General features: G+C 40.6%; 3 protein-coding genes and 1 non-coding gene across 4 annotated transcripts; 3 read left to right on the forward strand and 1 right to left on the reverse strand.

Annotated features, from left to right (window-relative positions):
- The first annotated feature begins 6,119 nt into the window (after window positions 1-6,119).
- Window positions 6,120-6,898, forward strand: LOC146628410 (nesprin-2-like). The gene is made up of 2 exons (XM_085357045.1): window positions 6,120-6,766; window positions 6,838-6,898. The coding sequence occupies exons 1-2, from the start codon at window positions 6,120-6,122 to the stop codon at window positions 6,896-6,898; spliced, it is 708 nt and encodes a 235-aa protein (XP_085213171.1).
- Window positions 6,899-20,091: 13,193 nt separating this feature from the next.
- On the forward strand, window positions 20,092-72,888 carry lrp5 (low density lipoprotein receptor-related protein 5). Its single transcript, XM_085359516.1, has 29 exons — window positions 20,092-20,319; window positions 34,860-35,060; window positions 35,224-35,440; window positions 38,149-38,217; window positions 38,387-38,515; window positions 41,091-41,287; window positions 41,428-41,559; window positions 48,520-48,608; window positions 48,694-48,912; window positions 49,276-49,364; window positions 49,716-49,887; window positions 58,075-58,291; window positions 58,395-58,548; window positions 59,816-59,951; window positions 60,112-60,356; window positions 61,073-61,257; window positions 62,175-62,323; window positions 62,910-63,087; window positions 63,491-63,687; window positions 63,905-64,110; window positions 65,617-65,807; window positions 66,642-66,851; window positions 66,940-67,065; window positions 67,522-67,758; window positions 69,102-69,212; window positions 69,315-69,554; window positions 69,644-69,786; window positions 69,866-69,963; window positions 70,240-72,888. Exons 1-29 carry the CDS (start codon window positions 20,235-20,237, stop codon window positions 70,559-70,561), a joined length of 4,944 nt encoding a protein of 1,647 aa, XP_085215642.1. The 5' UTR covers window positions 20,092-20,234; the 3' UTR covers window positions 70,562-72,888.
- Window positions 72,889-73,457: 569 nt separating this feature from the next.
- trnap-ugg (transfer RNA proline (anticodon UGG)) lies at window positions 73,458-73,529 on the reverse strand. Its single transcript has one exon. It is a non-coding gene; the product is annotated as a tRNA-Pro (tRNA).
- A 23,250-nt stretch (window positions 73,530-96,779) lies between these two features.
- On the forward strand, window positions 96,780-104,684 carry LOC146628413 (G1/S-specific cyclin-D1-like). Its single transcript, XM_085357813.1, has 5 exons — window positions 96,780-96,983; window positions 101,550-101,765; window positions 102,261-102,420; window positions 103,333-103,481; window positions 104,532-104,684. The coding sequence occupies exons 1-5, from the start codon at window positions 96,780-96,782 to the stop codon at window positions 104,682-104,684; spliced, it is 882 nt and encodes a 293-aa protein (XP_085213939.1).
- Window positions 104,685-106,342: the final 1,658 nt, after the last annotated feature.

Consider the following 106,342-nt stretch of genomic DNA (forward strand, 5'->3'; position numbering starts at 1 on the left):
ACGTAGTATGCGTAGTGCGCGTGCTTCAAGCGTGCAGACCCTGAATTGGGACACAGCCCATGGACTAAAATACAAGAGGGGAACAGAGCAAAGAGGAAACACCTGGGAAACACAGCTGGTGCTAATTAAACAGACGAGACAGGGGACAGAGGCTGAACACAGAGCAGGACTATCAAAATGGAACAGGAAGCACACAACAGGCACAGAGATGCAGAGTAGACACTAAACAGAGAGAGAGAACAAAAACCTAAGACTAAACTCTTAACACGAATTAAACCAAAACATTAGATAGTGCTAATCAAAACAGCACAGCAACATAAATGGTAATGGTAAATGGCCTGTATTTATATAGCGCTTTACTAGTCCCTAAGGACCCCAAAGCGCTTTACATATCCAGTCATCCACCCATTCACACACACATTCACACACTGGTGATGGCAAGCTACATTGTAGCCACAGCCACCCTGGGGCACACTGACAGAGGCGAGGCTGCCGGACACTGGCGCCACCGGGCCCTCTGACCACCACCAGTAGGCAACGGGTGAAGTGTCTTGCCCAAGGACACAACGACCGAGACTGTCCAAGCCGGGGCTCGAACCGGCAACCTTCCGATTACAAGGCGAACTCCCAACTCTTGAGCCACGATCGCCCATCATACAGAATAATACCAAAACACCAGAAACTCAAAATGCTTGGTCAAAATTACCCAGAGCCATTACACGACAACATCAAGCAAAAATGAAAACCAACACAATAATGCTGTTAACACAACATAATAAGACAGGGCAGGGATAGCAGGTAAAGTGGTTGCCCTATGCTCGGAAGGTCGGGGGTTCGAATCCACTGGACGGCTACCCTGAGGTACCCCTGAGCAAGGTACTGTCCCTACACACTGCTCACTGAGTGCTGCACTGGTGGCTGCCCACTGCTTCACTGGGTGAACAGGTTAAATGCAGAGGAGTAATTTCCCTACGGGGACTAACACATGCACACATAATGCCGCTATTTCTGTCTTTGATGCACTTTGCACTTTGCAATCACGCTCTGGTCCTTTTGTGCAATAACAATCTATACTCACGCTCCTTTCCCATCCCCAGTCATGGCCTCAACATAATTACTCACAGATGCCATCAAATTCTGTCTGGGAGATTGTTGAAACAGCAGTCTGAATCTGCCATTTAAACGGTTCTACATACAGCTGGACATATTGTGATTTCAGGTACCTGTAAGGATATGGAAAAACATTTCCCTTCCATCTGGGTTGATTGAGGGGGTCATCTAAAAATGAAAAGGGTTGCAGTTCAATTCCTGGCTGCTCCAGTCTGCATGCCAAAATATTCTTGGGCAAGATACTTGGCATTGTTAGTCTGCTTTCCTATCAATTCTGCTTAGCGTACTGCATTAATCTTAAGAAAAGTGTTCTGTGTAAAACATTACTTTTTTTTGAGTAACGACCCCATCACTAAACACAACAATGAGGGGAAATACCATACCCACAAACATTTGACCATGCAGCATGCACAAATGTAATGTATTTGATGTATTTGACCTGCTTAACGGCAGTGGTGATTCTCAAAGCGGAGCGAATGAGAACCCAATGAGAATCGATAAGAGATATAAGGGAACTGGAATCACTAAATTCTTATCAATTCCTGGTCCAAACTAGCCCATCTGACACCAGCAACAGTTTGGTTTGAATTATGCCAATTACAGGATAGATAATGGGGACAAACAAGCATATCTAATACTAACCCACATTGATAAAGTGCTGGTGGGGTTGCATGCTGTTTTCTAATCTAAATAGAGTAACACTGCCCTTGGCCCCACTGCACCATCCCTGCTCTGCAGCAGAGCCACAGACTCTACCTCACCACATATCTCCACTGCTCAACTGAAATGGAGTACTGTGCTACCGTGCAGCAAGTCCAGTCGTGAAATTTCCTTGCAACTAAATATTGGTAATATAGCAAAGTGAATGTGAGTGGGAATAACAACCATGAAGTGGTGGGCCACGTAAAATCACAGAGTGGGGTCAGCGGTCTCTGAGTTACATAGTGAGCAGAGGTCGCCAACTTTCTGTATGATGCTTCTCAACTCGAGTCCATTAGAAAATGTAATCTCAGATCAGAGACCTGCTTTCCCACCAGACATTGCCATGACTAACCTGTGCCCAGACCTGGTAATGTGGTCCAACTCTTGTTGTCGCGTCTACACTGTTGAGCCCACAGGTCCTTGGTAAGACGCCTTTATGAAGCACATAAAACGAAGCAGCTGTGCTATGCCAATCTGGAGGCTGAAGCAGAGGAAAGAGGCTGTAGTGTGATGGTGCATTTAATGGAGGTGAAATGCAGGTGATTTATCACCGATTTCACTGCAAGTCTTCTGAAGGAAATCTGGGCATCAGAGGGAAGGCCCAGTGGAATATCATCAAAGACCTCACCACAGTAGCTGAGACTAATGGAAAAACATGTAGCAGGTTTATCAGCGAAACTCGGGAGAATTTTCTCCAAGCATGACATCCCAGTTCACTTCAAACCAGTCACACCATCAGACAAAAACGAATTCGTCCCAACGACAAAACTCCCAAACACAAGCTATGCTGTACAGTGCAGATCTCTACATTGGAGAAACCCAACAGTTACTCCATAAATGAAGCAAAGTTTCTAATGTACAAAGTTTTCTGAGTGACCTCACTTTTTCATGCCCAAAGGGTTTTTTTGTTTGTTTGTTTGTTTGTTTGTTTTTTAAAAGCTATTTAACTAAGGTGACCAACCGTCCTCTTTTTTTGCACTTCTTGACTTGTAAAAGCCTATAAGACCTTTTTTATTTCACCATTCGTTAACTGCACACAGAAGTCATTGTTTAAATATGTTAAAGTTTTCTTTAAACAAACAGTGTTATTAAAGTTCTTTATGACTGGGTCAAGTGTCCTCTTTTTTGGGAGTCAAAATATGGTCACCCTAATTTAACCACATAGAGAAAAGTGCTTGTATGAATGGGTGAATGAGGCATGCTGTATAAAGTGCTTTTAAGTGCTCAAGCAGAGTTGAAACAAACCAGTCTATTTACTCCTTTTTTTAAATGTTAGATATGTAACACAATAACCCTGATATCAAGAACTATCAGCCATGTAGGGCAGGAAGGCATACAACTGGAGAGGGAGTGTATGGTGTCATGGCCCACCTTGTCCTCCAGGTGGGGTACCTGTGTTTCTCTTTCCTCCAGCTCCTCTCTCCATTGTCTGTGTGAATGTTGGCATGAATGGAAACTAACCAGTCTGTTAGTCTGTCAGCTGTGGGCGTGGTCTCAGGAAAACCCCAGGGAGGCACGCCTGTCGTTCATCTTCAATCAAGGCCGTATTTAAACCTGTTCTCCACCACTTGTTGCCAGGTTGTCATCTCCGGCTGAAGAAGTTTGTTACTCTAATTCTGTACCTCATTTCTCTTACAAAACCTGTTGGAAAACCTGTAAAAATGAGTTACCTGCATGACCTGCTCTCTCACCCTGTCTGCTGTAGCTACTTCCCTGCTCTGAGCACTGGAGCTCAGCCCTGAAAAAAGATAGGAGAATCTGTGTTTCTGTTTCCAAAGAAACGTATTTGGCCTGGATGAAGAAAGATGCTGATCTGACTTGCTGCTTGATCACCTAGAAGGCTCACTTACCTGCGTACATTTCCTTCCTGTGAACTGATTAAAGAGAATAAGGAAGTCACGTAAAAGACACAAGATAATGAATAAGAAAGTCACGTAAAAGACAAGAAGGAACAAGTGACACAAACAAGAAAAACTGGAAAGGATATAAAGGAAGGGGGTGCCATTAAAGAGAACATAAGAACACAGGACGGGATGTCTAAAATGCAGGGGGTGCCATGTAAAAGAAAGAAAAAAAACATAGAGAAAAAAAACAAATGAACAAGGGATAAAGTTGAAAGACGAAACACAGAGAAAGATAGAAAAAGGGAGAGTCACGTAAAAACTGAGAAACAGAAAAGACAAAGAAAAGAATTAGAAAAAAGAAATGTCTGAAAAAAAAGGGGCGGAGACAGCCCAGTATAAAAGGCCCTGAGTGGCAACAGAAAGACAGAAACAGAAAAGAACACAGAGAGACGTTGGGCCAGCCTGAGGAAGGCTATACCCAGCCGAAACGTCGCGATGGCCCAACGGCAGTGCACTACACCCGCTAAGGGTAATTTTTTGAATAGGGGGCACCGTTCCCAATCCCATTGATGGACCGTGCACCTCAGGCTCCGGCAATAGCCGGGCCTGGTCTTACCTCAACACCTAACCAGCCTGTGCCTCATGGGATTGGTGGTGCCCCTGCCCAAATAACTCTCTCCCTAACAATGGGAATCCCCCCACCCACCAACTTTTCCTAACCCTAACCCCTTTGACCCCCCTCCCCTCCTCCCCCCTCCTAACCCTCACCTAAGGGAACCCTATAAAACTTAGAAAAAAATTAAAAAAAATTAAAAAGATGGAGAAGAAAGTCACATTAAAGACATAAAGAAAGTTAAGACAAACAAAGAGGGAACAAGTGACACAAACAAAGAAAAAGAAAGTCACGTAAAGAACACAAAGAAAGATAAGAACACTTAAAGAGAATAAGGAAGTCACGTAAAAGACACAAGATAATGAATAAGAAAGTCACGTAAAAGACAAGAAGGAACAAGTGACACAAACAAGAAAAACTGGAAAGGATATAAAGGAAGGGGGTGCCATTAAAGAGAACATAAGAACACAGGACGGGATGTCTAAAATGCAGGGGGTGCCATGTAAAAGAAAGAAAAAAACATAGAAAAAAAAACAAATGAACAAGGGGTAAAGTTGAAAGACGAAACACAGAGAAAGATAGAAAAAGGGAGAGTCACGTAAAAACTGAGAAACAGAAAAGACAAAGAAAAGAATTAGAAAAAAGAAATGTCTGAAAAAAAAGGGGCGGAGACAGCCCAGTATAAAAGGCCCTGAGTGGCAACAGAAAGACAGAAACAGAAAAGAACACAGAGAGACGTTGGGCCAGCCTGAGGAAGGCTATACCCAGCCGAAACGTCGCGATGGCCCAACGGCAGTGCACTACACCCGCTAAGGGTAATTTTTTGAATAGGGGGCACCGTTCCCAATCCCATTGATGGACCGTGCACCTCAGGCTCCGGCAATAGCCGGGCCTGGTCTTACCTCAACACCTAACCAGCCTGTGCCTCATGGGATTGGTGGTGCCCCTGCCCAAATAACTCTCTCCCTAACAATGGGAATCCCCCCACCCACCAACTTTTCCTAACCCTAACCCCTTTGACCCCCCTCCCCTCCTCCCCCCTCCTAACCCTCACCTAAGGGAACCCTATAAAACTTAGAAAAAAATTTAAAAAAAATTAAAAAGATGGAGAAGAAAGTCACATTAAAGACATAAAGAAAGTTAAGACAAACAAAGAGGGAACAAGTGACACAAACAAAGAAAAAGAAAGTCACGTAAAGAACACAAAGAAAGATAAGAACACTTAAAGAGAATAAGGAAGTCACGTAAAAGACACAAGATAATGAATAAGAAAGTCACGTAAAAGACAAGAAGGAACAAGTGACACAAATAAGAAAAACTGGAAAGGATATAAAGGAAGGGGGTGCCATTAAAGAGAACATAAGAACACAGGACGGGATGTCTAAAATGCAGGGGGTGCCATGTAAAAGAAAGAAAAAAACATAGAGAAAAAAACAAATGAACAAGGGGTAAAGTTGAAAGACGAAACACAGAGAAAGATAGAAAAAGGGAGAGTCACGTAAAAACTGAGAAACAGAAAAGACAAAGAAAAGAATTAGAAAAAAGAAATGTCTGAAAAAAAAGGGGCGGAGACAGCCCAGTATAAAAGGCCCTGAGTGGCAACAGAAAGACAGAAACAGAAAAGAACACAGAGAGACGTTGGGCCAGCCTGAGGAAGGCTATACCCAGCCGAAACGTCGCGATGGCCCAACGGCAGTGCACTACACCCGCTAAGGGTAATTTTTTGAATAGGGGGCACCGTTCCCAATCCCATTGATGGACCGTGCACCTCAGGCTCCGGCAATAGCCGGGCCTGGTCTTACCTCAACACCTAACCCTAACCCCCTAAGGCACAATACAGCCGAAACGTCATGACCAATTTAAGACGACACAGCTACAAGATGCAGCAGGACTTTCATGAAAGCCTCCACTCTTTGCTGCTGTGGCTCGCTCACGCAGAGAGCAGACGCTACGCAGTGGACATCGGCCACCCAGACACGACTCTCACAGCGCTGCAACAGCACAGCAACACCCTCACTGCTCTGCAAAAGGAGCTGCAGGACAGGCAGGCTCATCAGGCCTCCCTTCAGACTCTGTGGTCTCAGCTCCAGCCTGAAGACGGCACAGAGGAGAGCAACGAGGCCCGGGAGAAACTCCACGTGACGGGGAGCAAGCTGAAGCTGCTCCTGAAGCAGGTGGACGGCGACCTCAGCAACCTGCGGCAACGTCTGGACTGTGAATCTGCTACAGCCGCCCAGTGTCAAAGTGTTTCTCAGGAGGCTGCAAATTCAAAGAAAGGCTCCTCCACTCAAAGAGAGAAGCGGGAATCGTCTCCCCCTCGATCCTTCTTCTACCGGGCCCTGCGTGCCGCCTTCCCTCTTCAGCTCCTGCTGCTGCTCCTCCTGCTCCTGCTCCTGCCCTGCCTGATTCCAATGTCGGAAAGTGACTCCAGCTGCACCCTTACCAATAACTTCGCCCGGTCCTTCTACCCCATGTTGCATTACCCCAACGGCCCACCGCCCACTTGATTGTAATATTACAATCAAGTGGGCGGTGGGCCGTTGGGGTAATGCAGTATAGAGCCCTGAGGGATATCCCTCAGGGCTCTATACTGGCCATTTGTGGCCACTTTGCTGCGACGGCTCATTGAAAACTCAACCCAAGACATGGGTAATTTTTGGAAACGCCGGGCAGGGTCTCCACCTCCCGGCAAGAACCCTCGGCCCCCATTGATGGACAGTGCCCGTCAGGTCCATTGTTGGCCACCACCCAGTTAGGGATTTCAACCCAATCCCTAACCCTAACCCCTAAAAGAAAAAACAAGTGTGAAACTAAGAAAGAACAAGTGAGAAACTAAGAAAGAAATTTTGAAAAAAACACAAACAGAAAACCTAAAAGTGGGAGGAGACAACACAAGTATAAAAGCCAAGAGAGGCACACAGAGAACAAACAGACAGAAACATATTGGGCCAGCCTGAGGAAGGCGAAACTACGCCAAAACGTCGCGAAGGCCCAATAAAGTGCACTGAACCCAAGATATGGGTAATTTTTTGAACCAGGGCAGGGACACCACCACCCAGCCCCATCGATGGCCCGTGCACGCCAGGCTACCAGCTTGCTGGTGGCCTGTTCCTTACTTAACCCCTAACCCTTCCGGCATAGCCGGGCCTGCTCTTTCCCACACCCTAACCCCTAACCCCCCTAACCCCAGGGGGGTCCCCTAAAACACAAAGAAAAAGAAACAAAGTCACGTAAAAAACCAAGTAGGAAACAAGGAAAGGACATAAAAGGAAGGGGGTGCCAAAATCATAAATATGAATAAAGATCAAAGGACGGGATGTCAAAACAGCAGGGGGTGCCATGAAAAACAATAATACAGAAAACAAGTGGAGAAATGAAGAAAAGTAGACAAAGAGAAAGTCACGAAAAAACAAACAGAGAAAGAAAAGTAAGAAACAAAGATAAAGACAAAGAAAGACAAAGAGAAAGTCACGAAAAAGAAACAGAGAAAGAAAAGTAAGAAACAAAGATAAAGAGATGAAAAGTAAGAGAAAACATAAGTACAGTAAGACAAGGAAGTCACGTAAAGAGAAAAACAGTAAGAAAAGCAGTAAGAATTTTTAAGAAACATAGTAAGACAAGAAAGTCACGTAAAGAGAAAAACAGAAAGAAAAACAAGTAAGAAACACAAGTTGGAAACCCAAGAGTGGGAGGAGCCAAGAAAGAGTATAAAAGCCAAGAGAGGCACAGACAAGACAGAAGTCAAACAGACACAAGAGAACACACATTGGGCCAGCCTGAAGAAGGCACAGATATGCCGAAACGTCGCGAGGGCCCAATGATGTACAATGCGCATACACCCAAGATGGGTAATTTTTTGAAACAGGGCAGGGACATCACCACCCAGCCCCATTGATGGCCCGTGCACTTCAGGTTGCCAGCTTGCTGGCGGCCTGCTTATTTACACAACCCTAACCCTACCCTAACCCTTTGCCCCCCTCCCCCCTCCCCTTCTAGCCCTAACCCTAATGGAGCCCTAAAAACCTAAACTAAGAGAAAAAAAGACAAGAAAGGTCAGAAAAAAAGACAGAGTACATAAAGGAAAGGATTTACAGGAAGGGGGTGCCATAAAAGAAAAATACAGAACATAGGACGGGATGTCTAAAGAGTAGGGGGTGCCATTTAAAGAAATATGTGAAAGAATAAAGAAAAGAACAACAGAAAAACAAAGAGAAAGAATAAAGAACAACAGAAAGAATAAAGAAGAACAGAAAGAATAAAGAAAAACAGAAAGAACAAAGAACAACAGAAAAAGATAGAAAAAGGGAGAGCTAAAGCAGAAAAAACTGAGAACAAGAAAAAAACTAAGAAACAGAAAAAGTTAAGAAAAACAGAAATGAAAAAGAAGAGTATAAAAGGCCCAGAGTGGCAAAACTGAACACAAGAGCGGGTGGGCCAGCCTGAAGAAGGCTAAATTGAGCCGAAACGTCGCGATTGGCCCACCACAGTGCACTACACCCGCTTAGGGTAATTTTTTGAACAGGGGGCACCAACACCAGTCCCAGTGATGGCCCGTGCACTCAGGTTCCGGCATAGCCGGGCCTGCTCTTTACCCAAATCCTAAAAGGTAAAAACACTAATTTGGCTTTCTAAAACTAAATTCGAACTGAAAAAAAGTGGGAGGGTATAAATAGAAGGGGAAGGCACTCTGCTCATTCCACTCCAAACCATCGGACAGAGCAGACCTCTGAGAGCAAGCCTGTTTTTCATTTTTTCTGTGTGTGCCTAGGCCTGAAGAAGACCTTCACAGGTCGAAACGTCGCCACATAGGCACACAAATTCGTATTCATTTGGCCTATTATAATTTAAGAGACTAATCCGAAGTACTTACTTTTAGTCTTTTAGTGAAACACGAGGAGCTTGTACCACAGTCTCAAGTATGACCAGACACATTTATTGATAAAGTATGGTGGATCGATGATAAGGAGTGATCTGAGTCGGACTCGGTCAATAAATATACCACCAACATTTATTGTTTACTGTTAAGGAGTTTGGTCTGATACAACTTTATTTTAAATGTATGAACCATTTAGTTTAAGTATATATTTTTGTTATGGATCATTCTCAAAAAAGAAAAACTTCCCTTTGATGAAAATCCTTTAGCAGTTGTTCAGTTCATGTTGAATTGTCTGAATTTAAACCCACAGACAATTCAACAGGTAACCATCTCTGTATGAATCCTTCTCTTTTCTTCTGTACAGTTTCTATGGCTTGTCTTTTCTCTCTCTTTTTTTTTCATTTTGGAAAGTACCTTGTACTTTATGAGTCAGCACCCCAGTCATGATTCTAAGTGAGCTGAGCTGATACTTAAGACTATGATGCAGAATGCTGATTGGTTGGAAAGAAGTGGCATTAGAACTGTCCTATATGCAACACGACATCAGTCATGGCAGTTTTAAATGGCTAGACTGGCAGTGCCAACTGTGCCAAGCAGCTATGTACAAATATAAAAAAACATTGGCTCCCTATGCATCAGAGATGTTTCAAGCAGCTCTTCTATGATCAGCACTATCTACACAGGAAGTCGCATTTGCAGTGGAAAACAAAGCAAACAAAATAAACTGGTACCAAGAAATTAGTCAAGTTACAGCAGTGGAGTTGAAATATGCTCGTTGAATAATGAATTTAAATAATAATGTATTTTAATTACAATTTTGTCAGTCTTATACCCAAGTTTCTTTTGTCTTTGTTTTTCAAAAACTTTTTCAAATTACATATACCATCTTAAATGATTATGGAATGGTGGCCCTGGATAAGGAGGGTGTATGGATCAGACTGAGGTCTAAAATAACTTGCTTTTTTTCATTTTTGTTTTAATGTGCATACTTTTCAGAGTTGTCTGAGTGGCATGATGTTCTGCTGTGAGCTGAGTGAGAGTCTGAGTAAAAGATACCACATGTGAAAGAGTTTTATTTAGAAAAGTCAGTGTTTACCTCAGCCAGCTGGGAGCCTCACCTGTTCCTTGTTACCCACGGAGAAAGCGAGAGGTATTTGTTAGACTCAGCTATATTACTCCTAAGCCTTGGACTTGGGCAGAAAGAAGAATGCAGACCTATGCAGAGACTGTTTTGATATTTGTAGAGCAGTGTGAAGTCAGGCCAGCGGCTGTGAGTTGCAGGTGACTGCTGAAAGAAAAAATATTTTATTACTGCATTCCAGCACCAGGGTGGGTGCATAGAAATGGAATAAACTAGATGGGATGCAGTATGCTTTTTAAAATTACTATGCAGTACGAGCTGTCAGCATTTACAAGGTGACACTGAGTGCCAGGTGACTAAAGTGCTGAATACCCCACATACTGTTTACATATAGGGAGTTTCACTCGATTCAGAATTTCTTTGGAACTTCATTTTTCTTTTTGGATAAAAAAAAAAGTTTAATGAAAACATACAGTCAAGCAATCACAAAACCAAACTAACCCACATTATCCCAGCTTGATATTACAATGTTTCAAAGTTTCTAATATGTCAAATATTTACCTTTCTTGCCTTTTCTCAGACACAAAACGTTGAACATGATAAAAATTTCTTTTTTTTCTTTTTTTTTATAGTGATAGGAAAAGCTAGCTGTGGCTGCTATAGGCTGACACATTTTACTCACTAAAGAATAAAATCCTAATCCTTATTACCCAAGACCTGTTTCAGTTCCAAAAATGCGTCCCTTTGTCCCAAAAGATATTCTGTTCATGAGGTCATTCATTTGTCCCAGACATTTCCCAACAGATTTGTATATCTTGCTCATACATGATACTCTGAGTTACCTGGCTACACTTGAATTAATAACACGGGGGCTCTATAAATAAAGATTATTTGTATCATATTAAAATGATGATCGCAATAAATTTTAGGTTCGCCACATCTTAGTTTGCACTGGTTATGTCTGTTGCTGTACAACAGCCTTTAAGATGATCATTAATTCATTTGACTTCAGAGATGGAAAGTTAATAAAGACAAGAGTTGAAATGGTCCTTCTCTCCAACAGAGGAAACATATGAGTGGGTAGGACAGATTCATCTAATCTCAATATGACAAATATTTATCTGTAATGAAGGGAAATTTGCAAATGTGGTTCCCTTTAATATGAAAACAACAATGAGAACATGTCAAGATATGCTTTTTCTAAACCATCGTTGTACAACAAAGCAACACCAGCATTTGATGTGACATTAGGAGCCTTGCCTGGAGTTGGATTCTTTGAGTAAGTCCTTATAAATTCTCCTTAACGTGTTTCCTTCACCTCATGATGTTTTCCATCAAGGTCGAGGCAAAGTTATTAAGAAAAGATCCATCAGGGACTGTTTCTCCTCCGCCTAGGTGTCTTCAGGAGCACCTCAGGGATGTGTCCTCTCGCCACTGCTCTACTCCCTCTACACTTCAGACTGTGTGGCCACCCATGGCTCCAACACCATTGTGAAGTTTGCTGACAACACAGTGGTGTTGGGTGCCATCTCCAACAACGATGAGGCGGCCTACATGGACGAAGTGAAGAATCTGGCATCATGGTGCCAGGACAACCACCTCCAGCTGAACGTCGGCAAGACCAAGGAGCTGGTGGTGGACTTCAGAAGGAGTCAGCACAGAGACTACAAGCCCAAGACTACAAGAGGGTGCAGTCCTTCAAGTATCTCGGTGTCCACATCTCCTCAGACCTGACATGGGCTGCCCACATTCAGGTCCAGACCAAAAAGGCTAGGCAGCGCCTGTATCACCTACGACAACTGAGGAAGTTCAGGGTCTCTCCAAAGATCCTCAGGATTTTCTATACAGGCGCTGTGGAGAGCATCCTCACACAGAACATGACATCGTGGTTTGGGAACAGCTGTGTGAAGGACCAAAAAGCTCTCCAGAGAGTGATCCGTACAGCAGAACACTGCTGCAGGATTGCTCTCCCCCCGCTTCAGGACACCTACACCAGGAGATGCCGGACTAGAGCAGCGCAGATACTGAAGGACCCGTCCCATCCAGGCAACAAACTGTTCCAACTTCTGCAATCTGGTAGAAGGTTCCACATCTTCCGGGCAAGGACAGAGAGACTCAAGAGGAGCTTCTATCCCCAAGCCATCCGTGCCCTAAACACACACACCCGCCCTCTCACATCATCTATAATTGACTGAGACAGGACTCTCTTCCAGACTCTATCTATCTATCTATCTATCTATCTATCTATCTATCTATCTATCTATCTATCTATCTATCTATCTATCTATCTATATGAATGTAAGAAGGAGGGAAAAATGAATTTGAGAAAACAAATGAAGCTTTTACCCACTGACACAGGAGATGCACAGGGGACAAAAGACACAGTGGAAGACAAATGTATGTACATGGGGGACACATTATGACACAGCTGTGAACAGGGCACAGGTACTACCTACTCTGTATTCCATATTCTATGTTACGAAAGCTGCCAGCCTCTCTACATGTGCTTGGAAAGACAGAGGAGAGAAACATGTGTTTTGAGTTTTCAGAGCCTTTAAAGTGAAGAGCCAATTGGAGCAGAGAAGCAAGGTACTGAGAAAATAGAGAAGAAATGAGAGCGTGGCTTAGGTTTAGGTGTGTTTGAAAACCGAGAGCTATTCTATTGTTTGGAAAACAATATGTCCCCAAGTTTCCTTCTCCTCTTGTCTATTTTACTGACGCAAAGACCGTATTGACCAGAATAATTCATCATTTATTTGAGATTTTTCATTGTTGGACTGTGTACTCCTCCTGGAAGATGTTAGGGAATGTCATTATGTTGTGCAGATATACAGTATGCATATACAGCATGGCTTTGGGGCCAATGAGCAATGGATGAGAAGTTAAGACATATAAAGCTCCATTCGCATTATTTCTTTTTTCTTTTGCAGTACAAACACTGACACACACGGTTTGTAGTTAAATGTACAGTAATCTGAGGGCACATGCACGATTCATGAACATCAATGCTGCTGTCACAAAGGTCCATTCTATTGCTTTTGATATGAAATAGAAAAGGCTGGAATTTGTACTCCTTTTCTTGCCTCACCGATGATAATAAAGCTTTAAATTGTAAATGAACAGTGTAAATACAGTACTTTTCTATTCTTAACTTCAAATTTATATTGAGAATTTGAGCATCAGCGCATCTGCCATATTTCAGTCATGACAGATGGCTGCCCCTCCCTGAGCCTGGACGTGCCGAAGGTTTCTTCCTGTAAAAAGGAGGGTTTTTTTCTTTCCACTGTTGCCAAGTACTCTATCAAAGGAGCTAGTTTGATTGTTGTGGTTTTCTTTAGTATTATTGCAGGATTTCTACCTTACATCATAAAGCGCTTTGAGGCAACTGCTGTTGTGATTTGGTGGCATATAAATAAAACAGAATTGAATTGTCTACTGACGGTTCCCATCTATCCTATCAGTCTGAAACAAATCTACAGAGAAAAACATAAAAACTGCAACTATTCAATTATGTGATATTTCAATTTTTCCTTTTAAATGGGACTGCAATTTTGTTTCTGCATGATTATTTGCTATTGTGTTTTTAAAAAAAATTTGTTTTGCCAAAATATTGCAAAATTTAAGAATCTGCTACAGTAAAGTGTACACACATGTACTTTACTGTACATGTGTGTCCTCTGCAAGAGTGAAACAACAAGGTCAATACAAGTGCCTGTGAAATGTGAGGATGTAATCTGGATATTTTTCATTTATATATGTGTGTGTGTGTGTGTGTGTGTGTGTGTATTAACAGTTTTTTAACAGTTGCAGTATATCCGCTTGTAAAGCGATTACAGTTTTAGTTTAGTGTAACTAAATGTTGAATGTTAACCTGTGCAATGTTTTTGTTTTGTAGACTTGTCATCCAGCTGTTTGAAGTTGTTTTTTAAAGTCATATATAACTAAAAAATAAAAAATAATCTTTGACAAAGAGAATAGCAGCCACGCTCTATGTTACAGATTTGCCAGCCTTTTGGAATTACCAGATACATTTTTTAAATATTTGAGATCTCAAATATTAAAATGCAAAGTGTATGTTTGCTGGGTTTTTTTTATCTTAGCTTTTATGGCTTAAAATCTGATTTGGGGGTTTAACATTAACTGGCATTAAAACAGCATAACAAAGAAGCCTGACAACTTTACTCAGTCATGTTTCTATACAGCCTGATTTTGATACTGAACTCCACTTAGCAGATTTTTTAGAGTGTACTTTGCCCTTATCACAGTATAAACATCTACTCAACCAGAATAACCTGCTGGTGCCAATGTACAGATAACAAATGTTAGCTACGTATCTTAAATGGGATTTTGTAACAAAGAAACACTCAGAACTTACTACTACTAATATTTACATTTGTTTGAAGATCTGAAACATTTAAGTGTGACAAACACTTAAATGAAAGGCAGGATACTCTCACAGAATTGCACGTAGTTCTTTTTGTGTAATCTTTGAAGGAGCTTTTCTAAACTGTCTAAAAGAAGTTCTTTGAGAGTTTGCTTTTCTTTATTCATCATTTCAAACTACAAAAAAGTCAGCTACTTAGAAATGCTTTTGGAGTTCTTTCTGCATATTTATAATGTTTGTTTGTTTTTTTAGGGTCCATTCTAAGTTGTTGTGATTGTATCGTGGTTCACATCTACCAGATTTTACTAACAAGAATGACTTTGTCAGTAACTAAGCTATATGCCTGTATTTGCTGGGAGGGGTGCCTCTATGGGCTATAGATCCAATGTCATGTCCTAAATTAAAACATCTGACTCTAAGTTGCATACTGGAAGGAGGCAAAGGAGCTTGCAAAGAAAAGCGTCTGGACTTCTTTAAGTTACTTGAAGACGTTTCACCTCTCATCCGAGAAGCTTCTTCAGTTCTAAGGTCAAATGGTGGAGAGTCCCAGATATAAACCTAGTGGGAGTGTCCCCCCACAGAGGGACAAAAGGACCCCCTGATGATCCTCTAATCGCCTGAGCCAAGGTGTGAAACTGGGTGTGGGTCCCAATCAGCCGGTGTGGCTTTTCTTTGCGAGCTCCTTTGACTATGATGACCTGGATGACTGAGAACCTTCACAGACATACTGGAAGGGAGCCATTTACACAATCTCCACTATTCTTGTGTTTGTGTTGTAGATGAAATTTAGACCACAGTTCATAAACAGTGAGTGCCGAAATCCTATTGAGTGACTACTTCAGGAAGTATTTTTTTGCATTTACAATAGTGCATGCTATTTGCTGTGGTATAATAATAATTGTTTTGGAGGAAGGAAGGTTCAGGGTTTAAGTAGTCATCATCATGGGCTCATCCGATTAGAATGGGAATAAGCAGTCATCTATCATTTGCAGGTTTTGTCGTTTTATTGAATAAAGGGGTAAAGGAAAGACACACATGGACTGCTATCTCTCAGCTGCCACCCCATGTGGGAGTGAAGAAAGAGTGAGGGGTAGGTGAGTGCAGCCCTTATATAACGAGTGACAGGTGAGTGCAATTAAGGCCAAGCACCACACCCAATCAAAGGTGAGGAAAGAAACAAGGTGCATCTGGTGAAGTGAATGTGCTGAAAGGTGAGCCTTTACAACAATAATAGTAATGTATACTTTATTGATCCCCGTGGGGAAAATCCTTTCCGCATTTAACCCATTCACTCAGTGAAGCAGTGGGCAGCCACTGTGCACCCGGGGAGCAGTGTGTAGGGACGGTACCTTGCTCAGGGGTAACTCAGGGTAGCCGTTCAGTGGATTCAAACCCCCGACCTTCCAATCCTGGGTCCACCACTCTACCTACTGAGCTATCCCTCCCCCGGGGATGCCAGTATGCCAGCTAACAACAGCTGCACAACACAAGAGAACCGTCCAGTATCTACAGACACATAATGTATAATGTTGTATACAGCCTTTATCTGTTTTTTTGACATTTCTTAAGAAACTGATATTGCACCTTTTTTTAGTGTGATCTGGAAATTATTTATTGTCTACTTCACTGATTTGACTGAATAAGCAAATCCATTATTAATGTAATCAACAATCAAAGACATTATTTAGGGGGCACACAGTTTTCATCTGTCTCTGGTTTGGGTGGCTAGTAACAGCAGCACACAGTACAAATGCCAAGAACTGATAATAATGCGAATAATTGTCACACTCTTTTATGATCACATTTGCTGATGATTGTTTCATACAGCAGTATACCTTATAGCACAGGCATTTTTACATGTATTTTTTAATGAAAATGACCTTGAATCTAATCAAATATGATGTGTAACATGGGCCTTATCAAAAACTGTCTGCTTCCACTCACTTTTTATGTGACTTGAAAACATGGATTTTATTGGTTAAATGCTACAAGTCTTGTTTGCAAACTTTACAACAGACCACTGGAGGATTTGGTCCGGATTGGTATTTGATGTTTCTTTTTTTTTTTTTTTCACATCAAGAAGCCACCTTCGTCTTTATTAATAAAATTGTTTGGTTAATACAGATGCTGTAGCTCAGAGGGAGTCAGTGAGCTGAAGTGGATGAACACTCCATGTAATCTTAAACACCAAGCTGTGTGACTGCAAAAAACAAAACAAAGCAAAAAAAAAAAAAATTAAATAAAAAAACAAGAACAAGAAACCTTGTGTAGAGCTTGGGTTGGGAAGAAAAAAAAAGGGAAAAAAAACAAACAACAAACATCTGTAGTGTGAAATCTTTTCCATATTTTGACATATGTTACATTTCTTTTCATTTACAAAAGTGCAAACAGATCACGTTCAGATCTACTCAATATAAGCCATGGCACGTGGGACTCAAACAGCCGCATTCAGAGTAGCAAAATTTATGTCTTGGACCTCGGTGCCATCAGTCCAGCTACACAGTAACAGGAAAGGGAATTTAAACATTTCTGTTTTGTTTTTTTCCATATAATGGGAAGATTCGCAAGTCCTCGGCAATGGATATTGTTATGATTATGGCACACACTTTTTGGTCCATCCTCAGACACAGACATTGTTTTTTGCTAAATGTTTAAATAGTTGTTTTTTTCGTGTGTGTTGATATACAATGTGTACCGGTGTGCCTCCTGCTCCACCCCAAGTCTCTCACCCTCCCAGTTCATGTTGTCATCAGTTGAAAGTCATACTGTACAAATGTCAAAGGGCAATCAATAATCAGAGTTTACAGGAAGTAGTCTGGGGTGCGGCGAGTGACGTGGGGCTCCCCTCTGCGAGGCGCTGGATCAAACTGCAAGAAAGAGTATTTTAGGGTGTCGTCTAGTTCCATGATTGCCGCCTGGTTGCCGCAGCGGTAGCAGTAGTTGGGAGCGAATATTTGATGTTTCCAAGCCATAAGTAATAATCTCAGGCTCAGTGTATTTTTTTTTTTTTGCATGATTATTTGTTATTGAGTGATTTCCATAATATTTTTAGATAAATATTATGGAAATCACTCAATAACAAATAATCATGCCGTTTCTGAAGTTAAATGTCTTTTTTTTTTTATTACTTATGGCTAATAATCTCAGAAATTACAGAGTAGGTAGTACCTGTGGCCTGTTCACAGCTGTGTCATAATGTGTCCCCCATGTACATACATTTTGTCTTCCACTGTGTCTTTTGTCCCCTGTGCATCTCCTGTGTCAGTGGGTAAAAGCTTCATTTGTTTTCTCAAATTCATTTTTCCCTCCTTCTTACATTCATATTCATAGATAGATAGAGAGAGAGAGAGAGAGTCTGGAAGAGAGTCCTGTCTCAGTCAATTATAGATGATGTGAGAGGGCGGGTGTGTGTGTTTAGGGCACGGATGGCTTGGGGATAGAAGCTCCTCTTGAGTCTCTCTGTCCTTGCCCGGAAGATGCGGAACCTTCTACCAGATTGCAGAAGTTGGAACAGTTTGTTGCCAGGATGGGACGGGTCCTTCAGTATCTGCGCTGCTCTAGTCCGGCATCTCCTGGTGTAGGTGTCCTGAAGCGGGGGGAGAGCAATCCTGCAGCAGCGTTCTGCTGTACGGATCACTCTCTGGAGAGCTTTTTGGTCCTTCACACAGCTGTTCCCAAACCACGATGTCATGTTCTGTGTGAGGATGCTCTCCACAGCGCCTATATAGAAAATCCTGAGGATCTTTGGAGAGACCCTGAACTTCCTCAGTTGTCGTAGGTGATACAGGCGCTGCCTAGCCTTTTTGGTCTGGACCTGAATGTGGGCAGACATGTCAGGTCTGAGGAGATGTGGACACCGAGATACTTGAAGGACTGCACCCTCTCCACTGGAGCTCCATTGATGATAATGGGCTTGTAGTCTCTGTGCTGACCCCTTCTGAAGTCCACCACCAGCTCCTTGGTCTTGCTGACGTTCAGCTGGAGGTGGTTGTCCTGGCACCATGATGCCAGATTCTTCACTTCATCCATGTAGGCCGCCTCATCGTTGTTGGAGATGGCACCCAACACCACTGTGTCGTCAGCAAACTTCACAATGGTGTTGGAGCCATGGGTGGCCACACAGTCTGAAGTGTAGAGGGAGTAGAGCAGTGGCGAGAGGACACATCCCTGAGGTGCTCCTGTGTTGATGGTGATGCTGTTGGAGAAGCACCTGCCCACCCTCACCACCTGAGTTCTGCCAGTGAGGAAGTCCAACACCCATGCACACAGACGGCTGTTAAGTCCCAGATCCCTGAGCTTTGTGAACAGTCTGCAGGGCACTATTGTGTTAAACGCTGAACTTTAATCACCAAACAGCATTCGCACATAGTTACCCTGTTTCTTGTCCACGTGGCTGAGGGTGGTGTGCAGGACGTGGGCGATGGCATCCTCTGTGGATCTGTTGGATCGGAAGGCGAACTGCAGCGGATCTGTGGTGTCTGGGAAGGAGGAGGAGATATCGTTAGACTGGTGTACGATATTTCTTTAACTAGTCGATGATTACATGGCTTACTTGCTTTTGCGTTTAAAACCAAGAACATTTGGGGACGACTGAGGTATGCTGCAATACATCCTGGAAGTCAGTTTGATTAATAAAAAAAAATGCTTGGAGTCCAGACAAAAACAAGCTAGAGTTCTTGCTTAATTTGAATGGTTGTTTGGTTACTTTAATTTACAAGGTTATCCTGTATCAACATCAGTGTATTTAAGAAGGGCATCATATTCTGTCATGACTGACAGGGTGAGGTTTGTTAGAAGGTTTTGCTGTCACTGTCCCTACTAAGGACACATTTAATGATTTTTATTACTTATTAACTGGATAATTTATTACTTATGAATAACAAAATCGGCAAATCCATTAAAAATTCCTGTAAGTGTAGGCTAAAATGACCTGTTGCAGCATGTCTTTTTGCAAACCTATGAAAAAAAGTCAGCTTTATTTCCAAAAAAATCAGTTGCAGCTGATATTCAATCAAGTGATTTTTTCATTTGCTATCATCTTTAATGACGTGGATTATTAGCATACACAGAGAAATCCAGGTTATTTTAAGTGTCTCGCCCCACTCGACATAAACAACAAGTGGAAGGAGTCTCTTAACTAGTAATTTCCTTTGTTTCATCCTAGTTTTACAGAGGTTCACTTCATTTAAAAGTCATACTTTACATCTTGTTTTAGAATTTCATGTGCAGGGACATAAAAGTCTGTCCTTAAAGCAACAGAGCAGCGTTTACTCTAACTGCTGTCCAACATCTGATATTTCTGACATTTACACAAAAGTCAAATTAGTAAGAATAAAAAATGGGACAGGCTCGTGTTGAGTGACGTAATTCCACGCCCGCCTGCCCTTTCTCTCAGTGCGCGAGCTCGAGAGTCCAAAGTATAAAGTAGCGCGAGCGCCTTAAGTGGGACGGGGTGGGGGGGAATGTAGTCGATAGCGGAGGACACACAGAAGCGCACACTCCTGCATGCAGCCACATCTGGCGTTACAGTGGAACACAGACCATATGTGTACATGTGAGCACTGAGGAGTGGAGGGCTTCACAACTCGACTGAGGAGTAAATATAAGAAAATGGACCCGGAGTTATGGATTTAAAGTGCAGAGGACTTGAAATGGGCGGTCTACTGCTGGCGTTGCTGCTCTGGAGTTGCCTTCTGTCGGCGGTTGACGGTACGTTTACTTTTTGTTCACAACATGGATCCTCAAGAAAGGTGGAAGCACGAAAGCTGATAAGAACACTGGTGAACACGGTCCGAGCCTGCCGCGCATTTGTGCTCTTCACTGCCCTCAAATGTTACCACATTTGGTCAGTCTGAGTCTAGCAGCGATTTCTTGTGTCAAACTTTAGATTTTTATATCCCAAGGGCAAACCAACACAATGGAAGTCTTTAAACTTTGAATTGGTGTTGGCGACACGCTCTATGAGAGGGATTGTGTAACCAAACGGACCCCTGCTTTCCCCCTCAGTTTTACAGCCGTCACAGTTACAGGAAAATAAATTAACTTTAAAGTCAGCCTGGCTGTTTTGTCGGGCCTCGGTAGCTCCATTCGTGCTCGGTGTCGGATGTCAGCCAGTCTTTCTTCTGTAATGGTGCAAATACGCCGGTATGTTTATTTGAGAAAGAGCACACCAGAGAACCAGGCAAACATTTTCCAATGAGGATCGATGTCTTTATAAGCATTCCCTTCTCCACCGCCTGAATTGCGCTATTACTATTTAATCGCCTGAAACGGCTCAGCGAGAGGCGGAGCTTAGTTTTCTCTCATATGGATACATTTTTGCAGGTCCTGGTGCTTTCTATGCGGCCACTTACAGCTCAGGCATATTATTTCATGCTCCAATACTTCATATAAAATTAACTTCTAAAAACTCTAGCTCCCTTTAAGCTCACTCAATTGTTTTTTTAAGGTACAGATAAGACCAATTCCAGATTTGTTGATGAAAGTTGCAATCTTTGATTTTCTACTTTCCGTCAGTGTCACCGGGCCACTGACTCAAAGCTAGTTATAACTTTGCATAACAATAATTTACATAAGAAGAATGACCAAAGTGGAGGCTATCTCTGACTTCATTCTAACTTAACAGTTTGAGCTATATGCCGCACCTACTCAGCTATTTTATCATTACAATTTTACTGAGTCAGCTACCTCATGTCGTCACTGAGCTGGTTAGCTGGTCAATTATGTGTTAAAAGAATCTTACTGGTTTTACTACTCAAACAAAGAGCATGAAGTGTAGTTGCTGACTGTGTAAATGTATATTATGAGGTTCAAAAAAACAAAATGTGTCCACAGTATTTGTGTTTGTTGGATTGTGTATAGCCCTCAAGCACACAATAGTGACATTTCTTAAGAACTTAACGTTCTTAATCCTTGACTAGATAGTAGATAATAGAGAACCGACTGAAAGGCACTGTATTACTGACTCTTCAGATTTCATCATTCCTTTTTATGATCGCTAAGTAGCTCATACGCTTTCTCTGAGTTATTTTTGATAAACCTTTAACCAAACACAGCCAGAGAAAACGCAGTAAATACTCACTCATTACTTATTACTCCAACTACTGCCAACCTTCTAGTAGTAAGTCCTTCATGATTACTTTACAACTGTGGTATTAGGTAAGGAACAATTCTCAGCTTGAGAGCTGGGTGAGTAATTTTCTTTTCTTTTAGTTTTCACTTCACTTTAACCGTAGAGAAAGCACAGTGCCTTTTATTTAATGACATGTAGCTAACAGCAATAATTATTTTAAAGGTTAGGGACTAAAAAACAATGTCGTGGTTTAATAGTTGATAGAAAATAAAATAAATTGCGGCAGTATATAAAACATGCATTTTATATTATTCATCTGCAGCACTTAAATACTACAAACCTGTTAATGCATCCAGTAAACTGCTAATGAAGCCTAATTTGTGAGCAAAAAATAATTCTTTAAACACATTTTTTTTACTAATATTTACATCGTTTTCATTCAGTAATCTTTCAACAGAGGTCCTCTAATTCTGTTCAAGTATGTTTAAGTTGTATTTTGCTACTTTTTGCCTGAGCACCACTGTGTCATTGTTATAATTTAACTGTCCTCTTATTCAAAGTGAAGCATGTTTTGTTAGGACTTCAGTTTTTTCTTAACAGTTTTTTTTCTAACAGCACAGTAGGCCAGTTGAAAAATTCCTTAGGCCTGTTGTACTATTTTCAAATGAAATCTTTCACACACTTTCAGCTGTGTCATAAATGGTAACAAAGTCCAACAAGAACCTGTTGCTCAAAGTAACATATTTATCTTGTACCCTTGAGAAAGCATGACACTATTCATTATCACTTACAGTTGAACAGAGTAATGTCAAATTAACCATTAACCATAAGAACATTCATCCAAGTCATGTATATGTTTCCTACAGATCCACATCTAGGATGTATTTGTATGTGCATGAGTCTATGCCTTTCAAGAAAATCTCTCATCCTGAACTCAGTTTCTCCGGTTTTGGGCTTCAACTGTCCTTGTTTAGCTCTTTATCCTTGGTAACCATGAACCCCTTCACCACCTGCCGCAGGTTCTTCTTAGTGTGGTGCTTAGCAGATTTCCAGAGGAAAACAGTTGGAGCTGACATACACAGAACCACAGGATGAGATCCTTTCTGGGAGGCCACTGAAAGACATAGAGGACTGCCACAATAGCAACATTAGCTACAGATTATGTAAGATAATATACCTGGCTGGCCACCCAGGCATAATAAGTACACTCCAAGTGTAGGAAACACTGAGATAGCTTTGCCTGTTAGGAACATAACTATTAATATGGTGATTGACAATAGAATATAGCAATATTTATACAGAGTATCAAGCATTCCATAGTTAGCATTTTGCAGCACAGCAGTGATTGTGTATTAATTCAGTTCAATTTTATTTATATAGCACTAGATCACACCTTGATAATGATGAATTACAGTAGTCCAGCCTAAAACTAGTTTTTCCGCATCGCCCTGAGAGAGGAGATTTCTAATGTTAGAGATATTGCACAAATTGAAGAAAGCAGTCCTACATATTGGTTTAATATGTGCAATGAAGAACAAATCCTGGTCAAAAGCTACTTTCAGTCTTTTCCTCACAGTGTTACTGGAGGCCAAGGTAATGCTGGCCTCCAGTAAGCATGTGGTTAGACACCATGTTTCTAAGATTTTTAGGGACAAGTACATTAACGTCAGTTTTATCTGAATTTAGAAGCAGGAAATTAGAGTCTATCTAGGTCTTTATGTCTTTAAGACATTATTTCAATAATTGGTGGATGTTATCAGGCTTCTTGGTTGGGTATCATCTGCATAGCAGTGAAAATGTATGCATTGCCTTCTAATGATACTACCTATGTGAAACATGTATAATGTAAACAGAATTGGCCCTAGTGCAGAACTCTGTGAACTGCATAATTAACCTTAGTATCTGAAGAGGATTCTCCATTTACATGAACAAATTGGAGTCTTATACATACGTATAATTCCGATCACTGTGGTGCATTACCTTTAGTCCACTGTAGGTGCAATACCATGCAAGTGTGTGTATGCTGACAGGTATCCTTATGAAACTGTAAGAAGAGATGAATGGCACTCATATCTGATGTTTAAAATGTTTTAGTACGGACCTCTGCCTGCGCTGAAGCAATTCAGTTCAAATCAAATCAGTTTTATTTATAAGGTGCCAAAACACAACAGCATTCGCCTCAAGGTGCCTTATATTGCAACGTGAAGACCCTACAATAATACAAACCAAAAACAGCTAAATCCCAGCAGCAACAATACAGCTACATTTATAATACTGTTGTTCTCATTCACATGTTTTTTGTGTTTCTGTTGTCAGACATTATGACAATATTGGATGGAAAATGAAATGCTGCTGTAATTGAACCTCATAAATGCCACATGCTAACAAGTTACTGTGGCACAACATCGAAACTGTTTTATGCTTAAGTTGTGAGGATAAAAAGCGGATGATCACAGTTGAAAACAGCTAGGCTGTGTGTTTTGCCAATATTCACAATTAATATAAAGAAGCTTTCAGGCAACAACTTTGGGACCTCTCTGGTGTGGCATACATCAGGGTTTTGCAAATCCACACTTTAACACCAAACTCATGTTCTGAGATTTACAAGTTAGGATATGCTTGATCTGTTACTACTAAAAAGTTGATGTGATTTCCAGCCTTGCAAAAACTCACTGAATGAGATGCATTAGAATATGAGAAGGGAAGGGAAAACGGTTTAAGGGTAGGAAGGGAAATCTGAGGAGCTAAACGTGAGGAGAAGGGGTATGGTAACAGCACTGAGGAGGAATGAAAGTACTGGGTTTATAATAATAAACTTTATTTATAAAGCACACTTAAAAACCAAGGGTATGCCAAGGTGCTTAACAAGTAAAATAGAGTATAGGAGGAGGATAATAGAAATAATAGAAATAGGACCAAAGCAAGTACTAAATATGCAAGCAGATAACTGTCACTAATACATAGGAAAGCAACAGGTACAGAGCAAACAAGAATTTAAATAAGCATAAAAGTGCGTGATATAAAATCATAAAAGAAATATTAACTAGAGGGAAAGGCAAGATTGAATAAGTGGGTTTTTAATCGTGATTTGAACAGTGCAATGGAATCAGATGCGCGGAGGTCGAGAGGAAGGGTGTTCCACAGTACCGGGGCAGCCAGAGCAAACGCACGGTCACCCCGAGACTTCAGTCGAGATCTGGGTTGGGTCAGAAGTAGTTGAGTGGCAGATCTGAGTGTTCTAGCAGGAGTATGTGGTTTGAGAAGTTCACTAAGATAACTTGGCGCTAATTTATTAATAGTTTTGAAAGTAAGAAGTAATATTTTAAATTGAATACGGTACTTTATGGGCAGCCAATGCAGGCTAGCTAGGACAGGGGTAATATGGCAAAATTTCCTGGTACCTGTTAAAAGGCGGGCTGCTGCATTTTGGACTGTTTGCAGTCTAAGAAGAAGAGAAGAGGGAAGACCGTAGTACAAGGAGTTACAATAATCCAACCTGGAGGTCACAAAAGCGTGAATAAGCTTCTCCAGGTCCTCATGCGGAACATAATGCCTAGCCTTAGAGATAAGGCGCAGTTGGTGGAAGCTAGATCTCACTACAGCAGACACTTGCTTATCGAGTTTGAGCGAGCTATCCAGCAGTACACCCAAGTTACTGACATAGTCACAAGAAAAACTAGCAAAGGAACCCAGGGCAGCACAGAGTTGGGCACGAGGGATTTTACTGTTGAACACCACAATCTCAGTCTTCTTATCATTTAAAACGAGGGAATTACTCAGGAACCATTCTTTGACCTCCCGCATGCATTCTTGAAAGTAGTGCAGGGACACAGCAAGGTCGTCAGTAAGTTCAAAATAAATCTGTATGTCATCGGCATAACAGTGGAAGGCGATATTGTATTTTTCAAAGATTGCACCTAGAGGGAGCAAATACAATGAGAAGAGAACAGGGCCTAAAACTGATCCTTGAGGCACACCACAACAGACCGGAGCGGAGGAAGAGGAGAAGGTGCCTAAGTTAACTGATAAGGATCTATCAGCGAGGTATGATTTAAACCAGTCGAGGGCAGTGCCTCTAATACCCACAGTGTGCTCAAGTCTTAGTAATAAAATGTTATGGTCTACCATATCAAAGGCCGAAGAGAGGTCCAGTAAAACTAGGACCATAGAGCGTCCAGTATCAGTGGTTACAAGAATATCATTAAGAACTCTAACCAACGCTGTTTCAGTGCTATGCAATGGCTTAAAGGCAGATTGAAATTTCTCAGCAATATTGTTTGTGTCCAAGTACGCCTGGAGCTGGGAGAGAACTAGTCTCTCCAGGATCTTGGACAAGAACGAAAGCTTAGAGATCGGTCTATAGTTTGAAAGGTCATAACAGTCAGAATTTCTTTTTTTAAGAATCGGGTGGACTACAGCATGCTTTATGACTTTTCGTGTTTGCATTAGCCTGGTTGGAGACTCTATGCTGTTTGGATTTTGTAAAAGCCTGATGTAACAAATGGAGAGAAAAGAAGAGCGGGAGAAGTAGGTAGGACGAAAGAATGAGAGAGAAAATAGGAAAGAACTCGCACAGGTGGAGACAGAGGAAGTCTGTGGCAGTCTACCTTGATTTCTCTGGGGTCCACTCTCTAACACACATGCACACACTAACCATGTTCCCCACTCTTATCATGCACATTTTTCTCGTCCCGATTGGGGAGGTGTGAAGAAAATCTCTTCCTTCCTTTTAGCCCTTCACCAAACACACAGACGCCTTTGTTGAGATGGGTTCTGATAAGAAGTAAAGTGAGGGGGGCCTGCTGGCTTTCTCCAGGCAGAACAAAACAGGAGAGCTGAGAAGTTGTGTGTGTTCATTTGTGCATGAGCGTGTATGCATGGAAAAGAGTTCAGCAGTGCATTGCCTACTCCTTCAAAACTTCTTTTGGAGCCCTTCTTTGTTTTCAAGCCCCCACCCCCAACACACACACACACACACACACACACACAGGCATACCCTGTCTTTCTCAGGACTTCTATGACTTGACTGACACTGGATTCATAATGTACTGATTCAGACTTAACACACACTGCTGGCTGTAGGATCACAGAGAGACTTGGTCCTTACTTGGAATCTGCCACAGGGCGTTGGCATCTTATAATATAAATAAACAGTTTTCCAGTGATGGAATCATCAGGAGATTTTTGATGCCCTGCACCTTTAGTTTGATCCTACTACGTAAAGTCATGGTGTAGGATCTTTCAGAACTTTTTATTAGGGGTGACAGTATAAAAGATGTATGTAGCTTTTGGGCCTGAAAGGTAAAGCTAGTGCAGAAGTGCCTTAAACCTGCCTGTTGTATAGAAAAAGTTAAATAGAGGTCTTTGGGAAAATAGATCTTTAGAGACTTTCCTGATGAGTTTACGGGCTGATTTGCTGTTTCGGAGGAGGATTATCTGGGGTAAAAATTTAGTCAAGATATAGCGTGGTCATTACATTAAGTGTTCTTCTTTGGGTTTTGGCTGCTCGCTTTAGGGATCAATACGGTGGATTCATTAGATCCTATTCATAGCATCCTCCTCTGTTACACCAACCCTCTGCATAACATCCTTTACGACATCCACAAATCTTTTTTTTTGGTCCTCTTCTTTCCCTCCAGCCTGGCAGCTCTGTATTAAAATTCTTTTCCACACATGTCCAAACCATCTCAGCCTTGCTTCTGTAATTTTGCCTGAATCCACTCAACCTGAGCTGTCCCTATGACATCCTCATTTCTTAACATTAGAGGTGGCAAAAGTACCTTCATTCTGTACTTAAGTAGAAGTACAAATACTAGTTTTAAAAAAATTACTTTAGTAAAAGTTGAAGTAATGTTCGTTACTCAAGTAAAAGTAAAAAAGTACAGGCTGTGAAATGGACTCAAAGTAAGAAAGTAGTATTGTAGGCAGCTTGAGTCAGAAGAAAAAGAAAAACATATTTTCTGTTGCCTACATTATAGAGGGTGACTTTGCCTCTAAACAGGAAAATGAGCACAGTCAGGGGTTACAGTGGGATTCAACCCTAAAATCAATTGTAGTGGCTCAGCGCAAAGAAAAGAATCACTACTCACAATAATAAAAACTGAGAGCTTCAGTAGATTTTGTTAGTGTACAAGCTGTGATCAGCTGACCTGCTGCCCTTTGTGGATTTATAAACTTGAACCAGATGTCAGCAGATGTTTCATGAGTTGTCCTGGCCAATTTCCATTCTATGTACTAACAGTACACTGTTTATGCTATCTTCATATTAGACAGTATACAGCTGGTATGAAGCATCATCAGCTAAAGTTCATATTAGCCAATGCTACATTTCATGTAATCAAACTTTAACCACGACCGCACAGCCACTGTGCACCAGTCCAACACACTGTTGTTTACTTTAAACCCATCACAGTACAGCAAACTAACCTGTTCATTCTGCACTAACCTGCAGAGTATATTCATGCAATCTTTAAATAATACAGTTAGTCTGCCTTACTGTTTTGCAACATGTTTCACAATATGAAAAAACACAATTTCATATATACAGATGCAATATCTGATTTACCGATCACAACCACATTGACTTCCTCTTACAATCATGAGCTCTTCACAATAAAACAGAATACTTCAAAAAGTGAACCATATGTAATGCAAATGCTCTTTTAAACTTATTAAACACATTATACTAATATTAAAAAAATATCCCCAAATTTTTCAGAATGTAAAAACGCCTGAAAGGAAGCAACTCGAACTGACCTCTGGCACATCTGGGCCAAAACTTGGCATTAGTATCCCTCTCGCTCAGTGATTCTGCGGGTTAGGTTCACCTCCCATTTATGAAGCACATTGAGGAAAATAAACAGCTGAATCAGGAGTTCATTCCAGAAATGTACCAGGATGTCAGGAATTACACGTGGGGCGATCGTGGCTCAAGAGTTGGGCGTTCGCCTTGTAATCGGAAGGTTGCCGGTTCGAGCCCCGGCTTGGACAGTCATGGTCGTTGAGTCCTTGGGCAAGACACTTCACCTGTTGCCTACTGGTGGTGGTCAGAGGGCCCGGTGGCGCCAGTGTCCGGCAGCCTCGCCTCTGTCAGTGCGCCCCAGGGTGGCTGTGGCTACAATGTGGCTTGCCATCACTGATGGGTGGATGACTGGATATGTAACGCGCTTTGGGGTCCTTAGGGACTAGTAAAGCGCTATATAAATACAGGCCATTTACCATTTTACACTAGTGGACCCTGGTGGCAGATCACTCAGACAGACACAGCTGCAGTGAAGGCAGGTTTATTTACAGTGAGGATGAAATGATAAACAGAACACTGGAATGAGAACGAGAAACTCGAACTGTTTGCCACATGTTTACTGCAGTCTTGGGCGAGGTATGTAAGGATGGAGACTGAAACGGGGACGGCTTGGACCAGTGGCAGTGCAGGTGAGCAGGGAGGCTGAGGTCTGGAAGAGAGGAACTGAGGTAGTACGGAAAGGTAGGCAGAGATCACAGGCTGAGAATAGCTGGGCAGTGAGCGTCACGATCCGTGAATGTCCTGCTAATCAAAGTTCTACATAATAGACAGTTGACGTGTTACCACTTAAGACTGAGACAATAATCCAACACCTGAGAGCTGTCCAGCTGCTCCTCAAATAGCCTGCTAGATGACGCATCGGAGAAACCCCCGATTTGTTTATAAAAAAAAGAGACTAACATAGTTAACAGTGACAGACAGACAAATCTCACAACTCACTATCAATATTGCTGTTTTTTTCTTTTGCTGTCAGTTGGTTTTTTGTTGTTGTTTTTTATCTTGTTTCGCAAGTACTTTCAGCTAGCAAGAACTCTCCTTAGAAAATCCAGTTTTTACTTTTTACTATTTCTTCTGACTTTTGAGAATCAAGATTGTGAATGCCACTCAAGTTCTTCCAAATTAAACTCACTTATCCATGTCTTTGTGGACCTTGTTTTGTGTACTGGTGCACAGTCATGTTGGAACAGGAATGGGCCATCCCCAAACTGTTCCCACAAAGTTGGGCGCATGAAATTGTCCAAAATGTCTCGGTATGCTGAAGCATTAGGATTTCCTTTTACTGGAACTAAGGGGCTGAGCCCAAATCCTGAAAACCAACCTCATACCATTAACACCAAGCTTTACAATTGATACTATGCAGTCAGACAAGAAGACAAGTATCATTCTCCTGGCGACTGCCAAACCAAGACTTGTCCATGTGAATGCCAAATGGAGAAATGACATAAAACATAAGTTTTACTTGATATTTATTCATAGATCCACTGACCTTTGTTTCCAGTAAACACAATTCAGGATCTAATGGAATATTAATCCCCATAATATTGGTGGTACTATAAAGAGTGCAGGAAAGAGTGTACCCTTGTACAAAGCCAGATTCAGTGGTGGAAGGAACCACCTTCTACATCACATCTAAAACACATTTCTGAGATTTCAGGTTTGGATCTGGATCTACAGTTGGTGAAGGAAGTTGTAATGTGACAATTCAGCTATTCCAGCATAAATCTGATCACAGATGGTCATCAGTTCTTATGCTTAAATCTTTGTTTAAATCTGACATTGCATGAACCTGTTTAGGTTCATGCAAACAGAGCTTTGGACTCTATAATAGAGAATATGCTTTGGGAATACATTTTTGTTCTGTCTCCAGTTGAACAAGTTTACTTGCTGGTTTCATGCATCCAGAATTTCCAGTCTAAGCATTTTGTGAATGTCATACCAGATTTGAATTAAGTGCAACAGATGTTATGATGATGTTATCAGATTTTCTAGGTATTTGTCAAGTACGGTCCTGTGGCAGTCAGGATGAGGACCCAAATGCAGGACTCAAAACTTAAAAGAATTAACTAAGGGAGGCAGCTTTAATTAAGGGACCATGACACTATTAACCTAGATATTCATTTATAAACAAATTCACTGCCAACTTTCTCTTTCAAAGAATCCTGATCCATCTGAGTCCACACACGGATCTATCAGCCTAAAAGAAAGATGAGATAAATTTCAACTGAGCAATTAAACTTTTTTAAAGTTGGGTAGTTGAAGCCTCCCCATATTTATGATCCCAAGTTAACTTTTCAAGGGAGACTCTTAATGATTTACCCTTTCATAGAAACTGTCTGACATAATTATTGATTCTTTTGAAAAAAAAGAAAAAAACTTGACTAAAAAGAATTTTACAGTCTTGGTAAAATTTAAATTTTGACACAATTAACCCTTCCAATCAAGTTAATTTGCATTCTGAAATACCAGTGGAGGCATTAACCAATGTCTGTAGCCTAACGAGGAACTTACCAGGGTAAGTGTTTTTGTTTCTGTGATCTATTTCAAAGCCTTTTATATCAGGATCCCATCTGATTGACCTTATCAAAGGCTCAACAGCTAAAACAAATAGTGCCGGAGACAGAGGACAACCCTGTCGACTTGACCTGTTCAGCTGAAATCTGTGCATTAGTGGAAGCCTTCGCCCGGGCCTGAACAAATATGGCCACTCCAGTCTGTCAGAGGCTTTTTGGCATCATGAGTTACTGCTGTACTGGGCTGTACTGGGATTTTGAAAGATGGACACTGTTAAAAAGGTTACATAAATTGTTAGATAGTGAGCGATTATAAATAACTACATTTTGATCCTGGTATATCAGGCGTGGCAAATACTTACCAAGCCTGTTAGCCAGTGCCTTAGAAGTGAATTTATAGTCTGTGTTCATAAAGAAATAGGCGATATGATGTGCATTTTGTTGTGTCAGCAGCCAGTATGTTGAAATTCCTTTACAGGTTTAGACATTGCTTTGTTCAATTCTTCTATTGTTTGCATTTGCATTATATATTTTTAATACTTTTTGTTAATGATATTATTTGACCTTTCAAATATGCTTTTAATGTGTCTCATAGTATAAAGCTGTTGGGAGCGGAAATGCGATTCATTTCACAGATTATTTTAATCTGATTTCTAATTAATTACAAAGAAACAGGTTTTTGGAGAATTGTGGGATTTTAAGGCTGTCTGTATAAAACAGCTGTTTTTCCTGGAATCACGAGCTGAGTGGTCAGACAGGATCCTGGGCAGCTGTGGATTATCCAGTGTTCTGTGGAATAGTTGTGTTGACACAAACAAAAAAACGATCTATTCTAATATGGGAATTACGCAAACAAGAGCAGAAAGCCACAGTTATTTGGAATAGTTTTAAACTGGATACAGTTGTAGTTGATTTGTCCAAAATATGAAGTAGAAAAAAAGTTATATCATTCCGTACCAGTATGTTTTTCTGACCTTCTGCTATTATCAGAAGAATATCTTGAAAAAGGAACTATGATCATAACTGGGTTGTATTAATTTAGGGGGGGGGGGGGGGGGGGGTGTCCATTGTTCTGAATAAATTTCACAATTAACTAATCAACCAGAAGGGTCAATTAAAGTTTCTTTTATTGTCACTGGAATATTTTTATTCATCAGTATAGCCAGTCCTCTGGCTGTAGAATGAAATGAAGATGACATAACATGGCCAACCTACTTTGTTCTATTGTAGTAAGATGGGTTTCTTGCATAAAGGCAACATTAATTTACATTTTTCTTAGCTGGTTTAAAACTTTCTTTCTTTTAACTGGTCCATTCAGCCCGTTTACATTAATACTAACAAAGTTTATATTCTTATTCATCAATAACAAAAATGAAACTCCTCAGAGTATAATAAGCTCTCTGAGAGTCCCCCATAAATGTAAAAAAAACATCTCCTTTAGCAAAAAAGCAACAGTAGGAAAAAACAGCACTCACTCATAGGATTATAAGAATGGCACTCTCATTCTTACGGCTCAGCCCTGTGTGTTTTGAGGAAAGAATAAACACTGTTATAAAAATTACTTCAGTTGTTATTTCAGCATGTATAGATAATTTTCCAGCACATTTCTTTCACTGAGGTTACCAAACTGGAAGTTGGTCTTTAAGTTATTGTTTTGGTTTTCTTTGTGCAAAATAAATAAGTGATAGAGAAAACACAGTTCAATGAAACTGTAGGAGTAACCTGTGTTAAACTTTGTGTTGCTTAACATTCATTTCATTCATTTCCAGGTTTTATTCCAACTAAAAAACTGCCAGTGTGTTGAAAGTCACTTAAATGTATCAGCTCTCTGATTCCCAGAGTTATCCCTGTCCTCGTCCATCTGGGGGGCCTCGCTCTGCTTAGGTGTTTTCATACATGAAATCCTACCTCTGTTAGGAGAATCGCTTCTGGACATTATCCACAGTTGTCATTTCTGACATGTAGCAAACAGCACCGCTTCAGACTTGTTTTCAGTACTGGAAGCACACTGTTTATGTCAAGGGTGTAGCCTGAGTGTGGATGAGCATGGACACGTGATGCCCACTCACTTGATGTGAATTGCTGTAATTTCCTGTCATTTTGTTTAATGTATCTGTTTCATTACTGTTACAGTAAAGCTACCTATTTCCTCTCTAGTAACATAACAACGTTGTGTTTGAACTGAATATTTTAAAGAATTATTGGTTTGATTAATCAGCAGTGTGTTTCAGCATGAATGATAGGACAGGTCGCCAGCCTGTCACAGAGACAGACAACCATTTACACTCACATTCACACTTATGGGGAATTTAGAATCATCAGTTAACCTAACCTTACTAACTGCATGTCTTTGGGCTGTGGGAGGAAGAACCCCTGCAAACATGGGGAGAAACATGCAAACTCCACACAGAAAGGCCCTGAACTCGAACCCGAACTCGAATCTAACGCAGACCTTCTTGCTGTGAGGCAACAGTGCTATCCACCGCACCACCGTGCTTGCTTTTACCTATGTAATTTGATTTCAATAACAGCAGTAGAGACTACGTTCAGCGCTCACTTTGGGGCGCCACAACAGGTAGAGCAATATGTTTGACTTGGCAGATTTTTACATCAGATACCCTTCCTGGTGCAATCCCTGCTCGTCCTGGAACTGAGAGCTTTAGCTTGCTAAGTGAACGTTTAAACCATTGCCTTATGGAGACACTATGTTTAATAAAAGCAGTACCATGTGTCTTTTAGGGCTTGGGTATTGTTTCTGGGCAGCGTTCGTACTAACAGAGGCAGACTGGCTTCGTTCTGTGGGATTATAGGAGGCACGGTTGTGCCAAACCACAGCGTAGTAGCTCTGCCACCCTGCCTGGCCAAAACCACAGGATTCCCCAGAGGCTCTGTGGCAGCTGCTGTGATCACTACTGGCTTCAACAGTGGGAGGACAACATCTCTTGAGTTACTGAACCGCGCTAACAAAGACATGGGTTTATGGAATCTGGACCCTGACATTTGCATACTTACCGCATGGTTGGGACAGAGTGGGAATGCTTTCTTGTACAAACATTTTTCTTATATTGCCCTGGTTTGTTTTATGTTCTATTGTGAACTTGACTGTGTGTGGGTCTAGAATCAGCACTGTGCTTAGTGTCAGTATTTATCTGAGAATAGGTTTGTTTTTTATGTATATTTAATTCTGAGCTCAGAAAAGGATTGTAGTTCACTGGGCATGTGAAAGACACCACTGTGTGTGTGCCGTGCAGAGAGGAGGAGAGAACAGTCAGCCAGTTTACACATATAAAAGCAGACTGATTAGAGAGTCAGTAGAACTGTAGGTACAGAGAAAAGGCTTCCGCTGGTGTAACACGTGCTGGAACTGCAAAATAACCCCCAGGTGTGCGTCTCTGCATTAGAGAAGGTGGAGAGTGGTACCGTAATAATTGCATAATGCATTAATTTCCCCCTCTGCTGATCTTATAGGAGACACAAAAGGTTAGAGTATGGAGACTCCAAAATGCATTTTTCCCCCAGTGCAGTAACTCCCTGAAATGAGTGTTTGTCAGTCTTTTGGATATGTTTCCCACATATTTCCAGTCTGTACTTGGTAAAAAGACAAAAATGAGAATATTCAGAAGAAATAAAGCAGCATTTTGTTTGAAAAAGTTTATTCATTTTTTGAGAGAATTGCCGTGATATCAATTGAAAGCTTTAGTCAGATTGCTAGAGGCAGATCCAATAGCTGTTTTGTTTTTTTAGCAAACCAGTGAAATTTAATAACTGTTCGAATATAAGCATCTTTGCGTCTCTGTATGAAATAACATTGTGAGAAATCTGAGTGATGTATGAAATGTTACATAAAGGATCTTTTCCATTCCAGGGTCACCGCTCCTTCTTTTTGCCAATCGACGTGACGTGCGATTGGTAGATGCAGATGGTGTCCGAGGGGAGTCCGCCATCATCGTGAGTGACCTGGAAGATGCAGCAGCTGTGGACTTCTTGTATTCTGAACGCCTGATATTTTGGACGGATGTCAGTGAAGAAGCCATCAAACAGACTCACTGGAATCAGTCTTCTAACTGTAAGACTAGACACTGTTTACTTTTAATTTTTCTACTTGGTGAGGACTTTCTCGTAAAAAGCTAAAATAACTATTGCTGCATGTGTTAATGATTTATTGAAATATACACCCTTTTTCATGTAACAGTTTCAACTGAGTTTGTTGGGGTTTTTTTTACCTACAGCCCTTAAAGAGGCACTGGGAACAGGCCAGACTGTGGTAGTATCAGGGTTAGACAGTCCTGATGGGCTGGCCTGTGACTGGTTGGGTAAAAAGCTCTACTGGACGGACTCAGAGACCAATCGCATTGAAGTGGCCAACCTAGATGGAACCTCAAGAAAGGTGTTGTTCTGGATGGACTTGGACCAGCCCAGGGCTATCGCTCTCAACCCTGGCCAGCGGTAACAAAATACACACAGAAATGTGCAAAGATGTGTCTGACACCATTCATTTTTTGTTATTGAATGGATCAGATATTGGGTGGGGTGTAGGCTATGTAAAATATCCTCACAATCAAACCACAGACCAGATTCTACATCAAATTAATAATTGGGTGTAAAACTGATATGGATATCAAAAATCTTTTTTTTTTTACATTTTATAACCTAGTTTCTAGTTTCTTGGCTCTACTGATTCTGCTGATTTGATCTCTTATAGCTCATGTTGTCCTCAATGAAACTGGAAAGCTCACTAATTATTATAAATGCCAGTAGAAACACTTCAAAATGTAACTACTGTTGTTGTTACAGGAAAAAAAAAGCTGTACTATTTTTTATGATTATATTGACCTTACAATCAGTGATGATGGAAAATGAGTCTGGCTGGCTGAATGAGTGACAGGGCAAGCTGAACACAGAGATAAACATGTTTAGGGCACTAAGAAATAGCAATTCATCTAAAAAAACAAACCCTAAAAACACTGATACAGTGACAGTGACACAGTTTTTATAATTTTATATCTATATGCTACCACAAATATTCCGAGAAGATGAGGATCATTCTTTAACACACTGGGTTACTGAACAATTGAGCTAAGGGCAACTGAAAATGTTGCTGGAAATGCTGCACATACCCAGATTAAAAAAAAAAAAAAAAAAAGACAGGTAGGCAAAGCTTTCTTATCCAAAGAGTAAAGAGTAAAATTGTCAGAAGCCAGTGGGGTCCCAAATGTACACAGAAGGTGTTCTTCGCCTTTGTTCTTTGGCTGTAATGTAAGAAGTCACAGGGTTTCCAACCCAGACAGGTTGTGTCCCATTTAGGAGCTTTATGGTTTGCACTTTACTTTCACTGTTTTAATAGGGTTAAGAACCAAAACCCTTGTACATTAGACATTGAGTTTCAATGGAAATACCTGTATAAATAAAGGTTAAAAAAAAACCCTGCTAAACGGCGCCTTGTACATACAATTAGGTCCTTAAGTGTATGGATAGTGACACTGCTGTTTTGTTTGTTTGTTTTTTGCTTTTGCCTTTAATTCAAGGGGTTAAGAACATTTTTTATGAACTACAGCCATTTTTATACAAAGTTCCCTTTTCAGAGGCTTGTTTTTTATTTTTTTTTTATTTTTTATTATGACTAAAAAAATGAAAAGCTGCCGTGGTCAGTTTTGTTTGCACCTGAGAACATCAGACGACACATATTATGTTGCAGGTAAATTCAGCCTGACTAGAACAGTGGAGCTGGAAATCACATTTCTTGTTATTGCATTAAAGGCATTTGACCTTTTTATGTTTAAATGTGTTTTTCCCTTAAATACACATTTCACAGTAAGAAAAGTTTTTCACCACAGGCTAAAAAACATGTCAATGACAGAAAAAGTTAGATCGTCAGTGTGCACAGATAACATTTTTATAGAGCACAAGAACCATGCGGTGTTTCTGTGTTGGAGTTTCAGGCCAATGTTTTTCATTATAAAGAAAATAATCATTGGTGGTGTGAGAAAAGATGAAACTCAAGCAGGTCGATTAAATTCTTAAGAAGCATCTGCATTCACATTACAGTGCCAGTGAAATGTTACTACAGGTGGGGTCATTGAATCTGTAGTATATATATGGAATCATATTTAAAAAAACATAAAAGACAACATTGAGATGCAAAGACAATATTGTATATATACACATTATTCCCAGATTTCTCATTTCAATTCTTTAGCTACAGTTGCAGGAGTTTAAGAATAGTTTTTGCACAAATGGACTGGCTTTTATAATGCTTTCCTAGTCATACTGACCACTCAGACTTCTTCAGACTGCAAACCACATTTAACCATCGATTCATACGTGCCTTTTAGTTATTATTACACTTTATCTACCTCGCACCCAAGGCCATTTTAGAATAACCACATGACCTAAGATGTATTCCTTTGGAGGGAACCCCACATTGTCTCAGGCAGAACATGCAAACTGCAGATTCAAACCCAGGACCTTGTTGCTGTCAAGCAGCAGTACCAGCCGCTGCGCCACCATACCACCACTGTGAGTAGCATATAGATATCAAGTCAGTATAATAAGAACAATTACTAAAACAGATGAAAAGTACAAATTTAACTTTAGTTACTTAACTTTAATTATCCAGTATTACTATCCAGTATTAGTATTAGTATCTGTGAAAGGGAAACTATACAAAACTTGCACCTTTCCTGAAATTTTTCTTTATGTAACTTAAAATGTAAAACTTTGTTCCATCAGTGGTGGTTTAGATTAAGCAAAATAACTCCAAACCCTGACACTAAAAACATATTTCAAAGATGGGATAAGGTCCTGATGGAGCTCAGGATTTTCCTGTTACCAACAGAAAGTTTATCATTTAAACCAAAAAGTTATATTTGATATCATCCACCAACAAAAACACTTTTCCACAGCCTTCTGGATGACCTGTGTACTACAGGAGACTGGGGAATAGATGCTAATAACCTCTAGCACAGTACTCATTAACTCGTATTACACAGATAAAACATCACATGTTGAGAAGTTGTATAAACGTAAAAACAAAAAACAAACTAATTAACTAATTAACTAAATAAATAAATTTAAAAACCCCCAAAAAAGAACAAAACCATTTTGGTTTTAATGTTATGTGTATGAGTGATATATTTCTTTGCTCTTCCCCTCAGCTACATGTACTGGACAGACTGGGGGGAGGAACCCAGGATCGAGCGTGCTGGCATGGATGGCAGCAACAGGTACGGTAACTACATAAGACTGCACTCAGATCTTCTGTGTTTACAGTAGTATACTAGTTGTAGTTTTACTTTTGTAGTGTGGACTTTTTGTTTAGATGTGTTACAAAAAAGTCACATTAAAATGTTTTTTTTTTAAATCTCAATTCTAAGCATCTCTGTCTTGTATCAGGAGAGTAATAGTGAATGAGGACATTTACTGGCCCAACGGTCTCACCATAGACCTGGTGGAACAGAAGTTGTACTGGGCTGATGCCAAACTCAGCTTCATTCATAGAGCCAATCTGGATGGATCAGCACGGTATGCAGCTTTATGTACATCTGCGTGTGTGTGTGCGTGCGTGTAAAAGACTGTCTTAGAATGAATTCAAACCAAGAGTGTAATGATGTATGCTTTTCCTCCTTCCTTTTCATTCAGTTCAGTATATGGGGATCCATATACTGTAATCCAAAACCAAAAACATTACCGCATACCCTGACTGTTGTTCTGGTCCACTGGTAAAAACTACACTGCAAAGACAATAAGCCAGTATAACCAAATCCCCTTTTGTTGCCTCTTACTGAGTACAACTTTAGAGTGGAATAGAAGCTAGCCCCTCTGCAGGAGACTGGTTTCAAACCAAGCTTGTGCTGTGAGAGGAGCCCAGTTATATCAAGCCAATATCTCTCAACCCCATGCCCTAACCCTGCAGGAATTCAGAGAAAATAGCACTTTGTTGGCAGTAGGAAGGAAAAACTCCCTTTTCACAGGTCGCAGCAGACGGCTGCTCCTCCCTGGGCCTCGTTCTGCAACTTGTTGGGCGAGGAGAGGCAGACAGGACAGATGCACTACACGCATTAGGGGTTAAATTACAATGTACATGGTAGAAGATAGAAGGACGTTTGAAATACTATAAGTACGCTAATGGTATGTAATATATTGTCATAAACTGAATTTTTAATGTTTCTTTCCAGCTGTCTTATCTACATAAAATGCATAAAGAGGTGCAGGAAACAAAGAAAGTACTGCAACTTTTAATGACAGCAGTGTGCTGCAGCATGATGACTCTCACTTAGAGCAGACATGAAAGCTAATTCAAATAAATTAGATGAACATCACCAATTTTTTTTTTTCAGTGTATCTTGCCAAAATTAGAAGATCAATGTTTGAGGATGTCTTAAACATATACATTCCCTGTCTGTCTTATCACTGGTATTTATTGATTCTTTGTACCAAGGTATCAGTATTGAATTGGAAATAGAAAACCCTAGCTCAGTGTAGCACTGATTTGAAGCACTATTGACATTTTATGTGAGAACAATATTTGTCACCGTACAAGAGAGATGAGATTTACTGATGTCTTACTTCATATAGTTCTTTCAGTTGTCAACAGTCACCTATTATGACAGTATCTCTTTAATTAAGGCAGAAATAAAACATGATTTTCAAAATTCTTAATCAGGATCAAGAATAAAAACATCAACGATCAGCAAATAACGCTTTGAGTTTTCACTGGGAACAGAAAAATGGAGGTGGGAAGTGAAAAATAGCTGCACAGACCGAATAAAAAAATAGATGGAATAGTCCAAGACAAACAGAGCTGTGGTGTGCATTCCCCAGTCAAAACACACACACACACACACACACACACACACACACACACACACACACACACACACACACACACACACACACACACACACACACACACACACTGCATTTTGCTCACAGCTCAGGATTTTCTTTTGTTTCTTTTTCCTTCTATTGGCCTTTTTTCTCCACATATGCTCTTTAACTCTATATTATATTACTGATAGTTAGTTAGCCCACCAACATTCAGTCCATCTGTAAAAGATTTCCAGTTACTGACCTTTTAAACATAGTTAATGGAATTCGACCAGATGTACCAGAGACTGGGAAAATGAGGACTGGAAAAAACAAGGAGAAGGAACTAGACAAACAGACATACTTTCTTTAAGAGAAACAGAAAAAGTGCTCATCTTAATTTCCTGGTTTGATAAAATCCTGGCCATCCCTGAACATAGATCCTGGATTTTTGTGTGTCACAGGATTTACCAGCACTGCTTTGGATTGATGATGTTTCTGTCTAGAACAAGCCAAGTCACACAGGCCTTTTACTTGTAGTAACTGTAGAACTTGTAGTAATTATCAGTGGATAATGTTTGTCTGCAAATCAATATCTGCTCTCGCCCTCAATTACATACAAAAGCTGGACAAAGCTTTGAAATCTGGAGTTAGTTACATTTTTCCTGTTTCCTAATGCACACACACACAAACACACTCAGGCATGTAACTAAGAATGATGACTGGTTACAGCCAGTTCTTTGTGTTTTCTTTATATTTTTCTTTACATGATTGTGTTTCAGAAATGAAACATTTATTCCTTATCAGTGATTCCTCAAACACTTCTCCAATCTTAGTTTTATGTAGTTTTTTTATATTAACGATGGAGAGAGTGAGTGAGGTTGTACCTGAATGTGGTTTAGATATTTATGTTCTAAAGAGGACAGTTTCATTCCTACGTTGCCTCCATTGAACCAAAATTTCATTTGTACACAAGAGTTTGCAGTTCTAAGAATCCTTTTCTTGTCTGTGGTGTTGAAAATGGTTTGGCTGAGCATTTATATGATTTGAGAAATATAATCCTGTGAGTCACTGGTAAGATCGGTTAAAGTGTTAATGGAAGTGCAGATAAATTTGCAAACATGAATGCTAACACAAATGTTGATTTTTAAGTACATTATAGAGCAAACAAAAAAACCCGATAAATCACGTTGTTTATATTTATTCATTAATTCCCTGTATCAGCATTTCAAAATGCATTTTTAATGACATGAGTAAACATAAATTAATAAGCTTTCATTTCATCCTGCAGGGAAACGGTGGTGGAAGGCACCCTGACCCATCCTTTTGCCCTAACGTTGTCTGAGGAGACATTATACTGGACCGACTGGCAGACTCGTTCCATCCACGCCTGTAGCAAACACAGTGGAGACAAAACCAGAGAGATCCTCAGTGGGATTTACTCTCCCATGGACATACAGGTTCTGGAGCCCTACCGCCAACCAGACAGTACGTGTTTCACTGTTTTACATTTGTGTTTGTAGATTAGGTTTGTAGCTGGATAATTCTGGCCAACTTTGATCTACTTTCTGGTAATTATTTAATGATCTCTCTGCTTATTCTCACCCCAACGTGTATTTTTGTTGCAGTCCAGACACCATGTAGTATCGATAATGGAGGCTGCAGTCACCTCTGCTTACTCTCTCCAGTTGAGCCTTTCTATAGCTGTGCCTGCCCCACTGGCGTGCAGCTTAAACCAGACAGAAAGACATGCAAACCAGGTATGGATCATTTACATTACTATAACCTCAGAATAAACCAAACCTTGTCTTCCCCTGTCCATGTGTCAAAGTGTCCTTGGGTAAAATACTGAACCCCAAGTTACCCCCAATGTGTCCACTAGAGAGAGAGAGCGAAAGAATGGACGTGTAGTTAAAAGTGCTTAGGTACGGATAAAAACATGTGTTTTTAGTGCTCAAATTGAGTAGAAATGGGCTAGTCTACTTACCATTTGTTTTAAAGGAATGGCTCTATTCCTTCAGTTTTAGTTTTTAAGTTTAGTTTCTGTACTGGGTCTGTTTGTCCATTTTCTCTGCTCTTTGGCATTCTTTATTTTTGTTTGGGGTGTTTGCATGTCACAGGGGAACCAGGGGGTAGGGTAGGCTGCATTTTTTAAAATCAAAAATCCATTCCATTGTTGGTCTGCATTTAGCTGTTTAGCACAGATAAATCCAGTAATTTATTGTGAAAAACTCAGTATGCGTGCCGTGCACAAATAAAAAATAACGTTTTTTGGGTTTTTTTGCAATGGTAGTTATCAATAATAGTTGCTTCAGGATAGATATATTATTATATTGTGACTCCAACACTCAAACAGTTTCCTATTGCAGGAACATTGTGCCAATGGGGAAGGATTCCCTTTTAAAAAGAAGAGACCTTTGGCAGAGCCAGGCTCAGAGGGGAAAGAGAAGAGGGAAAAAATTAAAGCATAGAGAGCTAAGGACAAAACACAAACTACTGGAGAGAGTAGACAAAATGTATAAATATATAAATAAAATTAATTCCATTGAACTGAAAAATGATGTATTGTGTTCTGTAACATAACTGTGGACTTTTCTGGTATTTCAGGTACATGAGTAAGTTATTGCCTAAAAAGGGTTTAAATGTTGCTCATGAGAAATTAGCATATGTGGAGGAGTAATGTCATATTAATGAAGTTCTAGATAAAAGTTATAAAAAATAAAGTTAATCAGAATCTGTGACATAGCAAGCTGTCTGTAAGTCTGCGAAATGTAGTAAAAAGCTCAGAGAATGGTAGCAATGCTAGCAAACCGTTTAAATAAAAACTTAATGCCATGATCAGCAACACCGTGAAATTTTACTGAGTGGACAACAACAAACGACTTCTTTAATAAATACGTGATTGTTTTGAATATGTTACCACAAATGAAGGGCAATTAATATATAGTGAGTATAAATTATATAATCATTAATTACATCTTCATATCTGTGCTAATCATATTCAGTCTAGAGCAGGGGTCACCAACACGGTGCCCGCGGGCACCAGGTCGCCCGCAAGGACCACATGAGTCGCCCGCGGGCCTGTTCTAAAAATAGCTCACCATAACAACTTACCAGTAAGCTGCATCTATTTTTATTTTTTCTTGCTATTTTTTTTTAATCACAATTGCATTGGTGTTAATTTGTTAGAGATGATATATTAAAAAAATGTTTATTATTAAATATTAGATCATGATCTAATATTTAGTGCTAGCTGGTCTCCACGGAAACAGTTGCCGTGAAGACCAGCAAAGGCAAAGGTGAGGAGATGAGGAAAACATGGCGGAAAAAAGGAAGAAAACATATAATTTTCACAGTGAATGGGAGGAAGAGTTCTTTTTTACCACTGTGAAAGATTCATGCGTGTGTCTCATTTGCGGGGCAACTGTGGCAACGGCAAAGCGGCACAACATGGAGAGACATTTCCGAACGTGTCACACAAGCTACCATGCTAACTACCCAAAGGGCAGCACACTGCGAGCGGAAAAGGCCCGCGAATTAAAGGCAGGTTTGAGCAAACAGCAGTCTTTTTTCACGAGACCGGTGAAAAACTCTCAAAAAGCAACCGAAGCCTCATTTAGAGCTACACATTTCATGATTAAGAAAAAGAAGGCATTTTTAGACGGGGAGGTTTTCAAAGAAGCAATGATGATAATTGCAAAAACTGTGCTTAAAGACGAGAAATATGGAAACGATGTAATCTCCACTCTCTCTGATGTCCAGCTGGGGGCAACTACAATTGTTAGAAGAGTGTCGGCTATGTCCGGGAACTTGGCCAATCAGTTGGATCAGGATCTGGCAAAGTGCAGTTGGTTTAGCATCCAGTGTGACGAGTCCGTGGACAGCAGCAGTACAGCACAGCTGATGGTCTTTATCCGGATGGTATTTGATGGTTTCTCCACAAAAGAAGAACTTCTGACACTACTGCCGCTAAAGACAACTACGAAGGGAGTTGACATCTATAACGCGGTGAAGGAGTTTTTCGCGAAGAAAAAGGTACCGTTGGAAAAGCTGGTATCAGTGACTACCGACGGGGCTCCTGCTATGATCGGCCGACATACGGGATTCATCGCTCACTGTAAAGGTGACACAGAGTTCCCAAACTTCATGCATTACCACTGCATCATTCACCAGCAGGCGTTATGCGCAAAGGTGATCGGCTTCGAGCACGTCATGACTCCCGTCGTGAAGATCATAAACAGCATCCGCTCCAGAGCTAAACAGCACAGAACATTCAAGGTGCTATTGGAGGAGCTGTCAGCTGAATATGGTGACCTGCTACTACATACGGAAATCCGATGGCTCAGCAGGGGACGGATTTTGCTTCGTTTTTTGTCACTTTTGGGTGAAATCCAGGAGTTCATGCAATCCAAAGGGGAAGACACATCTCTGCTGGAGGACACTGAGTGGACACTTGACCTTGCGTTTTTAACAGACATTACTGGGAAACTGAACCATTTGAACTGTGAGCTGCAAGGCAAAGGTAAGACTGTTGCTGACATGATAAGTGCTTTAAATGGATTTAAAGCCCAGATGAACATTTTCTCTGTGCATTTACAGAGAAAAAAGGTGCTGCACTTTCTTTCTGTGCAGATGGTGCTGAAAGACAATGCTTCTGCATCTGAGACTTTTGCCAAAGTTGCAGAAAAGTACACTCAAGTCATAAACTGACTTGGTCAAGAGTTTGAGAACAGGTTTTGTGACCTTGATCAGCTTGAGCCATGCATCTCATTCGTTTCCAATCCTTTCATGAATGTGGACACAACATGCATTGCTGAGCAACTAAGTTCAATGTTCAGCTTGGATGCTGGACAGGTGGAAATCGAAATTGTAACATTGCAAAATGACGTCCTCCTCAAAGCCTATCAGGGTGCACCAAACTTTTGGTGCCTTGTTGACACAGAAAAGTACAGTGGTGTGTGCACAGCAGCTATGAAGGTTGCCAGCCTGTTTGGTTCAACCTATCTTTGTGAATCAGCCTTTTCTGACATGAACTTCATCAAGAACAAACACAGAACACGCCTCTCCGATGCACATCTGCAAGACTCACTCAGAGTTGCAGTGTCAAGTTATACCCCAGATTACAACACACTGGTGAACAGCATGCAATGCCAGGTTTCCCACTAACAGACAAAGAAAGCCATATTAGATGTTCTCAGTGGCAATTTGCTTTAAAATGCTGCCAATTTGGTGAAAAGTTCTGTAAAATTTGAAAGTTGATTTTTTGTATGTTACATACATACAAAAATAATGTATGTCACAGTGCATGATTTGTTAAAATTTGTTAGTGGTAAGTGAAAATGTTGTAGAAGTGATCACTTCAAAATGTAAATACTTGCAGAGATATATAGAAATAAAGTGTTGCATATTGATATTTATGTTTCCTACCTTGTTTCCTACTTGCATTCAGTGTTGGGAAGGTTACTTTTAAAATGTATTCCGTTACAGAATACAGAATACATGCCCCAAAATGTATTCTGTAACGTATTCCGTTACGTTACTCAATGAGAGTAACGTATTCTGAATACTTTGGATTACTTAATATATTATCGTGCTTTTTACAACAACGTGAATGTACTATTGCTGTGTGATTTATTACTGTTACTGAAGGTCCGCGACTCCGAACTGTAGTAAAGGGACCTCTGACTAATACGGCGGGGTCCCTGTCGGCTCATAGCCGAAAAATAGCTTTACTTTGTTGTGTGGGTCAACTTTTCTTGCGAGAGTCAGAGAGAGGCGTTGAAAGACTGCTCCAACGGAACTTATTGTTTTCGGAGGAAAACACGAACACGGTGTACAGTCGAGTCTTAATAGCTTACTTACAACTGGGCTCGTCAGGCACTCTTCTTGGCTGCAGTGGTTATTATTATATTTACATGCTTCCAGCTCCCGTTTTTCCTCGACGGCAACTCGTACCTTTCCACTCGCCTTTTTCTCCCTCCTCGCGCTCACAGACACATAACGTGTATGGCAGTGCATTCTCCCTGCAACACGGACTATACTGCCCATGATGCTACATTCTTTAGAGCTATGCTTGTAGCATTCTGCCTGTTAGCTTAGCACAACAACGAAAAGGCGCTCTCTCACCCAGGAAACACACAGTCGCAGAGAGAGAGAGAGCGTCGCCCTGTAACCATGGCAACCGTAACGCTGCCGCCTGGAACGAAAGAATGTAGCTGTCAAACAAAACCCAAACAGTCCTGACCCGCGACAAAATGAAACAGGAAAGTACCGCAGTGTAATCCATTTATTTCAACAAAGTAACTGTATTCTGAATACCACCTTTTTAAACGGTAACTGTAACGGAATACAGTTACTCATATTTTGTATTCTAAATACGTAACGGCGGTACATGTATTCCGTTACTCCCCAACACTGCTTGCATTCTTTATAATTATGGTGAAAAATAATTAACATAATTAGTGTCCGTACATAGATGAATATCATTAATTATTAATGATAACACATAATTAAGTTAAACTGAGGAAATTTGTCATTTGAGAAGTGTGTGTCAAACTGGTAGCCCTTCACATTAATCGGTACCCAAGAAGTAGCTCTCACTTTCAAAAAGGTTGGTGACCCCTGGTCTAGAGTAACCCAGTTCTATTTGTAGTTTCCTAGAATAATTAGTGTGTACTCTTGCCGACCCCATTTACCACTGCGTTTGGTGTGTGAAAAGTGATGCAGAGTGGGGAGCATCAGCTAGAAAACAAGTAAAATGACCAGTAAAATGAACCCTGTAGTTTAACAGTTAGCTGACCGGCCACCATGCTGATTCCCATGAGGCTAAAACAATAGAGCTTTATTCTATAATAGCACAACACTGTATTAGAGTTTTCTGTGTCTGTTAGGCTGTGTTATGGGAATGTATTAAATTTGAATGAAGCATGCCAACCAATCACTTAGCCACTGTTGACAATAAAAACAACAATGCCCTATTGTGTCAGGCTGCAGTTTGTGTGTCTGTGGGTGTGTGTGTGTGTGTGTGTCTTTGTGTTTTTGTGTGTGCTTCTAATTTGTTTTGCTTGGCTGGTTAAATTGAAGGCGTTTGTTATTGCGCTGCCTGTAGAGTGTGTGTGTGTGTGTGTGTGTGTGTGTGTGTGTGTGTGTGTGTGTGTGTGTGTGTGTAAGACTGCTTGTTAGGGGTCTTTAAGTGTCTCAAAATGAAGTCAAGCGAAGAGAAGAGTGGAATCACAGATGCTGTCCCTCCTTTCTCTTCATTCTCTTCCTTTATTTATCCCGCCTTGCCTCAGACATTTAAGTAACGATGAATAACTCTCATTGTAAAATCTGATTGGTGCCAAGGCTGAGAGATGCCAGATTTTGGCTGGTTGTGCAGCTGAAAGAACACAGATTAAAGCTTTTGCTGACACGTTGGAGAAGTGTGTTTTATATGAGCTTATATTTAGGCTGACATTTGGAGGCCTCGAAAATGAGATTTTACTTCTTAGAGATTTATCCAGATAGAGTAAAATTCAGCGTGGTGTGTATTTTGTAACGTTCAGTTACACATCTTTATTGTCTGTAGGTTTTGTAATTTATTTTACAGACGTGCTGTACAGTAACTGTTTTGTCTTATGATTTGAGTGAATTGATTTGAAAGATAAATCAAGTAGGAACATAGAAAGAAACACTTTTAACTTTTTATAATCCGAGCACCTCAGAATCAGACGTGTAAGACACAAAGAAAAATAGTTAATTGTCTCCCATGAGGTGAGTTTGGCTCCTGTTAAATCAATCAACAGCCAAGCACAGTGGAGAATCCCCCAGGATAGCAGAGCCCTTTGTTTCCAGACTGGTTGGAGTAAGGAGGAGGCAAGAAAACTGATAATAGTGCAAGCTTGGCTCAGGCTTGAAATCTTTTTTGACAACAGACAGATTTATATTGGGCTGTGGGCTTTGGCTCCAACCCAGATACCAAATACTCCAACTTTTGTTGGTTTGTTGGATGGCTTCTTGATATAAATGTTTAAATAACGGAGGCTTTGGCAAATGTTAGATTTTCCAGATAGGACAGAAATGTCTGATGGGTATTTGTGCATAATAACTATGACTAAACAGCAGATTAGTCCTACATATGCAGGATAGAAGCCTCAAGCTTAATGCCATCTCATTGTCTTAAGATACAACTACAGCTAATATTATTAACAATATTAAACATATGTTTTTTGGATTGGGGGGGTAGGAGTTGAATTTTAAAAGTTCTTTGAATCCATTTATAAAAAGCAAAATTCTGGTACCAATTTCCTTCAAGAGTCATCTTATTTGATGTCAGCGGTTATTGTGGTAGTTTTCAATGAAACAGTGTGTAGTGTCCAAGTTAGAAGGCAGTACATAACATGCTACACAAATGAACTGGGATTTTTGCCATTGTGCTGCTTTGTCCTTGTGCATGGGCGACATGCAAGAATGTTTTGGGTTTGAACCCTGGCTGGGACTTTTTTATGCCGTTTGCATTTTCTCCCTATGGTTGCATGGGTTTACTTCAGGTACGCCGTTTATTTCAGGTTCAGCTTCCTCACACAGTCCAAAGACATACATGTTAGGTTAATTGAGGATTCTTTATTAGCCGTGGATATGAAGTAGATGGAGTGCTTATAGTATATAGAATACATTGCATTATTTCTATAATGTAATAATAAATTACTAATTACTTATTAATAACTGTCTGTCTTGTTTAGGAGCAGAGCAAGTTCTGTTGCTGGCTCGACGGACGGACCTTAGGAGGATCTCACTGGACCTGCCAGATTTCACAGACATAGTACTGCAGGTAAAAAGACATAGGAAGATTGACTGCTCCTGAATTACCTGAGCTAGGGTTCCTGAGGGTCATTGCTGTTCCTCTAATTATGCAGGTTGATAACATTCGCCATGCCATAGCTATAGATTATGACCCAGTTGAAGGTTATGTCTATTGGACGGATGATGAGGTTCGGGCCATTCGACGATCCAGCATTGATGGGAGTAATGCCACGATGTTGGTTACCACGGAGATCAACCACCCAGATGGCATTGCTGTAGATTGGGTTGCCAGAAACCTGTACTGGACTGACACGGGCACTGATCGGATTGAGGTATATCTGATTTGTTACATTAGAGATTTTATTAGATTTTTCAAAATTCACTATGTAAAACTCTAAGTACAGTTTACTCTTAGGCTGCATGGTTTATATTAAAAAGAATTGAACACAAAAGTCTAACTGGGTCACTTGTAATGCCTGTCTGCATACTTTTGGATCTGTGTGAACCGATTACCAATCAGACTTTTGAAGTTTATGCCTGTGCAATTGACAAGACAGCTTCTGGTGATTATTACTCAAAAAGAAAAGACTATGAAATTTTAAACATATATGCAAACAAACCGTTTGAATAAATCTAAAAAATATGTTGCATTGTCGTGTTACATTTTTACATTGGAATGTTATGTGGTGTTGCAGGTTACCAGGCTAAATGGAACCTCTCGGAAAATTTTGATTTCTGAGAACTTGGAAGAACCCAGAGCCATTGTTCTGGACCCTGTTAATGGGTGAGTACTTCAGTTGGCTCTCCCACCTGAACACAGCTGTCATCCGACATACAAAAGTCGTCTTATCCATATATTAATCCAAATTCATGAGAGTTTATAACATGCAAATCAAAATGCAGTCCCAAGTGTTCCAAGTTGGGAAATATTGATTTTGATGTTGAAAAAAGCATATGGCCTAACAAAGAAAGAAAGAAAAAAAATGTTTTATATCATAACATTAGATTTTACAAATAATTGTCTACCGTGAGGAATGTGAAATTTCTTTTGCAAGCTTCAAAAAGAATACCTGCCTAATCTAATATTCTCCTGTCAGTGGAACTAAAATGTTTTTTTGTCTCTTGTTTATTACAGTTACATGTACTGGACTGACTGGGGTGAGCATCCGAAGATTGAGCGAGCCAATCTGGATGGAACAGCCCGGCTGGTCTTGGTCAATAGCTCTCTGGGCTGGCCCAATGGACTGGCTATAGACTATACAGCAGGAAAACTTTACTGGGGAGATGCCAAAACGGATAAGATAGAGGTACGTTCAACAGTTGTCTTTTTCCAGATGAGTGTCAAATGAAAGTAAAATTTCTAGCCTTTACAGAATTTTTGTTCTACTCCTTGTCAGTTTAATTTCAATTCAGTTCAGTTTTTTATATAGTGCCAAATCACGACAACAGTCACCTCAAGGTGCTGTATTTTGTAAGGTAAAGACTCCAACAATACAGAGAAAACCCCAACAATGAAACAAGAAATATAACAGTGTAACAAAGCAGTCCTACATATTTTTTTAATATGCACTTTGAAGAACATATCCAGTTCCAAGATTCCTCATAGTGTCACTGGAGGCATTGCCATCCAGAGTAAGTATCTGGTTGGACTGTCCTGATCAGATCAGGACAGTGCTTTAACCTCCTAAGACCCGAACTCTTTCACGACATGCATTTTTAATTTCTCTTTGATATTTGGATATATTGGGGCCCGATGAATGTAAAAACAAAGAATTACCAGATTTTTTTTTAACCTTATTTTTGTTTTTAAGAAAAATAAGAGCCGCATATGAGGATATTTGTTTAAAAGTTTGATAGAACAGGAGCAGTATAATGTCCTCGTAAGTGATATCAGGCCCATGTAGAGCAAAATTGAGTATTTTAGTCTAAATAATCCAAAATGTGATGTCCACATATGTGGACGCCAGGTCCTAGAAGGTTAAAGGTTTCACCATTCTTTTACACTTTAACTGTTTTAACTGATTATGGATTGTACCTCAGGCATGTGTGTGTATATGTACTCCTGTTGTGAAAAGATAAAAAGTGTTTCTACACTGTGGAGCAAGAATCAAGTCCCCATAATGCAACCAGCTAATTTTAGTGTGATGACCACAAGAGGGTTGAATAGTAGTTCTGCTTATCAGGAGATTAATATCATAGCATGTAAGCTCCTCTGAAGTGTTGGAAACATAACTGTTAGCGGTTGTAGCAAGCCTACCAAACAGCTGAAAGCCTAACAGCACATAGCCTTTTAGCTTCTAAAAGAGAGAACGACAAAAGGCCTCGGCTAAGTGAAGAACTTCTCTAAGAACACTGGAGGAATGCTCTCACTCCCTCAGGTTCCCTCTCTTTGCTTCTCTTCTTTGCCCCCACCCCCACCCATGCCCCTCCTCTGTCTTAGTGTTTTCAACTCTTTTTGTTGAAGAAATCTGACTCCCCCTTCGCCTCCTTCTTTGTGGAAAAAACCCCTCTGAAGTTACCGCGCTGGCCCCCTCCTTTTGAAACGAGCATGTGTTCATGTGAGAAAGCGTTGACTGATGTGTTGCTTTCTCAGCACACATGCATAAAACGGCTGCTTTGTTGTGATTATGCAGATTGACTGTGCGTAGCGCCATTCAGCCACTCTGTTGAGCCATATGGTTACTACTTGTGGATATGTGTGCCTGTGTTTTTTTTGTGTGTGTGAGTGAATGATGTGGGACTCAGAAAATGGGGAGGTGTATATAGTGGAATTTCCCCTGCTTAAGGCCCTGCGCGTTTTTTTTTTTTTTTTTTGAGTAACAAGTCTAGTGTCACTGCTTCATGCTGTATAGAATGAGAGAATGTCAGGGGTGTTACAGCCGGTCAAATAAGGATTGAACACGTCACCAATTTTCTAAGTCGATATATTTGTAAAAGCGCTACTGACATGAAATTCTCAGCAGATGTTGATCGCAATCCATCCAATCCATACATGCAAAGAAATCAAATGATAAATTATGTGTAATGATGAGAAATGACACAGGGAAAAATTATTCAACACACTTAATGAAATTTATTTAAACACCGTACAAAAGGCTTTGTTGGTGATGACAGCTTTAGAACGCCTCCGCACAGCCTAAACAGCCCCACACCATGATGTTCCCACCTCCAAACTTCACTGTTGATGTGGTGGTTTTGGGGTGACGTGCAGTGCCTTTTGACCTTTGACCTCCAAACACGGTGTGTTTTATGGCATCCAAAGAGTTCAGTTTTGGTCTCATCTGACCAAACTTCTCCCAGTATTTCACAGGCTTGTCTAAATGTTGTCTGCAAACTTTAAACATGATGCAACATGCTTTGGATTCTTGGATGGTGAGCGTGCATATAGGCCATGGCTCTTGAGTGCATTACTTATTGTTTTCTCTGAAACAATTGTACTTGCTGATTCCAGGTCATTCTGTAGCTCTCTACAAGTGCTCCTTGGCTCTTGGATAGCTTCTCGTAATTTTTTTCACTGCTCTGTCGGAGAACCTGGTTGTGATCGGTTTGTGGTAAAATGATCTTTCCACTTTCTGATTTTGGCCCCAGCAGTGCTCACTGTAACCTTCAGAAATTCTTGTGTGTCAAGTGCCATCTGTATGTTTTGCAACAATAAGGTTGTGTTTCTTGTGTGACACACATGACACATTTTTACAGGCCATTAGTTGGGACTGAACCAGCTGATATTAATTTGCACAAATGGCAGGATTTCTAATTACTGATGGATTTCAGCTGGTGTCATGACTTTCTCTGCTTTTTTGCACCTTTGTTTCTTCGTGTGTTCAATACTTTTCCCTGAGTCATTTTTTCATTATTACAAACAACTTAATTTATGGACATCTATGGTTTGGTTTCTTTGCATGTGTGGATTGGGTTGTAACCAACATCTGGTGAAAAGTAATGTCAATAGCACCTTTAGAAATATATTTACTTAGAAAATTGTTGACATGGTCAGTACTTATTTAACCTGCTGTATATGTGCCAAATCTCTCTGGGCTGGCCAAATGGACTGGCTATAGACTAAGCAACAGGAAAACTTTATAGGGGGAATGCCAAAATGGATAGGATAGATCTATCAGCAGTCTATATATTTCCCGATGAGTGACAAATTAAAGCAAATTTTTAGCCTTTGTGGAATTTCTGTATGCCTCCCATCTGCTGGTGTGCAACAGGTCTAACATGTTGTTGTAGTTGTTTCCCCCCCAGATGTGTGCATAAAGTGTTAGAATAGATAGAGACATGGTACATCACGCTTTCCAGTGAGGGCATCATATTGAACTAGGGCTGCCACAAACGATTATTTTGATAGTCGACTAGTCACCGATTATTTTTGCGATTAGTCGACTAATCAGATCATCATCCATTGGACGTACAGCGTACAGCTTATTGCACCAGCAGCATCTGGTCTTATATAACTATCATTAGCTTACAGCTTGAAGTGTTTGTGCTAACTAAAAATAAAGACAAGATGGTAGTTTATTAATTTTTAATGAAATTTGCAGATTGTTTCGGTGAAGTTTAATAAACTCCTTGCTTTCTAAAATATAACAGGACACCGGAGTATATTCTCCAGCATCACACTTCTGATAATCAGCTGTCTGCTTGACAGTTTTAGCTGTGCAAAAACTATACCTTTAATCTCAGCCAAACCGATTTACTCAGGAACAAATAAAATACTGAAAAAAGCCAAACAATAACATTTAAGTTATCTAAGTGACTTATATATATGTTTAACCTGACTAGCGAAAGACGGCGGTGGGTTTGAAAACGATTTGCCGGGAGTCCGGTGTTCTCGCGGCTCTAGTTAGCCTTGCCCCCGCCTAGCTAACGAGCTAGTGGGTAACAGACGTCTCCGAAAACGTCGGAGCGCTTTTGAAAATATGCGGTGTCTTGATAAACTGAGCAGATATTTGAGGTTTACACAGCTACATTCAAGCCTGAAAATATGTTAAACGTTTATTTTGTGACCCAGAAAGAATAATAAGAGTAAAGTTAAAACTAACTAGCTGCCGCCATTGTTGACAACTGCGCTGGGCTGCGCTATGAATTCAGGACACAGCTTCTTCTTCTTCGGGGTTTAACGGCAGCTGGCATCCTTGGACATGCAGTGCTGCCATCTTCTGTTTTAGTCCGTTATTACACTCTTAAATCCTACTACGCATTCCTGCGTCCTTTGTGATCTTACAAAGCTTCAAACGATGCGTCGACTATTAAATTAGTCGTCGACGATTTTAATAGTCGACATAATCGTGACTAGTCGACTAATCGTGGCAGCCCTATATTGAACATCTGACTGATAAATATTCTTATGTATTCCTGTCAAAGTCTTTATAATCTGGTTTTCTTATGTGTGTAGTTCAGTGTAGTGGAACTTCTAATAGCTAGATATATGCCAAAAGTTGGAATGAAAAGCTTTGGAATAAGACAGTATACGGATCGTATAAGTAAAGATTATTTTACCAGACTAAAGAAATTAAGGCTTAAAACTAGAGTGAAGTCAAATGTGCTCATCTCTACTATGTTGGGGGAAAAAATCAGATCATACCAATCAGAAAACGTTAGACAATCAGTATTTTATGTGAACGCAAGTGCAAATTAATTAATTAATTAATTACGATCAAGTGCGCTCAGGGAAACTAACCAGTCACAGAAGTGCTGATGACACATGTAAGGAAGTCGTTAAAATCACTCTTGCTTTTTCCTTTAGTGCTTCTGTTTTCCTGGCAGTTTTTTTTTTCACATCAGCATCAATGTTGGACCAGACATTTACAGTGAATGCATTGGTAGTTTTTTTTGCCTATGGAAAACACTGCTTGTGTCAAAGCTTTTGTGGTGTGGTTTGTGATTGGTATAAGCTTTGTGGCTTCTTTGGTTTTTTGTGTAGATTCTATTCATCCTGGGTCTGTCTTTATGTTTATCAGAGAAAATCCACGTGTGAGCGTCTGTGAACCATCCGATGCTCTGATGTCTCACTGTGTGCTTGATGAGACCTTGTTACTTTTCCGCTAGCTTTCTTTTGCCCCCTCTTCCCATCCCCCCCGGACGTCCATCAAGAAAAGCGACATTCTCACACCCAAAATGAAAAAGATGAGAAAAAAAATCACATTCCCAGTGCATAATTCTTCCTGAAAAAGTCAGTGGAAAGAAAGAGTGAGTAAGAGAGGACGAGAGAGGAGATAAAGGGAGTCTCTCTGCCATCTTTTCACTGGGATGTCCATGTCTAATTGTTTCACAGTGATAAATGAATAGGTTTTTTTGTGGAGGGGTTAGGAGCCTGCCTTGGATCAGAGGCCCATTAAAGTGAATGTTCTATTTATTTCTGTTTGCTCACCCCCTCGGCCTGTGAATGGATATTTAAATGAGTATTCATTAAACAGATGCCCGTCACAGCAAAACACTCATTCTAATTCTGCTTTTTTCTTGTGTTCGAAATATATATAAAAGCAGGAGCTGAAAGGTAATACTGACGACTAAATTTAATTCAAATTTGTAGCAAGTTTTTCAGTCAATGTATCATATAGTCTGTACTCCTTATTTTCAGTTTGGAGTCTGACAAATGTTGAATTATTGATGTGAAATAAGAATTATTGATGGCTAATCCAATGATGAACAGTAAAATGATCATGTTAGTGTCATTTCAGCCAGAGATTTTTAAACTTGAGCTGAAGGTACACCAAAGGGTACACCTGCACATATATCAGCCCCCAGATGTGTTCCTGTGTGATCTGACAACGCATACGTTTTTGACAGCCTCTCTGCTTCGTCTTGATCAAGCACAACCTAGCAATTATTTTGCAAGAATGTCAGTGGTCCTGTAGTAAATACTTTGCTTCCACTGCCTTATTATGCATGTTCGCACAAATCAACACAGTCTTGCTGCCTCCAGTTGAGATGCAACACACTTTTAAACAAAAAAAGTTTCTGTTTAAAGTAGGGCTGCCACGATTAGTCGACTAGTCACGATTATGTCGACTATTAAAATCGTCGACGACTAATTTAATAGTCGACGCATCGTTTGAAGCTTTGTAAGATCACAAAGGACGCAGGAATGAGTAGTAGGATTTAAGAGTGTAATAACGGACTGAAACAGAAGATGGCAGCACTGCATGTACAAGGATGCCAGCTGCCGTTAAACCCCGAAGAAGAAGAAGCTGTGTCCCAGAATTCATAGCGCAGCCCAGCGCAGTTGTCAACAATGGCGGCAGCTAGTTAGTTTTAACTTTACTCTTATTATTCTTTCTGGGTCACAAAATAAACGTTTAACATATTTTCAGGCGAGAATGTAGCTGTGTAAACCTCAAATATCTGCTCAGTTTATCAAGACACCACGTATTTTCAAAAGCGCTCCGACGTTTTCGGAGACGTCTGTTACCCACTAGCTCGTTAGCTAGCCGGGGGCAAGGCTAACTAGAGCCGTGAGAACACCGGACTCCCGGCAAATCGTTTTCAAACCCACCGCCGTCTTTCGCTACTCAGGTTAAACATGATATATGAGTCACTTAGAGAACTTAAAAATGTTATTGTTTGGCTTTCTTTAGTATTTTATTTGTTCCTGAGTAAATCGGTTTGGCTGAGATTAAAGTTATAGTTTTTGCACAGCTAAATAAACTTCAAGCAGACAGCTGATTATCAGAAGTGTGAGATGCTCCAGAATTTACTCCGGTGTCCTGTTATATTTTAGATAGCAAGGAGTTTATTAAACTTCACCGAAACAATCTGCAAATTTCATTAAAAATTAATAAACTATCATCTTGTCTTTATTTTTAGTTAGCACAGACCTTAAACACTTAAAGCTGTAAGCTAATGATAGTTATATAAGAGCAGATGCTGCTGGTGCAATAAGCTGTACGTCCAATGGATGATGATCTGATTAGTCGACTAATCGCAAAAATAATGGGTGACTAATCGACTATCAAAATAATCGTTTGTGGCAGCCCTAGTTTAAAGTGTTTTCTTGTTAGGTGTCTGATGTTACTTTAGCCAATATGTGCAGAAACTGTGCAAGTGCTATCCAAACTGTAAACAGAGAACGTTAACCTTCACAGTAAAATTTTGGTCTGTTGGAATAGAAAGTGCCTCAAGGCGACTTTGTTGTTATTTGACGCTGTATAAAAAACCGAATTAAACTGAAGTTTACTACTTGGGAAAGCGATCAACCAACCTTTCAGGGAATACACTCTTTTTCCTGGCAACCATAGATTGTTTGGGCGTCGCCAACCAGCCTTTAGGCCATGGACTTACTCTAATCTAGCCTGCGTGCTTGTAAGCATCACTGGTCCAGTTAAAGGCATTAGACTGGTGGTTGGTGATCTGCACTGGTGGTTAGTTAGGGGAAATGTGAATTAATAAATCATTCCCAAAGTTTTGTGCAGCTGTATGTTGCAATAATGTACGGTTGTTCCAAAATCCCACAGCATACCTGGACCCCATTTAGAAACCAGTGAACTGTAAACTTTTTGCTTGCTTGTAATTAATTAGAAAGTGCAGTATGTTCCTCTGTTATACTGGATTTTGTTGTGAAAACAAATGCTTAGTGTAAACGGAAGTGTGAACACGGTCATGTACTCCCCAGTACTTAATACTGTGTGGCCTAGGCTGTAGTAAGAAAGTACATACCAGAACAGCAGTTACCTTTCATAAGCTGGCCTTCAGTCTCAACATAGATCATTTTCTTTGTGCTACAACTTGGCATTAACAATAGCCTATTATAATCTCTTCAGTTATATTGAAAACGGTAGATCCCTCCCCAGCTCCAGGCTTTACTCTACTATGCTAAACCGCTTCCCAGCACTCATTTTTAATATATCTGTCCACCATGCTCATAGTTTGCGAAATGTCTACCATGGCACATTAGAGACCTTGTAGTTAACATGTGACCAGACACACATGCACACACACGCTCGCAAACCTTCATGTAGACTGCAAATGACTGTAGTGTGTCTAAAATAAAACCCCGTGTCTATTTCAGTTGAGGCCAGTCCAGTAATAGCACAGGCGGTGAGGAGGAGGGTTGGACACAAGTTCTAATTGCAGCCTTGTCAATTGTAGCTCTCAATTTCTGCTTATAGAAACACACACACACACACACACACACACACACGTGACGTGTCACCATATTGTTAGGAGCAGGAAGGGTTTCACCTTGCCAGCAGTGTTTTCTTTGGCTGCTACAACATGCGTCAAACTCAAATCCCACTCTTCAAACCTCTTTAACTAATTATTCTGCTTGGCAACACTTTGGTGAATGGTTGATGGTTTTATATGGACCAAATTCTTTAATCTATATCATTTGTGTGTTTTACATTTAGTTAAAACATGGACATAGACTATATTTTCACCTTTAATCTATAAAAACTAACTATAGGTTAGGATGATGACAACTGTAAGGATGGATTAAAGAAGCTGAGCTTTTAATCTGCGCTTTTTTCCGATCATCATTTCTGTTTCTGTTTCAGGTGATCAGTGTGGATGGTAGTAACAGACAGACTCTACTAGAGGACAAGCTGCCTCATATCTTTGGTTTTACTCTATTGGGGGATTATATCTACTGGACTGACTGGCAGAGACGGAGCATTGAGAGGGTCCACAAAACCACAGCTGTACGAGAGATCATTATCGATCAGCTGCCAGATTTAATGGGGCTGAAGGCAACTAAAGTGACAGAGACCTTTGGTGAGTAAGCTTATTTTCCTCTGAGTTCTGTACATGCAGCAACAAAGCGGAACTTAGAAAAAAAAAATCAAATGGCATATAAAAAAACGTTTTTTTCTTTTAGGTACAAATGGATGTGCTGGTGATAATGGTGGATGTAGCCATCTGTGTTTCTGGCGTCAGCAGGCTGTCAGCTGTGCCTGTCCAATGGGGATGGAGCTCCTCTCAGACCTCCAGACCTGTGTGGTGCCCGAAGCCTTCCTGCTCTTCACTAATAGGTCTGTCTGCCTTTCAATCAATAGCATGAAATGCCCTGCTGCTCTTGTTATCTGTAACTGGTGCATATTACAGTCATTCTGTTATTATTATGTCAAAAACAAATGACAAAAAAAACAGGAAAAGCTCACAAACATGAATGGCATAGGGGATTAGCATTCTCCTTACCTGACTGTAGTACTTCAGTTTGGGTTTAGGCTTCAGTCCTGAGAAAGTGTCTGCTATCTCAGACATGATTTAGTCTAGTAGGTGCTTTGACTTTGCTGTGTGTCAATCTGTGTCAGTAATTCTGATTATACAAGCTTATAACAGCTGCATTTTTCATTCTTTTCTGTATTTGAAGGAAGAGATACACGTCAGTTTAAATCAATCCAGCTGTCTACACAATGGATGCAGTTTATTTTAATGCTTCAGATCTGTTTTATTCTGTTTTTATACGTCTAACTTCACTGTGTCTTGGAATGCGAGTGCTTTCAAAATGAGGGTGAACCACACTCAGTAGTGTGCCTGAATGCGCCATCTGAAGGAGGACTAAAGTGGCTACTTCTTGGCAGTCTGTGCAGACCTCATGCTACAGTATTTGGTTTCAAACAAATTCAGCTGATTTTTTTCTTTTTTCCCCTGAAGTGTCATAAGGTTTTTTTGCTGGGGGGGTTCTGAAGATTTGCTGTATTGCAGCCGTCAAATTTCTTTCATCTTTTCCTACACTGTTAAGCACTGTCCAACTGTAACCTCTTACTTTTTATAGTTTTAGTATTAACAAATGGCTCTAACACAGTGAGGCTAGAGCAGCTATCACAACATGCATGCATCAGTGGGGAGGACGTTTCACTGTATCAAATGGTAGTGGACTGTTTGGTGGCCTGAATTAGAGACGGTGAACACAATACTGAGTACTAATTTTTTATGTATCAGGGCACAATAAAAAAATCATCTGGTCCTTACCAGGTTCTATAATTGTCTAAATGCACCCCACATTTATACTCTCGCATTTTATTATCTCGTGTTTTTGTAAATGTCACAAATGTCACAAACCTGAGAAATAGGAGTTTCATACTGTTGTAGTGCACCTTGAACAACAGTAGGACATAAGTTTGAAGTTTTATTTTGTTTCATTCTTTCGTTGTTTGATTTTTAACTTTTGTCACCTTGGACTTGACTTGATCTTGGAAGACTTTGACCTCGGGCTTGTTTCACCATCAGCCTTGAAGGTGAGAATGTAACTTGCACGGGAATTTTAGGGATTCTTTTGTGTTGTTTTCTCCTCAGGGACAACATCAGGAGTATTTCTTTAGGTACCAACAGCAATGATGTGGTCATTCCTGTGACAGGAGTTAAAGAGGCCTCTGCTCTTGATGTTTACGTCTATGAAAGAAGAATATATTGGACAGACATACAGGCAAAGGTATGTTTTGCAACAGAAATGTCCTGATGTGTTAGGGTTTTTTTTGCATCAGATTAAGAGAAACTGGGAATTCTTCACTTCTATCAGTTAAAGGAGAATTTGCTCTTTTTCTTTCCTGTTGTCTATCTCTTACTTTGCTCTCCGCTCGTTTTCCTGCCAGACAATCAGCAGAGCCTACATGAATGGCAGCTCTGTAGAACACATTATAGAGTTTGGGCTGGACTACCCAGAAGGCATGGCAGTTGACTGGATGGGTCACAACATTTACTGGGCAGATACAGGCACTAACCGCATTGAAGTGGCCCGGTTGGATGGCCAGTATCGACAGGTTCTGGTCTGTAAGGATCTTGACAATCCTCGATCATTGGACAACCCACGATCACTAGCACTGGACCCAGCCAATGGGTAAGACCATACAGTTTTAAAAATACCTGATATATTGGCCCAGTTCACTGCTGTGGATATAAAAATTCCTCCACTATTTCATAGTACAGGGGCGTTACCAGGTGCCTGTGGCCTATCTATCTATCTATACAATCTGCAGAAAAGTCTGTCATTTGATTTTCTACATTTTATTAATGAATATGTGTGTGAGACGATTGTATGTCATCAAACAAATGGACAGTCAAATAAAACAACATTTGCATCCCACTGCCTTCTCCTCAGTTACCTTCAGTTTGTGAGGGATGGTGCTGTTAAACCTGTTTATTAACAAACCTTGCATTATTACATTGTATGCAGATCACCCCAAAACATACTGATGTGCCTGTGTGAGTCTTTCTGTTTGATTGTTAAGTACGTGTGTCAGTATGCCAAGTTGCTACACACTTGGTGATGGCGTCATGCTGTCATGGGCCAGACCTTTCAACACACTTGCCTGGAGCCAGCTGATGTCATTCCATGATCAAATATTGATAACAGGAAAAACAAAGTTGTCTTCTTAAAGTGGAAGCGTGTTCCCTGTTTGGATTAGATTAGCCAGTTAGATAAATAATGTACCCAAAAAACAAAAAGAAACAGATTTTAATAAAACCACCAAAAGCTTTTACATCCTTTTACGTTCAGATGTGATTACCTTGGTCATGTGTGTCACAAGGCATAAGAGTTCTTTCTGTCTGCAGCTACATGTACTGGACAGAGTGGGGAGGTCGGCCACGCATAGCCAGAGCCTACATGGATGGCAGCACCATCACAACCTTGGTGGATAAAGTGGGCCGTGCCAATGGACTGACCATTGACTATGTAGACCATCGTCTCTACTGGACTGACCTAGACACATGCATGATTGAAAGCACCAACATGCAAGGTTTGAAAACACACACCAAGAACTTACCATGGTAATGATTCACGGGAAAGAGGACTTAAACTTTCAATAGTCAGCAAAAATACACTGTAGCAGCAATGAGGCAAGCAAAGTCCAAAAACCAGTCCATAAAGTTAGATAGACGATCTAGTAGGAACACGAGTACAACAAAAGAAACTGTTGAGGGTGGGGCAGACCAAGGGGAAACTAGCAAAGTAGCACAGTTGCCAAGAAAATGCCTTGTTTAAATATCAGTGTTACCTAAGGCCTTTTTATGTGTAGTTTGCATGTTTGCACTGTGCCTGTGTGGGTTTCGTCCTAAACACTTGGCAGTGCTTCACTAGAAAACTTGCAAAGACAGAAGGCGAAAGTGGCAGAACTGTGGAGTGACCAGGAATTAAGAAAATGACCATATTTTCCAATACTTGTTGAATGGGTCAACTCATCAATTTGTTTTCCTCCTCATATTCAGAATTGTATTTTTAGAGCCTGCTGGACACAACTTTACAATTGTTTATGTGTTAGTAATTTTAAAAGCAAAAGATTAATCACTAGCTTTTTCTAGACAATTTTTTTTGGTTGGCAGCCACTGAATTCCAGTGGCTGCTACAGACTTTGTGGGATATTGCACAGAGTAAAATGCTTTTGTATATGCACAGAAAGTTTCACTTCATCTTCAGGGCCAGTGGAGAGTGTAATACCAATATACAGATACATACATACAATTATATGTATGTAATTCCCTTAGGCACATTGCAAACTAAAGAATTTGTCTTATAGTCTGTTAGTTTTTTCCTGTCTAATCCATAAGGCTGCTTGGTAAATTTACACAAGAAATTCTTACAGCAAAAAGAAAAAAGTATTGATTTTAGGGCTTTTATGAGTTTTCCTGTGTTGTCCCAATTCAATATCTTCTGCAGGCCTTCAGAGAGAGATCATAGTAGATGACCTCCCTCATCCCTTTGGTCTCACACAGTACCGCGATTTTATCTATTGGACTGATTTTAACCTGCGTAGCATTGAACGTGCAGACAAACGCAGCGGATACAACCGTACTGTGGTGCTGCAGGTATGAAACCACTTTAATTATCTAAACAATGTGTTCATTTTTTACATTAATATAACAATTTATTATATAACCAAGACAACACAAACAGACAAGAACCAAACAACTGGAATGAAAAGAAACTAAACAACACTCTGACCCATTTATTCAAAGCCACAGTTTACATCAAACTAAGCCAGTCCACTTTCCACATCCACAAGCCTTCTCAAATAACCTCATGTTTAGAGCTGTTCTATTATATTCTATTCTGTTCTATTCCATGGTTGTACTTTAAAATCTTCTCACTAGATACTTTCTATTTCTTTTAAATATTTTCCCACATTATACCAAGTTTCAATCATATGTTTAACAACTGGATTGCTAATTTGTGCTCAGTTGTTTTGTTTTGTTTTCCAAATGACCTGCATATACTTGGACACGGCTCATTTTAAGACCATAACATTTTTTTGTATTCCTAATAAGGAAATGTAATCTCATTTTTACTGTTGTGCATTTAACTAGTGTATTTGTTTTTTGGCACTGCTAACTTGTTGTTGGTCCTTTCATATTCCATCTGAAACTGCTGAGCTTTAACACACTGTTTCCTCAGGGCCAGCTTGAGCTGATGCTAGACATCCTGGTCTTCCACTCTTCTCGCCAGGATGGCACTAATGAGTGCACACACAACAACGGCAACTGTGCCCACCTCTGCCTGGCCACTCCTGCTGGTGCCCAGTGCCGGTGTGCCTCCCACTACACCTTGAACCCAGATGGACGAAACTGTAGCTGTAAGTACAGCTGATGGGAATCACACATATACACAAGTAAGAGAGAGTGCAGGCTAGTGGCTTGAACAGAGTGTCAATGAAAAATATGATCATTAAAATAGTTGCTGGTGTTATACGACTATGCGTCTACAGTTAGGACAAATGGAACAGAAATGACTGAAAGTAAAACGATAAACCTCGGCCGCTTCTTTCTCAACAGCCAACAGAAAGACTGTGAAAGCCAACATACTTTAGTTGTTTCCCATGAGTGTAGCTCCTCTAGTGTGTGTGTGCGTGAGTGTGAGAAAACTTTGGCTTTCTTTTGCCAGAGAGAACATGGAGTCTTTTCACCAGGCACACCCTTTCTCTACATTTGTTCACCCTGTTAATCCCACACCCCTCTCTGTTGTTTCTCTGTCTGCAGCTCCTTCAAGTTTCCTGCTCTTCAGTCAAAAGGCTAGTATCAGCAGAATGGTTTTAGGAGAGCAGAGTCCCGACATCATCCTTCCTATCCATGTAATGAGAAATGTTCGAGCTGTCAGCTATGACCCGGTGGAACGACTGGTTTACTGGCTCGATGGGCGACAGAATATACGCAGAGCCAGAGATGATGGGGCCATGGTACATCCACATCACCCTCTTAAAACACATACTCACAGCATTTGACACCATTGGCTGTTTTTGTGGAAAAAAGGATAAATAAACATTGACTTAGAAATTAGAATAGAATCATGATTAAGACCTTTTTATTATATTATTTTCATGCTTCATGTGACTCAAAGTGAATGTCAGAACAGGTCAAATGTTGACCTTATGACCTTACTGTGTTTGTTTTCAGTCGTCAATGATAGTGAGCAGCACTGCTCAACCAGTGGACAACCAGCTTCATGACCTGAGCCTGGATGCCTATAGTCGGAACATCTACTGGACCTGTGAGACAACCAACACCATCAACGTCAAGAGGATGGATGGTCACACTGTGGGCGTGGTCATCAAGGATGACACAGACAAGCCAAGGGCCATTGTGGTCAATGCTGAGAAAGGGTAAGCTCATTTTTGTGACAGTGACTCTACTAAGCTCAGTTGGAAAGATTGATGGTTCTAGCTGGCAGAGGTTAAACCATTACTTAAAAGCCATCACTTGACAGTTATCTTAACTAATTATAAGCTAATCTCCAATATTGTTTTTATCTCATAAATGATTGAAAGAGTGGTTGTAAAGGAGCTAACTAATCATCTGTAGAGAAAGAGTTTATTTGAAGAGCTTCCGTCAGGTTTCAGAGCTCATCACAGTACATCTGTGCTTGTCCTGCTATAAATCTCAGGGCAGCGTTCAGTACTGTTGACCATAATAATTTATTACAGCGAGTAGAGCATGCTGTGGGTGTCAACGGTCCTTCAGTGGTTTTAATCATATCTATGTAATAGACTCCACCATGTAAATGGAGTAAGTAAGTAAGTAAAATGTATTTATGTAGCGCTTTTCACAGATGAAAATCACAAAGTGCTTCATAATACAATGAATGAAAGTCCTGAGAGATGAGAGTCCTCTTAACACACACGTTAATTATGGAGTCCTACAGGCTTCCACGCTAGGACCATTTCCATTATAGACAGTACACCTCTCTGCATTTAATCATCAGTTACAGAGGAAAATGGTGACTCAAAAATGCTCATTTTCATGCCATTTCTGTTGGCAGGCTATTTCAAACATGCTGTTTATAAGCAAATTTTAAGAAAAAGTTCTGTAAAGTCAATTCAGAGTTTTATCATGCAAATTGCTGATTTGGGGCATTTTCAGTCTCGTTTTTAAAAGACCAGGAGACCATGATTATTGTTCTTCCCGAACTACATTCACAAATCAGCCAAGGAAAGTCCACCAGTCATAATTTTGGTTATATAATGTAATATAATATTTGGTTCCTCTTTGGGCTTTGACTTGCATGTGACATTTGTTGCATACTCCTTTTCCAATTAAGGAGATTTTCTAAATTGAGAGCTGTAGTTTTTTGGTTGAACAGGAGAAAATTGCTCTTGCATTTGTAACTCCGCGGTTCTGTTTACCAGCTTAGATAAATCACCTCTTTCTCACCTCCTGGCTATACAAAATGCCATGGGCAGAATTCTGCCACTTTTTACTAAGTCCACTCTTACATTTCCTTCCAACACAATGCTGCTCGCAGTCTTCAGTTGCAAGCTCAGAATCAATTGGCTTTTCCTCGTATGACAATGAAGAGTGAGGGAATAGAGCCTTTCAGTCTTTAGCACTTTGGAAGTTGGACGAGTTTCCAACTCCAAGTTTATTTAGCTTCCTCTGTACACTGCTTAAATTCATTTTAACTGTTTTAAATGATCAGTTTTCTTTTATTCTATTTTATTCTGTTTAACCTTGTTTTTATATCAGTATTAACTATTTTTATTACAATTTATTGTGATTATCCCTATTTTTTTTTTATTTTGCTATATAGTGCTTTGAGACTTCAGGTCCGTCAAAGGTGCTTTATTAATAAACTTGAGTTGTACCCTGCTGACACATGTCCACTTCTACAGGTACATGTATTTCACCACAGTGCAGGAGCGCTCAGCTAAGATTGAAGGTGCCAGTTTGGATGGGACAGAGAGGGAGTCTTTGTTCACCACTGGTCTCATCAGACCAGTAGCTCTGGCACTCGACAATAAGCTGGGAAAACTATTCTGGGTTGATGCTGACCTTAAACGCATTGAGAGCAGTGACCTGACAGGTGAGTCACCATAAAAAGAAGTAATTTATATGAAAGAAATGTTTTCATACACATTTGGATAAAACAAAGAACAGTGCCAGAATATGACTCAAATATTGCCTCACAGTAAATATTGAAAATAAAATAGAAATATGAACAAATATGAAACAAGGAGAGATCATTTGGAAGTAGTGAACAAGATTTATTGAGATAGAGAAATTCATGTATTTGGCAATTAGACCCAGATGACCCATCATGGCAAAACAAAATCCCAGTGATGATCAGATTTAGGACAGGGCCCCTTGGAGTGTAGACGCTGGTGGTGGTGAAGATGAAGACTGAGGCTTGGATAGTGCGCTGGCTGAGGTGTCTGAGGTGCAGATGGGGATGCACGAAAAGTCAGAAAGGGAGAATGAGGGAGAGCACAGATTTAAACCATGCGCCATTGGCTCACACAAGGCGGGCGAGTAGAGTAATGTTGTCAGTATTGTGAATGACGGCGTGGGAATGCAGTAGTTGTGTTTACAACAGAAAAGCAGATGAACACCCAGGAAAGCAGGCAGATGAATGATTACAGATGTTCCTTATTGAACTTATGCATAGGCTTCATTTACATTGCTCAAATATATCACATAAGTGGTTATTACTCCAAGCTTACTGTTCCCATCCCTGAGGTTGTCCACCAGAGACACTGACACATTTAGTTTGGTGGCAATGAGTTGTCGTTAATCAATATTTTTATTTAGAGAAGTGAGGAAAAAACAACGTAGGGTTGTTGGATTTTACAAACTCTCAATTATCATCACCAGGAAAAACTATTTTCTTGTTCTTATTATATCATTGCATCTATCCCAGGAGCAAATCGCATTGTCCTACAGGACTCAAACATTCTCCAGCCTATGGGGCTGACAGTGCTGGGTGACCATCTGTACTGGATTGACCGTCAGCAGCAGATGATTGAAAGGGTGGACAAACTTACTGGAGATGGGCGCACACGCATACAGGGACGGATATCATACCTTACCTCCATCCACGCTGTGGAAGAGATCGACCCACAGGAGTTTGGTACAGATCTTTCCCACAGAACTATTAGCTATATTAGTGTGGCTTTATGGTTTGGCCTTTGTATCAATGGCTGTTTTTCTTTCTACAGCGTCCCACCCATGTTCTCGTGACAATGGGGGCTGTTCTCACATCTGCATTGCTAAGGGTGATGGAACACCTCGCTGCTCCTGTCCCATGCACCTGGTGTTGCTGCAGGACCTGCTGCACTGTGGAGGTGAGCAACACAGTAACAGCACTCAGGTGCCTTTTCATTTCTGGGTGGAGAATTCAGAGAAGCAGACATGTCCGACCTGCATATCTGATTGAGTTTCAGAAGTACAAGGACATTCAAGGCTTTTTCTTCTACAACTCCAATTCAATAACTCTTTGTGTTTTAGTTATACTGTTGCACAACATATTAATACAGGCAGCAGAGAGGAAGCAATGCTGGTTGTAATTACTCTAACAGTGACAGAGGTTATTTATAGGAATGTTTAAATGTCTAATGACACACTGTACATACACTGTATATACATTTGCATGCATGTTCACTCCTGTTGTTTAGGTTTTGTCCCTCTTAGTCTGAAGGGTCTAATCTAAAGTTCAGTGCTTCTCCCTTCCACCGATAATTGTGACTTGTCTCTCTGCTTCATTCTCTTCCTTATATGTTGTCTTCTCTGTTTTTTCTCAGAGCCGCCTACCTGCTCAACAGAGCAATTCACCTGCTCCACAGGGGAGATTGATTGCATTCCAATGGCCTGGCGTTGCGACGGCTTTCCAGAATGTGAAGATGGCAGTGATGAAGACAACTGTCCCATCTGTTCTACATACCAGTTCCGATGTGACAAAGGAGGCTGCATTGATGCTCAAAGACGCTGCAATGGTGAATTGGACTGTGCTGATCACTCTGATGAGCAGGACTGTGAAAGTAGGTTTACACGCTCAACTCAGGCACAGATGTTTGCAGCATTATGCATGGAAGTTTTGTGACTGATAAATTAGGTTTTACTTTCAGTGTTCTTTAGGATGCTTGATATTTCTACTAAACAAATAATAGCCTGAGTTTACCTATGAGTCATAGCACCAAATCAAAACAGCAGTTGCCTCGAAGCACTTTCTATTGTAAGATAAACCCTTACAGTTATGAAATGTATAAATACTCTTTATACGAAGTTTCTAAGTCATTTTTTCCTCATTAGGACCAGAATTGTCGTGGGGTTAAAAAATCATCCTCTCTACGTCCTCTAAAGCTCTATCAGTGTATATAGTTATCATGTTAAAGAACCCATAGGACTGTACTGACCAAATAGTGCACTTCTTTCTAAAAAGTTTCTGCTTTTCAAAAACTGTTTTATAAAAACGTCCTTTTTGATAGAGTATATAGTTAGGGCTGGATCTTGTGACCTTACCTCCCTCTGCTGTCTTCTCTTTAACCTCACCCCCAACTGTTCACATCAGTTGGCTCTCCATGTGTGAGCCTGGTTGAGCTGGAGGTTTCTTCCTGTTAAGAGTTTTTCCTTACCATTCTTGCCAAGTGCGTGCTTGGAGCATTATTGGCTCCTCTTAATGCAGATTGTGTTTAAATTAAACTACAGGGAGAATAGAAGACTATTGCATTTACAGCCACAGAAGCCTGACCAACAAAAACAGCCAGTTACTAAAGTGACTCCTTGTAGTCTTGCATTGTTGTGTTTGGTCTAATGAGTAGCGCCAGCACCACACAGCCATTTTTCACATTTTCATACAGGCTCACAACTGCCGCTTAAAGATGTCTGCGGTTTTTTAAACTGCTGAAATTTCAGTTGCATAGATAAAAACAATAAGTCAGCGACACTGTTCGTGTCTGTCTTGGAGCTCTCAGTGTGTTTATTTTCATCGATCTGATCATTCATAGAATATATAAAGAGCATCTTCCCTGGGTCTCCTTAGTCACAAAACCAACCCACCTACTTTTTGAAACGTCACCCTTCTTTTGTTGATTCTCCACTGCTATGGCTGGATTTGTCTGTTTGCAACAGAAATATTTGCAGAGGTTCCACGTATGTGTTCTGCTATCTTGTCCACCTCATATTTGTGTTGCATTCAGTAACAGTTCCCCCCATGCTCGGTCTAAACAAAGAAAATTTCCAATCACTGGCATATAATTTTCCATCGTTCTTCTTCCTGTTGCGTATAAAATGTACATAAATGCGACAGCTTTTGGTTTTATTGTTTTTTTTAAACAAAAAAATGCCATTGAAACATCTTGCTACGTTTCCTCTTCTACTCCAGCTATCTGCCCTCCCAACCAGTTCCGCTGTGGTGACAATCAATGTATCACAAAGAAACAACAGTGTGACAATTACTCCGACTGTCCTGATGGATCAGATGAGCTCGCCTGCGGTAAAAACACTGAGATATTCAAACTGCAGAAACATGGCTGTATATTCTCTGGTAAACTTCCCGTCTTACACTCTGTATTCTTTTTTTCTTGTCCATGTTCAGAGCATGTGTCACCTCCCTCCAGTGGCATCCCTAGCACTGGGCCCAACACTATCGGCCCAGTTATTGCCATCATCCTGCTCGTCTTCATCATCGGGGGAGCTTATTTTGTCTGCCAGCGTGTGGTGTGTCGACGATACAAAGGCCCCAGTGGGACTTTTCCTCATGAGTATATCAGCGGGACACCCCATGTACCTCTCAACTTCATCACCCCCAGCGGTTCTCAGCATGGTACCTATCAAGGTAAGCTGGAGCACACAGCAGCAGTGCTATGGTTACACTGCTACTTATCAGCACAGGTGTTAATAATACCTGTAAACTATTGTGTGCAGGTATCTCCTGTGGGAAGTCCATGATGAGTTCTGTCAGTCTGATGGGCAGCAGCAGCAGTGGAGCTCCTCTTTATGATAGAAATCATGTGACTGGAGCTTCATCCAGCAGCTCTTCATCTACAAAGGGAGCCTTCTATCCTCAGGTACACACACACACACAGTGCACAGGCTGTTTATGGTTTACTTTCCGGTTTACTTACAGATTTTTGTTCTGTTTTGTAGATCCTGAATCCTCCTCCCTCTCCAGCCACTGACCGCTCTCTCTACAACACAGAGATCTTCTACTCTTCCAACAGTCCATCTACCACCAGATCATATAGGTCATACAGTCTTATCATTGCCTATCTCCAAGCACACACATGCCAGAGATGCAATTGTCTGTCATGTGTGTGTTTACCAGACACTTGCAAACTTTATGACACTGTAATTATTTTACTGGGCTTTGGACTTCCTCCTCAGCAGGAGACGTTCACATCTCCTGCTGTTGATTTTGCGATCTTTTTTTTTTTTTACTTTTTTCGGTTATTATGATGTAAACAAAGATTAATTGTATGTAAACTGCAATGAAAACTAAGTTTGTGTCATCTCTCCTTCAGACCCTATAACCCAGTCCGTGGCACCGTCCCACCTACCACTCCCTGCAGTACCGATGTTTGCGACAGCGACTACACTCCCCACCACCCGCCGGCTGGGCTGGGGCTGTCAGTGGGTCGCTGGAAGGGCTCTGGCCATGGCAGCCAAACCAAACACAAGTACTACATGGACCTCAACTCAGACTCTGACCCATACCCTCCACCCCCCACGCCCCGATCCCAGTACATGTCAGCTGAGGAAAGCTGCCCTCCATCCCCTTCTACAGAGCGTTCCTACTTCCACCTATGTCCCCCTCCTCCCTCTCCCTGCACTGACTCTTCATGACCCTCAACAGCCTGGGACCCCTGTGAGAAAGAAAGGGATGAAGTCAGCTAGCTACGAGAGCTTCATATCAGCTGATTAGGCTGATATGCCTTATTGGTCCTTTTATCATTCCAGTCATCCAGGAGTTCTCAGGGTGGCCATTGTCTAATCTTCCAAATGCCCTGCTTGAACATTCACTCTCATGGAACAGGTTGAAGGTTCAAGGCTGTCCCTGCCATGCCTCAGGGCATTCCCTCTTTAACTTTCATTCCATGGAATGAAGAAACCTTCCTGTGCTGGGCCGGTTTTGGGTTTCCATCAGTCCAAAAAGGATCCTGATTTCTCATGCTACTTCCTCTTCAGCATGCAGTGACCTCACCAATTGAGTGTGAAAACCACAGATCCAGTGCATCCAAAAGACCACCACCTCATCTCCCCCAATCTTCACAGATCTGTCTTGTCCTTCCTCACAGCATCTGTGTCAGCAGGACTGTATATACTGTAGTGTTAAAAATCACATGAACAAAACAAAAAAAACAAACAACAAATAATGGAAATGTTTTTCATACTTTATTCATAGTGGGTGATCCCCAGCTTGACAGAAAACAAAGGACAGTGGAGTGAGTGAGTGTGTGAATGAAGGATGAATGAATATACAGGAGCATACAGGCATGTGAAGGCTTGCTAGGTGAATTGGAAAAATCTGATGACTGATTTATAATATGTACACTAAAAAGTGACAGAGTGGATGATCACAGAGGTCAAGTCTGCTTCTTTTCCCACATTGTGTTCCTCCATTCCAAACTTTCAATCCTCCATAGCTGAGCCCTGTGCCTTGTGAAGAAGTAGAGCCTTCTCCAGTCAACAAAGCGACTGCTAACAGTCTCTTCATTGAGTAAAGTCACCGCCTGCCTGCAAACACCAGACGAATGCCAACATGTAAAGCTATTGTAAATATGTGTAATGAAGTCAGTGATTGAGTTATGAGAAATTAATGCTTTTTGGTGTAACTAAGAACCTCTTCCATCACTTTTTCTGTATTCTCATCATCCTGTTTACCAAAAATATGTTTGCTGCTATTGTGTACATACGATATCAGTTACTATCATTACACAGAAAGGCCAAAATTGCCACTCTTATACTGACAGTAGATCGTGAAGCTACTTTACAGTTAATATCAAATTATTCTTATAGCCATGTTTGTTCTTTGTACTTTGTATGTAGATCATTATGTATGTCTCTGTGTCAGTTGAAATGTTTGGTTTGAAGGAGTTATTTTTGGAAGGAGGTTAAAAGGTTGAAAACCTCCATGCTTCAGATGACTCTTCCCTGATCTCCCCACAAAGTCTTTTGCGGGTTTTCGTACAATGAACTCATCACTGCATAACCTGAGCTTGAAGGATGGTTTAGATGCTGTGAGTCTAACACACACAGTTTGAAGCATTCTGAGTAATCCCGAGCACCTCGAGGCAACTGTTGCTTTAATATGGAACTGTATAAATAAAATGTAATTAAATTGGATTAAATTAAACCAAAGGTAGCAGTTGCCTCAGGTTAGACAAACTTTCTGGCCTCTGAGCTTTGCCACATTTTGTAAGATAATAACTACTGGAGAGATTTTGAAGAAGTTGTCTATTAGTAGTCCACTGAGGATGAAATCTCGAGACTTTGCTGACCCATTAATCTTTGCTCGTTACATACAAGAAATTGATGTCGTAGTAACAGCTGGTGATCATGCTCCTAAAAGAATGAACAATTTTAAACTTACGAATGACCTGTTTTAATTTGGTTGTGTCCTGCTTCAAAGAAAGAATTTTCTCCAACGATATTTCATGTTGATCCAGGGGGCACAACTTTATTCACTCCCTATAGGAATATTTGGCACTGTTACCGTAAAGACTATAGATTGGCACGAGAATTAACCATTTTCAAGTTCAAAGACAGATAGTGGGTCAGAAAAGTGCTTCTTTTAGCAGTCATCAAGGTGAAAGTGTCCTTTGTTGCCCCTTTGTGCCTGGAAGAAGTTCACCTGTGTTAGATGAGTTAGAGGGAAGTGCAGTTTGGCAGCACTTTGTAAAGGTCAGGAATTGCATGGTCTTGGAGTAAGCTTTGTTCCTGTTGCCTGATTAAATTATCTCCAGTCAGGTGACATTACAGCTAAAATAGATTTCCAGCTTAGGTAGCTGAAGTTGGGTGCTTTTTTAGCAGCACAACACATTTATGTTGAGGGCTATAGGCCCTGCCTCAAACCACTGTGTCAGTAAAACCCTGTACTTGTTGTCTCTGCTAAGAATGCTTTGCGTAATTTACCCTTGTGACATTTTTTGTATCAAAAGCATTTTTATATAATAAAGGTTTTATTTTAAGGAAAGTTTTGTCTGAGGTTATTCAGTTCACTTCAGTTCAATTTTATTTATATAATTTACAACAGTCGCAGTTGCTTTATATGAGGTGAAGACCCTTCAGTTTTGGAGAGCATCCCAGCATTCAGATGCAGAAGGTGGGAAACAAGATCTTCTGTACAACAGGAAGGCAATGTGGCAGAATCAGGGAGGGGAAACCATCTAAGGTTTGGTTAATGGAAAATACAAAACAGAAGCACACAGAAACTACATACAGTACAACAAATGCAAAGCCCATGTGGGCTTTTTTACCTCTGCATATCCTTTAAAGCTCTTTGGAGGTAGATACAGTCAGAGGAACCAGAACACTGTGTCTCTCTGAGCTGCTGAGGAGTTCAGCTATAACAAGGAAACCACTAAATCACATACGGTCACAATGCTTTAAAAGAAATCATGGAAAGAAATGTATAACTTGCTCTAACATGTAGATGTTAGAAAAGAAAAATCATGCAGTAATTGCTTCCAGTCACTGCTTTTCTGAAGAAACAAGGAAATGTACAAATAAAAAGAAAAGAGGGCTCGTCCGGGATTTGAACCCGGGACCTCTCGCACCCAAAGCGAGAATCATACCCCTAGACCAACGAGCCGCCGATTGTAGCACCTGACCAGACGTATTCATAAGGCTGTTCGGCCTCGTGTGGCGAGTGCGACACCTATTGGTAGATATAGTAAATGAACTTGGTCCTTGGAGCTGTGTATGTTTTTATCTCTGCTCATTGATTTGTCCATCTAAACGTATTTAAATATTTTATATCACGCGAGGAACAAATGTTACATATAACTTGATATAATCTCTAAAATCATTTCTCAATTGCATCAGACATTTTCACGGCATACCATCATCCATCAATAATCTATCTATAATCTATAATATGTAGACCTTGTGCTATATGTGAACATCAGGGTCCATGTGTTTTGTTGGACTGTGAACAACAGTCACCTAAAAGGAGAGAAAACGCTTTTCAAAACCTTTGCTGGAGATTACTTACTACAGAAAAAAATACAAATATCCAATTTATTCATTTTATTAACCTTTTCTGTTTCCTATAAACACCTTAATAACATTAACAATTGATCACGTTTAGTCGTCTTTACAAAATGCTCTGCTGCCCCCATGTGGGTAAAAGCAGAGCAAAACGAGTGCTGCTCCAAAGCCTTTATTAGTGACTTTTAAAGGGGTCAAATGAATCAATCTTAACAAGTATTTGATCCACTGCAAACACAATTTTAGCCTATACTTGTATATTCCCTGATAGCATAATGACCACATCTGAAACCTGAACATGTAGAGCAGAGGGAAAGTTTAAGTTAAGTTTAAGTTTAGATATTATTAGCATGCAGAATTTACAGATGAATATAATATAATATTATATATATATATATATATATATATATATATATATATATATATATATAGAGAGAGAGAGAGAGAGAGAGAGAGAGAGAGAGAGAGAGCAATGTAGTGTAATGTAGTTGGCTGCAGATATGATGGAACTTTGTTCTGTATATCATGTTGACTTCTGTTGACTGAGCTTCTTCCTGTACCACTGCTTGAAGGAAGTATCATCTAGAAACTGGGAGTACATTTTAAGACCACCGCTGACACAGAGCAGTGCCCTGGGTCAACCTGCGATCCAGTATATCCGCTTCATCAAGAGTCTTCCTCATTTTATCTCTCTGGAAAATCTATGAAAAATCTCTCTTTAAGTATTCTTAGGGCCAGTGATGTTTCATCATATGAACCGATTTGAGCAGTGGTCATGTTTCAGTCATGTAGGCACTCTCGACACCTGGAACCTCTGGAAACTGCAACTCAGGAATGGCGTCACTGATTGATCCTGGATTCCTGGTTTATTGAGCTTTCTTTGTGTTTGACATTGCAGTGACGATGTGTTTAAAAAAAAAAGAAAGAAAAAAATAATAGGGGGAAATCCTTTGTTATAGTCTACCAGAACGGAAGGGTATCTGAAATACCATATTCATGATAAAAACCTGTATTCATCTGACAGTAATAGTTTATAGAAGCTGTAGATTTAAAAAAAAAAGAAAAAAGTTTTTATTCCAAACTTTTGAGGGTCTGCTAATGTTACAGCCCAGGTAATGTGCTGTGTTGTGCTGGGAATAAGTCTTGGAGCCGTAAATACAGGACTCTAAGAGAATGCATGTAAAAGTTTAAAAATACTAAGAGAGAAACAGCAAACTGGTCCAGTGAAGTTAGTCCAGCTGGTAGACAGGTGTTGAGGGCTGCACAGAGGCAGCAAGAGGTGGAGCCCAGCATTCAATCTTATATCATTTTTTTGTTTTTTCTCTCCCTTTATTCTCCCTGTGTTTGCCGCTCTGTAATTACACCAGCTGCTTGGGTTGGTTTTCTCTTTCTCTCTGTTTTCGCTCCCTCGCACCTGACATTATTTTAATGCTCGCTCTACTCTCTCCTCCTTTCACACTCCCTTTTCCCTCCAAAAAGATGCTCAACCTGCCGAAATACCACACAGATTGCAAAATGTTTTGTGCTGACTTGTTGAATATATCAGTAAAAGGGGCCTCAAAAATCACAGAATAAACAAATCCACAGCTGAACTGTAATTTGATCCTTTCTGCAATGATAACGCGACCTGCACTTACTTTTATGTGGGACCAGTTGTTGTGGTATTTTTACATTATTTTAACCTAGGTTTCTCCAAGTTTTTGATTCTTTGACATCCAAAGGTTTTTTCTTCCTGTAAGAAATGACACATGTTAGCAAGTCATTATGTGTTTTAAAAACATGCACATTTTTATGTACAGTTCATCTGCCACAAAACACCTTCCCTTTCATGTGCCCCAGTTAAACCCAGGTTTTATTTTACCAAGCTGATAAACACCTTCATGATGATTCATTTTTGTAGTCAGAGTCAAAATGAATTATATGGCACATTTAAAACAACAACTGTTGACCAAGATGCTGTACATTTAAGATCATCCAAACAGATAATAATATAGACAATATGCCTGATATTATTTAGGAAAAGAAGCATAAAATGGGAAGATTTGAGTAAGAAATAAGACAAATAAAAGCAGTACAAACTCATTCTGATTTAAAAGCCAAAGAATAAAAGTGGGTTTTCAGATGGGTCTTGAAAGTGTCCAATGTTGGGGAGGTCCTGATGTGAAGGAGCAATTTGTCCCACAATTTAGAAGCAGTCACAGCAAAGGCCTGGTCTCCTCAGTGCTTTAATCTGGACCTTGCGGCAGCTAGGAGCATTAGATAATTAAATCTTAAAATCAATTTAAAAACTCACTGGCAGCCAGTGTAAGAATGTTAGTTTGGGAGATATGTGGTTTCGTTTGTGTGTGCCAGTTAGTAACCGTGCTGGAGCGTTTTGGACCAGCAGCAGTCGGCTAACTGATGACAGACTTACTATTCCAAAAGTCGAGATGAGATGAAATGAAGGGATGGATATCTCTCTCAAAGTCTCTGAAACAGAGGAATGGCTTCACCTTTGCAAGTAGCTGGAGATGAAAGGAACTGGTGTTGATTCAATAAATTTGACTTCTATAGTACATATAAAATTGAGGTGATTCACACTAAAGTAAAATAGAATAAAAAGGTTCCTAAAACATTTTAGGAACATTTTAGGAACCCAACTTCCTACATACATTCACAATGTTTACATGAACTAACCCAACAGCAACCAATAGAAAAATCAGCAGTTTCCATAAGCTTACAGAAAAGACAGAAAAGCCGAGTCTTCAGCTTAGTTTTAAAAACTGTTACAGTTGATGTTTGCCTGAGGTCACTTGAACAGTGCCAAAAAAGTATATAAATATAAAGTATATAAAGTATACTTTATACTATACTAGGCTGCTAACACTGGAGTAATGTGATGGCAGATGGTCTGATTCTTATTTTCTTCATTCACACAAGTACTTTCTTATATGCTTTTGTGCTTTCTATCCATCACACATGCATCCAATGGATGCATTGGACAGCAGTATCATATCCATGGATATTTGGCATGCAAACTGGAGCAGCCAGTTCACCTCTGAATCTACTGGTCCACTCCACCCCTGCAGATGAGCCACAAACCACGCCCACAGTGGACTCCTCCTTTTTTTGTTGCACGATTTGTTTTTTATACTTTATCATAGATTTCTGTGATTAATAATTCAGAAAAGCTTTTAAATGATAAAGGTTTTAATGATTATTAAAAAGGTCTTTGACAAATGCTTTCAGAACTACATAAATATTATTATGATTGTTATCCCCAAAGGTTGTTAAATACCAGCATCTTCTCTGGAACCCTTGAACCAGTCACCCTAAATAACCTTTGACCACTTTTCATTTTATGGCCAATCATCATCTTAAGTGATTTGTGAATCCTTTACAGTTATTCAAATGGGATAGGAGGCCTAGAAAGATCAAATGGACAAAGCAATAATCATAAAAACAGGTGGGCAGATACCACAGGACAGATCTCTATTCAGATAGAAAACAGGAAAGATTTCACCATTTCATCCCACAGTCAGTTATCCTGTTTTATTAAATGGATCTAATGCCTACATGATGCAGACAGAGTAGGAGCAAGCCACTACCCACTACCTCCAATGTATTTGTGTAGCACCATGTCTTGGTGTTTCTATTAGCAGCTGGTTTGATATTAAAAGAGTTTTTAAAAGAACATTTCAAAGCTAAATTGATGGTGGTGTTCTGGGGCCACTAGGAGCACCAGAACAAGTTACTATGCCTAATAATATTGATAACATATACTGACATCTGATTTTAATTCAGCTTTAGTCTCAGCCAGTTTTTAATGAAAACCTACTTAAAAGATGTATTTAAGGTCAGGAACCATGTACAGTCATAATCTAAGGGAATTTCTTGAAAACGTTTCACTTTTCATCCAAGAAGCTTCTTAACTTCAACCCCTTCTGTTCAATGTTTTTCAAGTCTCACACTGGTTTTACCGCAAAACTCAAGTGGCAATGACCCAAACACCTTGACTCATGTGATTAGGCACATAACTAGTTAAATGCCTGGGACTCTCCACCATTTGGTGTTAGAACTGAAGAAGTCTCTTGGATGAGAGGTGAAATGTCGTCAAGAAATTTAAAGAAATCTAGTTGCTTTCTTTTCAAGCTCCTTAGACTACCATGACCTGGATGGCTGAGAACCTACACAGACATGTACAGTCATAGTTGAGACAAAAGCTCTTTAGTGGATCCAATAGCTGATACCACACAACTGAAGACTTATTTCTTAGGATCTTTCACATACATTTATTGTTGAACAAAAAATGCTCTAAGCCAGGAAATTAGTCCAAATTCCAAAGATGGTATGCCACCGCACGTGCATAAATGATCCTACCCATTGCACACACCAGGGTGGTTGTAGCTCAGGAGGTATAAAACGCCAATTGTGCCAATGTGTGCGATATATATATATACACTCAACAAAAATATAAACGCAACACCTTTGTTACTGCTCCCATTCCCCATGGGATGGATGTAGAGACCTAAAATTCATTCCAGATACACAATATAACCATCCCTCCCAAACAGTGATCACAAATCAGTCCAAATGTGTGGTAGTGGGCACATCTGCTATATTGAGATAATCCATCCCACCTCACAGGTGTGCCACATCAGGATGCTGATCTGACATCATGAGTAGTGCACAGGTGTACCTCAGACTGCCCACAACAAAAGGCCACCCTGGAATGTGCAGTTTTGTCTCACAGCAAAATGCCACAGATGCCACAAGCAATGAGGGAACGTGCAATTGGCATGCTGACAGCAGGAATGTCAACCAGATCTGTCGCCCGTGCATTGAATGTTCATTTCTCAACCATAAGCCGTCTCCACAGGCGTTTCAGAGAATATGGCAGCACATCCAACCGGCCTCACAACCGCAGACCTCGTGTAACCACACCAGCCCAGGACCTCCACATCCAGCAGGTTCACCTCCAAGATCGTCTGAGACCAGCCACCCAGACAGCTGCTGGAACAATTGGTTTGCACAACCAAACAATTTCTGCACAAACTGTCAGAAACCGTCTCAGGGACGCTCAACTGCATGCCCGTCGTCCTCATCGGGGTCTTGACCTGACTCCAGCTCGTCACCGTAACAGACTTGTGTGGGCAAATGCTCACATTCGATGGCGTCTGGCACGTTGGAGAGGTGTGCGCTTCACGGATGAATCATGGTTCACATTGTTCAGGGCAGATGGCAGCTGAGAATGTCCCAGTTCTTGCATGGCCAGCATACTCACCGGACATGTCACCCATTGAGCATGTTCGGGATGTGCTTGACCGGCGTATACGACAGCGTGTACCAGTTCCCACGAATATCCAACAACCTCGCACAGCCATTGAAGTGGAGTGGACCAACATTCCACAGGCCACAATTGACAATCTGATAGACTCCATGCGACGATGTGTTGCACTGCATGAGGCAAATGGTGGTCACACCAGATACTGACCGGTTCTGGGTCCCCAGACCCCCAATAGCGCAAAAAACTGCACATTCCAGGGTGGCCTTTTGTTGTGGGCAGTCTGAGGTACACCTGTGCACTACTCATGATGTCAGATCAGCATCCTGATGTGGCACACCTGTGAGGTGGGATGGATTATCTCAATATAGCAGATGTGCCCACTACCACACATTTGGACTGATTTGTGACCACTGTTTGGGAGGGATGGTTATATTGTGTATCTGGAATGAATTTTAGGTCTCTACGTCCATCCCATGGGGAATGGGAGCAGTAACAAAGGTGTTGCGTTTATATTTTTGTTGAGTGTATGTGTGTGTGTAGCATAAATGTACACAGGCTGACTGACGTGAAGGATTTTCTTACACTAACTTGATGTTGTTTTCAGGCTTTTTAAGTTGGTAAAGATTTGCTTGATAGTTGTCTTTACAGACAATGACCTTCATTTGGGATATAATCCTGCAAAAATCCTTGTGCCTTCTGTTTATAACGCTAATCCAAGGATATTACTATCACATTATTCTTGCAACACTGATTAAGTATTCAAAATTAAAAAGAGCTGTAACTCTTCTATTACAGTATGTATGAAATGGACCCACCCCTGGGTCCACTGCATGTGTATACACACTCTATATGCATATATGTCTACTTCAACTTCAGTAATCACTTCTTCCAAACCACCAGTGTCTCTCTTAGACACCATTCCGATAAAACTGCTCAAAGAAGTCCTATGATTGATTAATGCTGCAATCTGATCAATGTATCTATTATTGGGATACATACCACAAATGTTTAAGGTGGCAGCAATTAGGCCTCTATTTAAAAATCCATCTCTTGACCCACCTGTTTTCGCTAAATATAGGCCTCTATCGCTAACCGTCCTTTTTTCCTTTTAGAAAGGAGAGTACAGTACAGAAACAGCATTGATCTTCTTATGGCCTTTGACAGTTGACTCATATCTGTGTTTGTTTTGGCTGCTCTTCATTGGTTCCCAGTTAAATCCAGAATTTGAATTTAAAATCCTGCTCCTCATGTACAAAGTCTTGAATAATCAGGCCCCATCTTATCTTAAAGACCTCATAGTACTTTATCGGCCCACTAGAGCACTCCTCTCTCAGACTGCGGGCTTACTCGTGGTTCCCAGAGTATTTAAAAGTAGACTGGGAGGGAGAGCTTCAGCTTTCAGGCCCTTCTTCTGTAGAATCACCTTCAGCTTAACTTTCCTTTTTGACAAAACATATAGTTAGGACTGAATCAGGTGACCCTGAATTCTCCCTTTGTTATGCTGCAATAGGTCTAGGCTGCTGGGAGCTTCCCGTAATGTACTGTGTAGAGTTTCTTCTTCATTCACTTCTTTTCACTCACTCTCTGTTCATACACCTCTCTCCATTTAATCATTAGTTTTTATTCATCTCTGGCTCTCTTCCAAAGCATGCCTTTGTACTGTCTTTGTCCTCTCAACCCAAGCCAGTCTTATTCAAGATACTTTAGTTATTTTTAGTTATTTTAGTTATTCTTAGATATTTTTCTCTATGTAGTAATGTTCAGTTACTACATGGAGAACATTTCACACTGATTGCAGTGCACTATTAAAATATTATTAAGAGATTATTCTATAGTTATGTCATTACAGACTGTTATGTTGTGATTATGCGACAGTGCATATGTTTTCTACCCATAATCCTTTAATAGACAGGATATCCTTATAGGATTAGAATTAAACAGCATATCGTTCATTGCCTGCTCATGCGCCCTCTCTCTCTCTCTCTCCCTCTCTCTCACACACACACACACACACACACACACACACACACACACACACACACACACACACACACAATAACTGGCATTAAGCATGGCCTCATTTTCCCAACTACTGGTTCAATAAGGAGATGGCTGGTCCATCTTGCCCCACTTTTTGAACAATAGACACACCAGGGGTCACATAGACTCAAGGCTGTGGGAAAGGAGAATACAGAGAATGTGTGAAGGACAGAAGGATAGCGGAATTGGGCTGGGAGACAGAAAATGAGCAGAGTCGGGGGTGAATGTAGGGGCTCAGAGAAAAAATAAATAATGGCTATCAGGACAACATCATTTTTCTAATATTTTAGTGATTATTTCTCTAATTAAATCATTGGAACTGTCTTTCTGTCTGACACAGCAATGTATCCCATCTTATCTCTAGATATTTACACTTTGCAAGTATGACCAAATGATCACACAATATTGCAAGGACAGTGGCAATTTATTTACAATGTCTACAATTCCTTGTGGAGCGCACCAACAACCTTGTTGGTGCTTAGCTCTCCACTCTCTGGTCCCAGCTGCCCTGCCAGCCTCCTTGGCACTGCCCCCTTGAACTCACTGCACCACCCCTTCTCTGAAGCAGAGTCGCAGACCACACCCCGCCACATACCCCCATCACCCTAACTTAAGCTGGAGAGCCATCCGGCTGACCTTACACCCCCTGCTCCCTATTCCACACACACCCCTCCCACCTCCACAGCCACGGCAATCTATGCCCCTGGCCTACGGACTACCTTGAACTTAAATGGGTGGCTCTAGATGCCACCGGGTGATCCCAGTGCATCCTTCATGCAGTTGACTCATCACAGCTGGACATAATTCAATTAAATTCATTTTTATTTATACAAAGCCAAATCACAACAACAGTATTCTTATCTCCTTATTGAAAGGTAGACCATACAATAATACATAAAGAAAAGAACCCAACAATTAAAATTGGTTTCTAGAGACAGATACCCTCTCTACTTTTAAGATTAGGCTGAAGACATTCCTTTGTCACAAAGCTTATAATTAGGGCTATATACACATGAGGATCAGGTGACCTTCAATCCTTCCTTAGTTATGCTTCAGTATACTTGGGTTTCTGGGGGCTTCCCATGATGCACTGAGTGTTTCTCCTTCTCTCACCCCTTCACTCACTGTGTGTTTATATACAGTGAGTGAAGGGGAATTTAATTATGAGTTATTATTCATCTCTGGCTTTCTTCCACAACATGCCTTTTGTCTTGTCTCCCTCCCCTCACCCCCCAACTGGCCGCAGCAGATGGCCGCCCCTCCCTGAGCCTGGTTCTGCTGGAGGTTTCTTCCTGTTAAAAGGCAGTTTTCCCTTCCCACTGTTGCCAAAGTGCTTGCTCATAGGTGGTCGTCTGATAGTTGGGTTGCAATATAACTTACATATATAACATTATATAACTAACTTACAATATAAAGCACCTCAAGGTGACTGTTGTTGTGATTTGGCGCTGTTTAAATAAATTGAAATTGATTTAAAATTGAAATGAGCAAAACAACTCATAAATCTGTGTGTGTGTGTGTGTGTGTGTGTGTGTGTGTGTGTGTGTGTGTGTGTGTGTGTGTGTGTGTGTGTGTGTGTACACTTGTATACGATGTGTGTGTCATGGCCTGGGGGATCAGCAAGACGCTGATCGGCCATTTCCGCCTTTTTCTCTCTCTCTTGCTCTCTCTCTCCTCCTCTCTGTTGCTGGGGCAGAACTCATTGTGGGCTCACACCCTCGGCCCACGCCCACTGAAGGGGAACACACCTGATGCCCATCAAGGCAAACGGCGTTTAAGCCAGGAGGAGTCTGCTGGTTTTCGCTGGATAGTTGTCTACTACGCGTCAGTGAGAGTCAAGCTACAGCTCAAGCTAAGTCAAGTGTCTATTGTGAACGTTGTAACTCATTCTTGTTTCCTCGCCTACATACAGACCTCCTGGATAACCTTCCCTGTGTGAATCTTTGTGTCAAGTGTGGAGAAAGGAACTGCGGTCGTGAGTGTGGAGAGTTGGAGAACGAGTGATTCCCCCCTTTGGATTTCCCTGGAGCCCCGTTCCCCACATTGTTGTATATAGCACTGCCCTGCACTTCCTGTATATACATCGGGTAAACTCTGTAAATAAATTCTTGTGTTCAACTGATTCTGGAGTCCTGCGCTTGAGTCCCCCACGTTGAACCGTAACTGTGTGTGTGTGTGTGTGTGTGTGTGTGTGTGTGTGTACACACACTTGGATACATTGTCAATGGACAACGGCTCATAGTTAAGATTATAATTAAGTTTGTATGCATGTGTCATGATCTGTCTCATGTGTCATGCACAGATTGTGTTGGAGAGAGGAATCAAATGCAGACGTGTAGAGACAAGATTGGACTTAACAAAAAGCCAGCTGTTTATTTAGGCTGGGTGAAAAACCAAACTAGGCAAAGGGAGACTTAGACTTTACTGAACTAGGCAAAACAAAATCTTCAGAATATAGAACATTAAACCTGGAACAAGGACAAGACACATGGAGGGAGGTGAACTGACATTCCTGTGAAGGAAAAAGGGAACTGATACAGTATATATACACATGAGGATTATTTGGGAAAGTGGAGACACATGGCAACACAGGAGGGACAATTCAGGCATAACAATACAGGGGAAGCGAAACCGCACACAATGCACAAGAGACAAGGGATTGTCAAAATGAAACAGGAAGTAGCACGCACACCAAGCCTCAGACAAGGGCTGTATCCCAATTCAGGGTCTGCAGCCTTAAAGTACGCAGCCTCAACGGTCCTCAAGGGCCGCGTACTCAAAGACCGCTAAGGCCGGAAGCGTGAGGCTTGTGAAATGGGACGGTCTGGCCTCCGTCGCGCTGCCCAGGTTGCCTAGCAACCATGATAGCTGGAAACGTGTGGTTGACAGAAATGAAGGAGAACATATTTTGTTCGTTTGTTTGTTTCTACATGAGCTTTGTGTGATTTAATAAGTATCTGAGGCTGAGACTGTCACGGCTCAACGGCACGAGGGAACAGGGATGGACACAGGCGCAGAAACCAACCCGGAAGCGAGGTGACAGAAAACAAATGATTTATTTCCGCCCACAGGAAAACAAAGGTGAAACACAAAGCGACGCCACCACACTAGTGGCGCGTAGGATTCGTCTGTGATAATGAGGGCGACCTAGACACCTCTAGGAGACGGCTGAACAGCGGGGACAGCGGGGAGGTAGAAACAGGACTAGGTAGGGGCCGGGGCACTGGAACAAGAGGAGATCACGATCAGAGGGATCCAGCAGACAACCAATAATCCTCCGCAGTTGAATTGAATTGCCTTACTTGGTTTCAGATGGAGGGGACAGGTGGAGCGGAAAACCCGGAAGCGGTCGAGGCGTGGGGAGGCAGGCAGGTGAGCAGTGGGCCGGCAGGCCACGTTGTGTGAGCAGCTGGCGGCCCAGGTCCAGGAGGACGGGAGCGAGGGGAACAAGATCTCCACTCCGGGTGCTATCGCTGAGGACAAGAAAAGACAGGTCAGTCATCACACGGCGTTAAGACAAGGTTTAGGATGCTCCACTGAACTAACATGGGAATAGCAGATACTCAGGCGATGAGTGGTTGAGAGCGCAGGTCTGATATACCGCTGGCACGATTGCTCACAGGTGGTCAGCCAGGGAGGGGCAACCGGACTCCGCCTAAAGGAGGAGGAGCCGCTGTCTGAGACCTGCAGGTGCCCAACCAGACCATGACAGAGACCACAGGACTGTAAAACATGATTGTTGGGCTTCATATCTGTACTGAACAGTCATTTAAGATTAGCTAGTAAATAACAAATAGTTAATGTTGTTCATGAGACTAAAGTCAGTGTAAATATGATATGGCCAATATTATAGTTATTATATTAATCATTATTAGCTATTACAGCAGTGAGTTTGAACTCTCAAATCAAATCACTTCTATTGTACCTGCACATCACATGTGCAGGTACACTGGTACAGCACATGTGAGTGAACTCTGTTTCAAATACTGAGCTTCAGTAAAGATTCAAGTTGCAGCTATTTATATGTCCTATCACCTTAAATCTTCACTCAAAGACAAGTATTTTTGACAGTGCATATATAGATGTATCATATATAAGAGACAAATGTTGTTCCTTCAGTATATTGGCATTATTACATTTGGCTCAATGCTTACATATATGTGTAAAAGTCAAATGTACAAGCTGTGATAACTGTTTCTGATAAAATGAAGAGTAGACTGATATATTAAATATTCCTTTATTGGGTGAGAAAATCAGACCATGTCATAACTGCTTTAAGTCATACAGAATAGATATCAGAGCCTTAAACAGGCTGACTTCTGCTAAATGGGTCAAACTGGGCAGAAAGTATCCAAACACATAACATCCTTATAGAATATGATGTAACACTATAGATCAACTTACCTCAGAATATATAAAGCATATAAACAATTACAGTAATATGATGCAACAAACACAGCAGTGCTACTAATCCAAAATACTCAAAGCTTCATAGAACTGAAATAAACATTTATTTTTAGGTCCATTGTGCTGCTGATACATACTTTAGGTTTCTGAATATTACACTTGTTGCTGCCTTTCATAGTGTGTAACTTGAAGGCCCTGGGTACTTTCTCCCACACTGAAAACACTGGAATGATAAAATTATTTGAACATTACCTAATAAGACTGATTCAGGACAGACAATTAGTTATTCTAAACTTTTCTAGCAGTCCTTCACAAACAGGGAACAGTCTGTCTATTCTCTCCATCTGTCAGCTGCTGCTGGCTCTTCCTCCTCCTCTTCCTCACACACTGCTGAGTTTGTCCTGGTGGATCATCAGGGGTGCAAAGCCTCACAGATGATGTGCAGCAGTGGGTCCCTCAGTCTGTCCTCACTCTGGACACTTGCAGTTGTCACACATGGAAATCAAATGTGTGATAAGCTACAGGATTCAAACACAAGTGTGACTTATAAACACATGTTCATACTTTTATTACACAATCAGAGAGAAAGAAACAGAGAGTGCAGGACAGACAGACAGGTGTCTCAGGTGTACACACTGCTACAAACAGGAGGATTTAGTGTTTGTTTTATTACGAGTGCTAAACAAGAAGAGTTCCCAGATGGTGCAGTGGACACATGTGTGACTCCTGTGATTGAAGCATCTTTCTTTCAGCTTGTCGAGTGAACCGTCAGCTCGTTCAAACACACGTTAAAGTCCGTTTGGCTCGACACCACCGAACAGAGGCAGCAATATAACATAGCTAACATTAACAGTGCAGTGAATCCTGCTTGTGCCGCGATGTTCAGGACTGCAAACCGAGCAGCATCACTGACTTTCAGCTTGTTGTGTTTGTGGATATATGACTGACTTTGATTATCCACAAAATCATCACATTCTCTGTAAGATTAAGGTCGACTATTGTATTATTATATTTTAAAGGCTTTAAAAGCAAGTAAAAGCTGAACGTACAAACATCGCTAATGGCAAATAACTTCGCCGACATGTGGCCAACAGTAATGTTTTAATGTTCCTCATTATTAAACATTTGCACATAAATAAGTGACATAATATTCAGTACTTACTTTACTCTTCGGCTGCTCCGCTTCTCCCATCTGCGGCAGAATTATCCACACCGACTGTCGCGCTATGAATTGTGGGATATATGGGACCACGAAGTCTACATTGCCACAGCCTTAAAATTCAGGGAAATGAAGGACGCATTTGAGGGCCGCATTTTGAGCAGCCTTTGAATTGGGACAGCCTTCGGTGCGCCACTGTGACGTAATCGGCCTTAAAATGCGGCCTTTAAGGCTGCACACACACAGCCACATGAAGGCTTGACACTAAGATAAACAAACATGGAAACACATGACAGCCTGGGGTATACAAAGGATGAAAATGGAAAGAAGACATGGAGACAGAGCACAGAGACATGAAAGGGATGAGAGAGAGAGAGAGAGACATGAGGGTGAGAGACATGACTGGGATAAGAGAGAGAGAGGAAGAGAGACATGACAGACCTGAGGGGATACCAAGGAACAAAACATAGAGACCAGACCAAGGGAACAGGAGCATAAACTGATAACCCTAAAGTAACTTAAAACTAAACTTGAGACCTCTAATAATATTGCAGGGAAATTACCAGGGATTACCAAACTCTACAATTTCTATTTGTAGAGTTTTAGTCACAAGAACTAAAACAAGAAAGCCCAGTATAATAAAATCCAGAAAATAGGTTCACTTCTCCAAATCAAAAAGGAATTTAACAAGATTCAAAAGGTTTGAAACACAGAACACTGGGTCAACAACCTGTGGATACAAATGTAGTTACATTTCAAAGAGAAGGTAATCACAATAGCAAATGGTTTAATGATAGCATTTTAGTAAATGTGATTCCTTTTTTGCCCTCTTCATTTTAGCTGCAAGCTGTCAAATTTAGCTCACTGATCAGTAGAAGTATTAACAAAAGTCAGCTTTCTTCTTTCTTTCTCCCATCTCTCCTGTTCCTTTTCTGCAACACGGTCTTGCAATCCTAGGTAGAATACAAGTGAAACCATGCAGCCCATCCAGCTCCAGCATTTGAGTTTTTTCATATTCACTGCCATTCTTTTTCTCAGCCCATTACCACACGGTTCAAGCCAAGCTATGTTGTCTCTTTGTTTCCCCTACGCTTGGATTGATCTGACATGGCCCCGTCTACAGCAGCATAATGGCCATCAAGATACATAGGAACTCAGTACAATCCTACTGGCTTAAACAATAGCAGCAACAATACCAACACATAATGACAATTCAAGCCAGACAGCTTTCACTGAACAATGGTGTAAGTTGCAGTGTGCTGTATGCCTCAGTGTGTGTGTGTTTTAGTAGATTTAAGCCCAGCAGGTTGTCCAGAGACCCTCGCTTCTTAGTGGTTCACTAAATTCTCTATATTGTTTAATTACATCCCATCTCCTAATCACCTCGACAGCCAAATGCATACACACACACACACACACACACACACACACACACACACACACACACACACACACACACACATGGTTACCCAGAACTCTGGTTACCCAGAACTCATTGTACAGCTGGCTATAGTTTGGCAGTGTACACAAAATGTGGACTAAATACAAAAGGAAAAGAATTCCCTACTCGCTCTGTATTCTTCAGTCTCAGGTTCTCTATAAAAGGCCTGGGAGCTTGAGGGTAATGCACAGTATTTTGCTGTTCCTAGGATTGCACACTTCTCAACAGTGATCTTGGATGTTGCACCTGGGAATTGATGGAGCCACATCCCAGTTTGGAGGTGACTGCCCCATGCAGTCAGATTACCATGGGGACCACTGTTGCCTACACCCTTCACATCTTCTTGAGCTCCTTTCTCAGTCATTGGGTTTTCTCCATCTTCTCATGTTCCTTTTATCTGGTGTTACTATAAATTGGTATGCCTACATCTATTACTACGACCATCTTCTTCTATTTGTCCACCACTACTATGTCCAGTTAGTTAGCCATCACCAGTTTGTCCTACATTATCTGGAAGTTCCACGGGATCTTTGCTCGGTCCAGAGTCTCAGTTTGGCAGCTGCCAGGGCATGGTACATGTCTGACTGTGTTGTGCCAAGTGTAAAGTTTGGTGATTATGGTGTGGGGCTGTTTTTCAGGAGTTGAAAGGAATTCTTAATATTTCATTACTCCAACACATTACTCCAACAGAAAAGGCTAGAATTCCTCAAAATCATAAAAATAAACAAGCAAAATATTAAATTAAGGGTTGGGGACACCAGACACTGGTCTTCATTTTATTATAAATGGTGTCAAAGGCTTTTTCTGTTAGAAGGATCCTGTGAACATCAATTAAAAATTCCAGGGTTTTTTTTCCTTCCCATTTAGTCTCGATTTGAATCTGTGTGTGTGTAGCAGTAACGATGGACCCAACCGCATACTTCACTCTTTCAACACTTCTTTATTCGGCTGTCACTTCTTACACACGGCCGCAGCTTTTCAGCTGTATCCTACACTTAACAACCCCCAGGTCCCGGCACAGTCCTTTGAACTGGGGAGATGTGATGAGCTGATGGAGCTCCGATGCGTCTCATCCACCTCTGCAACCACGCCAAAGCCACATCTCGCCACAGTGTGTATATGTGTGTGTCGTAGGGTGTGCCTAACAGGCCACATGCTTTTAGTGTTTCCTTTAATCTTTTGTCTTTCACTTACCTTGTCTCTTTGTGTTCACAGTTCTGTCTAACCACTCATGCTGTCAAGAAACTGCAGCCTGGTGCTGAAAATCTCACCTCATCCATCTTGCTCCACCGTCAATATTTGGGTATCTTTGCCTCACCTGCCCGCCTTCTGTCTTCTCTAGAAAACTCACAGCATCAGGTTGGACAATCTCTCTTTCTGCACACTACTCTGCCACTCACTTGGTGCACATTGTCCCTCCGCTAGTCGGAGAAAAGCCTCCCCCTGCAAGTAAGCCATTGCTCTCTCCCATTAGTATCTCAGGCTCAAAGGTTCCATCACTGTCATTAACCCCATTTCTCCCGTGCTGCAAACCCACTGCCCCAGTGATTTCCCACACTAGTTGCGTGGTGTTCCTTGTATTAAATCTGTGTTTAGAATAAAGACTTGCGAATCTGATCTCTGTCAGTATATTGGTATCTGCATTTGGGTCCATCTCTCATGGTGGCCTCCAGGCCTTGTGACACTGGGCGCAGGTTCTACAGAAAAGCGGCCTGGAAGCTAAAGGCTCGAATGAAGAGAAGCCAGGACAAATTTACGGAGCATAATATATTAAATTACAACATAAACTGAAATGATCAAGATCAAAATTACAAGTAACACATACAGTGGGGCAAAAAAGTATTTAGTCAGCCACCGATTGTGCAAGTTCCCCCACCTAAAATGATGACAGAGGTCAGTAATTTGCACCAGAGGTACACTTCAACTGTGAGAGACAGAATGTGAAAAAAAAATCCATGAATCCACATGGTAGGATTTGTAAAGAATTTATTCGTAAATCAGGGTGGAAAATAAGTATTTGGTCAATAACAAAAATACAACTCAATACTTTGTAACATAACCTTTGTTGGCAATAACAGAGGTCAAACGTTTACTATAGGTCTTTACCAGGTTTGCACACACAGTAGCTGGTATTTTGGCCCATTCCTCCATGCAGATCTTCTCGAGAGCAGTGATGTTTTGGGGCTGTCGCCGAGCAACACGGACTTTCAACTCCCGCCACAGATTTTCTGTGGGGTTGAGGTCTGGAGACTGGCTAGGCCACTCCAGGACTTTCAAATGCTTCTTACGGAGCCACTCCTTTGTTGCCCGGGCGGTGTGTTTTGGATCATTGTCATGTTGGAAGACCCAGCCTCGTTTCATCTTCAAAGTTCTCACTGATGGAAGGAGGTTTTGGCTCAAAATCTCACGATACATGGCCCCATTCATTCTGTCCTTAACACGGATCAGTCGTCCTGTCCCCTTGGCAGAAAAACAGCCCCATAGCATGATGTTTCCACCCCCATGCTTCACAGTAGGCATGGTGTTCTTGGGATGCAACTCAGTATTCTTCTTCCTCCAAACACGACGAGTTGAGTTTATACCAAAAAGTTCTACTTTGGTTTCATCTGACCACATGACATTCTCCCAATCCTCTGCTGTATCATCCATGTGCTCTCTGGCAAACTTCAGACGGGCCTGGACATGCACTGGCTTCAGCAGCGGAACACGTCTGGCACTGCGGGATTTGATTCCCTGCCGTTGTAGTGTGTTACTGATGGTGACCTTTGTTACTTTGGTCCCAGCTCTCTGCAGGTCATTCACCAGGTCCCCCCGTGTGGTTCTGTGATCTTTGCTCACCGTTCCCATGATCATTTTGACCCCACGGGATGAGATCTTGCGTGGAGCCCCAGATCGAGGGAGATTATCAGTGGTCTTGTATGTCTTCCATTTTCTGATGATTGCTCCCACAGTTGATTTTTTCACACCAAGCTGCTTGCCTATTGTAGATTCACTCTTCCCAGTCTGGTGCAGGTCTACAATACTTTTCCTGGTGTCCTTCGAAAGCTCTTTGGTCTTGGCCATGGCGGAGTTTGGAGTCTGACTGTTTGAGGCTGTGGACAGGTGTCTTTTATACAGATGATGAGTTCAAACAGGTGCCATTCATACAGGTAACGAGTGGGGGACAGAAAAGCTTCTTACAGAAGACGTTACAGGTCTGTGAGAGCCAGAGATTTTCCTTGTTTGAGGTGACCAAATACTTATTTTCCACCCTAATTTACGAATAAATTCTTTACAAATCCTACCATGTGGATTCATGGATTTTTTTTTCACATTCTGTCTCTCACAGTTGAAGTGTACCTCTGGTGCAAATTACTGACCTCTGTCATCATTTTAAGTGAGGGAACTTGCACAATCGGTGGCTGACTAAATACTTTTTTGCCCCACTGTAAAGATCATCACAAAATATTTAAATATGGGTCAACATATTGTAAAATAAAATATTGGCTCTAATATGTCATCGCCTGCTTTTCATCTGGAGACAGCATTTACATTTCAATCTATCTTTGGTGGCTTTTTGACCATTTGTGGAATTTATACTAGAGTACACGCCACCTACACTATATACTCCATAAATGATCAAAATCACCTTGGGTGATTTTGTGTTAAAGAAGACTCGTCTGACATGTTAAACATGTTTTTATGTGAGTATGCTCACACATATGCCTGAAGCAGAAAGCCCAAGTTAAAAGAGAAAGATGAGAACCACTGTGGTGATACCTGCTATTGTGGTTTTAGGTTTTCTCAAGCCAGTCAACGCAAAGAAAGCCATGCTGTGTTGATCTTACTTTGTAGTGTATACCTTAACAAATTTTCAGATTCTCACCTCTCAAGAACCCTACATGCCTGTCAGTCACCCTACCAGCCTCCCTCACTGTCTGGGAACTAACTGTAAGAAATGTTTGTCCAGTAAAATCATATAAAAGTACGCTTTAATGTCTTGCATTTCAACATTTTGCATTAGCCTGTTACACTTGTAAATTTTACAGCACTAAGATGCTGACTTGGCCAGTCATGTTTCTTCTACCTCTCAAGATTTTTTTTTTTTTTAAATTTTAAGTCGAGAGACCATTTGTTTCATTTCAGTTGAGAGCTGTGTCTATCTCTCTACATCCATATATAAATATATATACACATATATATGTATATATGAGAGTAAGTCAATACATTTCACTTTAAAAGCTTTACTTTTATCAGTCATTTTGGGGGTAAAGAGAAAAAAATGAGAAGCACCCAAGAGTGTATTGTCTTGAACCTTTCTTCTTGTCTCCCTCCCTCTATCTCTCTCTCTCTCATACACCCACACACACACACACACACACACACACACACTCCACCCTCTCCATACATTGTCTTTTCGGATCAGTTAACAGGACAATTACTCTAGACATCTTTTCATTATGCTCTTTGTGTTTTTATCCTTGGTTTAGAAAGTGTTTATGGAAAGGAAATATTTTTTCTGTTTCTATGGTTATATTCACATTGTATAATTTAACACAGTGATCATACTGATTTAGGATCTTCAGGGAGGATCAGTAAAATGCTTTATTCATAGTGGAGTATTCAAGGCATGCCTTATAGTTTTTAAATTTTACATACTGTTTTCTTTGAGGAACCATTTACCTTTTATTTTACCTTTTACATTATTTTCTAATTTTATTCTAAGCCTTCATCTGCAGCCTTCATAAGCTTAGTAAAAGCATAATAACAGTTTTTCTTGTCAACAAGGTATCTCTAGAAATATTTTTTCTCAAGAAAGACTGAGATACAGGGTAATCTTCTTGGTTTTGTTTATCAAAAGTCAAATAAATGCTAGTTTTATGCTCTACTACATTTGGTTTCGTAAAAGTAAATATATGCTTCAGACCAATGGCTTTATCAATATTTATCCATAACAGCTGATTTCAGTGTTAACATAAGATCGAGCATATTACTGTTACAGTTAGAGCACTCTAAAAACTATTAATTATTAGAAGATAATGGACAATATCATTGATATATTGGTATTTTATATTTTGATTAAGAAAAGATTAAAAAAGTAAACTGGGGTAATGATTTAGTCATGGTACATCCTGTTGCATATCTAAAGCACTTTCCTTCGCTGTAGGTTTATGAGGGTGTTTTGTTTCGTTGCTAACAGACATACTTCTAGATTCAGTAGGTGGTACAATGTTTTACAACACAGTTTTTTGCAATTGTCAAAACTACAGAGATTATAATTTGTCTGATTGCAATGAGCCCAACTGTTATTCTCTAAATGTTAGAGGTATAAATTGTTCTCTAACATGCAGCAGTAAATTATTCACTTGTAAATGCCCAGTGGAAGCACAGCACAGTACCATCCCCCCTAGATGTGGAAGAGGTGTTGGGGGCTAGTAGTGGGGGATGAAGGCCAGATTCTTTGGGGGCACTCTGGGCCTTTCTCTGTTCTGTTGTCCATATATGATTGTCATAATAAACAGGCCTTTCAAGGACTTAAAAGACGCTGACGCACTTGAGAGGTTATGGAAGCGTCCTTCCTTCCCTGCAGTCACATGCAAATGCTCCAGAATGTGAAGGCTCATTGTCCAAAGTGCCTGGAGAAGTCTGAAGTCAGACAGACATAAAGTTGTTTTATATTACAAGTGTTTCTAGTTCCTTAACCTCTTCTAAAGCTTGCCGGGCACTTTTTATCCAATTCTTTTAACAGACAACATAGCAGAAGGCTAGCAAAGCTGGTCATCACAGATCAATCTCTGTTGTAGGAGGGCTCGGTCTTGGTGACTCAATAGAATCTACAGGCGCTATTGTATGCAGTTTCCATAGTATGACCCTAAACTGGGCCACCCTGAGATAATGAGGTTAAAGGTCATACACACAGACAGAATGAAACATCACTACATAGATTTCTGTCTCAGTCGCCTTTCCAAAAGCATCCACACCTAAAGAACAGTTCACTTGGGCTCAACACGTTCTCACTTTCAGCTCTTCACCCTCAACCCCTTGGGGTGACATTTTACCACAGTGCCTCTTTAGGGTCATTTTTCAGCATGCAGAGTACTACAGCTGAGATTTGCAACTGCGTTTGTTAGAGACAGGAAACTGAACAATGATATAGTTCTTTTATATAGAACAAAGGGTGGTGGTGACATAGGTCAGTCACAGGACACAGGACTGAGGTGGTGTTCCATGTGATGCTCTTGCCTTATTATTGCATTTTTGTTGTGTGCGTAACATATACGTTTGTTGTTATTTGTTTAGGCTTAGGAAATTATGATGGCTTGGCTTAAAACACACCCTTTGGTAACATTAACAACAAGAAATTCAAGTACATCAGTGAATGACCCTCCTGGCCTGCCTCACCCAAACGGCTTGTCAAGGCCAGGTGTGCCAACTTTCCTCCCACACAAGCCGATTATCTTGTTTACAGAGCGGTAACTTCACTGCCTAAGACACACAATAGTATTTCCACTCTAAAAAGAAAGTATAGAGTCAGGGAAGTCCAGATCCTTCACATTTTTAAAGCTGACACTTTGAACACTGGACAAGTAGTAGTGTTCCACTGATTTACAAAAAACAATGTCACAGTCAGTGGATGTTTGTTCATTAAGTATTATCTGAAGTGGTGGAACCATATTGAGGTCACAGAGGAGTGTCACATCATCTGTGAGGTTATAAAGCAAACCTAAGTGTGTAAACCACTTTCTGAAGTCCAACATCATCACATGACAAACATTTTCATTTGATGAGGCTTTGGGCTGAAAACTTTCCTTTTTGCTAAAGCATATAGTCAGGGCTGGATCAGGGGACCCTGACTCCTCCCTTAGGTATGCTGCAATACGCATAGGCTGCTGGGAGATTCCCATTGAGTGTTTCTTCTTCAGTCACCTTTCTCACTCGTGATGTGTTTATGAACCTCTCTGCATTGAATAATACTTGTTACTAATCTCTGTTTTCTCTTCCACAGCATGTCTTTTGTCCTGTCTTCCTCCCCTCACCCCAACCGATCGCAGCAGATGGCCGCCCCTCCCGCAGCCTGGTTCTGCTGGAAGTTATTTTTCGGTTAAAAGGGAGTTTTTCCTTCCCTATGTCGCCAAAGCGCTTGCTCTCTGTATGTATTATTGTAGGCTATACCTTACAATATAAAGCGCCTTGAGGCGACTGTTGTTGTGAACTGGCGCTGTATAAATAAAATTGAATTAAATTTATTGGAACAAAAATATACCTAATTGGCTCCAACTGTCATGCAATTATTGATTTAAACAAATCCTAACACTAAATTCGAAGAACATTTGTGGAGCATTTGAACGATTGTCGGACAGCCATACAGAGATTCCTTGATTTATTAGTGACATACAGCAGGTACAATAAGTATTGAATATGTTACCAATTTTGAATATATTTCTGAAGGTGCTATTGACATAAAATTCTCCCCAGTTAATAGTAACAATTAATCCAATCCACACATGCAAAGAAATCAAACCACAGATGTCCATAAATTGTAAGGGGTGGCTGTAGCTCAGGAGGTACAGCAGGTCATCTACTATACACTATATTTACCTTTTTACTATATACTATATTCACACACACACACACACACACACACACACACACACACACACACACACACACACACAGACACTTTGTATATATATATAAATATATGTGTGTTCGTATCGTATGTAATGGTGGGCCAAGTTTTTGTCTCAGTCCAGTCCTGTAAGAAAGTCACATGAATGTTAACACTCTACATTTTACTCTAGTATATGATTTACATTTTGACCCAGAAATGGAAAAACGCTAAAAAGAATGGATGAATAGATGCATCGCTGGATAGATGGATGGACAATGCTGCTTAACATTTTGTAAATTTTCTTTAAAATGATTAAAAAATAATTTTCCATTTTTCCATTCCGCTTCTATCTTTAGACATATTGTTAGTACACACTCTCTCCCTCTCTCTCCGCGTGTTTATGTTGAGAGCAAAGTTACCTAAGTTAAGCGCAAAAGCAGTCATGTTTGTCAGAGTGCATTTCCGTGAGTAAACCAACAGCCTACTGACGTGATCTTCAATAGTAAGGAAAAGGACCGTTACTGCTGTCTTATTGTGAAGTGTATACTCGGAAGTGTACGTTATCTCGCGTTGTTTGACGCCGAACAATGTGCCAGTAAAAGGGCGCAGCAGGACAGGGATGTAGTCTGCCGGTGGAGAAAGCCTTGCTGTTCTGGTTTGTCCTGTAGTTCTGTCTTGTCCAACAAAAGGAAGTAACTTTTAAACCGTCGAAAAGGTATAAGCTAACTTGGTAGAGGAAATCAAAAGGTTAAGTTATTTACAGATTTAATTCCAACAGGAAACTGAAATTAACATACAAACATGAATAAACTGGAGCATTTAGACGGTTTTGTGAACAAAGTATGTAGCGGCTAATAATTTTGTGCTGCTAGCTAAGTAGTTAGCTTTAGTCGATCACATCAGTGACTTAAAAAGTACAGACTCACAGTGCTACGGACGCAATAAGGCATGGAGCCTCAGCTGTGGTGCTGCGAGGGGGATGGGCCTCCTATACCGAGAGCCTACCGAGACTCCAACCTGTTGACTGACCGGGTCCTGCACGCTCTGCTGCGGGTAGAAGACATGTACCTCCCCGCTCCTAACTACTTTAAATGTGTCCAGAGAGAGATATCTCCGTACATGAGGAGGATAGTCGCTGCTTGGATGTTAGAGGTGAGTTGAGCCGATACACGTTAACCGCATTCACAGAACTCAGAATTCCTCTGCTCTGCAACTTTCCATTAAAGTTTGTGTTTTTGTTGCGTGTCACGTGGCTTCAATTACCGATTATTGATACCTGATTTCCACGCGGTAACAAGCTCATTTCACTTGATAGTCATTTTTCTATCCCACAGAGTGTGTGCGATAGATTTTACATACAGTTCCGTGACGTGAAAGCTGAAAACTATGTTAGTGGCGAGTTGCCAGTCCTGCGGCCACGCGCTGCCTTTGTGTTGGGGCTTCGCGGAGAACTTCAGTCTATTTGTCCGGTAATGTTCATTAACACCGACCCACCGTTTGTTGCATTTCCTTGGCTTATGCTCAGAGTTAAATGCGGGTTTTTTGTTTTGTTTGTTTTTGTAATCTTGAGCTTGTCCTGTCAGTGCATGTTGTTCAGCCATTGTTTTTGTCATCACAGACGCATATCACTAAAAGATGTGGTGGGGTAACATTTTTCTCCTGTCATAACATTTTCCAATTTTAAAATCGTACGGGGTCTTTTTTTTGTCAACTTTTTTTTTTTATAAATTTTTCAAATGTTGCTATTATTACTGTTAAAACAGGATCATTCTGTGTTTTGGGGGGTACTTTGCCCGAATTTCAGCCAAGACGCAGAAATGGCGACCAGAGGACGCTGAAGGCATTGGCTGTGGGATGATTGTCTGTCAGTCTTCATACATTCAACATTATCAATTTGTTGGGGAGTTTTTGTTTTCTTATGACCTTGGTCAAAAACAATTCCTACCTCTTAAACATGTAAAATACTCTGTAATTACAGTTAATATAGAGCAGTATAGAGACCTGTAATATAGAAATAAAGTCTTAGTACTTATGAAATGTTTTAAACACAATCTGTTAACTGCTTTTAAAATGAATCAGGCTCTCATCACTGCATCAAGGCTTCTCGATACCTTTATGTCCATTTTGAGTGCATGATAATGAGAATTATGAGTAACTGTAATGAAATGCTCTGGGCTAATGACCTAAAATGCTAGTATGGTACACAACCTTTAATTCTGCTTCATGCTAAAGCTTTAAAATGTATTTATAATTATAAAAAATGTTGTTCTATTTTAAGAAGTATTGAGTGTAATGATAATAGGGAGTGTAAGAGGCAGAAGATTCAGTAAGATTAACAAGAATATCACAAATCGAGAGAAGAGCGAGCAGCTGACTTTGTGTCCGTTTTGAATCTTCTGTCTGAGGAGATGCATTGTGGTACTGCTCATCAGTTTGCTTTTTATGAGCAGGTGAAATGGTAATGAGAAACATTTAGTGTGGACAAGGTAGTTTTAAATAATTTTAAATATTTTCTTTTGTTAAATATCATATATATATTAATATTAAGTATAATTATAGACATGTCTATATTATGACTTATGTCTATATATTAAGACTTAAAGACATATTATAGACATATCTTTGCAATTTTATTTTATATGGAATTTTTATGACATTAACAAAATTAGTAGAAAAATGGATCCAGATGCATGTTGATAATGAGAATTCACTTAGAATTCTGGTTAAATGATTGTGAAATTGTGTTAAAATAATGACAAAATTAATTAATCCTGTCAGCCTCTTTCAGGCTTTACATAAAATATCTTACTTTATATTACTAAATTATTGTTTTTGAAAAATATGACCTGGACATATTGTAGATGGCGCCGCGGAGCCAGTTTGCAGTGTTCCAGCACGAGGACCATAAGACATGAAAGCCTTCATCGTATTGACAGTTAGAATGTGTTCAAGCCGGAGCCTTATCACGCATGAGAAGTTTGGTATGGATTGGATAATGTATGTGTCAACGACAACAAATGAAATTTTCATGGCACATGATCAAAATTAGCCATGGTGTCATGGACGCCCCCTGCAATGAAGACTCAAAAGCTCTACAGTTTAATAAGGCCAAAATATGAAGTAGATCTAATAAATCCCTAGGAGGAATTTGCAAAATTACAACACCTGGAAATGTCAAAATTGCTATTTTCAATTATTATAAACAATTATTTTGCCCGAATAACAAGAACAAATGTCGCAGATACATTAGGGCCTTCGCACTTTAGTGCTTGGGCCCTGATTACACACTTTGACAATGCTGGCTGTAAAACACATTGTGTTTGCACTGAAAAAGTTTTAAAGATGTTTCAAGAGGAAAATATACTCGTTGAATTTAAAGTAGCAGTGTCTAAAGGTATTTGTGTTAAATCTATTAATCTAAGTAACTGCGAGTTTCTATAATCCAGTAATTTTTTTTACAACTCGAAAAAACTGTACTGTGCAGTCAAAGACTTTTTCTGTCTATTCTTAAAACAGTTACTTGACACGCTCTATTGGTTTGTATCAGAATCATTTGTAACTCTGAATTCCTTAAAGCTTTGTACACTGAGAATTAAAATAGTGACACTTGCTGATAGAGATACAGGTACTGTGTATAAAAGCCATTCAATGTAAAACCTCAATGGTAGCATTTAGCCTGTAGTCATCCCCCCCCCCCCTTCACGCTCCTTTTGTTTTTGTTTTTTAAGCCAAAAGGGGCCATATTTGAACAAGGCAGATGCACCTTCAAGTTGCCACGATGACCTACATACATATCTGCTAGTTAGTGCTAATAAGATATTAGAAATTCACTCCCACAGAGTGAAGCGTAAATGTGTATTTTATAAAATATTACTATATCATTAGTTTGATAGTTACATTAAAGTGTCCCAAAAGCCTAAAACAGCACAAACACTACTTAGAGGTCCAGTTCAGTGACTCCTAGCAAATGGCTTTCCGCTACCCTTGCCTGTGCCGGGACATCTGTTAGAGTATCAGGTTGTAAACATGTGTTTTTAATGCTGTAAAGTTGGGCACTTTTACACAGGCCCAAATGGGGACTGGGTTCATTTTGGGGCCAGACTCAAGTGACCATTATTATGCATCTAAGTTGACTATATTTCCCCAAAGGTTATCACTTGGATACATTTATATCTCACATTTCCAATACCTGAACTCTGTTTCTTCAAATTTTGAATCTGGTAACATTTCTAGGGAGTTTTCTCCGAGACTTAAACTAATACAACATTTTAAAAACGACTAGACAGTAGAGCTGGGCGATAGAACGATAACGATATGTATCGCGATATAACTTTTACTCGATAGAGAAATTAAGCTATCGCGATAGACCTCGCCGCTCTTGTCCTCTTAAAAAAAAAAAAAAAAAAGGTCAGCCGATCCAAATTCAGTAGCGCAGAGCTGAACCAATCACAGCCGCAGTCACGTCGCGTGACTTGCTACGTACAGCACAAGTGCCAAGCCGCACGTGTGTTTGTTTGGGAAGCAGCCAGCGGGTAATGGAGCCAGCGCATAATGGAGGAAATGAGTGTGCCGACTAGAAAAATCAACCGAGCGTGACGAAGAGAAAACAGATGATGGTTCCAATGCCGGAGAGATTGTCGAACGGAAGAGCCATAGAAGTTCCGTAGTGTGAAGGTATTTCGGCTATTTCAAGTCTGACAAAAAACAGAGTAGCGTGCACTGTAAATTGTGCCGAAAGCAAGTCTGGAAATACAATAAACCGGTGCATGCGTCACACTGTGCGCCGCGTTATTGTTTCGGTGAAATGAATTTCTACAATACTGTTACTGTTAATTCTACTCTCTGCAGTGTTTAAATGCTTACATATACACACAGTTACTGTCCCTCCACACATACGACTCGGTTCTGCTTCTATGCCCCAGCTTTGTTTACTTTTTCCCACCGAGGCTTCTAGACTTCTGATTGGCCAACATTTCTGCACGGTTAGGAATCTAGCGCCACCTGCTGCTTTGGCATGTTCATAGCAGCGTTTTCCTTCATTTCTGCCTTTATGTGTGGACGGGATTATTTTTTAAAACGAAAACAGAAAATCTCCGTTTTCAAAAATACCCGTGTACGTGTGGACGTAGCCTCAGTCTCTGACTGGAAGCGCTAATTCGTCATTCGGCTTTTGTCAGACTAAAGTAACTGTTAAAACTGTTTGAAAAGCTCAGCTATACAACAAGGAGAGATTGAGAATTTCCTTTTAGTTCTCAGTTTATTTGATATTGACAAAAGTTAGTCAGTTTTGTCTGTTCTTCTGTAAAACAAACTAAGATTTATTTTTAGAATTAATACTTTATTTCTAAGTGGAATTGACAATTTAGTCTGTTTCGTTTGTTCTATTTTGAAACTTAAACGCTTTAGCGGCTGCCTTTTGTGTAGTTTGCAATATTTGCCTTTTATTTATCTGAAAAAGTCTCATGTTCCTTAAGTACATCTACCCTGTTGAACTTATTATGGGAAATAAATATTTAAAAACAAGCTGCTGATTATTTCACATTTTACTTGTGAGCAACGGCACATTTAAATCTTACAAATATAGTTATTTGACTTATATCGTGATAGATATCGTTATCGCCTGAAATGAAAAAAACATATCGTGATATGAAAAAATCTCATATCGCCCAGCTCTACTAGACAGTATTTAATGGTGGTATTCACTGACTGTTGCTACAGGTGTGCGAGGAGCAGAAATGTGAGGAGGAGGTTTTCCCCTTAGCTATGAACTACATGGATCGCATCTTGTCAGTGGAACCCACGAAGAAGAACCATCTGCAGCTGTTGGGAGCTGCCTGCATGTTCCTGGCATCTAAACTAAAGGAGACAATCCCACTGACTGCGGAGAAACTCTGCATCTACACTGATAATTCAGTCACACCTTCTCAGTTGCTGGTATGGCATTCTGAAGTAAACTATTTCATTAAAGTGCTCTCTCTGTTTTGAAGCTAAGATTCTGAGGACTTTTTTTTTTTTTTTTCATGTAACATCCATCCTGCAGGGATGTCTGTCTCAAAACAAGATGTCTCAGTAGCTAATGCCCAGATGCTGTAGAATGTATAGTCCCAGAGAATGACTTGTAATAGTTCTAGTAACCTCCTAACATTTTCCACCTTGCATTTAAATAAATAAATTAATTAATTTCACTATTTTTCCACCAACATATGAGGTCTTTTATCTCTAAATATCAGCACAGTTATTGTAGTGTCTCATTGTCCCACGAGAGTATTTCCTTAATCATTTCAGATACCCCTTTTCTTACAGTGTTACTTTTAAGCCCCAAATCTCCCAAAAGTGACCATAAGATATCTGTTAATCCCTCCGTCTGTCTGTGTCAAATCCCACTTTGAACCTGGCCTTCTGTCCATCTTTGTTTTCACCCACTCACAGCAGATGGAGCTGCTGGTTTTGAATAAGCTGAAGTGGGACCTGGCTTCACCCACCCCTCTTGATTTCATCGACCACTTCCTGTCTCAGCTGCCTGTCAACAAAGAGAACAAGTCGATACTGAGGAAGCACGCTCAGACCTTTGTTGCACTGTGTGCCACAGGTATGCATGAGGCTACATCACATGCATCGCTGTCTTTATATATTGTGGTTGAAATTTCTCTTGAGCAGAGTGTGGTAATAAGACTGACTCACTGGGTTAGTACATGCCAACAAATAACTGATGTACTTTTAAACACCCAACTTCATAGTTTTCTCTACTAAATTGCATAACAATTCACTTATTCCTAATTGCTCATATTTGATGCATAAATAGACAATGGATCCACTGCTGTCTGACTACTATAATGTGCAGTGCTTTGGAGCACAAATCAGGTTGCAGTCTCCATCCGTAGAGCTGGTAGATGCCAGACCAGCTCAACCCTGCTGTCTGACTCAACCTTCCCTGGTGAAACTGTTGTGTCGTGGTTCGCACTGTCACCTCACAGAAGGTTTCATGGTTTTTAACCCTGGCTTGGGCCTTAGTTATTTTGAGTGAGGCTGGATGGTTAAAAACAGTTATGGCATTGTTTGAGAGAGGGCATAAAAGGAGGAGCTGCTTCCATGTCTGTAATGTGGGCAGGCCAAAGCAGCTAGTTTGTGTGGACTTTGTGTCGAAAGAAAGAAGAAAACAATGTGTAGAAAGGCATCAGCTGAGCTGTTAAATGATGATTGATGGGATTGGGGTCAGCTGATCTGCTGTGATTATGGCTTGTCTGCTTTAACTAGTCCTGTACGCAATCTTTGGGTTTTCCTAAACCTTTAAAGCCCCTATAACTTCTTAATTTCTTGCTTTTATTAAAGCATCTTCATATATGAAACACATTGCCATCAATGCATGCTCCTGTTTAACACAGAACAGAAATTCACCTCAAGCATCTGTATTTTTTGTGGTTTTGAATGTTTTGTTTTGTTTGTTATTAATCCCCATTTAAAAACTAACAAATTTACATTAAGTTCCTTTGATTCTCTCCAGATGTCAAATTCATAGCCAGCCCCCCATCCATGGTGGCAGCAGGCAGCATGGTGGCAGCGGTAGAGGGCTTACAGATGAGAATGGTGGGTAACACCATGATGTCTCAAAAACTGACAGAACAGCTGGCTCAGACCATCAAAAGTGACCCGGTGGGTACATCTGTTCACAGCATGACTGGTACACATTACATTCACTTAGTCACATTAGAGGAAAGATGTTAGCAGAACGAGTGTGTAATTAGTCCTGCTCCGCACTAATACTGTTGATTTACTGGAAAAAAGAGCAGAATTGAATTTAACAGGGTGTCGAAGAGAGGGAGAAGGATCCTGAGGAACCCAACAGATGCTATTATGTTTGTCAAAACGCAGCTATTAATGGGACTGTGTTGGACTGTTTATAATACGTTCAGGTTTGTTAACTTATCCAGTATTTCCAGTCTAATGAATCCCTCTTCAAACACAACAATAGAAATGGTCATGAGATGAGTCCATACAGGGAGTCATCGCGTTCCATTTACTGATATCAACAGTCAAGTTTTGTGTTAGTTGATTTAGTTTTATTTATATAGCACCAATTCACAACAATAGCTGCCTCAAGGCAATTAATATTGGAAGGGTTTGTTTTTTCTTTTCTTTTCTTCTTCTGTTTTTTTAAATGGCATCTTGGACCACAAGTGTTTGATGTGAGTGATGCAGTAAATAACGATCAGGTTGGGTTCTCTTTACTGGGAAATGTGGCTGCTTCTCCATCGGCCATCACAGCAGCTGCACCGTCACTTGCAGCGCAACCCTGCACATAACATTTGTTCAAAGACGCCCTCACAGCAAAGTTTTCTAACTGCAGGATATGAGACAGCAGCCCTGGTATATTTTTCTCAGTTTCAGACACTGCTCTCATTTACACACAGTAAACAGTATCGCACATGGATGACACACACTCTTCTACACGTCGTCAGCTGTTGCATATAGATTTGAATCTCCAAACTAAGGACCCTGGAAAGAAAGTGGGAGGACTCCAATCACTTTCTTTCCAGGCTCCTCAGCAATCATCCAGGTCATGGTAGTCTGTGTTTCTATGTAGGTTCTCAGTCTTTGACCACTGTTTATTGTGACTGTAAGCCTAAGCTGAGACCTTATCTTTTTAAATTATGTATTACTGTATAAATTGTATATAAATTACTCTGAACTCTCACTTTTCAGGATTGTTTGAGAGCATGTCAGGAACAGATCGAGTCTTTGCTGGAAACCAGCCTCAGACAGGCGCAGCAGCAGCACTCATTTGCCATGGAAACTAAGAAAATGGGAGAGGACCACTCAGCGACGCCCACAGATGTACGAGACATTAACATCTGAGCTCTAGCAGTAACGCTGCTGGATGAAGAAACAGAAACAGATGAATTTGATGATCGTATAATACGCATAAAAATATGCACGTCATGGAGCATTTATAAGTAACTGGACTCAACAGTCTGTCACAGCTGTTCATGTGAAGTCAGTATGAACTGTGGCAACAACCATAGCGAGATTCTCAGCAGATGGCGTTATTTGCAGAACTGGAATTATGCTAATGCAGGTGAAAAGGCTGAAAAAGTAATGTGTTACAAACAGTGTGTTGATGAATGCAGGCAGGTAGGTGTTCAACCGGGGTGAATATTTCCCTTTAAGACCTGGGCTTGTAAGCACTGAGTAAATTCAAGATGGATCCACAAAGGCCTACAGGGCCTTTTTGAACTCGCACCTCCTGGCAAAGTAAAGAATTTGAGCTTTAGGGGCTAACACTAATTATTTCTTTTAAACGGCTATGAAGCTCAAATGTATCCAAATTTTAAGAAAAACACATCGAGGCACCTCTGTAAATCAGTCTGTTTATATAAATGAAACATCCTTTTAAATATGTGTGGAAATTAGTTTTCATGGCTTTTTTTCAGACTGTTTCTATTTCAAATTACAATATTTCCTTCACATTACATGTTATTTATTAAGGTCTTTTTACTGCATTATACAGTAATTTGATGTCATGGGTCTCTCTTGTTGAATTCAGTAGGTGGATTTAGAGAGGTTGTCTAAATGTGAGTGTATTTTAAGTAGAGTAATATGAGAAATGACTTCGACATTCAGGTTTTAAACGTAAGGTATCCACATGTATCTCTGACAGTCTGATAAACTCATACAAATAATAATTCTGAATAAGATGTAATACGAGTTTATTACAGGGCAATCCTTTGATGGCCACCTAAGTGGTAAATACCAGTAGTTTACAATATGATCTTTAGTTATTTGCTTTAAGACATGACTAATGAAGTTATTGTTCAGCTTTAATTCCATGTGAACACTGATTTTCTTGAGTCAAGGCCTAAAATCCCCCCCATTGTATTTGGCTAATAAAATATACTATATCTACTGTAAAATGATCTCATGACTTGGTGCAAAATTGGTGTTGATTTTGTATCTCTGGTATACCAATATAGATGGCTAACTCCACTAATGTTATAATGTGATGTTGAATGCACGACTAGCTCTGAAGCCAAAGGATGAGCAAAGTCCCAGGGATTTTTATTTTTTCATTCAAATAAACCTGTCTGTTCTTCTACAGAAATGTAGAAAGGTACCAGATTTTCTTTGGGGGGTGAAATTTTCTGGTAAAACGTGCTTTGGTTCCATTGAAACGCACATTATCCCGTTTGCTGTGGCTGCAGGTCAGCGCTACCTATTGCAAAAGTAGATTTGCGGTTCTAATGGAGAGCAGAGACTAAAACAACTTGAAGCATAGGCTTTAAATAGGAAGACTATAAAAGCAAAACCAGCCAACTTTTAATCAAAAATTGAACATGACTTCTACTGGAACAGGTTAAATGTCCATAAGGTCTCATGATGACGATTTGGCTAAAGAGCAATGACACTGAAAACTCTGGCAAACCCATGATGGGTTGCTAGGGCTAACACACAAACATTAGAGAGACGCAAACATCCACAAGCTTAAAAACAAAAAAAGTCACTTAATGGTTTTTGAA

Source organism: Diplotaxodon limnothrissa, linkage group LG7 (assembly GCF_057381915.1).
Source record: "Diplotaxodon limnothrissa isolate DT_005_m linkage group LG7, D_limnothrissa_male_GT1.1, whole genome shotgun sequence".
Classification (NCBI taxonomy): domain Eukaryota; kingdom Metazoa; phylum Chordata; class Actinopteri; order Cichliformes; family Cichlidae; genus Diplotaxodon; species Diplotaxodon limnothrissa.

Bases quoted from the DNA above. Each gene is read 5' to 3' on its own strand.
- LOC146628410 (XM_085357045.1), top strand. From the start codon at position 6,120: ATGACCAATTTAAGACGACACAGCTACAAGATGCAGCAGGACTTTCAT. The intron at 6,767-6,837 runs GCCCACTTGATT...TAGAGCCCTGAG, and splicing joins CATTACCCCAACGGCCCACC to GGATATCCCTCAGGGCTCTA.
- LOC146628413 (XM_085357813.1), top strand. From the start codon at position 96,780: ATGGAGCCTCAGCTGTGGTGCTGCGAGGGGGATGGGCCTCCTATACCG. The intron at 102,421-103,332 runs GTATGCATGAGG...GATTCTCTCCAG, and splicing joins TGTTGCACTGTGTGCCACAG to ATGTCAAATTCATAGCCAGC. The intron at 103,482-104,531 runs GTGGGTACATCT...CTCACTTTTCAG, and splicing joins AGACCATCAAAAGTGACCCG to GATTGTTTGAGAGCATGTCA.
- lrp5 (XM_085359516.1), top strand. From the start codon at position 20,235: ATGGATTTAAAGTGCAGAGGACTTGAAATGGGCGGTCTACTGCTGGCG. The intron at 59,952-60,111 runs GTATGTTTTGCA...TTTTCCTGCCAG, and splicing joins GGACAGACATACAGGCAAAG to ACAATCAGCAGAGCCTACAT. The intron at 69,555-69,643 runs GTAAGCTGGAGC...TATTGTGTGCAG, and splicing joins TCAGCATGGTACCTATCAAG to GTATCTCCTGTGGGAAGTCC.